The sequence below is a fragment of the Nyctereutes procyonoides genome, unplaced genomic scaffold, assembly GCF_905146905.1.
Source record: "Nyctereutes procyonoides isolate TBG_1078 unplaced genomic scaffold, NYPRO_anot_genome, whole genome shotgun sequence".
NCBI classification, from domain to species: domain Eukaryota; kingdom Metazoa; phylum Chordata; class Mammalia; order Carnivora; family Canidae; genus Nyctereutes; species Nyctereutes procyonoides.
Genome location: NW_026575122.1, coordinates 23,755,932 through 23,900,110, shown reverse-complemented (window position 1 = coordinate 23,900,110; position 144,179 = coordinate 23,755,932). Strand labels below are relative to the sequence as shown.

The 144,179-nt window shown below is 38.1% G+C and overlaps 2 protein-coding genes and 1 long non-coding RNA gene across 3 annotated transcripts; 1 reads left to right on the top strand and 2 right to left on the bottom strand.

The window, feature by feature from the left end:
- The first annotated feature begins 27,128 nt into the window (after positions 1–27,128).
- On the top strand, positions 27,129–123,969 carry UTP20 (UTP20 small subunit processome component). The gene is made up of 62 exons (XM_055336275.1): positions 27,129–27,334; positions 28,387–28,467; positions 31,835–31,901; positions 32,028–32,160; positions 32,809–32,997; positions 36,235–36,316; positions 37,085–37,222; positions 37,704–37,859; positions 38,410–38,556; positions 38,639–38,773; positions 39,940–40,017; positions 41,747–41,925; positions 47,085–47,240; positions 47,385–47,473; positions 48,866–48,971; positions 50,425–50,575; positions 51,231–51,293; positions 52,066–52,224; positions 53,295–53,371; positions 56,318–56,397; positions 56,623–56,863; positions 60,724–60,909; positions 64,583–64,673; positions 65,898–65,983; positions 66,520–66,645; positions 73,920–74,086; positions 76,058–76,266; positions 81,252–81,395; positions 82,279–82,358; positions 86,515–86,732; positions 87,272–87,416; positions 88,618–88,705; positions 89,699–89,842; positions 90,038–90,088; positions 90,205–90,357; positions 92,156–92,311; positions 92,638–92,778; positions 93,217–93,354; positions 96,706–96,845; positions 97,307–97,389; positions 99,837–100,126; positions 101,154–101,293; positions 101,513–101,669; positions 102,083–102,181; positions 103,026–103,193; positions 104,578–104,744; positions 105,327–105,468; positions 106,349–106,465; positions 107,824–107,994; positions 108,250–108,381; positions 108,852–108,962; positions 110,796–110,875; positions 111,319–111,388; positions 111,517–111,699; positions 112,622–112,753; positions 113,248–113,380; positions 114,798–114,985; positions 115,731–115,802; positions 117,909–118,175; positions 118,360–118,486; positions 119,812–119,957; positions 120,236–123,969. The coding sequence occupies exons 1-62, from the start codon at positions 27,290–27,292 to the stop codon at positions 120,389–120,391; spliced, it is 8,346 nt and encodes a 2,781-aa protein (XP_055192250.1). The 5' UTR covers positions 27,129–27,289; the 3' UTR covers positions 120,392–123,969.
- Positions 104,611–110,789, bottom strand: LOC129516817 (uncharacterized). Its single transcript, XR_008665874.1, has 3 exons — positions 109,113–110,789; positions 108,041–108,130; positions 104,611–104,724 (listed from the first exon to the last, which is right to left on the bottom strand). It is a non-coding gene; the product is annotated as an uncharacterized LOC129516817 (long non-coding RNA).
- A 260-nt stretch (positions 123,970–124,229) lies between the features above and the next one.
- ARL1 (ADP ribosylation factor like GTPase 1) lies at positions 124,230–135,517 on the bottom strand. The gene is made up of 6 exons (XM_055336276.1): positions 135,306–135,517; positions 132,388–132,525; positions 130,163–130,244; positions 128,635–128,746; positions 125,368–125,546; positions 124,230–124,638 (listed from the first exon to the last, which is right to left on the bottom strand). The coding sequence occupies exons 1-6, from the start codon at positions 135,307–135,309 to the stop codon at positions 124,608–124,610; spliced, it is 546 nt and encodes a 181-aa protein (XP_055192251.1). The 5' UTR covers positions 135,310–135,517; the 3' UTR covers positions 124,230–124,607.
- Between the last annotated feature and the right edge of the window lie 8,662 nt (positions 135,518–144,179).

Here is a 144,179-nt window from a genome sequence, read left to right as displayed (position 1 = left end):
AGGGAGAGATGAGATCTGCAGTGCATTAAGGAGAACTAGGACCTATCTGGAAAATGCACTGACAGCTATAGACAATAGCCTGGAAGACCTCTAGAAAGAAGAACCCTTAAGTCCAGAAACATCATCAGGGTTGTGAACCAATATTCGGGACTTCCTCCCAAGTGACAGTAGATGCTTCTATGAAAGAAGATACTTTTCAAAACCAGTAACTGATGTTAGAACTACGATAGGCTATTGGTCCCTTATCCCCGTTGGCCCCTATAAAGGTACTTTCTTTTATTATAAGAGGTGAAGGGAGGGCAAGACATTGTGGTCAGTGTGCTTTTAACTGGAAAATCTCTATCAGACACACTAAATTGAAATGTCTAAACTTCTGCATGGAAGACTACTTCTTCCATTTTTCTAACAAAAAATTGTGCATGCAGCAAATGTCAAAATTATGAGAAATTTATCCTTTAACAAAATGTTTTGAAACAGTGGGATGATATATATATATTATATATAATTATATATATACAATTTTAGGTGAGGGCTCAGACAGGCAATAAAATATATTGAATTATCTGGGGAGAAAGTTATTCCTTTGAAAATTCATTTCATTCCTTTTAATTACTTTCAGGGTAAATCTCAGTTTGCTGCCTGTCTTTTAGAAGCCCTCTATATTGGGAGCAAATATTGTGAAGGTAGTGCACAATGACTAAACTTTGGGAATCACTGGCCTAATGTATGTTTAAAGTATTACAAGACATAAACAACTCCTAGAAGATGAGGTCTCCAATTAGTTCATCTCAATTCTGAATCCTGACCCAAAATGTCTAAGACATATACCTCCTGTGACCCCACTTTCTCTCTCCCCCCACCACTCTACTTTCCAATATGCATGGCTTTATCTCCAACTGCTCTTCAATGCCCAAATTTCACCTTAAGAAAACAGGGAATTCTGTTTTATGGATAATGAAAATAAGCTCAATGCTACTATTTTAATTGAAAAGTTATTTTCATCTAACAGGCCTCAGGTCTCTCTCAACCCTGACCCAGAAGAATCAGCTTTTACCTCTACTGCCCAGGCCTATAAGAAGCAGGTACTTCACTTTTTAATTCTTTGTGACATGTGTCTTTTCTGTCTTCCACACACACTATAAATTCCACCTGCAGGCCTTTCTGCCACCATGCTCCTGTGAGTACCATTGACCCAGAGCTCTTCCCACAGACCTCCCTGGCTTGCCTTGAGGCTTTCTTGGTCAACGCCTGACAAGGCTCCAGGCCTGTTGAGCCGAAGGCTCTGTCATTCCTGTCCCTCCCCAAACATCTGAGCAAATCCACCCAGCTTTTTGGAGCCACAGGCAAGGAACCAAGCTTGGTTAGAAGGTGGACTTGGACACAATTTCTGTCCTCCTAGGATAGTTTTTAGGTCTTTTAATCCAACAGCCTCTGGAAAAGTCTGTTCCCAAAGGTATGCTCAGCAGGATGCTAAGGAATGATGGTTGACTCCTCTCCGTACAACCACCTTCCTGTCCTCTCTTAATTGGATCTGGCTTTCCCTGGAGGCTGCCATGGTGGGAAGGTGGCAGGTTGGTGGAGTCTGTCTCAATGCTGGCATCAGGGCCCCTCTGCCTGCCTTAATCTGCCCTCTGCGAAGACCTCATGCTCTTGCAGGCACAGGAAACCATAGGGACCCTGAAAACCTCTCCCCCTGCCATGCTCCCTGCAACACCCCATTCCCTCGCTGCTACGTGGATGCGATTGTGATTACAGTTTGTATATTAAAAGGTTTTTATATTAAATATGTTTGGTTGTAGTACAACCTGAAATCTGGCATTGTGATGCCCCCAGATATGGTTTTCTTTTTTTTAAAATTCCCCTGGCTGTTTGGGGTCTTTTCTGATTCCACACAAATCTTAAAATAATTTGTTCTAAGTCTCTGAAGAAAGTCCATGGTATTTTGATAGGGATTGCATTATACGTGTAAATTGCCCTGGGTACTACAAAGCTGTGTTCATCAAGACAGTGTGGTACTGGCACAAAAACAGACATATAGATCAATGGAACAGAACAGAGAACCCAGAAGTGGACCCTGAACTTTATGCTCAACTAATATACGATAAAGGAGGAAAGACGATCCACTAGAAGAAAGACAGTCTCTTCAATAAATGGTGCTGGGAAAATTGGACATCCACATGCAGAAGAATGAAACTGGACCACTCTCTTGCACCATACACAAAGATAAACTCAAAATGGATGAAAGATCTAAATGTGAGACAAGATTCCATCAAAATCCCAGAGAAGAACTCAGGCAACACCCTTTTTGAACTTGGCCACAGTAACCGGAGAAGGACAAACAGTGTATGTTCTCATTCATTTGGGGAAAATGAATAATAGCGAAAGGGAATATAAGGGAAGGGAGAAGAAATGTGTGAGAAATATCAGAAAGGGAGACAGAACATAAAGACTTCTAACTCTGGGAAATGAACTAGGGGTGGTGGAGGGGGAGGAGGGTGGGGGGTGGGGGTGAATGGGTGACGGGCACTGAGGGGTACACTTGACGGGATGAGCACTGGGTGTTATTCTGTATGTTGGTAAATTGAACACCAATAAAAATTAATTTATATATATAAAAAAAAAAAAAAAGATGATGATGGGACAGCCAGAGAGTGACAACAACACCTGATGAACGGCAGAAACAAAAAATAAACAGCCCAATGTCTTTGGTGATGTAAAAAAATAAATAAATAAATAAATAAATAAATATGTTTGGTTGACCTAAAAATAAAAAGCACTTCCTCTAGAAAAAAAATGATGAATTAAGTCTACACCACTAAAGACACTTCATGGTCAAAGGACTATAATAACAAAATAATTAGCTTTGCAGCTATCCTGTGGTTGTAAGTATAAAATCAGTTACTTGACATGGAAATTCTGGTATGGTCTTTCTCTGAGACCACGGTAATTATAATTTTAAATGACATAAGATTTAGCACCAATTAGGCAGATGGATAGACAGACATGTGTACACATAACATATATATATATATATATGTATTCATATCGTTCAGTACATGGAACACCTACTACAGACAAGATAGTGCGCTAGTTGCTGCAGTACATATGCAGATGGGTAGTGATGTGGCCTTGGCCTCACAGACCTTAGTCTAGTCTAGGTTCCCCCCACCCCCACCCACCACAAAGACACATATATAAACTTCCAGGCACAGAGAACGTGCTAAATAAATGTTAACTTTTACCCCACTTTCTTCCTTCCACATTCTCATCCTTAATGCAAAGGGAAAGAGCCCCATAAATTCCTTTTAAATAAAATGAAAAGGAATGCACTGCAGGATCCCCTCCACATTTCTCATATTATGCAAGTGATTTAACAATGTGTACAAAAGATTTAACTAGAATAGAGTCAGAATTTTCAAAGTAAATAATTTACAGGCTCATTATCTCAGCTTTAGACTAGCTGGAGGAAAATTTTTGGAAAGCAGAACAGAGGCCACCTCATGGGGGGCCAACAGGGCAAATTCTGGGAACTGTATGTCTCCATACCAAGCCCTGTCCTTGATGTCACCATACAATGCCAACGTTGGCAGCTCGGACTGCCGCACAGATGCATATGCAGGAAGAGCTGGCATTGGGGACCTCAATACACACCTCCTTGTATTATTCATTCTTGTGAAGTGATGGAGTTCTTTGCAAGTAAGTCACAGAGGACTCCTGCTTTATTTTTTTTAAGATTTTATTTATTTATTAGAGACAGAGAGAGAAGCAAGAAGGCTCCATGCAGGGAGCCCAACAGAGGACGCGATCCCCCCGTCTCCAGGATCACACCCCAGGCCGAAGGCGGCGCTAAACTGCTGAGCCACAGGGGTTGCCTGGATTCCGCTTTAGATAAAGGGTCCTCTAGCCCTCTTTAGATACAGGGCTAGGGACCCTCTATCCACAAAGGGTTTTTTAAAAGATTTGTATATTTGGGTTGTGTGGGTTTTTTTTTGTTTTTGTTTTTTTTAGCAAATGGAAAATGGGCATTGTGCTTTGTTGTCCAGAAGTCACCATAGCACCTGATGTATCTAGGCATCTAGGATATCATGTGTAGTTTGAGTAACAAATGAATTAAACACATCACTCAGCAAACTGCCGGTCCTGTTAGGACTCTACTAGAAGGATAATGGCCAACACGTACATAGTTTCTATTATATGCCAGACCCTGTTTCTAAGTGCTTGACATTACTACATTTTTTTTTACTTTTTTCTTATCTTGCAATAACCCTATGAGGTGGATATAACAATTGATAGGAACAACTGTTATACCCACGCTACAGATGGGAATATAGAGACTTATCACAATTAACTAACTTGCCCACGATGGCAGCTTACATTTGGAGCAGCTGACTGAATGTAGCCCCATCTGGTTCTGGAGCCAGTACTCCTAACCACTGAACAATACTAGAAAAATTGTAGAAGCAAAGTTTCCACTTAAATCTTCACAGTTCAAACTAAGCAACAGTTTGCAAATACACACTTTTGTATAACAACCCAGACATAAAAATTAATGAGACTGACTTGGTTTGAGGTCCTACTATGAATAAGAATCATATTTAAGTTATGGAAGACCCAAGACTGCTTTCCTGAATGCAATCATTAACTCAATTGGGTCAGGTCTGATGCAGGAACACATAGAAAGAAGTCCAGGCCATTACTATTTCTGGAACTCCCAACTCTATAAAATAAATAAATGCAAACACATGGTCACTTGATGTGCAGGTTTTCTTAAATATTTACAAGTTAATAATTTAACAATTTTTTTAGAGACTGGGAGAGAGGGAGAGAGAGAATCCTAAACAGTCTCCCCTCCCAGCACAGAGTCTGATGCGGGGCTCTATCTAACAAACCCTGAGATCAGGACCTGAACCGAAATCAAGAGTTGGATGCTTAACCAACTGAACCACCCAGGGACCACTAACAAGTTAATTTTTAAACAAAACATAATATGGTATACAAATTATACTATTGAAAGGGCAATTAAAGTATTTATAAAAACATTACTTCAAAACATACTTGATAACAGGACACAAGTTTAAAGTTGCTGATAAATGTAATCTTGGTGAATGGAAGTAAAATTCCATTTGGAGACATGATTTTGAGACCTTTCCCAAATGTCCTGAGCCAAATGGCCTTCCCAGTACCCTGTGGTAGACGTTGGTGGAATCTAAACACGTCCTTTTCTTCCCTCCTTTCCTCTCCTCTTCCTTACCTCCTTCCTTCTTCAATTGATGTAACATTTCAAACAGATTATCATGTTATGTTCACCTAACTGAAGATTCTAAGATTCTAAAAATGATTATCATCAAAATTCTCTGTCCCACATCGGCCCCCTCATCTAACTAATCCCTACCTTCCCCCAATAAATGACCACTCATACTAGTTCCTTGTGTAACATTCCAGAGATTGTTTCTCTTTATACACAAATGAATCCCAATACTGTATTTCCCCTTCTTTATGCCTGTATTCACAACATACTATAGATGCCCCCCACCCCGGCACCTTTCTTTCTTCACTTAACAATGTAACAAGTCTTTGAGATTCCTCTGTAACAGTACATAGAAGCTTCCTTACTCTTTGTTCAGCTGTCTAGAGTTTCATTGCATGCTTGTTGTAAAATATATTTGCCTAATGCCCTATTGATGAATATTTAGGTCCTATCCCACTATTTTCTTATGTTTTACAATGTTACCATGCACAAACACGTCTGTCCATCTTCTTACTTGGTTCATCTACTTCCTCATCACATCTGTTTTCTTGCTGGATTCTCTCTACTGTTTAAATATTGGTCTTCCACAGGATTTTCTTTTCTTCTAATACCATAATTTCTCTTTAGGAAATCCCAACTACTTTCCTATCTCAACTTTCATATCTCAGTACATGTTTAAAGTTCTAAACTTATATCTGCAGCCCCTCTTCTTCACTGAGCATTCCACATCCAACCATCTAAAGGACACCCCAAACCCAACACAACTAAGTACAAAGTTACCACCTCACCCCACAACCTCATTTCCTTCTCTATTATTATTTCCATTAACTAAATGGTAGCCCACAATGAAACTGGTCATTCAAACAGGCATCAAATACTTCATTCCGTATCTTAATAGCTCTCAAATCCATCCTTCCTCTCTTCATCTCTACATTTTTGCCTTAGTTCAGTCTCTGGTCACCTTCCACCCAACTTTCACCTTCTAAGTGGCTTCTAACTCTAAACTAGGTGTTTCAAACTGAAATCCTAACAGGCAACAGAAAGGTGATTTAACTGAATAAGATAGGTCAGATATAGATATTTTGGTGTGATGGCATCCTGGAGAACACATGCTCCATCTAGAACACTTTTAGGTCTTTAAGTGCAGAACATGGGTTGCTAGATTTAGCAAATAAAAATTCAAGACTCCCATGCAATATTTGGGACATACTTAAACTATAAAATTAGCCATTATTCAGCTGAAATTCAAATTTAATTGTATTTTTTCCAATAACCCTATCCAGACCCTTCTTCAGAGATAAGAAGGGGGACAAAAGAGATGACTGATGATGTATGCTAACAGACAGTGGGGTTGAAAAGTCAGGCTGTTGGCATAAGAAGGTCTAGTTAATCCCAGGAGAAAGAAAAGTCAAAAGTGGCAGGAACTAACAAAAGTGTTCGAATTTTGTGTAATGGACACCGATTGGATTGCTCATCTGTTGTGGGCTGAACTGTGTTCCCCAAAAAGATATGTTCAAATCCTAAGCCACAGTAACTGTGAATGTGACCTTATTTGCAATGAGGGTCTTTGCAAATATAATTAAGTTAAAATGAGATCATACTGGATTAGGGTGGGCCCTAATGCAATGACTGGTATCCTTATAAGAGGGAAATTTGAACACAGAGACAGAGAGGGGAACACCATGTAAAAATGTAGGCAGAGATTGGAGTGATATAGCTACAAACTAAACAATGCCAAGGATTGCTAGTTACCACCAGCAGCATAGAAGGAAGAATTCTTCCCTAAGGTCTTCAGAGAAAACATGACACCTTGATCTTGGACTTTAAGACTACAGAACTGTAAGAAAATAAATTTCTGTTGTTTTAAGCCACCCAGTTTGTGGCAATTTGTTATAGCAGCCCTAAGAAACTAAGCTCTTTGCCTCCACCTAATGATCTCATTTTGGCTTGATCATCTCTATAAAGACCCTCTCTCAAATAAGGTCAGGTTCTAAGGTACTGAGGGTTAGGACTTCGACATATACATTTTTGAGGGGACATAATTCAACCCATAACAGTAGGAGGCCCATCTGAGACTACAAGTCCTGCATTTGCAAAAACTTATTAAGTTTCTTTATACCCAGTGGTCAAAGGGCAGGTTATTCTTGGCAGTGGCCCCACCTTGTTTTCAAAATATGGCTCGGATTCAGAGTCAAAGAAAACTGTGCCAACTCTAATTTCACTAAAGACTTACACAACAGAAACTTGATTTAATCCTCTTTGCTTCTCTCACCATTCACTGAAACTTCAGTGCTCTCAAACTACCCCTTCAGACTTAAGAGGCTGCATTTCCAAATTCACAAAGATTCACTTTGCTTTGGTCACCATCTTTGATTTTTAAATTTTTATACACTTATAGGGAGATATCAATGAAGGAGACGCCAGCTTGCTGTTCAGACAGGACTTTGCTAGTCACTTTAAGGGACAAAGGTAAAAAGGGGTCTCTATTCCAGAATCTATTTTTCATGGGTTGAAACCACAAAGTCTACAGTCTCAGGGTTTTTTGTGTATATTCAGTTGAAATGTTTTTGCAGATGACCGTATATCTAAGAAATTTCTATCACTCAAGAAATGCCATATTTATGGAGTGATAGCTAAATGAAGAAGGCTTCCAAATATCTTGGCAAGGTAAGATTCAAAATCTGGTTCTCAAATTTTAGGTTCAGGATCTAAATTTTTATAGGCTTTTTGTACATAATTGGATCATTCTCTTAATCTCCATTTTTATGAGGAACTGAGGAACAATCTATAAAACTGCATATAGTGCAAACATTTTATGTATTGTATGGGAAAATAGTCAGGATTGATCTAAAACTTGATCATACTAAGCAAATGGCTCCTCTTATAACAAGACTTTATACTGATTCTCTTCTTTTTTCCCCCTTTCAGTGAGGATTTTGAAGGCACAAGAGATATTAGAGGGACCACTAGTGTCACTCTACTTGGTTCCATATAAAATGCTCCATTGAGTTACATACTGATTTTAGTACTGCTTCCATCTCTTAGGGGTAAGATTTCTCAACCATCCAAACAGTAGACTGGTTGCCTAATTGAGTCAATCCAGTAATTTTTTTCCTACGAAGTGGATCATAAAGGTATTTTGCTCCCTTTTATTATCTCTAGGGCAGAAGTTACAGGTCTGTAACAGTATCTGTTATGATTTGAATGTTTGCATCCACCCTCCCCCCGAATTTGTATGTTGAAGCCCTAATTCCCAATATAATGGTATTAGAAGGTGGGCCTCTGGAGGTAACTAGGTTGTCATGAGGTCGTAAGGGTAGAGCCCGCATGGCAGAGTTAATGTCTTTTTAAGAAGAAGAAACCAGAGCTCTCTCTTGCCACCATGTAAGGCCACACCTAAAAAGGTGGCCATCTGCAAACCATGAACAGAGTTCTTACCAGGAACCAAATCTGTTGGCATCCTGATCTCAGATTTCAATTCTCTGGAAGAGTGAGAGAATAAGTGTCTGTTGTTTATGTTGTCCAGTCTATGGCATTTTGTTACAGGAGCCCAAGCTAAGACAATACCTAATCATAAATTTCTTTTTGCCTTGTTTTAAATACAATGGGATAAGTTTTCTTCCTAGTTTTTATAAAACTGTTAAAACAAGAGTGATTTCTAAATAAAGGGATTTCAAGATGGGATTTATAGATGTTATTTGTTTTCTTTCCTCTTAGCAGCTACATGGCCTTTCTCCGGGAAAGGGGCATCAAAATTTTGGTATAACTTACTTTATAACAATAGATGATTGTCATAGTGTGTTAATCTCAACTGCTTCCGCTGACAAGGAAATATTGTTATCTGGCCTTGTCATAAGAGAGTTTCCCAAGGATTTCCCATAATAATGACCTGTTGCATTGAGAAAAGCAGGTTGTGAAATTGCATGTATTGTATATTATAACTATAGTAACATACATATTTATAGACATAAAAAATGTTCTGGAAGGATATACCCAAGGGTGTTATTGGAAGCTATAACTACATATTCGAATTGTGTGTAATTTTATTTTTTTTCTTTTTGCTCACCTATTCTAATTCTTCTGCCACAAAAATGCATTGCTTTTGTAATTAGAAAAAAATGTTTCAACTACTAAAATAATACAAGATTCATAAAAGCTACATAAACAGCTTTCGAGAGGACCAAAATTGCACTTGGATTCGACAGCTTTCAGAAGGAGGTAAGAAAACTAACATTTACTGAGCACTTGTTATGTTTCAGCAATCCCGCAAGATGAGTAGCATTACTCCCATTTTACAGATAAGGAAACTTGAGTTTCAAGAAGGTTATATAAATAATTTAAATCACATCCTGGTACAAGGCAAAACCACGATTAAACCAGATTCATCTAATCCCAATGGCCACACTCTCTTCTACTCAACTGGCCAGCTTCCAGCCCTACATGGTAGAAAGCACCAGAGACTTGGCTTTACTCATCACCACTTATGACGCCTTGTACACAACAGGCTGTTGATAATGGCTGCACCTAAATTTCATCCAAGTCAAGTTCCTTTCTTACTGTTCAGGGCAGGAGACCATGTGAGGCTCACAGGCATCCACTCACCTCTTTCCTCACCTTAAATAAAGACAATTGGCTGTGAAAATCTTATTGCAACTGTAGTGCAAAGTGCTGCATCTCTTAAGACCAAATGTGGCTTTCATTCTCTCTACTTGTGGTAGAAGCCCATTATTAGGGTGACTTAGAGCCCTTTGATAATTCTGAGATACATGTGCTCTTAAGGGAAGTGTCTCTACATCATGCTTGACTGACACTTTGTTTTTCTTTGTTTTACAACTGACAAAATATACAGTGTTGCCCCAACTGCCCTTTGTTTCATCCTGTTGGATGTTTGTTAAGCATTAATACAACTTTGATTTCCCATCATCCCAAGGAACTTTGGGCAATTCATTTATTATCTCTCCCTGCTGTCACATCACTTCTTTGAAGAGCATAATTGCTTATGTTGCTTTCCCATCATTAAAATGAACATAGTGACACGCTGAATGCTGCACTCCATAGATACGTTGAGAAAAGTGGCAAGACATTGGCAAAAACCAATGTTCCAGGTGGAAGGAAGGCAAACTATGAACAGAATGTGGTTCAGTGATGACACTTAGGGAGTGGAGGAAAATCAGGTAGGATGTATGGTGATGGAGGGAAAGTACCTGTGTTATAACAAGGACTATTTATGAAGTTCTCATAATGGGCCAGACCTTGGGCTAAGGGCTTTACATGTGTGACGTGATTCATTCCCACAAGCAGGAGCTGATCCAAGTTGTGTGAGGCTCATAAGATTATACACTTTAGGGTGGGATGGAGATCCTTTAGATTATAGAATTAAAATCACAACATGCCTAAAGACTCCCTACAAGGGGCCCATTCAAGTGAGGTGCCTTTATGCTTGAACTTTCTTAGCTTCATGGTAAATGCATAAACCACTGAGCCACCTAGGTGCCCCAACCCATAAACCCTCTCAAGGAGGTACTACTTGTTCTACCTATGAGGAAACTCAGTAAGGTTAAACATAAGCCCATCAGAGAGCTCCCAAGTGGCAGAGCAAGTATTCTAACCAGGCTTCCAAAACCCTTAAAGCAGTACCCAAAGCCACCAAATAGATCATTCATGAGGACAAACTCCCCTGAAACAGCAGCACAACACCTTGATGTGGTTCTGAAAGTTTCCTGGCAGGGCTAGCCCCTGTCAGAACTTGCAGGGCCTGGAGTTGTAGGAACTTGCCTGGTCTCTGCAGGGATTTGTATAGTTTTAGATTCATAGAATCTGTAAAGCCACTAGTGAGGGAGAGGGAAAGACAGGTTTTAATGACCCTGCTCATTATGTCCACAAACCAAACAGCACGGAAGAAAAAAAATTCTTTTTAAAACATACATATTTAATTTATCTACAGTCCTGGATAAGAAGCTACCAGTGTTCAAAGCTGGATCTAATGATGTGCTGGTGAACCATCTCAAGGGGCCAAGGGAGCCCCAATGTGTTTATAGTGCTTTCCAATTTTCTATGGTGTCAACACTCCTATCATGACTGGTTTCAAGCTACCCATAGTTTGGCTCACAAAATTCCTGGATATCCAGCAGTCACTCTTGCAAGCAGGTTTATAAGCCATTTCAACACACCACTGGCTGGAAGTTTCACTTGTCTGTGGTGGTCATGGCCTCTGGTCCCTTGGATATATTTTTTAAGATTTTATTTATTTATTCATGAGAGAGAGAGAGAGAAAGAGGCAGAGACACAGGCAGAGGGAGAAGCAGGCTCCATGCAGGGAGCCTGACGTGGGAGTTGATCCTGCATCCCAGGATCACACGCTGAGCCAAAGACAGATGCTCAACCACTGAGCCACCCAGGTGTCTCCAGTCCTTTGGATATTATAAAGATCTTTCTTAAAACTTAGAGGCAAAGGATGCCTGGGTGGCTCAGTTGGTTAAGCATGTGACTCTTGATTTTGGCTCAGGTCATGATTTTGGTCCTATGATCAAGCCCCATGTCAGGCTGTGCTCAATGCAGGGTCTACTTGTCCCTCTCCTGCTGCTCCCCCCTTTGGAAAAAATACATACATTTTTTTTAAAAAAGCTCAGTGGCAAATATTCTTCACCCTGAAATCTTGTCTAGTTGTCACTGTGGACAGAGGACTTGAGATTGATAGATCTTAAGAATATTAGGGAAATATGTTAGGGGTTCTTCACAGCCTACAGGGACCCATTTATAAAATCTTTCTGCCACATGTACTCAACTATTGATATGGGTATGAACCCTCAGCCCCTGTTCCTCCCTAGCCACCAGGCCTGTTGACCAACCCCCTCAAGCCTCTGCCCTCCCTCTACCCCATGAGTAACTACAACAGCCAAGGATAGGACCACCGGTAAAGGCAAAAATTATTAATCCAACCTCCTATTTTACAGATAGGAAACTGAGGCCCAAGGAGAACAAAAGTGACAAGAGTCATACAGGATTTTAAATACTCCAAGTGGAATTAAAAGCTAAGTTTTCTCCTGTTTCTTTCTAACACCGTGCTGTTGAAGCAATTAAACCTTATAATAAACATTTCATGATAATATCTTTGAACCACACCATATCTTCTAGGTTAATTTTGTAGCAACATCAGGATAGTGATAATTTGGCTGTTTTGGGCCATGACTCATTTCCTCTGCCTCTGCTTTTGTTGTTGTTTGTTTGTTTGTTTAGTTTTCTAGAGCTGAAAACACTCTTCACCACACAGGTAAGCTCAGAGCTACCCAATTCAGAATGCAGAGCCTGAGAAGGGGCTTGCATGGAGGTCATTTATTTGGGGCTATAATCTGGGGAAGCAGGGATGGGCAATAAAGATATGTTATTAAGATCTAGGCAACTAGGATTTGACCTCACTAGACTTGACTTCACTAGAACCCCTGGAGGAACCTTAAAAACACCTTTCAGGGTTAGGGACTTCCTGCAACATGGGACTTTGCAAAAATCCCAGGAAAGTCCTGGGACAACTAGGATCAGAACTGTCTTCCCAAGAGCCAGAAGAGGGAAACATTTATTCACTAGCTCCCATCCTTCCTTGGTTAAATGGCCTGTGAAATAGATGCCAAATCCCTTGCCCTTGCATGTTTGCATATGTGGAAGCCAAAACACATTTCTGCAGGTGTCCAAAGAGGAGCAGAGCAGCCCAGGGCAGAATGAGATGCAATGCATCTGAGATAAGGGATTGTAGGTTCACTCCTCCAGTAGCTGGATGCTATGGCACTGGCTGAAGTAAAACTAAGCTGAGAGGATATGAGGCAGCATACAAGGGGTGTCCAATGCAAAGCATGAAAATGATGCAAACAGCCTTGGTCCTGAATGGGCAGGAGTATCAAGTGACCATCTGGGATTTGGGATATCGTGATTAATAAAGTTGCTCTGCAGCTGACCTTTCATGAATCTATTCATGACAAGATGTTGATCTTTATGTGATCAGCCTGCTTTCCTTTCTTTCTTCCTCCTTCCTTCCTTCTTTCCTCTCTTTTTTCCTTTCTTCCTCCTTCAATAAATATTGAGTACCTACATCCCAGGGACTACTAGGTACTTGAGATATAAAAACAACTAAATTCTTGCCATCAAGAAGCATATAGAGGAAGAAAAATACATCATAAAACAGGTTATCACAATACAAATGCAACTCTGATAGAGAAAAGAGCCTGAGTGGCTCAGTTGGTTGAGTGTCTGACTCTTTGTTTTGGGCCAGGTCATGATCTCAGTGTTGTGGGATTGAGCCCCACATGAGGCTCTGAGTGGAATCTGCTTCTCCCTCTTTCACCCGCACTCTCTCTCTCTCAAATAAATAAGTAAAATCTTTTCTATTTTTTAAAATATTTTATTTACTCATGAAAGACACAGAGAGAGAGGCAAAGACATAGAGACAGAAGTAGGCTCTCTGCGGGGAGCCTGATGTGGGACTGGATCCCAGGGTCCTGGGATCATGACCTGAGCCAAAGGCAGACACCCAACCACTGAGCCACCCAGGTGCCCCTAAAATCCTTATTTTTTTTTTTAAGAATTAGGCAAGATGAAAAAAGGGAGAAGAAAATCTTAACACAGGAAGTAACATCTAAGGATTACCATAGTAGCAGATAACTTTGATGAGATGCTGACCATGTGCCAGAAAATGCTCTAAAATCTTTCCAATACCAACACATTTCATTCTTACAGCTGCCTTAGGAAGGAGGTACATTCATTATCCTCGGTTTTAGAAATGACAAAACTGAACTATTGACAAATTAAATACATTTTCTGAGGTTTAAGGTACAATGGCACATACTGATAGGTATTAATCAAAATCCATTATCTCATTTTCCAGGGCCCTCAGCTAGATTACACTACGCAGCCTCCTTTGCAGTTAGGTGTAGCCATGTAACTGGATTCTAACTAAAAGACATGTGTCATTTCCCGGCCTGACCCATAAAACCACTCATGTGTATCCTCCATATGCTTTCCTCTTTCTGGATATCTAGAAAGCGTGACCTTGGAAAGCACATGTTAAAAATGGTCCGTCCAGTCACCATCAGTTCAGGTCCCTAAATAGAGGTGGGCTTGCTCCATTGACTGTTCACCTGCCTAGTGCTGTTACTTGAGCAAGAAATAAATTTTATGGTGTTTGAGCCATTATGTATCTTTGGGTCCTTTTGTTAACAGCAACAATTCCACCTATTTTATGAGTCTCCTTATTAATACAGTTAATCTACTGTAATATTGGCATATGAGAAAATGGCAGAAAATTAGGTTGAAAAGATAAATGAAGGATATCATGTACCACCACAAAAAAAAGTCTTATACTATTTTCCCCCAAAAGTACAAAATAATTCCTTTTATGATGAAGAAGAAAGAAATAAAAAGGTAGGTATAGATCCAGTTGGGAAGACAGGATGGTTGAGGAAGATCATACCTAATGCACTCTTTTTTTTTTCTGAGCAATAAGCAACAGAGTCATCTTCCCAATGGCATGCTGGCTGTGCAGTTGTGAGGGTAGGTTGTGCGGGAATGGTCTGGGAGCTTGAGAGAAGTGGCGAAGGTTAGATGACATGTAGCAGTTAAGAAAGCGGACTTTGGAGCTTGTATCAGTCATGATGCTGTAAGGAAAACAGAGCTCTAGGTAGGTATTTCAAGTAGAAGGGTACTTAAAACAGGAAATTAGAGGCTTGCAGGACTCGCAGAAAGGCTTCAGAAGCTAAATTCAGGGAGATTCCTACTAGCTCTCAGCTTTGTAGCCTCAGAGCCAGAGAGCTACTGCCACGCAACCCAGAAGCCTGCAGGAAACCACTGATGACTTCAGGTTCCTCCACAGTCCCTAGGCAGGTGAAACAGTAGGGAAATATAGTGACTGAGAAAAAACAAAGCAAAAAACAAACAAACAAAAACAAAAGACCCCCTCATATTTGGGAAGTCCATTTGGGTGTTTTTTTTTTCCATTTGGGTGTTTTTAAAGTCTAACTGCAAATTCTTTTAAGCTCTTTCCTTCAAGACATGTGATATATGTCCCTTTCTCTAGAAATAAGGTAGACTTATGACTGCTTCAATCAGCAGACTGTAATGTCTCAGATTAATGCCTAAAAAGCCTTGAAGATTCTTGTCTTGCTTATTGAGAAGAGTCATTCTAGGAGCCCCGAGGTGCCATGTAAGAAGTCTGACTATCTAGGCCACATGCTGTATGCAAGCACAAGCCACAGGCAGAGGTTTATAAGAGGAGGCAGGAAGGTCAGAGAAAGCAGTAAGACCATGAAACAGGAGAGAAGGAGATGTGATGATAAAAGCAGGGGCTGGAGTGATATGGACCGTGAGCCAAGGAAGGTAGGCAGCCTCAAAAAGCTGGGAAAATACAAAGAAGTAGATTGTCCCCTAGAGCCTCCAGAAAGAACATCTCCTGGCTGACCCATTTTATTTGGTTAATTTTTTAGAGTGTTTTATTTTATTTTATTATTTATTTTGAGAGAGAGAGAGAGAGAGACAAAGAGTGCATGGGTGAATAAGGGGGAGCAGTGAGGAGGGGCAGAGGGAAAGGGAAAGGGAGGGAGAGAATCCTAAGTAGGCACCATGCTCAGTACAGAACCTGACATGGGGCTCGACCTCATGACCCTGAGATCATGACCTGAGCTTAAATCAAGAGTTTGGACGCTTAACCAACTGAGCCACCCAAGCACCCCTGTCTGATCCATTGTAGACCTCTGGCCTCCAGAACACACATTACTTTAAGGTATTATGTTTGTGGTAATATGTTGCACCAATAGCAAACTAATACAATGCCTGACTCTGAAGACACCCTCAGTAAATATTTGTTAGTAAATAAACAGATGAGCTAGGCTATAAGCATCCCTTCTCCTAAGAAACATGGAATTGTACTCCCTCATAAATTTTAAAACGTGATTTACTGTCTAACATCCAAATATTAGGAGTTAGGATATTTTCAGTTCCCCTAAAATCATAAAGCCAGACTAAATGTAGGCAGGAGTAAGTTTTAAATAGAAAAGTGCCATGTTTTAAGAAAAGTGATAGGTAAAATTTATTGAACACTTACTATGTGCTTTATTTACCTTCTTTCGTTTAATCCCCACAACAGCCCTATGAGGTATGCACTATTAGCACCATGCCCAGAAGAGGTGAATAATTGGTCCAAGGTCTCAAAGCCCATAAGTGATAACAAGGATTAGAATCATGCTGGCTGACTCCAAAGTTTGAGTAAGTAGTCTTCACTTTGTTCAGCCTTGGGGTAGGAATAGAACAGCACCAGATGATGGGAGTTACCGGACAAGGGTCCAGGCTTGCCTCTATATGACCCTGGGTGGGAAGGTGATGTAATGACAGAAACAGAAGTCAGAGTGATGGCCCTAATTTAGGGTCTGGTTTCTTCTGAAAAACATGGAGGCGGGCCAGATGACCTTTCAAGTCTTTTTCAGAACAGAGCTTCTGTATTTACAAGGTAAAGAAAAATCACTCATAAAGAAATAAAATAAAAAAGAAAAATCACTCATGCTAAATGAGTAAAATAAGAACAGGGTAGCATCATACCCTGCTTGATGCACTGAAGGAATCTGATTGCCTTGGTGAGCATCTGGTTAAGCTGCAGTGTCCATCTGCTTATGTTACCTCCTTACCACCATGATTTTATAAAGGGAACAAATATGAGTGTGGTAGATTGATTACAAAAACAGCCCTAATTCTCCACTCCTCCTGGTAACTATGCTGTTTGCAATGAGAATTTGCAGTTCCTCCAATTAAGAGGTGGAAACCATTTCTCCACTTCTTGAATATGGGCTGCCTTTGTGACTCGGTTTGCCCAGCAAAATACAGTGCAATGATGGTATGACAGTCCTGGGCCTGGGCCTTGCACCCTTCAGGCTCCCTCAGGCCTTTACCTGACCACAAGGAAAGCCCAGGCTAGCATGCTGGATGATGAGAGGCCACAATGGAGCAGAACCAAGTTATCCCAAGTAATGCTAGATTAGCCAACCCCAACCAGGCTATAGCATACCACAGATTCTTGAACAATCCTAGCCAAGATCAGCCAAGACCAACCCAGAACAGCAGAACACCCAGCCAACTTGTAGATTTGTTGTATGCCCCTACGGCTGGTTTTGTTGTCGTTGTTATTTTCCTAAGGCTTTCCTGTGGCAACAGACAACTGACACCAGTTAACTTTCAGGCAAAGCAGAGAATATGGTAAATGAGTTTTGCCTGTATTAATCAGAATAATTTATCAGGAAAATTAATCTAGGTTGCAAGTGACAGAAATTTGATCCAGATTTGTTTAAACACACAAGGGAATTTATTGGATTATATTATTGAAAAGTCCAAGGGTAGACACAGATCTAGATGCACCAAATTTGTCATTGGGAACTTGATTTCCCTCCATCTCTTGGTTCCACCTTTGTCGGTCTTATATTCACACTCAATGCACACTTATCCTTCATGAGGTGAGATGGACACCCACAGCTTTCAGCTTATACTCTGTTGTATTCATCATTAAGCAGAGGGAGGATTTCTGTTTCCCAATAATTCAAGTAGAAGTCCTAGGGTCAACTTTTACTGGACCGACTAGGATCACACACTTACCCCTGTTTTTTCACGGAGATACCTTGGGCCTAGGCTTGGGTCATACATCCAAGCCGGGAGAATGGGGATGTGTTGGTATTGAAACCACACAGACTAAGAATAAACCAAAAAGGGAAGTACTGCTACCAAACAATGGTCAGTAGATGAAAACAACATATGACTTCTCTACTCTTCAGAATTACTAATGAATTAAAGAAAAAGAGAGTGAAGTGATGACTTCTTAGCATTGATGCTTCTGCAGAACAGTAAATGATTCACAACTATCCATAAGAACTTCTCAACATTAATGTCAAAGTAGCTATTGCTACACACAATGCCTTCTCCATTCTGGTTAGATAGATGGTGTATAAATCGGATTTTGATCACATCTGTCTTGGAAGTAGATAATAAGATCAAGTGGCCATACATATAAAGGAGGGGTTTGTGACAGCCATAGAAGCTATCAGGTCTCTGAACTTGATCTCAAAGACTCTTAAAGGGTGCCTATAAGCTACCTGAATCATAAAACTGGTTCTAAGTCCTAATTGGAGGGGTAGCAGAGTGCAGTAGTTAAGGGCACAGATTCTTGATACAGTCTGTGTATGTTTGGGTCTCAGGTATGACCCTATGACACTATGCTTTATGACACTATGTGACTTCAGGGAAGTCCCTTAGTCTTTCTGTGACTGTTTTCCCAACAATTTGCGGAGATTATAGAATCTACCTTGTAGGAACAGTGAATGAGTCATGATGTGCAAAGCTTTAAACAGTATCTGGTATGTGGTAATAAGAGCTATAAAGTGTCAGCTATTAATCATCTGGGAGGATGTATGTGGCAACATGTCCTTTGAACCTGGGGTAAGAAAGTGCAGCCCAAGTGTGACCTTAGCTGAGTCACCTATTGTCACTGGAATAATTTTATTTTTTCTTTTACAATATGATAGAAATTAGATCTACCCTGCTTACCTCACAGGGCTGCCATAGGATCAGAGAGGATGAGCTCTAACTTCCTGGAAAACTCTAAGTCCTTTGTTAGTACCAATCATTGCCACCTGGAGGGTCTGACTTGTGTGTTCACAGGGAAAGTTTTCCATCCTACATGGCTCTGATTAAGGAATTATTAGGACAGAAAATCTGCTGCTGAAATAAAATAATGGATTCTCCAACCAAACCTAGTCCAAAAGTCATTTAGGATTATTTTGTGATCTGAAACACCCACCACCACCTTGATACCTAGCATGAAGTAAAGCTGATTGTAATGGAAACTATTAAATTGGGGATTGGGGGCGCCCAGGTGGCTCTGTTGATTAAGCGCCTGCCTTTGGCTCATTTCATAATCCTGGCATCCTGGGATTGTGCTCCACATTGGGCTCCCTCCTCCTGCTTTTCTCTTTCCCCCTCTTGCTATCTCTCTTTCTCTCCCTCAAAGAAATAAATAAAATCTTCTTTAAAAAATAAAATAAATAAATTGGGGGTCACTACATCTGGGTTCTAGTTCTGGGTTCTTCCATTAACTTACTGTGTCATCTTGGGTGAGTCATTGTATTTCTCTCAGGCTTTCCAGGCTATAAAGCAAGGGATGCTTGCAATACCGTGACTGCATGGCTCTTGCGACAGAGGGTTCTGATCACTTACAGTTACCCATCTCTTCAGTTAAATCACCACTGAAACTCTGGAAAATACATCTTTCCAGAAGGCATTGTATCATAAATACAATATTTGATTAAGAGAATACATCCAAGACTATATGTTGAGACCACAATGACTACATGCATAGAAGCACAGATCAACTTATAAACACACTAGGAGAGGATGGCGGTCTTCCTTTCTTCGATCCTACAAGGCATCTGGCAATGTCCTCCTCCATGGACTTTCTTACACTGTCCTTGCCTTGATCTCTCAGGCCTTTCTAAGAGGCTGTGTCAGGAATTTCCTATTATAGTGTATTAGGCCCTATGCAGTCTGCTCCCCATACTAACCCTGACTTCCTTTCCTCCTTACTCACTGTATATCAGACAAGCTGGACTCCTGGTTAGTCCTGGACCAGACTGGGGCTTATTTCTGCCTCAGGGCCTTTGCATTTGCTGTCCTTCTGCCTGGAATTATCATCATCCAAATGGCCCCATGGTTCCCTCCTCCACTCCCTTCCATCAAGTTTCTGCTTCCCTAACCACTTTATATAACATAGCAAACCCTCCCCACTTTGCCCTAATACTCCTGGAATTAGGTACCAGCTAAGCTATGATAACCAAGAGATGCAAAAATGAAATGGCTCATGTTAGATATATGTTTATTTCCTTTTCATGCAACAAGCAAGAATTGAACATTCTAAAGCTGGGGGCTCTGCCATCTTCCACACGTGGCTTCCTAGAGTGGCTCAGTCAGTGCTATTTACCAGCCAGTGGGGAGGAGATAGAAAGGTTCCAAGGTAAGTGGCTTTATCCTTCAGCACATGACCTGCAAATTACATGAAAAACTTCCCCTCATAATCTATTGGCCTCACCTCGGTCACTATATATTCAGGTGCAAAATGGAGGGGAGGAAACGTATGGCCCCACTACCAGCTAAAACTTGAGATGGGGGTTCTTTCTCTAAAAGATGAAAAAGAGAACAAATTTTCAGAGAACAAATTTGTTTCTTGTGAAAAAAGAGTTTCTGCCACACTCTCCACCCACAATGTCTTCATAGTGCTTACTGCAATCTAATGATCTACAGATTTACATATATTTATTTTTTGTCTCCTCACACCAGAATATGAGTCTAATGAGGTTATAGAATTTTTTTTACTGCTGTATCCTCGATCCTTAGATCAGATTTAAAACACAGTAGGCACTCAATAAAGACTTATTGAGTGAGTAAACGATTTTTTTTTTCTGGTGTTCTGAGGCACTCACTTCTCTTTCTAATTCACTTTGGACCTCACAGATCCAAATTTTCTTGGTTTCTAGTATTGAGATTCTGGTCCAAATGCCTCTTGGCACGTTCAGGATTTGAGAGCAGAGTGCTATCTTTCCAGATCCCATCTCAGTTAGCCATATTGTTCTCCAGAGGACTTGGGTTTAGGAGGAGAAAAAGTTAAGAGGAAGTATGATTTAAAAAAAAAAAAGTAATAGACTTTATTCTTGGAGCAGTTTTTTTTGTTGTTGTTTGGTTATTTTGTTTTGTTTTGTTTTGTTTTGCTTTTTTAGAGAGTGGGGAGAAACAGAGGAAGAGTAAGAATCCCAAGAAACCCATTGGGCATGGTGCCCAACGTGGGGCTTAATCTCATAACCCTGAGATCATGACCTGAGCTGAAATCAAGAGTCAGATGCTTAACTGTCTGGCCCACCCAGGTGCCCTTATTCTTGGAACAGTTTTAAGTTTATGGAAAAACTGAACAGAGAAAATATATCTATATCTGTATCTATATCTATATCTATATCTATATCTATATCTATATCATCTATATCTATCTATATCTATTCCCATACAACTTCTCCCATTATAAATAACCTTACATTTGTAGGGTTTATTTGTCACAGTGAATGTCCCAATATTAATACTACCATTATTAACTAAAGTCTAAGTTTACCTAAGGGTTCAGTGTTTGTGTTATGTAGTTCTATGGGTATAATGTCATGTAGTCATCATTAAAGCATAATGCAGAATAGTTTCATTGCCCTAAAAATCCCCTGTGTTTCATTGGTTTCCTCTCCCTCTCCATCTTTCCCCAAGCCCTTGTCAACCACTGATCCTTTTATCGTCTTTGTAATTTTGCCTTTTCCAGAACGTCACACAGTTGGAGTCATACAGTATGTTGCCTTTTCAAATGGGCTTCTTTCACTGAGGAATACGCATTTATGCTTCTTCCATGTTTTCCTGTAACCTGGTGGTTCATTTCTTTTTACTGATGACTAACACCATATCACACTGATATACCATGGTTTATCTACCCATTCACCTATTGAAGGACATCTTAATTCTTCCAAGTTTTGGCAATCATGAATAAAGCTGCTATAAATATCCATGTGCTGATTTTTGTATGAACGTAAGTTTTCAACTCATTGGCTTACCTAGGGGAGTGATTGCTGGACCATATGATCAGCCTTTGTTTAGCTTTGTAAGAAGCAGGTAACTGTCTCACAGAATGGCTATCCCAGGGCATGTGACTAGCTGAGTTTGTAGAACAGGTGAATCTCGATCTCAGGGCTGTGAGTTTGAGCCCCATATTGGATGTAGAGATTTTAAAAAAAAATAATAAATTAAAAATCTCCAAAATGGCTAACTGATTTTGCATTCCTACTAGCAATGGATGAGGGTTCCTATTGCTCCAGACCTTCTCCAGCATGTGGTGGTGTCACTATTTTGGAATTTAGACATTCTATAGGAGTGTAGGGGTATCTAACTCTTATTTTAATTTGTAATTCTTTAATTACATATAACATTGAGCATCTTTTCCTTTTTTAAAAAATACTTTATTTATTTATTTGACACAGAGAGAGTGAGCTCGCACAAACAGGCAAAAGGAGTGGCAGGCAAAAGAAGAGGGAGGAGCAAGCTCCCTTTGGAGCAGAGAGCCCGACCAAGACATGGGGCTCCATCCCAGGACCCTAGGATCATGACCTGAGCTGAAGGCAGATGCTTAACCAAGTGAGCCACTAGGCACCCCAACATTAAGCATCTTTTCATATGTTTATTTGCCATCTGCGTATCCTTTTTAGGGAAATGCTATTCAGTTCTTTTGCCCATTTTTTAATTGAGCTTTTTATTGTTGAATTTTAAAAGTTCTTTGCCTATTTGGAGTACAAGTCTTTATTCAGGTATGTGTTTTCAAATATTTTTTCGCATCCTGTGGCTTGGTCTTTCACCCTCTTCAGGCACATGTTTAAGTGTATCTTTTAAAATATTCTATCATGGATCAAAGAGTGGTATATGAAAAACTAAGAAGTGTCCCTACCTCTACATCTCTTTATTAATATTGCAAACTTACCACTTCATACATATAAGGAGTTCTAGAAACAGCTCTACTAATTTTTTGACTTCACGTAATGCAACATTTAAATCACGAATACATACTTTACTTCTTTAGATGTAGGGTTAATTTTACAAAGTACATACAGCAGAGTGAACCTCCCAAGATTAGAACCCAGATTCTCTGACTCCTGGCCTGATGTTCTTTCCAATCCTACACACTGACTCTTATCATCAAGATTTTGTATTTGACTTTTTTGATTCTTACTTCTCATATATATATTTATGTTCAGAAGAAAGTTTAAGTTTCCAGCCTTGTTTATCAGCAACACAAATATTTTATACTAGCTGTGTAGGTATTATTTTTGTTACAAGCGACAGAATCCAATTAAAATGGATTTAGTGGGACGCCTGGGAGGCTCAGTGGTTGAGTGTCTGCCTTTGACTTAGGGCATGACTCCGGGGTCCCAGAATCCAGTCCCAGATAGGGCTCCCTGCAGGGAGCCTGCTCCTCCCTCTGCCTGTTTCTCTGCTTCTCTGTATCATGAACAAATAAAATATTTAAAAACAAAATAAAATACAACAAATTCAAATGGGCTTAGTCACAAAAGGGGGACTTAATGAAGTACAGTAACTGAAAACTCCAAAGACTGGATGGATCCAGTGGCTCAAAGTAGTTAATCTCAATCTCTGACCTCTCCATCTCTCTGTCCTTCTCCTCTCCCTCTCTGTCTCCTCCCTCCTCCTTCTCTCCCTATTTTTCTCTCAGCTCTATTTTCCTTTGCATAAACTTTCATTTTCAGGCCAACTTCTCCTCGTAGTGACAACGGCCACCAACAGCTTCAGGCTCCTATTATCTTGACATATCCAAAAAAGAGAAGCATCTCTTTCCCTACAGCTATATCCAAAGTTCCAGATAAGGCTCTTAGCCCAGCTTGGGACACATGCTCATCTCTGAACCAATTACTTGGCCAAAGAAATACAGCCTAGGACACAGGCCCTGCTTGATACCTAACCTGAACCCCAGACACCGACAGTGAGGTGTGTGCCAATGTTCTAAGTGCTTCAATATACATTAAATCAATGATTTCCAAATTTAAGCTTGCTTCAGAATTATCTGGCAGGCTTGTGAAAACACTGATTACAGGAGCCCCATCTCCAGAGTTTCTGATTCAGTGGGTTTGCAGTGGGGCCTGAGAACTTGTATTTCTAACAAGTTCCCACAGGGCACTGATGCTGCTAGTAGGGGGATCACACTTTAAAAATCAACCTAGTAGGTCAGTGATTCTTCATAACGACCACATGAGGGACACTTGAATTGCCTCAGTAAACTGAGGCCTACACAGTAGTGGCAGAGCAAGGGAGACTGGGAGGCCCAGCAGTGGAATCCAAGCTCACTCCAGCTCTCATTCGAAGAAGCAACTATGATGGAAAACAACCATCTCATTCACTTCACTCGCCTCTGTTCATTTGAGACCTTACCTCCTTAGTCCCTTGTTGAATGGGGGTCACCTCTGGCTTGACATATTGCACCCCTGGGTCCCCTTTCTAAACAAGACCATGCCACCAGGAAGACCCGCCCCCTTCCAGGCCATCACATATAATACCTTAGCTAATCTTTCAGCAACCATGTATAACTGTTGCCCCACTTTATAGATCAGGAAACTGAGGTTCGCTCCACCTCTCAGTTTCACCCTATCCTTTAGGTTTTCCTTCCATTAGCCCAAGGATGATGGGGTAATGCCAAGGCTCAGTGCTGACTAGAGAGGGTGTGGCTTAGGATGAGGCATTAAAAATAACCAAATTTATACTCAACCACTTTGAACCTTTTCATATACTCTTCCATTTATCTAGATAGCACCATTCATGTCCATGTTCCTCCCTTGCCTGGCTAACTTCAAGTCATCTTCCAGGACTCAGTTGCTACCTCTACCCAGAAGCCTTCTTTGGACTCTACTTCCGAGTCTAGGCTGAGTAAACTCATGTGATCATATAGTCCCATGGGCTTGAAATTGCAGCATGCTAGGCAATAAGGAAACAAAAATTAAAAGGGAAAACTTCCAGGAGTTCGCAATCAAGTTTAAGATGAATGGAATGACGGAACTCTGTTTCCTGACTGGAATAAGTGGATCAAGAAAAACAAACAGTGGGGGAAAGAGGATGGTATGGACCACTCAAGGCCTTGGCACAGAAGGAGAAAGCTGGGGGCAAGGAGGGGATGAAAGATGTTTTATAAAAGTGTTGAATCTCTATATTGTGTACCTGAAACTAATATTAGGCTGTATGTTAACTAACTGGAATTTAAATAAAAACTTTAAAAAATAGTTTATTGATAAAAAATGCTAACCATCATCCAAGGTTTCGGCATGTTGTAATCTCTGATCAGAGATAACCATAACAAATATCATAGTAACAAAACAGTTTGAAAAATTGCAAAAATTACCAAAATGTGACACAGAGGCAGGGAGTAAATGCTGCTGAGAAAATGGTACTGATACACTTGCTCAACACAAGGTTGCCACAAACCTTCAGTTTGTAAAAAACACAGTGTCTGTGAAGCGCAATAAAGTGAAACACAACAAAGTGAGCTATGCCTGTATATGAGGATCATATAAGGAGTAACAATGCTATATGTAACTTGCAAGTATCAGTTCATTTACTGTCCTTGATCTTCATTGTACTCTCTATTCCTTACTGTTCCATTAACTCTAATACCAAAAACCAATGACAGAGAATAAGAAGGACACAATTATGTGGGGATGATTTTAGCAACAGGTTGGGAATATTGCTTAGAGTGGGGGCTTTTACCTTCAGATGACTGCAGACTTCTAATTATCTGAAATCATCTACACACTTTAGTGTGAATGAGCTTATTTACTTTATTCTGAGGAGAAGATCTACTGCTTTCACAGATTTCCTTAAGAGAGCTGTGATGCATTAAGGTGAAGCTCTACCTAAAAAACAAACAACAAAAACAATTAGCTTACTGGAAACCAGCCAAATATTGGGCACTTCTATATTTTATCATTAAAAAATCCATACATGCTATGGAGCCATTAAAAATACTTAAAGCAACTCCGTGATGACATAGAAAATACTCCTGTCGTAATGCAATCGATAATACGAAAGTGTTATACCTACTTCACTTCCTTACTCGATTTCCTCCACAATCCACGCGTGTTTTTCTTCCTTTCTTCAACACAGGACTGTACCTGTCAAGGTCACCAGTGACCTTCACCTTGTCAGATTTGACAGCTGCTTTCCTAGCCTCAGCTTCCAGCATAGTTGACCCCTGGTTCTTCTTCCATGCCAAGACTGGTCCCTATCTATGTCACTGGCTCTATCCACCCCATTCCCCTTCCAGTCTACTGCCAAGTGTTGGAGCACCCCAAGGTCCAACTGGATCCTTTTCTTTTCTTCATCCTTTTCATCACTCTCTCCTTAAATGATCACAACCAGTTCCATGGCATTAAATTCTCCACATGGTTCAGCAGTGAAGAGTATTTCAGTCATTTAAGTCACACCTCCAGCTCTGACCCCTACGGTGCCATCTGGACAGGAACGCATTCAGTCCTCTACTCAACATCTCTTCTTACCTAAGAGGTAAACATCTTGCATTAAATACTTCCAAACAGAATTATTATTGTGTTTGTCTTGTTCGGCTCACAGAACAGGGCATGGCCCATAGTAGAGTCTCAAGAAATACTTGTTGAATGAGTGACAAAAATGCACACACACAACTATTTTTACAATTAATGTCTCACAACATAAGAGCGGGAGGAAAAACACTGACATATTAACTGCACGTCAAACTCTAAGACTTTTCTTCCCCTAAAAATCCTTTCCTGTTTTTCAACTTTATTTAGGTGGTAATTATTAAGAGTATCAGACTGATGCTGGGAGACCTCTGCTAGACTGCCACATGCCAGGGCGCATTCCCGCTTTCTTCATATGCCAAATGGGTTTAAAAATATGCACTGGGTGTTATATTGTAATGTTGGAAATTGAATTTAAATTTTTAAAAATGTAAATAAATAAGAAAAAAAATGCTCTTTATGTTCACTGAGCGTTCACGGTGTGCTTAATTGAAATTATTGACGTAAAGAGGTTTGCAGGGTGCATCCTGAAGGGTAAGGCTGCTAGCTGACAATGCCGACGGGCAAGTGTTCTTTTATAATAAAAACACACATTTTTATTCTAGCGCTTTCCTGAAAGGAGAAAAATAAACCCAAGCCCTCAGCCGCAGAACCGCCCGAGGGCCCGCCGGTCCCAGTAGGCTGCGCCGGCCCTGGCGCTGCTTCCGTCCACGTGATCCTCCCAGGCGCCTCCCCGTCCTCCAACATGGCGGCGCCCAGGGGTGCGAGCCGCATGTGATGAGGTCTGAGCTCGTGGGAGCCGGAGTGTGCAGGACAGTCAGCGGGGTTCCCTCCGTACCGTGGATTGCATTCCGTCGCCCCCACTTAGGTCCTTGCGTGCCCCCGCCTCTCTGCAGCCATGAAGACAAAGCCCGTCTCCCACAAGACCGAGAACACGTACAGGGTGAGCGAAGGAACCTGGGCCCGGAACCGTGGTGTGGGTGTCTGGGCCCAGCTTGAGTCCCTTATCGGGCCCAAGAGGGAGACTTGCCAGGCTTAGTAAACATGTGGTGAGGAACGACGTCCGGGCAGGAGACCGCCGGTGGTTTGTGGGGTCAGGCCTGCCTGGGATTCCCGTGGCCCAGAATTAAATTCCTGATCACGGACTAACTGCTTAGGAGATGCTCTCCATCGCCTTTATTCTTTTTTTCTTTTAATTTTTTTTGTTATTTATTTATGATAGTCATACAGAGAGAGAGAGAGAGGCAGAGACACAGGCAGAGGGAGAAGCAGGCTCCATGCACCGGGAGCCTGACGTGGGACTCGATCCCGGGTCTCCAGCCAAACCGCTGCACCACCCAGGGATCCCCATCGCCTTTATTCTTAAAGACTAGATTGGGAAGCGAGCCGGCGAGAGGAGGTGAATGATTTCCAGCTAATGGGCTGTGACCTCACTTTCTGCTGGTTCCCTGAGAATTTCTGTTACTGTGCAACCGTGTGTCTGCATTGTCTGATGACACTGCTGTTGCAACAACTTAACCAGATCCCTGTGCTTGTAGCCGGTCTTGAAACCTAGCAGTAGGTCTGGTGAGGCCACACCGCCAACTTTCACCTGGGTCCTATCACAGTCTAGCATGGAAATTTTATTTGAAAAGACATAACTGAACTTTTGCAAATACACTCATGGAAGTATTTAATTATTTTCATTAAGTTGTGCAGGGCATCTAAGACTGTCTTTTTGTTTTTTACACTTTTGTGACTCATCAGTGATGTCTACTTCGAGTTTCAAAACACAATTATATTTTATGATTGGTTGAAAAATACAAATCTGACATTGCAAGTACACCATACCCTTATTTGTAATGACAGGACACGAGGAGGTTTATTGAAAGTTTAAACTTTGTTCTCACAAGGAAATGGTCAACATGTGATTAGTATACAGTGCACTCAAAATGGGTATTCAAGATGGCATATGTATTGAATGATGATTGTATGTTAATTATCCCCCTCCCACAGTTTCTTACATTTGCTGAACGACTGGGGAATGTGAATATTGATATTATTCACCGGATTGATAGAACTACAAACTATGATGAGGTAAGAGAATGTTGTATTAGCCAATCTTCAAATATTCATAGTTGGGTTTTTTAGTCTCTCCTCTTAGTAGAAATGAATTGTGTTTCAGGCCACTCCTTTTGGAAAATGAAATGCATTAGACCTATGTGATTTTTATACAGTAGCTACTACACATGGTAAATTAGATGTAAATTAAAGGAAATTCAAATCCAAAGGCTCAATAGCCATACGTGGCTTGTTACTACAATGTTGCACAAGTGCAGATACAGAATATTTCCATCACTGCAAAAAGTTCTATTGGGTAATGCTGTGTTAGACAGTTAACTTGATGGCTTAGATGGCTTCTGTGATTCCAGCCTCTCCCTTTCCCATGGGCATTCTGAGCTCTGCTGCAGATTCATATTCCTTAAGCTACCATTTTTTTTTTAAGATTTTATTTATTTATTTATGAGAGACACACAGGCAGAGACACAGGCAGAGGGAGAAGCAGGCTCCCTATGGGGAGCCCGATGCAGGACTCCAGGATCATGCCCCGAGCTAAAAGCAGATGCTCAACCACTGAGCCACCCAGGCGTCCCCTGAAGCTACCATTTTAAAGAGATTTTGAGCACATCACTTTCCTGGGGCTTAGTTTCCTCCTTTATAAAAAGAAAGGGGATACACAACATAATTTTTCTAGTTCTAACCATGCCCTTAACTCAGTCACACCTCTACTTAAAAATCTTGTTTTCCCACATCAAGTCATTATTTCTTTGTTTGCCTTTTAAGGTCCTGTATATCGTGCCTTTCACTTAGGGATTCAACTTCACTTGGTTCTTAGTTCTTCACTTGGCTCTGGTCAGACTTTGCTCATTGTCTCTTTGGATGCCTTATCTCCTGTGTGTGAATTTAGCGAATTAAGTGATACGATCTGGGTAAACACATAATGCTTTGGCAACTCATCCCGAAGGAGGCTAACCTAAATTCCTTGTGAGTATATGGTAGGGTGTTGAAAAGGTAATGTAGACAAGATGATAGCTGAATTGAGTCTTGTTATTTGTATAGGATGCAGCATGGCAAAGAAGACAGGAGATGTTTCAAACTGAGAGAAAAGCCTTATAAACAGATGCTAGAAAATACATGTCACATTCAAGAAACTGGGAAACCAAAACATTTCAATGAGGTTATAATTGTATGTATGGTGTTTGTCTGTGTTGATGATGACTGGGATAGGGGAGGGATAAAGCTGAGATAAAGCTGAAGAAAAATCAAGGAGCATAAAGGACTTCATATGTCAAGCTAAGTGTGCATTTTATCCTGAAGCTATGGGATATCCTTCGGGGGTTTTGAGGCAAACGAGTGAGTGACATGATCAAGTTTAAGTTTTAGATCTTTTTGGCTTTACTGTGAAAGAAAGAATGGGATTGGAGTCAGGCCAGCCAGGTGTGAGGGTATGGTAGTCATCCAAGTAAGAAATTATTGTAGTAGCAGGAGTCAAGATGGAGAGAAGGGAAGGATTCCAGAGATACTAAAAAAGTAGGGTGGATAGGACTTGTGATCTGCTGGTAGGGGGTTAAGGTTTTTGGTTCTAACAACTGGGTGGTTGAGGATGTTACTTATCAAGATAGATTTATAGGAAGAGAAGCACAGGGTTGGTTCCATTTGGAGCTTGTTGAATTTGATATACCTACGGCTGTCTATGTGATGGTGTCCAGAAGATATCTGGATATGTGGATCTGGAGAAGTACAGATGACTTTGGACGTGGAATTACAGATTTAGCATTCAGTGTATGGTTTATAGGTTAAGCCACGGATGAGGTAGATGGGTAAGAGGTAGAATGTCACGTTAGTAGAGAAGAAAGTCTAGGAGAGGATCTTGGGCTAGATGGTCCACATTGGTCTCAGTCACCTTCTGGATCTTGTTAGTTGTGGTTGTCCTCATGGCGTCTTATTCTCCGGCAAGGTAGACTAGGCTTCTTTCATGATGGCAGAATCTTTTTTGAGAGTGGGAAAGCAGAAGCTACAAAGCCTCTGGAGCCTAACTTTGGCAGTTACGAGATCATTTCCATTGTGCACTATGGTCAGAGCAAGTCAGAAAGCCAGGCCAGATTCAAGGAGTGAGGAAATAGCCTCCATCCCTTTGTGGTGGGAGCCCTGACTCACACTGCAAGGGGACAGGGACAAACCGCTGATAGGTCCCAGTCACTCTGCTAGTCTGGAAATGTCTTCTACATTTAGGTTTTAAACTGAGGCATATTTCCCTACTGCCTTAAGAGACAACAAAATTTAATGGGATCCTCTTTCTTTCCCTCTATTCTGCCTATTGATTTTCCTTCACTTTTATTTTTTAAAGAATTGCAAAGCACAGTTTAAAGGTTTACCCTTTTTTTTTGAGATTATAGAAGATTTGACATGCTTGTGTGTGTACTAATTTGTACTCTCTCTCTCCATACTCCCTGTCTGTCACACACGCACACACACAGGGTAATAATTTATTGATTTTAGTTTTCAAAGTACAAAGTAAAATATACTGTAATAATAAGCTAAATAACATGACAGCATATTTGTGAACTTAGAAAAAACCTGTTATCTCACCCTTCACGCTCCTTATTGTCAAGGAAACTAATACTGACAATTTTGTATATATGTATTCTTCTGTACTTTTTTCTTAGACAAATATGTACAAATGTGTGATTTATAGAGGTCTTTTTTTTTTTTTTTAAGAATGGTTCCTCTTATATCCTTCACTATATAACTTGCTTTTATCACTTTAGGGGTTTATCATCAGCATCATTCTAATTCAATATAAGATAGAACTATTTTTAATAGCCACGTAATATACCTTAGTATGTATGGACCATAAGTTACATCAAGCACTTTCCTATTGTTAGATATTGAAGCTGTTTTATGTTTCCCCCCCCCACTACAAGAAAGCTGAATAAACATCTTTATACTGGTGTGTTTGTAAATATTATAAGAAATATCTCTAAAGAGGAATTGATAGGTCAGAAGACATACCTGGTTGTTTTTCATTTTAATAATTGCCAGAGTACTTCTCCACAGAGTTGTAATTCGTATTTCCAAAAAAAAATTGTAGGGGTCAGCATATTTTTTTCTGGGCCTAAAATTGTAGAAAACTGAAAAAAAATTTTTTCTCGTTAGTGTGACTATTACATAGGTATTAGAGAATTATTTGTTGCAACCAAATCAATAAAATATTATTTTTATGAACCATATGCCCATACTGTATACCTGATTGCTTTTTAAGTGTGTTAATGCTCTTTAAAAGAAATGTTTTTAAACTCTTGATTATTATCATTGTCTTGAGGTATTAATATATCAAAATTCCTGTTTACTTTGATCATAATGTTTGAGTTGCCTGATTAATGGACTGCTTTAATCTTGGCAGGAAGTTGAAACCTACTTTTTTGAGGGTCTGCTGAAATGGAGAGAATTGAACCTTACAGAACACTTTGGTATTTTCTATTTTGTTTCTATTTTATTCTCCCAACATTTGTACTTGTTGTGTTCAAAATAACTAAATAGTGGTATGATAGAAAAGCAGAACCTATTCTCTATTTTCCCTCCTTCCCCACCCCCAGGCAAATTTTACAAAGAAGTTATTGACAAATGCCAGTCCTTCAATCAGTTGGTCTATCATCAAAATGAGATAGTTCAGAGTTTGAAGACTCACCTGCAAATCAAGAACAGTTTTGCCTATCAGCCCCTTTTGGAGTAAGTATGTTGAGAGAAAGCTCAATGACATTTATCTCACTTTTAAGAAAGGTTGTATTTTATGGGGCACCTGGGTGGCTCAGTCGGTTAAGCATCTGACTTTGGCTCAGGTCATGATCCTGAGGTCCTGGAATCAAGCCCCATATCAAACTCCCTGCTCAGTGGAGAATACTTCTCCCACCCCTTCTGCCCCTCCCTAGCTCATGCTTGCTCTTTCTGTCTCCCTCTCTCAAATAAATAATCTTTAGAAAGAAAAAAAAGTTGTGTTTTATTGCTACATTTGCCTCAGATCTGGTGTTTGAATTTAAAACAAGAATTTTACCTTTTCCGCTAGATCAGAACATTAGTGCCTTGCCAAAAAACAGAATCTTAGAGGTATCCTCTTTTTTTTTGCTTTTGTTTTATACATTTAAGAAAACCCCGTTTTTCTTTCACACTGCAGGAATGGCTGAGCATAACTTTTGATAAAGCACACCTTCTTGTTCCAGCCCGATTTCTTTGCTAAACCCTTAAAATGTAAAATATTTTTTATGTCTTTAGACTTTGTTTGGAAGGTTTCAGTCTGCTATCATTTGTGAAATAGATTTGCGGTCTTTGTTTTTTGACATATGTGTCTCAATCAGTTACTTCTACTTATTTTTAATCCAGTTTGGTTGTACAGTTGGCACGAGATCTGCAGATGGACTTCTATCCACATTTTCAGGACTTTTTCCTGACTATCACCTCAATCCTGGAGACTCAGGACACGGAGTTACTAGAATGGGCTTTCACCTCATTGTCCTATCTTTACAAGTACCTGTGGAGGCAAATGGTGAAGGACATGTCCAATATATACAGGTGACTCTTCCTCTCTCTAAGACGGGTTTCAGTTTGTTTTGTTGCTTTTGAGTTTTATTTTATCTTATCTACAATCCAGTGCTGTTTAGTAATTTTATGAAGTTGTGCAAATCTCACCATAATCCATTTTAAGAACATTTCCATAATCCCAAAAAGATTTCTAAAGTCTGTCTACGATCAGTCCCGCTCCCAACCTGCATCAGTTTTGAGAGCAAAAGCAATATACACCTGTTAAATATTCAAGATAGCCTTTGTGAACACAGTTGTGTGCTTGAGGCTTCTTAACTAGAACAGTCCCCCTCAGTAATGAAATTTTTCAGCATTTACACTTCAAGTTTTTATTTTTCAGTCAAGTGCAGTCTTTATCAATACTGAGAACCAGGATTTCTCACTCCCATCCCATATGCACAGTATCCATCATGCAAACCTGCCGACATAGCTGCCTGACTCTGACGTGGCCTTTTGATGATTTTTTCCTTGGGTTCTGTCTGACTCCGTACTGCCTTTCCAGCTCAGTCTCTCATCCTACGAAGTTGGTTCTCCGGCCAAAAGGGTCTATGGTCTATTCTATTAGTGTACAGTGACCTGATCTTCTCTTATCTCCAGCTACCAAAATACTGCCTCTCACCGTCAAAGCCAAGCTTGGTTTTCATAACCTCCACAGATATTTCTGGGCAGCTTAGCCAGAGGTGTAACCTTTGAACTCTGAACCCCTCTGGCATTCTCTACACTTACATCACACAACCTCTGTTAATGATTGTTTGTTCACAACGTAACGATGTCCTTTACAAACCTGTGAACTCTTAAAGAATCCAGTCTTAGATATCTGCATTGACCCAGCCTCTAACTTATTTAATAAGCCCAAAGAGACACTTAGGGAACATTGTGAGCAGATATAGACAGGGAAAGAGGACGAATTCCATGGTTGCTTTCTGTTTAAGAGAAAGGTTGTTTATGATTGATTTCAGTCTGGGGCTTGCCGGAATTTCCCACTTGGTTTACTGATTATTTCTATATACTTTCATTGCCACAGGAATGTGTAAGATTACCACTCTCCTTCCAAACATAGGTATGGGTATGGGATAGGGCTATAGATTTTGTTTTTGTATCAACTCCCCCTTCACTCTACCCTTTGTTGAACTTTGCCCTTTATCCTCCTTTGAACAAAGAATGAGGAAGAAATATTTTTCCAGCCTTTACTAGCTCTCTGTGAAGCTTTTGGTAAAATGTATTAGAAACCGAGACTATTTAGGCAACACAGCAGTACCCCATCATGTGTGAGGTTTGTTCTGCAACCCCTAGTAGATGCCTGAAAGCACAGACAGTACTGAGCTCTATATGTGGTTTTTACCTATGCATACGTACGTATGGTAAAGTATAATTTAAAATGCACAGCAAGAAATTAACAACAACTAGAACAATTATGACACCACACTGTAATAAAAGTTTTATGAATGTGGTCTCTCTTTGAAAATACCTTATTGTACCATCTTCGTGATTCTCGTATTGATGCGAGATGATAAAATGCCTACATGATGAGATCAAGTGAGGTGAACAGTGACGTAGCCTTATGGCTTAATGCTGGGCTCCTAGGGACCTTCTGACGATGATGAGTAGGAGCAGCATCTGATTCGAGCCTGCAGCTGACCACAGGTGACTGAGACCATGGATAGTGAAACCACAGATAAGGGGGTAGGGACCCTTGTATAGCTTTTTTGGTTTCATGACTTCTGTTGTTTCTTTTATATCATATCTCCTGAGTCAGACTTTCCACTTCTAAATTTATCTGCTCTTGGTGTGACATCTTCAATAGCCTGGATATTTTCTCTTAAAGTCGTACTGAAACCAAAGTCAATGCATTCCTACTCAAACTAACTCTTCATTCATTCATGTGTTCAGTAAATATACACTCTATGCTAGGCCCTGTTTAGTTGCCCATTTTCCAACAGTGATTCCATTTTTCTTCCTGTCACCTGAGGCTTGGTGTCTTAGAGGTGTTTTTGATGCCATTGTCTTCAAGGACTCTTGTTTCTGTTATTCATTTGCTCCCTCAGTTCAGTAAGTATTTATTGAGCACCGTCTGTGCATACAGCATTTGTAGTAAAATTGCAAATAAAACAGATGAAAATCCCTCTTTGTCCAAAGTTTATACTTTAGCAAGAGAACATGTTAGGTGCATACCTGGCATGTGTGAGGAACAGCAAGTCCTGGGTCGTGCCGCAGTGTGTATAAGGGGAGAGTAATTAGACAGTGCCATGTCTTATTAGTAGAGTCCAAATCATGAGCGCTTTGTGGGTACTGTAAGGTCTGCTGCCACTGCAAGGGCTTCTAAAATGTCTCTTGGGTCCATCTTTCAGCATTTCCCTCTGTCACAAGCCTCTTTCATGCCCATGTTTGCCCACGCTCCCATGACTTGAGCAGCTTTCTAGTTGGACTGCCAGCTTCTTCGTTTATTTCATCCTGCATACTATTAGTAAATTAATCTCTCTGAAATACTCAGTTTTTATTAAGCCAATATTTATTAGTACCTGCTGTGGGCAAGGAAGTGTGAGCTACTGAGGATATGGTGAAAATAGGAGCGATCTAATCTGTGCTCTCCTGTCATTAGGGAGACCAGTTTAAACAACATGATCATACAAGTAATTAGTTATAGCTATGTGGCTCTGTGACCTTGAGCAGGTTGCTTGGCCTTTCTGGCTTGTTATCTGAAGCCAGAGTGACAATATCTATACTCCAGGGGATTGTGTTGGTTAGAGGAGGCGACAGAGGTGTAAGCCAATGTCTAGTTTCCTCTGTGTTGTGTTCAGAGCCACCTGTTTACCTGAGCAGCTTTGTCTGCAGTAGCCCTCCCCAACCACATCACCTTTTCTCCTTCAGATGGACTAGCCTCCTTGTCCTTTGGCTGTGATAATTTCTGCCCTGCCTGTCTGTGCTTTCACTTTTATCTCTAGTCATAGGCCTTCCAGTACCCACCTGGATTTTTCTCATCATTCAGGAATCACTACAAGTTTTAGCTATTCATGGAGTCTTTTGTAAGTCCTGCACCACCAATTCTAGGATTTTTCATGTCTGTTACCTTCATCTTCTGTCTTGTAACTGAATGAGATTTTAAACCACTTTCTTTATATTTGCAGTGTGTTCCTTGCATACCTAGCACAGTGTGGGGCATATCGTTGACATGGAGTGTATACTTATTAAAATGTGATTAAATTAAACATGTCTTATTTTCTAATTTAGCATGTACAGTACACTCCTGGCTCATAAAAAACTACATATAAGAAATTTTGCTGCTGAAAGTTTTACTTTTTTGATGAGAAAGGTTAGTTTGATATCTTATTTATTTATTTATTTATTTTTGATATTTATTTATTGTTCATTAATCAAGAATCTGATGAGAAGCAGATATCTTTTATCATGTTATTATGGACTAATGTTTTTATATTTGTATATATATATTTTTATATGTGTATATATAAATACATATGTGTATATATGTGTGTGTGTATATATATATATATATATGAAGAGACCTTCAAAATATTACTATTTTGAGTTTATCTCATCATTAGGTTATCTTTGCTCACTAATGGGAAAAATTTTGAGTCATTCTTTTATTGTTATTTAGGTTTTTGGTAGCTTTCATTGTATGCATATCAGAAGTGCCCTCTGATTCAAGTCAGTAAATAAATGGTGAGAGTAATAGAAACTTTTATAATAATTTCCTGGAAGAAATTGATACCATAATGTTGCATGTGTTTCCATTGTAGATTTTAGAAGGTTCTTGTAATGAAACAAAAACACTGGTATTAATTTCTTTTCTACTCATAAGTATATGATTTACTTTAAAAGATAAAATGTCTTCTATAGTTTTCCTTGGCACACACCTTCATATTATTTCCTGAATCAGTGTTGTGTGTGAAATTAGAAGTGGTATATATCATTATAGTAGTTTGAAATCACTGTGTCTCTTCCTTTTAGAATTTTATCCCAATTACATTTAACTATGAACCTGTGGAATAGTAGATATGTCTTCATTTGGATTTGTTGTGTTGTAAATACAATTTTCCATTTGTATTTTGTGTTTTAGGTTTCTGATAAAAATGCACTTTTCAATTTAATGTTTGTTGATCTTGATGGACATCCAGAAAAGGTAGAAGGAGTTGGACAGTTGCTCTTTGAAATGTGCAAAGGAGTTAGAAACATGTTTCATTCCTGTACAGGAAAGGTAAATGACCGGGAGGATATTCTGAGTCTATGTGAAAGAAATTAAAAAAAAAAAAAAAATAGATGAGGTTTATGTAAATGGTGTAGAGAGAGCATAGTGTGGGATAAATAAAAAGCACTAAATGGGGAGCATTAGGGCTTTAATAAGAATGCTTATTACCTAATGTAGGCTGTAAGTAATTAGGCATATTTACTTATAGAATCATTGCTGTTTTCTTTATTCTGGATCCTAGAGGTAACATAAATTTATTAATGAGTTGAAGAGTGAGTGGTTGGATGGTAAAATTCTCCATGCTAGTTTAGAAATTCCTTTTGGGACCTGTAGTTAGCTCAACCGTCAAAGCTGCCGTATCTTTGATTAGTCCAGATCAGATTTCAATATAGCTTAATCAGAGCGGGGAGTAATCAGAGTGGGAAATAACAGTGTATTACTTAAAAAAGGAGTGTACATGTCCATTTTAATAATTATTGGATTCCCACAGGCAGTGAAACTAATTTTGCAAAAACTAGGACCTGTTACTGAAACAGAAACTCAACTACCATGGATTTTAGTTGGAGAAACACTCAAAAACATGGTCAAATCCACTGTGTTCTACATCTACAAAGAACATTTTGATACATTTTTTGAATGTTTGCAAGTGAGTTCTAATTTTTAAGGATTTGTATGTAACTGGGGGCCCAAGAGTTGATTCTTCTTGCTCTCAGGTTAGACCACTCCTGGAGATTATATTTTATAATTGTTTTCTTTGTACTTTACCCCTTCCCTCCAGCCCCCCATCTTCTGTATTTTTTTGATATTTTGAGATGAGTAGAGCATAATGGTTAAGAGCACAGCCTTTGGAGCCAGACAGCCTCCCTTTGAATCTTGGCTTTGTCACTGACTTGGGAAGGTTACTTAAATCTCTATTCCCCAGTTTTTTCATCTGGTGAGACTATGGGTTAGTAATATTCAATACATCATGGTTGCTATGAGGGTTGTGAATAAATACTTACAAAGCACTTTACAGCCTTGCACTCAAAAATGTTAGTTATTAGTAGTAGCCTTAGTGACTCCTGGTAAATATGTCTTTCTTTCAAAATAAAAGAATGTGAAAATTTGAACTGCTTCACCCAATACTTTCATTATTAGGTTAACAGATGAGTTTGATATCTTATAGTTATTCTTTCTGTTAATTTCTTCATTGGCAGGAATCACTCTTAGATCTACATACAAAAGTAACCACAGCTAACTGTGGGGAAAGTTCTGAACAGATAGGAAGGTTGTTAGAAACATATCTGATACTTGTGAAACATGGGAATGGATCAAAGATAACCAAACCTGTTGATGTTTGTAAGGTGAGTTCCCAACTTCATTTGCTTTGAGTTTGTTCATTAAAAGCTATTCTAAGTGTGCATTATTTCTTCTTTTATTTTACAGGTGTTATCTCAGACGTTACAAATAGCCAATCTTTCTACAACTTGCCGGGAAACCCTCTTGGCTGTAATTTCTGCTTTAATCCTGGGTGAAAATGTTTCCTTGCCAGAGACCCTTATCAGAGAAACCATTCAAAAAGTAATTTACTTCAACAAATATTGAGTAGTTAATTAGATATTTAGCATTGACTAAGCTTCCTCGGGAATACAAATGAAGTGTAGCAAGGCTCTGCCTTCAGGAAATTTATAATCTTTTTAAGGAGTGAGTTGCACACTGTAATAGGAAGAGGCAAAGCAAAGTGTGATAAAATAAATGTTCAGCAAGTATTCAACAAATGTGTATCACTTACCATGTGCTGGGTATGGACTAGGTATTCAGGATGGACATTATGGTACCTGTGGTTTTTGACTGTTAGGGAAGTGGGGCCCTGGGAGTGAGCTGTTATAATCTGTTGAATTAATCTATTGATGTCATATTGAAGCATAATGATTAATTCTGCGTGAGGTTGAGGGGCAGAGAATACTTTTCAAAGGACTTATATTTGGGATAGTCCTTGAAGGTTAAATAGTATCTGCCAGTCAGTGAAGGGGTTAAATATACCTGGAGTCCGAAAATGTATGCCTGCTGAGCACATGGGTACATAAGGAAGTGTGTGTATTAGCGAGGCTCTGCTTGACTTTGAAAAGTTAGGTTGAGTTTTATCCTGCAAGTATTGAAAAGCCCTGGAGAAATTTTAAGCAGGGTAATAATGATTTGATAAGATTTGCATTTTGATGAGTTTAGAAAATGGCTTATAAGGAAGTGGGATTGAAAATAGAAAAACCAGTTAGATTCCTCCTAGGTTCCTGCAGTGCAGCAGTAAGCAGTATGGAGAAAGGTGTAAAACAGTGCTGCTCGCCCTTTCCTAATTCTCTTTGTGAAGTGACTAAGCAGCTCTTAGGCAGAGCCCTGCATGATCTCTAAAAACCCAGTGCCCCTAACGTCTATAAGTTCTTTCAGCTGAAGGGCAGAGCATTTATACAGAAAACTGGTTGAAGTGTGCCTGCCCCTCCCTTACTCCAGCTGCTTTCTGAAGGAGAAGGGTTCAGTGCCTGTATCTCATCCCTGATGTGCCCCTCTGTGTGGTGGCAAATTTAGTCATCAAGTTCTTTTTGCCTCCCAATGACTCTTACTAACTTGTATCAAGCATCCCACCACTTCCTGCTTGCAAGTTAGAGGACCTTGAAGGTGTGGGATGTTTTTTATTTTCACGAATAGGGAAAGTATTCTCTGTGCACTTACTGTTTTTTACCTGTGGTCTACAGACTTTTGAGAGCAGATTTGAAAGACGTTTAATTTTGGAATTTTCTGAAGTTATGTTTGTCATGAAGCAGTTTGAGCAGGTGAGCAACTCAGGTTTTGAATTTGTTTTGTTATGAATCTGTCATGATAAAATAAGCTTAAAAATGCTATGATTTTTGTTTGAGAGGAATAGAGTAAGTACTTGATATTTTAGTCCATATTTTTTAATGCAGTTATGTTTCAATTTTAGTTTATAAGTAAAACTTTATTCCAGATGCTAAGGCATTTAAAATAACATTAGATAATCAACTTATTTTTAAATAATCCTTTAGGAAGTTAATAGAACCATGTGGTAAAATTGAAAAAAGACATTAAGGAATTTTCATGTGAATTTGAGGCATAGAAAATTGTTTCTGAAACATTTGGACTGCAGGAAGGTTGCTAATGCACTTCATTGCTACTGAGTAAATACCTGATGTAATGAGGTAGAAATTCTTCCCATTAAATCTTGAGTTTATTTTATCCCTTTCCCTTCCCTTCCATCAAATATTTGCCACTTCTTGTAACTGATCAGCCATTGCATACCTCATTGAAGCCTGTCTCTATGTCTGTTCTCTGATTTTCCCTGTAGTCATTAATATATTCTGATTTGCTTCAAGAAAAACGTTCTTCATGCATATCCTAGCCCTGTTCTGTACTATCTGGTGAGAGCCCTTTACCTTGCTCTGGTTTTCTTACCAACTACATCTTCTCCTTCACTCCTGTTCACTCTGGTCTTTTTATAAACATCTTATTTTTGTCAGAGTACCCTTTGTATAGAGTTTTAAAAGTCAGAGGCACAAAGTTAGTCACTTGATTTCTATTAACTTCTTCCTCACTGAGAACAACCACATCTCTTCTTGGGTTTTGTCTATATTTTTCTGTTCCTTTATGTTTTCTAATGCACTGCTTTTCCTTGATCCATTAGTTCTAGTACTCTTCTGTAGACTTCCTCCTATGGTGGATGTGTTCTGGTTCTTTTATACCTCTCGTTCAATAGAGTTACATCACAAATTTTGGTTGGATTCTTAATCACCATAAAGTTAACCTTTCTAAAAACAAGGAGTATTTTATGTTTCTTTCTTTCTTTTCTTTTCTTTTCTTTTCTTTTCTTTTCTTTTCTTTCTTTCTTTCTTTTTTTTTTTTTGTATACTTTTTCACTTTCCCTGAAGTTATAGATTACCTCATCCTTTAAAAACTAGAAACTATTTTCCCTGAATAGCTGGTCAATGAGTCTGTCTGTCAGCAGCATTCTAAAATCCTTTTCACATGTCAGAAAACTTATCAGCTCAAGTTTTTGTTTTTCTTTCCTTTCCTGGAATCAATTCTCCTGGAGCAGTGCAAGTCTGAATGGGTTGCTTTCTCAACCCATGGCACAGATGTCATAACAGGACTTCCTTTTGCTTTTCTCCTATTTCCTGGTTCTCAAACCTTTCCCTTGTTTTAGTTTGCTCTTTATTTTGATGATAGACATTTTCTGGAGGTTCTAGAGAAAGGACGAATAGAAATAAAAATTTGAGACTTATTACCTTGGAAAATGTCTTTATTCATATTGCTAGTAGAATGAGTTATAGAATTATAGATTTTGTCATTCTCCTTCAGTTTTTTTTACGCATTGTTCCATGGTCTTCTAGCTTGCATTGTTTCTGTGGAGAGGTCTAATGCCTTTATGATTTCTGATCCTGTGTTTCTGATCTTTTTTTCCCTCTGTGGATGTGTTAGAATCTTCTCTTCCTTAGTGTTATGAAATGTATATCTGTTAATAAATGTGATTTCCTTTCTTATTTTTAGCTTTTTCTACCCAGCTTTCTCTTGTATATTGAAAATTGCTTTTTGACTGATGAGGCTACTGCCAAAGATGAAGCTCTGGCCGTTTTGGCTAAACTTATTCTGAACAAAGCAGCACCTCCCACTGCTGGCTCAATGGCAATTGAGAAGTACCCTCTGGTTTTTTCACATCAGACGGTGGGGTAAGTTCTAAGTGTTTGTTCCCTGTAATATTAGTAGGATTACCCATTTTATAATGCATCAAGAATACTGTAAAAAATGAGGATCTCTATATATTAACTGGGAAGGTATCCATGATATATTGTTCTGTGAAAAAAGCAAGTTGTAGAATGGTTGTTGAGTATGAATTCATTTTTCAGAGTTAAAACAAAAAGTGTAAATAAGCAAAGGAAAAGATGTGGAAGGGATGCCTGGGTGGCTCAGCGGTTGAGCGTCTGTCTGCCTTCGGGGCAGGGCATGGTCATAGAGTCCCGGGATTGAGTCCCGTATCAGGCTCTCAGCATGGAGTCTGCTTCTCCCTCTGCCTATGTCTCTGCCTCTTTCTCTGTGTATCTCATGAATAAATAAATAAAATCTTTAAATTTTTTTTTTTAAAGGAAAAGATGTGGAAGGATACACAAACAGGTTAACCTAGTTAATGTCAGGAGGATGGTATGTGAAAGAAAGAGATGATTATTAATTTTTTAAATCTTTTATTTTAAAATAACTACATTCATATGCTATTGAAAGAAATAGTGTAGAAAGGTCCTGTGTAGTCTTTATCCAGCTTCTCCCAGTGGTAACATCTTGCATAAGTTAACTGTGATATCACAACCATAAAATTGACAGTTTTCAAATTTCATCAATTTTACACGCACTCATCTCTGGGTTTGTGTGTATATGGCGGTATGGTGCTATGCAGTTTTATCACGTATAGATTCATAACCACTGCCAGAGTCAAGATATAGAACTGTTCCATCATCACAAGGATCTCTTATGCAACCTTTTGATAGCCACAGTCACTCAGACACTCCACTCTCCATTCTTAACCCCTGGCAATTACTAATCTGTTCTCTATTTTTATGATTGTGTCATTTTAAGAATATTATATAAATAGAATGTAAGAGTAGACCTTTGAGATTGTCTTTCAGTCATGCAGTTCCCTTGAGACCCATCCAGGTTGTGTATATCAAGAGTCCATCCCTCTGTTGAACATCTTTTCATGTGCTTGTTCTGGAGTAGCAGCCTGTGGCATGGATGTAGCATAGTCCATGTAATGACGGACTTGTTGAAAGATATTTAGGTCACTTCTAGTTTTTGGCTAGTATGAAAAAGGCTGTTACAAACATTCATGTACATAACTTTTTGTTGCTCTGAGATAAATGCCCAAAAGTGGAATTAAGTTATACATCAAAAGTACGTCTCCGTTTGATGAGAAGCTGCCAGCAGTTTTCCAGAGTGTTTATGCCATTTTATATGCCTCCAGCAGTGTGTATGATCAAGTTTCTCTGCATCCTCTCCAGCATTTGTTATTATCACTGGCTTTATTTTTTGCCAGTCCAATAAGATATAGTGAAATCTCACTGTGATTTTATTTTAATATTAATATTAAAATATTAATTAATATTAAATATTATTTATATTATAATATAATAATATAATATTAAAATAATAATTAATAATAATATAATAATTATTAATTATTAATAATTATAATAATATTAATAATATAATATTAATTGATATTAAATATTATTTAATATTAATATTAAAATATTTTAATATTTTATTTATTCATTTATGATAGACATAGAGGGGGGGTGGCAGAGACAGAGGCAGAAGGAGAAGCAGGCTCCATGCAGGGAGCCCGACGTGGGACTTGATCCCGGGACTCCAGGATCACGCCCCGGGCCAAAGGCAGGTGCTAAACCACTGAGCCACCCAGGGATCCCCTCACTGATTTTAAATTGCATCTTGTTAATGGCTAATGATGTTGACCATCTTTTCCTGGGTTTATATGTATGTTATGTGTATATCCTCTTTAGTGAAATATCTATTCATTTCCTTGGCCGGTTTTCTAACTGGATTGTTTCTTTACTGTTGAATTCTGAGAAGACGTATATTCTAGACAAAGGTTTTTTTGTCAGATAAATGGTTTGCAGATTTATTGTTTTAGTTGATAGCTTGTCTTTGTTCACTTAAGATTTTTCACAGACCACCATTTTAGATTTTGATGAGGTTCAGTTGACCAACTGTTCTTTAATGGATCAGGCCATTTGATGTCAATTCCAAGAACTCTTTGCCTAGCTGTAGGTCCTAGATATTTTCTCCTACTTTTCTAAAAGTTTCATAGTTTTATGTCTTACATTTAAGTCCATGATCCATTTTGAGTTAATTTTTATATAAGGTGTGAGGTTCAGGTCAAGTTTTGTTTTTGCCTGTGGATGCCCACTGTTCTGGCAACATTTGTTGAAAAGACTATTCTTCTTCATTGAACTTCTTCTGCACCTTTGTCAGATCAGTTGGGCATGTATGTGTGGCTCTATTTCTGGGTTCTCTATTCTCTTCCATCAATCCATGTATTCTCTTCCTCTAATACCATACTGTCTTACTACAATAACTCTAAGGTAAGTCTTGAAATCCTGAAAATAAAAATCCTCATTCCTCCCATTCTGTTTTTTTTGGGGGGGTGGGGGGTGGGGATTGTTTCAGCTATTCCTGGTCGTTTGCTGTTCTATATAAATTTTAGAAGAATCTTCTCTATGTCTACAAAAAAAACTTGCTAGGATTTTATTTGTAATTGCCTTAAACCTGCAGATCAATTTGGGGAGAATTGGCATCTCCCTAAGGACACACAAAACTTTTAACTTTGTTTATGTTAGGAGGCTGGGAAGGGGAAGAAAGAAGTGACTGTTAACTTTTAGATTATATACCTTTGCATTGTTTGAATTGTTAAAAGAGCCATGGATTACTTTCTTAATTGCATTAAAAATAAATTGTACCCTTAGATGTTGAAAAGAAGACTTATATAAATATGTGAGAGGATTCTGCTTACCATTTTTCCAGTAATTGTGGTTGAGTTTTTAGAAGTTACAGGTTAGGAAATCAGTTCCCTTATCAAATTCCTATATGTTTATGCTTAAGTTTCTTTTTTCCTCTGGGATTTGTTAGACTTGCTGCATTTGTGGTGTGCTTTGGGGCAGTAGGAATAGATGAACATTCCTTGAGTTTTTGCTGAGTACTCAGCTTTCAAGCATCATAGTATTCTTTGAGATGGATGTTATTGTTCCCACAGTCACACATGCAGAGTTACTTTATGATTCTGGATCAGCTTGAGATTCTGGAAGAACTCCTCTTCTTCACATGTTGCTCTTCTACTGACCTTAGAAGTAGCTTCTGTATCAAAACATGCTAATAGAATCTTGTTGGTTTTTCAGTTTACTGAGCTTTGATTCCTGAGGAGTGAATAATTAGTAACTCCTGTAGAATTATTCTCTTGGATTTTTTTATCTTGATTGCAACACCAAGCCAGGTTCTAACAGGCACATTCCTTGCATGCAGCCCAGACTGTGGCTTCTGAGCAGTGGAAATGAAGCTGCTTTGTTGGCGTGTGTGAGGCCACCTCAGCCATCTCAGGTCCTTCTTGAAGTATGTCATGATAAGAATAAATAAATAAATGGAGGCATGTTATCTTAAGGCATTTGCACAGCTTCTGTGTTCTTCCTCTGGGAAAACATCCCTCTGCAACTCCCACAGAGATAGGATATATGTGAATGGTCATCTTTGTCTGAATATTCTCAGTAATTCTTAGTAATACTCCATTCACCTATCTCACAGATTTGTTGTGAGACTAGAAAGAGATAATGGATATGAAAAAGATTCTTTAGAAGATACGATTATTTTATCAATTGACAAATGCTAATTATATCAGGCAGTGTTCTAGGCATTGGGATATAATAATGAATAAGAGTTTACCTGTTTTTGAGGCGATGACATTCTTGGGATGTGAGATAAATAAGCAAGATAATTTTAATAATAAAAAGAAAAATAAAACTAAGGTGTTGAGAGGGAGAATGAATGGGAAGGCAACATGACTCCTCTTGGGGGAAGGAACTTTTGGACTAATTGTAATGATGGGAAGGATGCAGCCTTGCAAAGATCTAGGCAAAAGGCTTTCCAGGTGGAGGGAAGACTTAGTGTAAAAGTTCTAGGATATGAATAAGTCCAGTATGTTTGAGGAACAAAAAGAAAGCCTGTGTGGGTACAGAGCATTGAGCAAGGAGGAAAGTAGAATGAGGTGCAGGCCAGGATCAGATCACATGGGGCGTTATAAGGTGAGATTCAGAGTGTGGATTTTATTGGAGGAGCTCATTGGCAGGTGTGATGAAGCAGGGCAATGACCCACCTTTTTTTTTTTTTTCCCCAAAGCGTCTGTTTTCTTGTAGGATTTTTGCAGATTGTTGAGTCTTTACTACTAGAAAGACTATATCAAAGTGTAATGACTATCAGAAATTATCAGTGAAATTAACTAAACAATTGTAATTTCCAAACATTCAGTGTCTTGGTAAGTCTGAAACAAAAAAGAATAGAACTTTTTAAGTTAATTTTCATGATCACAAAGACACAAGAATAGAAACCTGATCTTCCACTTCTCATGTGTCACAAGCTAACCAAACTGGACATGGGGGGGTAAATTAATCAGAACAAATCATTTTACGTACTGTTTCTGTGACTTTTCTTTCAATTAGATTTCTGTCTTTCAAATAGAACCTAGGTGCAGTTCATTGGCAAAAAGGAAAAGAGGCAAACAAAGAATAGTGCCAAAGTCACAGATACCTAAAGCCAAATGTCATGTCAGAAAATGTCATTGAGTAAACATCTATGAGATTTAAGAAGTGGAGAAAGTTACTTCTCCATCGTAATCACTTCAGTGACATTTGTAAAGTAGTAAAATTTGTGTCAAGAAGGAAGGAGGGACTAGAGGAAGTCTGTTAATTACAACATATTACCTCTCCAGTGTTCAAAAAACATGTCCATCAGCAGAGTGAACAGAAAAGACCGAATCAGAATGAATCAGAAAATTCAGAAATAGCAGCTAAAACCAGAAGAGACTTGGCTTTAAGTTACAAAGCAAATTAAAATAGAAAATTAGAAGAAAGTAGAACCAAAGGCATCGAAAAAGCCTCTCACTGAAAATCAGTAAATGAGTCCCATTTGTTTAGTTATTTATGTTCACCCACTGCTTCCCTCCCCCGGACAAATGTTCCATGCATGGAGAGGAACCAGGTTTATTTCAAACTTCAGAGGGCAAGAGCGATTATATTGTCTCCTCTTTCAAACATTCGTTTTTCTTTTCCTTCAGATCCTATTTAAGGCAGAAGAAGACTAGACCCAAGGGAGGAAAAGAACAGATCCCAGTATTGGACCACCTCTTGTCTATAATTCAGCTACCCCCAGATAAAGATATTACTTACCTCTCACAGTCTTGGGCAGCCCTTGTCGTGTTACCTCATATTAGGTGAGAAAATAAACTATGGTTAGATTTGAAAGAGGCACTTAGTGTGCTGATTTAAGTATTTGTTAGCCACTCCTTGCCATTCCCTGACAAAGCCACTGAATGCCAGTTTGAACTTTTCCCTTTGTCTCCCAACTTCTTGTACAGACCTCTAGAGAAGGAGAAGGTTATACCACTAGTCACCTGCTTCATAGAGTCACTCTTCGTGAATGTTGACAGAGGCAGCTTTGGAAAAGGTCAGTTACAATCTCTGTTTGTTTTCTTCTCTTTCCTGTCTGGCACACCCAGAGTGACTGGGCTCACACTGTGCTCTGACACACACCCCCTTTATGGTAAATCCAGAAGAAAGACAGTAAGGTTGGAGGTGCTGCGCTTGGGCCTCATCACAGGGTGACTGGGTTAGGGCGGCCTGAGGGCAAGCCAAATCTGAAGATGGAGCATCAGAGGGTATGACACTCCGGTACCCAGGATGCCTCATTTTCAAGCCACAGCTTGAAATGTCCCACGCGCATGCCATCCCTATATACACCTTGGACTCCAGGCACTTCCATTTGCTTACCCTGAGTGAGATACTATCTCTTACAGCCCTCTGACTACCCTCATGACTCTTTCTTCTGCCGGAATCCTTTCTGGGTCTTTGTCAATTGAGGAACTCTTACTGATTTTCTTTCAAAACTCACTTCAAGCACACCTCCTCTGGGAAGGCCTACGTGACTTTCTTGGCACTATTAGCCTGCCCTGCCCAGAGCACCCTTCCCAGTTACAGACTTGAACATCTCCTCTCACTAGCCTAGGACAGCAGTTTGAAAGTAGGTATTTTGTTTCATCCTAGCGCAGTTATTTCTTTTTGAACATCATGTATAGCAGTTCATTTATTTACTGTGCTAGGTTCTCTGTTAGATACTAAGCAGACACAGCAGACTCAGCACAAGTTCAAGTGCTCAATAGCCACATGTGGCTTGGACTGCAGCTGCGTATTGGCACAAGTACAGAACACTGCTGTCGTTGGAGAAAGCTGTATTGGATAGCACTTTCCTCGTCTCTGGAGCAGGGGTTGGCAAAGTTTTTATGTAAAGGACCAGAGAGTAAATATTTTAGGTTTTCATATTCAGTCCCTGTGGCATATTCTTTATTGTTTGGTTATTGTTTCAAACATCCCTTTAAAAATGTAAAAAGCATTCTTAGCTTGTGGGCCATATAGAAAAAAGGCTACAAAAAGTCTGACTTGTGGACCAAAGTTTGCCAGCCTCTGGTCTAGGAATAAATGAATGTTGAATTAAAGGAAAATAATTTATTAGCTTTTGAAAAGTACAAGTGCATCTCCTTAAAACTTCTAGTTTGGGTAATGCCATTGTGTGGGACCATCGAACTTCCTCCTCATCTTAATGAACATGTATTCTTTGTTTTTGAATATTTTTTTCTTAAAAAAGCTAAAATACATGACTTGGAAACCTTGTCTTTTCAGTTCCTTCTTGTTACATTCTGAATATTGGACAGATGATTCTTTAGAAGGCACAAATTCACTTTAACAACCTCTATAAATAGCAAGTATTAGATAAATGAGATGTCTAGTAGTTAATCTGTCAAAGGAATGAGTTATATGGTTAGTCCTGTTTTTCTGCCCTCAGGAAACTTATTTGTTCTTTGTCAAGCTGTAAATACTCTGCTAAGTTTAGAAGAATCTTCTGAACTCCTTCATTTGGTTCCTGTGGAACGCGTGAAGAATTTAGTAATGTAAGTAAATACACCCCCAGTTTATCTTACTCACAAATAAAATATAAAAGCTTCTGTTCTTGTGAAAACTTGGGCATAATGAAAGTCCTTGGTTTGATCTACTTTATATCTTAGTTGTGTTCGTATTAGAAATTTGTTATTGATCTGAATCCTTAAAATAAGTCCATCCTTTACATGGTCTTTAAATGCAGATCCATCTCTGTGGAGAGGTATTTTACCATGTGTGTAAACTAGTGTTGTAGATTGTCCCCAACCCTACCATCTTCCCATGTTGACCTTCTGTAACTTCCCGAGTACTTCCAGCATACATATTTCTACTACACTCAGTCTCATCTCCACACGTTCACCGTTTTAGAATACTTTCCTGTGGTCCTTTTACTGCATACAAACACAGCCCAGTGCATTGTTTGTGTGCAAGTTGATGTCAGCCTGTTCCCGACTTTGGTAGTAGCCCTGGGCTGTTACTGGGGAGCTGTTTTCTACTCAGCCCAGTACCCTTTCTAAAAGTAAAACCTGGTAAAGTAGTTGACTTCTTTTTCTAGACTCTAATCCATTTTATGCATTTAAAAACAGGTTTATTCATTTCCTTCATTCAGTAAATATTCACTCGCTTTTCTCATGTACCAGGCCGTGGCACTGGGAGACATGTTCAGTGAGTGAGACACACACAGTACTCTGCCTTCATGGAGTTGCTGTTGTAGCAAGAAGAAATACCGAGCAAAATAATACATACACTGTATAGCACATTAGACTGTGGTAAGAAAATTAAAGCAGAGGCGAGATAGGGAGAGTCTGAAGGGCTAGAGACAAGGACACTTTCAAATAGGGAAGGCCTCACCAAGAAGGAGACATTTGAGCAGAAACGCAGAAGCATGAAGGAAGTAAATCGGGGGATCTGGGATCTGAGGCTCCCTGCGTTGCTGTCCCGGAAGACCTGAGCGTCGCCACTGGAGGGGCTGCGCAGCAAGGAGCCACTGTGGAACTTTTCTCTTGATTGCAACACCAAGCCAACTTCCAGCAGGCACAGTCCTTGCATGTAGTCAAAACTATGATTCTGAGCCGCGGGGATGAGCTGTTTTCTTGGTGTGTGTGAGGCCACCTCAGCCATCTCAAATCATTGAAGTATGTCATGATAAGAATGACTTACGAATGGAGCGTGTTAGCTTATGGCAGGTGCCACAGCTTCTGTGTTCTTCCTCTGAGGAGACATCCCCCTGCAGTTCCCACAGAGATAGGATATATGTGAATGCTTCTGCTTAAGCTGTATGTCCTTGAGCACATCACTCATTGTTGCAAGGCCTCAGATTCTAAAATGATGCTAGATGTCTACATAAAGCTTTAACCTGGTCCCTTGTACATTCCCTTCACCAGTGATGATTTTCTGTGGTTTTTGTTATAGTCTAAATAGTCGGCTGTATGGTGCGGGTTGGGTCTAATAAATATCTTGTTGCAGAACATTTCCCTTGGAGCCATCTGTGTTGCTGTTAGCTGATCTCTATTATCAGAGGTTATCATTATGTGGCTGCAAAGGGCCACTTTCTGAGGAAGCCTTAATGGAATTATTTCCCAAGTTACAAGCAAACATTTCAACTGGTCTATCCAAGGTAATGGTGTTTTGTGACATGTTCTCGGTCTCTCATCTTTTGATATGTATGTATTGCCCATCATTATCAGAGCCCCTTACTCAGAAAATGCTGCTGTGGGGTGATTTCTGTTTAAAACAGTGATTCGTGAACACTGACCTACAAGCTGATCGTAGCAGGATTAATTGGGAAGCTAAATACAAATATAAATTCTAGATCCTCATAGGCCAGAATTCTGACTCAGTAGGGCTGAAACAGAAAAATCTGCATAGTTTTTTAAAGCCCCCTATGTGATTCTGCTGTTTGGTCAAGTGTACATAAATACCCAAATACATTACATACAAATAAAAATCACTAATTGCAACAGGATTGTAAATTTATTGAGATTCTTTGTACTCATTTACAGAGATGCTCATAGTGTCATAGTTGAAAGGAAAACGTGCTTCTCTGGGAAACTTTATCTTCTCAGTCTAGTCTGGTCATTAAACTGATCCATGTACTATTTGAATGAGGTCTTGGTTGGTGTCCAATATGAAATAAGGGATAGAATAACATGTATTTCTCTGACAAGTGGTTTATTTTCCTTAGTCCTATATAACATGGAATCTCACTGTCTATAAATCAGTTTCTTATGTGTAAACTTCGGAATTTGAAACATGCCTTTTACCTTGTCTAGATTCGGCTCTTGACAATAAGGATCCTAAACCATTTTGAGGTTCGACTTCCAGAAATGATGGAGGTATTTTCACTGTTAATTTGGATAACTTGTTAAAAACATTACTCAGTTTTTTTTATTTCCAAAAGGACATTTGTGCAGAAAATTCAAACACTGTTGTACAAATGTCTGTCTTAAAAACTGAAATTCTTTGTTGTAATTTTTACTTCTGCCCACACTGAAAATTCACTGGTAATTGGTGAATATTCTTTCAGATTTTTTGTATCCACATGTATAATTCAAACAAATGGCCTCATGGAGGTTTTTCCGTATCAGTACCTGTAGGCTTACTTCATTTCTTCTGAAGCTTCAACATTATACCACAGTTGAAGATATCTTGCATAACCAGTTCTCTGCTGACGGATTCTAACGTGGGTTGTTTGTAGTTTTTCGGCATTTCCAATAAAAGGGTAGTGAACATCCTTATGCTGATGTATTTGAATAGGGAAATATTCCCATAATGCAGATTACTACTTCTAAAAGCAGAACTGTAGAGTGGAAGTATATATACACATTTTTATTTCAACAAATGTGGCCAATCAATTTGAGTCATTTTGAGAATTAGTTTTCCATTTTTTACTTGTCATTTCTGTGCTAAACATTAATCTTAAATTATCTCTTGAAAAACAAATGATATGAGGAAAAATTAATCATTTACTCAAAAAAGTGTTGCTTATTTAATTTCAAACATTAACATATCCCAGTTTTTCTTTTTTTAGAACTTTGGCTCCATTTCATGGTCTTTTTTGGAAATCAAAGTACTGACCTGCCTCCTTGGTTTTCTCCATTCACTCAGGATGATGGGCTTTCAGAGCGTCAGTCTGCCTTTGCTGTGTTACGCCAGGCAGAACTCGTTCCAGCAACTGTGAGTGATTACAGAGAGAAACTTCTTCACTTGAGAAAACTAAGACATGATGTGGTGCAGGCAACAGTCCCTGATGGGCCATTGCAGGAGGTATAAAAAAGTGTCCATGTTTTTTGAACTTAATTATGCTTTATGATCTGTTTTGCTGGCTTTTGAAAAGAGAAACATACCAAGTAGTTAAAAATTTTTAAGCTACGTAAATCTCCACAGTTTTTTTTAGATGCTTTGAATTAAATGGCTCTGCCAGCCTATTCAACAGTGGAAATAATTTACCCTCCTCCATTCTCCTGAGTATGTGCATAATACGTGAAGGGAGGAAGTAAATGGCAACAGGAGCATTCAACATCAGGCTTAAAACCTGATGCTCTTCTCCAGGTCTGTTCACTACCGCAGGATGTCAGGCACACCTACCTTTTGTATGGTATTTTTCATCCATGACCGTTGAATGTGGATCAGAGATGCCTTTGGGAGGAAGGCCAAGTAGAGGAATTCCCTTTAGATCAGAGCAGTTCCGCCCTTAACCTGTTTTATATATTACCATCCTTTGCTACGTTTCGTTTGGAAAAAGGGCTCTGCTGCTAAAATTGTCACAAACACCTCGCCCCCAATTATAATAGAGCTACCATTGTGTATAATGCCTCCCTAGCACATGGGGATGTGAGTAATGACAATTGTTCTCAAGGCAACTGAGAAAACTTTAGACCTTTGGAACTGAATGCCTGTAATGCAGAGTTTGAAAACTCAGCCATCTGCTTGTAAAACCCTAGCTGCCATTCACAGTGTACTATCTTGGGTTCTTGGGGATCTGTGCCTTACTGCTTACCCTTTAGGTTTTGTCTTACAAGGGGACAGGAAGAACGTGTTTGTTAGGTGGGAATTTAATCACAAGTCTTTTCAAATTCTACATCTTTTGTGAACATCTGGAGCAAGTGTTGAGTACGTTTGCTTTAGGGATTCTTCTCTGTTAAATAGCGAGTGACGTTTGGGGTAGAGTTGGAAAATTATTATATACTGAAGTTTGGAGTGGTACCTACAGCTTTTTCCTTTAAAGCACAGGCTTCTTTCCAACCTCCAGTTGTCTTGAGTTGGGATATTTGTATCTTCACGCCTTCTATTCTGCTTTATTACCCATTTACTAAACTAGTCTCCTATAATTGCAGGTGCCACTTCGTTATTTATTAGGAATGTTGTATGTTAACTTCAGTGCCCTCTGGGATCCTGTTATTGAACTAATAAGGTAAACGTGGGTTACAATGATGACGCTATTATGTTTTAACTACTGTAGAATGATCAGGCCAGTATTATACTCCATCTAGGTGTGATTTAAATGAATGGGTAGGTATAGTATCTGTAGCTCCAGTCCTTTGGACAAAGTGAAGAAAAAGTAAACATCACTTAACTCTCTAATACCAAGTTTTTCAACAGTTTGACTGTTCTGTGTATGTTTCTTTGTGCTTCGAAATAACTTTGGAGGACTTTGTCTTTTTACTTTTTATGAAACATTTTTTATTGCTGAATTATTTTTTAGAGTAACAGGATATTGTGTAATAATTGCAAAATTTTATTATATAGTGAGTGAGCCAAACTTTAGTTTAAAAATAAGGACTTTTTGGGCAGTCCCAGGGGCTTAGCAGTTTAGCGCCACCTTCGGCCTGGGGCATGATCCTTGGAGACCCAGGATCGAGTCCCACGTCGGGCTCCCTGGATGGAGCCTGCTTCTCCCTCTGCCTGTGTCTCTGCCTCTCTCTCTCTCTGTGTTTCTATGAATAAATAAATAAAATCTTTAAATAAACAAAATAAATAAATTAAAAAAATAAAAATAAGGACTTTTTAAAATCCTAGTTGTCCAGTGTCCAAAATTCCCTTATAGCTCTAAAAAGGACCTTAATAATCACATAGAAAATACATATATTATGCCTTATATGTAGTCTGTCCTTTTGCAGGTATTTGCCTTCAGATGGTCTGATCTGGCTTTTTGTCAGATTAGAAATATGGGTGACCTCTCAAAACCCTAACCATCAGTTTTTATCTGACAGAAGTAGAATAAACCAATCTCTTTCCTATTTGGAACTAATTTGTCTGCTTTTTACTGCCCTTTAGAACCATTAGACCATTATGATGACGACAAGGCCTTCTAACATCAACTTCATAATTTTGTTTATTGTGCTTAGGGGGAAGAATCTGATATATGTGTTTCTAATAGCCCATTATCAAAAATGTTGGTTTCTCAGTTATTGAATGCCTTTAATGGTTCTCCATTGCTGGTAGGCTGTCCTCTTGCTGGGTACATCTATCTGTCATGTATAGTTAAGTACATTTACTTGTCACGTATAGTCAACAACATACATAGTTCATGTCTTGTATAATGGTTATCCACCTTTGCCTAGCAGTCTGTACTTTGCCCAGGGACATCCCTGTGGTCAGAGAAGTGACGCCTGGGAACTGGAGACTGATCTTTACTAAGAAGCCCTTTAATCTGGGCTGGCATGGGGCTCAGAATGCATGAAAAGCAGCTCAGGGAAAAGGGAGGCAGGAATCCAGCCTGTGTCTCTATAGAGACTGTCTTCCAGCTGCTCCTCAGTAGACCTATTGGCTGAGACCTGCTTGAGAGTCTCTACTGGCCCCTCATCTGTCCGGGAACACAGACACACACTCAACACACACACACTTAATCACAACCTGCTATGGCAGTAAAAAGAGTGTTGAGCTGGGGGATTACTATTAAAGATGATATCCAATCTCCAAATGTGAAAAAGAAGGTTCTTGGTCCTTAACCTGTGTCCCTGGTTTGGTGCCTTGTGTTGATCGGGAGGGGCCAGACCTGCTCCTTCAAACTCCATAGTCAGTGATCCCCAAGAGCTAGGCTAAGGCCTTCTCATGCTCCATCTGGGTCCTGGTAATTGTTAATCCTCTCTCTGGAGCCTGTCTGGTCAGGCACAGGGCTAGAGGTGACCAGTAAGATATTAGGAACAGGAAAAAAAAAAGTATTCTTACAAAATTAATGGCAGAAAGATTATAAACATTTTGAGACTATGATACCAGATTATATAAACACTTAAGTGATTCATTGCTTCAAATTCTGAAAGATGCTTCATGTAATTATTTATTTTGCCTTTTTGTTAATGATAAGTATATTAATTCGGTGAAGAAAAACCAATATTTAACATTAGTTTTGAACAAACTAAGTTCTCTCTCCAGTTCCCTCCTTACTTTAATGTGCCATGCTTCATACTTGATGCTCTGTTCCTATTATTGTACCTTTAAAAGTGTTCTTATAGGGATCTATAGGTTTTCAAAAATGTTATTTAGTATTTTATGACTCTAAAAATAATACCTCTTCAAAAAATTAAAAATAAAAATACCACATGATTCAGTAATTCAACTACTGGGTATTTACCAAAGAACAAAAACACTAATTCGAAAAGACATATGTTTACTGCAGCATTGTTTATAATAGCTAAGATATGGAAGCAACATAAATGTCCATCAATAAATGAATGGATAAGAAAGATGTGGTGTGGTATACTACGGAATATTATGCAGCCATAGAAAAGGGTGAGATCAGGCCGTTTGAAACAACATGGGTGGACCTAGAGGATATCATGCTAAGTGAAATAAGTCATACTGAGAAAGACAAGTATCATGTGATTCCACTTATGAATGGAATCTTAAAAAAAAAAAAAAACTAAAAGCAGAATCAGACCTACAAGTACAAAGAACAAACTGATGGTTCCCAGAGGGGAAGAGGTGAAGGGGTTGGGCAGAATGGGAAGGGGAGTGGGAGATACAAGCTTCCAGTTATGGAGTGAGTCATGAGAATAAAAGACAGAGTTTAAGGAATATAGTCAGCGACATTGTAATAGCAATGCAATGGGGCGGATGGTAGCTACACACGTGGTGAGCATAGTACAATGTAATAAATTTGTCAAATCATTAAGTTGTACACCTAAAACTAATAGTGTGTGTCAACTATACTCAATAATCATAATAGTAGTAATAATAATTCCTGCTCAGTTCAGGCATTTTAAAAAATATAAAGAAGTACAAAATTTTTAAGCCCCATATTTGGGGATAACCTAATTAAATTTTAGTTATATCTTTTCACCTTTTTTTTTTTTTTCCTGCAAGAGATCTTTTAAAAAGGATTATTCCACATACTTTGTTTTGTGATCTTTTCTCTTAGTTCTCATGCACATGAAATGGAAAATAAACAATTTTGGAAGGTCTACTATGAACATCTAGAAAAAGCAGCTGTACATGCTGGTATGTAAGCAGAAGTGGAGGGGGGGACTGGGAAGAAAAGAGATTGTTTAATTTTTTCCTGCTTAATTGCACATGAATGGAGAAACATGAGAAATTTATTATTTTGATCTTTGGATATAGTTTATTGTTTCCTCATATTACTAGAGAAAGAAATGCCCCCATTTAAAGAAACACATAGGACAAATGTTTACAGTTCTCTTAACGGTTCTGACCTTTTCCTTGCAGAGAAGGAGCTACAAAATGATGTCAGAGATGAGAAGTCCATTGGAGATGAAAGTTGGGAGCAGACTCAGGAAGGAGATGTTGGAGCTCTTTATCATGAGCAGTTAGTGTCGAAAACTGACTGTCAGGAAAGATTGGACCACACCAACTTTCGATTTTTGCTCTGGCGAGCTCTGGCAAAATTCCCAGAGAGGATAGAGCCACGGTCCAGGGAGCTCTCCCCACTTTTCTTGAGATTTATCAAGTAAGTCTTCCTTTCTAGGAACGTCCTGGTAGGGTGTGAGGAAGAGAAGATGCAAAGTCTTAAGCTCTCAAGTAGCCTCAGTGTTTTTATATGTCCGTCACGTTTTCAGATCATCGACACCTCTATAAAGCACTGGCTGTCTCAGAGAACAACTGGTTTTATTCACCACTTGATTTTATATGAGTCAGGATTTTACCAGCCTATAAATGGTGTTAATAAAAATTCTAGGTTAAATTTAAAAATCTAAAAATTCCAGGTTACAAAACAAAAAAGGCCATCATATTAGATCAATGTACAAAGCCCTTGTTATTTCTTGCCCTGTTGTTTGTCATTTTATTGCCTGCCTGAGGCTTTAAAGTACTTTCCAGTAACACAACCCCTGCCACTCTTTTGTGAGCCTCCCAATGTTTCCCAGGATGCTGATGGAATGTATTCTCAAAGGATAACAAGAACTTTCTGGAGCATTGTTTTGTTTTGACTAGATAGGTTGTGTGAGAGTTGGATTGCTTTAAAGCTCTAAAGATAAGGGATGTATTGTACAGAGCAGTACTAATTATTCAGTAAAAATACATATTTTCCATTAGTGTTTCATCATATGGAAAATATTCTTGGTGTAGTAAGCAGGCTACAAACCACAGCATGCTTGGTTTGTTTGAGGAACAGCCAGGAGGTTTGAGTGGCTGCAGCAGTGACCCTTGGAGAAAGTAGTTGAAGATGAGGGCAAAAACTTACAGGACAAATGTGTGAGGTCTTTAAGTAATAGTAAGGGACTTTGTTTTTTTCTGTTAGTGAAATGGAAAGCCATTAGAAGATTTCAACAGAGTCAGGACATGACTTAAATTTTCCTGAGGATTTTTCTAGCTGTCATGTTGAGAATAGACTGTAGGTGGGCCAAAGTGGAGAGACCGACCGGTTTCAGAGATTATAAAATTCCAGGCAAGAAATGATGGTTACTTGACCAAGGTACCAAGGTACTAGGTACTAATTATACCTTGTACATAGTGCAACTGATGAGAGGTGGTTAAATTCTGGATATTCTTGGATTTCAACTCAGTAAAAAATCTTTTTGAAGGATTGCAACCAGATCAGCCTCTGTGGGGTTTGGTCAGCCAACAGATTAGATGTCTGGGTCTTGGGTGGGGGGGGGGGGCGCTGGGGAGTGGTAGAGGAAGGTGAAAAGGAGCAACTGGGGATGTCCCTAAGGTTTTGATCTGAGCGACTGGACGAAGAGTCACCATTTACTGAGATTGGGAGGATTGCAGAGATTCGCAGATTTGTGAGGGAAGATAGTTCATTTTTAGACGTGTTCAGTTTGGGATACTGAATAGACATCTAAGTAGGGGTAATAGGTAGACAGTTGGATTTGGAGTATAGACTCAAGGGGAATATTGGCCTAAAGATTATAAATTGGAAAATCGTTCGTATACAGATGATTTCTTAAATTAGGAGATGGGGAATGAGGCCATGCCTAAATGCAAATGTAGAGAGGGAAGACTTCCAAGGACTAATAATGATATTTAGAGATTGGAGATAAGGAACCAGGAAAGGAAGCCAGGACAGAGTGACAGAGGAAGAACCAAGACCTCGTAGTATCCCAGGAGCTAAGTTAAAAAAGTATTTCAAAAGGGAGTAATGACTTGGATCAGACGTATCTGAGACATCAGTCAGATGAAGTATAAGACTTGACCATTGACTTTAGAAGTAACCTTAACAAGAGTTGTTTTGGTTAACTGGGTAGGGGATAAAGCTTGATTAAAATGAGCTTAAAAGGAAATGAAAAACAAAAACAGCAAGTATGGACACTTCTTGTAAAAAAGGAAGCAGACAGGTGGAGGGAGATGTGAGAGCAGAGAGAGCTGCTGTTGCTAGGTTGCTATTTAAGATTTAAGCAGCATAAATCTGTATCATGCTGGTATGAATGATCCAGAAGGGAGGGAAAATTCATAATGCAAGAAAGGGAATAAAATTGTTGGAGTCCTGTCTTTGAATAGTTAAAAGAAGATAGGATCCAATGCATAAGTAGAAAAGTTTATGTGACTAATTCATTGCAGCAAAGATTCAGACAGGTCAGTCGATACTGTGGTAGAAGAGTAGTGATTTTTTTCACGTAACTCTTCAGGCTTTAATTGTATTTATAGAATGAAGACAGTGATATTTAGTTTCCTTGCCTTGTTTTGAAGGCAAAATAATGTATCAGTTGTTTTGTGAATTTCAAAGAGCTATACATATGCAAGCTAGGACTAACGGTGTTAATAGGAAATCAGTTTCTCACTATGTTGAGTTTCCAAATTTTTCCCTAAAAAAAGAAGTAGGTTACAAATGGATTACTGGAGATGGGGAAAGGAGCCTGTAAAAAGAAGTGGTTTCTGCATTTAAGAAGACTTAGAAACTAAAGATCTACAATTTTTAAAGATATTTAAAATTAGTTGGCAATGATTACCTGTAGCAAATACTTTTATAGATGATCCAAGCTAATGGAAAACTTAAATATCACCTTTAATTCCATCTTCAAAATATATTTTAGGCTTTTTATTTTATTTTTTATTTTTTGACTAGAAGTTTGCATTTCTAAATATGTTTCAAACAATTCAATATTAGAACTAGTTCGTGAATCTGTTGTAAGCATTCTTTGAGAGGAGCAAACCAGAAGCTGGAATGACCAACAATGGCAACAATACTGTGAAATAGGTGACATTAAAGGAGTACTCGCTGCGTATTGGGAGCATGCTTGTAAATGCTCTGAGTTATCTTACTTAATAAACATGAGGGAACATGCTGAGCATGGAGAAAAGGTTTAAACAAATATGTCCTATATGGTTAACTGAGTGTTGAGAATACAGCAGGGATGTCATTAAATGGATGATGGTATGGTTGGTAACTGACACAGCAACTTTGCTCATTTTATTCATTCATCCATTTTTTATGTGTTAAGCACTAGACCATGCTGGGTGAGAATACGAAGGTGAATGAGGTGTAGCTTCCCAGCTCTCCAGGTGCAGTTTAGTATATTTACCAGAAGTTTAACATTATTAACCTGGGGTTACTTCCAGGTTGGTAGGGTGCTATCCGCAAACATGTTTCACCAGTATGTTTTTGAATGCAGACTTTAAAGTCCATCTGATCAGTTTCCTTATATCCATAGCCCAGTGCCATGCACAAAACAGACAACAAATGAATAACTGTTGGATGAATGAATGAAAGGAACACAAAACCAATGCACTCTGTGACAGCCTTCAAGATGATAGTAGTTCCTTAGAATAGTGGGTCACAAAGGGATGGAATGTCATGAAATAAATGTGAACACCAAGTATACAAGCTTAGTTTAAAGAGACAAAAGATAAAGACTGACTGATTTTCATTGCCTGGACATCCAGTTTGAGTCTGTGTTATGTCATGACTGTCCCCATAGCCAAGGAGTTGACCGTCTGTCTTAGCAGACCACGTCCAGAGGACGGAATTCTGTTGTGGCACTGTATTTGCAAAAGAACACTGGCAAAGTAGAAAGCGTCTGGTGCAGAGTGACCAGCATGGTCTTAATGCTATGCTTTAATTATTTAACATAATCCAGTCCTACACCCACCCTCCTCCAATTATGGTTCCAGAAACAGGGAGACTGATTTCAATTCAGTCCAAAAGGGACTTTTTTCATGGCAGTGTAACAGGGGATTTTAAAAGCATAACTGCAGTTAGCAATAGATTTGTCAAGTAGGGTACTTAAGCTGGGCTGAATAAAAAAGAATGTGATGAGGCTTGGCTAAGGTGCCATTGATGACTTTTAGGCGTGTGACACTATGAACCATGGTCACACATCTGTCATAAACAAAATGAGGACATTTCACCTTCATCTCTTTTCACTGTAGCAATGAGTATTACCCAGCAGACCTGCAAGTCGCTCCGACCCAGGATCTGCGAAGGAAAGCCAAGGGGGTGGCAGCAGAGGAAATAGAAGAGGAACCTGCTGCTGGAGATGATGAAGAGCTGGAGGAGGAGACGGTGCCCGTAGATGAACCCTCACAGAAGAAAAAGACCAGAAGAGCTGCAGCAAAGTAAATTCAGTGTTGCTGAAAGCGCACAGATACAGGGCCCTAGGAGAAATGGGGAGACCTCTGATGGCCTATGTGTGACAAGGCCTTGGACAAGGCTTCAGATAGTTACTGAAGTGCTGCATCCCCCTGGGATTTTGTTTTATAGCCCAAAGAAAACATCCTACCTTCAGAGCTGTTTGGTTGCTTGCTTGTTGTTACTTGTTTTTTATTTGGTCTCAGACTCTTAGAGTTGGGACTTTTAGGATTCTCTCATCATAAGTTCTCTTTACAAAGAGAGCATTGGGCCTGGAATTATTGAATGCTCTTTGGCCTTTGCCCATCACTTTCATGGCACCATGTGTTAAGGTTGTGTTCTAGGGGAACACGTAATGGAATATCCCTTCTCTTAAAACAAATGCATCAGCACTTTTACCTTGCCGTTTGACTTATGTCTGGTTGCCTTTTTTGTTTCCATGTTTTTACATTCTCTTTCCTATTCTCTGGGTTGTTCATTTACCTAAGTTGTTAAGAAGCCTTAGAGAAAGTAGGAGTGATCAGGCTTTCAAAAGTTACTGCAGCTTCCTTGAAGACTGAATTAAGGGCAACAAGGACCCGTGTATCCGTGCTACTGTGTTATTTTGACACTTTAGATCTCAATCTGATACACCTACCTGTCCAGTCTTCCCGCGAGCCACTTATTGGTCCATCCATTCAGCAGCTGTATTGGGTGCCTTTTGCTAAGTATTGGGCTACAAAGATGAAGGGTACTTACTTAGCCCCTGCTATACAGGAAGCACAGTCTAACGCCTGGTTGAATATTTTTATAGAAGAAGTGTTTTTAAAGGAGTTCTAGGAGAGGACAAATAGAGAAACAACCAAAACACCGAGGAGTTCTAGGAGCATACTAAAAGATGACTTAACTCCACCACAACGAGAAGACTGTTACCAAGGGGAGGGCCCCATTGAGGCTGAAAGGCAAAGGGCAGCTGGGCAGGGAAGGCCCCTGACAGCTCGTAGAAGCAGTGTGCAAAGCACGTGGGGCATGAAGGAGCATGGCCACGCTTCCTCATGCTGTAGCTCCGTCCTGTTTCTACCTGACAGAACCCTGAGCGAACGAACTGTCCCCTGCTACTTCCTTTCAGAGAAAGATTGCTGTTTTCTGCTTCATGTTCGCAGATAGCTAGCAGAAGATTAGTCCTCATCTTTCTTTGCTGAATAATTGAATAAGCTATTTAACCAGTCATGTCTCTTCCTTTCTCACCCCTGGACCTTTGCTGTGTCCTCCCCTCCTTCTGTGGCCCTGCCTCATTTCTGCCGACTGAAATTCTGCTCCTACTTCCAGAAACAGTTCCTGCGCTACCTCACCAACGTTTCTCCTGTCTTCTAGACTGCAGGTTCAAGTAACTCAGCTTCAGACTGTCAGAACAGGTGTCCATACCTCTAGCATGGTGCTTCTCCTTACCTTGGATGTTAGTTACTTTTTTACAGATTTGCCGGGTAAATCAGAAAGTCCAAAGATAAGGTCCACATCTTAATTTTTCTGCCCCCCCGTAGCCAAAATTAGAATACTGCTAACATACACCATTGAAAGTGTGAGTAAATGGGTAATCACATTCCTAGTGCCCCCTCAATACATTCATAATCCTTCACAGAACATGCTCCTTGATGATGAGTATTTATTGAAAACATGTAAATTGGCTTCTGTTCTCTTTGACTCTTTTTTTTATTTTGTTGTTAAGTAGGCCCCACCCTGGGCATGGAGCCCTACACAGGGCTTGAACTCACGACCGTGAGATCAAGATCTTAGCTGAGTGAGCTATGAGTCGGATGCTTAACTGACAGAGCTACCCAGGCGCCCCTCTCTGGGTCTTGAAGGCTACATAGCTCATAAAAATAATAATAATAAATGTTGGAAAAGAATGGATGTTTCAAAAGAAAATTTTAAGTTACTTTGTAAAACTGCAAGGGCTTGGTGATAATTATATAAGAGCTCTCCAGAGAAGCAGACCGATACGATGAGGGTGTACATATGTATGACTAAACAGGTTTATTTTAAGGAGTTGGCTCACAACGATTATGGCACCTAGTAGGTGCACAGTTTGTAGGGCAAGACAGCAGGCTGGAAAATTAGGCAGGATTTTATTGTAGCCTTGAATTCAAAATTCACAGAGTAGGATTTCTGTGTCCTGGTCTTGTGGTAGAATTCCATCTTTCTGGGAGACCCCCGGTTTTGCGCTTAGGGCTTCATGGATGAGGCCAGTGCACATTATTGAGGGCAATCCCCTTTAAAGTCAGCTGATTATAAATGTGAACATCTACAAAATACTTTGATTGCAACACATAAATTAGTGTTTGATAACAAAACCAAACACATAATGTAGACAGGTTGGCACATAAGCTAAATATAAGCAAAAGTGCTACCATATTTCTCTATCATATATAAGAAGGTCATAATGGCCAAGTTATTTTGTCTGTTTTAACCAGTAGGACTTTTACAGTTTTGCATTTTTTTGCCCAGGAGCAATTTATTTTGTGGAGCAGAGGCCCCACAACTCTTTTTGTTGTTGTTGTTCAGTCTTTGCACAAAGTCCAGGGGGTCTTGTCTTTTTCCAGATGAGGAAGATGAGGCTCTGAAGCACTCAGTCCCATCCCCCTGAGTCAGTACCACACATACAGCTTGTTTTTTCTGTCTCCTCACTTCTCCCCACTTTTGTTCTTGAGATAGGCAAATAAAATCCCCCCAAATTGTGACTGTTTATTCATTCAGGGTTTGTTTGTTTTTTTTTAAGCCTTAATACTTCTTATCAATTATATGTAGAGATAAAACAGTTTGTTTCCCAAATGTTTTTAAAGCTTCCTGGAGCCTGTGGATTAAGAAGTCGAGTGAGTAGCTGTTGTAGAAGCTCTCTTCTCGACCTCTTTCAGTGGGTGATGTAATTGGCTTGCTGTCTCATCTCCGTGTTTAACTTTTGACCACCGAATGTTGTTCTTTCATCTTCCTTTTTGATTTAAGCAGGAGCTATGGTTATCTACATATGGACCTCTGGCTCCTGACATCAGTGTTTATGTCATATGAAAATGAGGAAGAATGTACCTTACCAATCTTCCTTTCTGCTGCATAGAACCTAGAAAAGGAATCATTCCAAAAATTATCTGTGTTCAGCTTTGCAATATATCGCTGTTTTGATTACTTTCTTCCTGTGTCTGGTTTAATTTAAACCATTCTAAGCACATCCTGAATGATTCTCTGGGGTAGGGAAGCCTGGATTTCAGGGGAAGTCCTGCCTAAGATTTAGAATTTCTGGAGAATAAGTTCCTAAATGCAAATAATTAAAACTTGTTTGTTTAACTAACAGTGAAACTATAGTCAGGGCATTTGGCATACTTGTCAGAGAGACTAAAATTGGTGGGTACTATCATCTTAAGAAAATCTCTGAGGGTGCCTGAGTGGCTCAGCTGGTTCAGTGTCCAGCTGTTGATTTTGGCTCAGGTCATAATCATAGGGTCATGAGAGCGAGCCCCATGTTGGGCTCCATGCTAGGAGTGGAGCCTGCTTGGGATTCTCCATCTCCCTCTCCCTCTGCTCACCACCCTCTACCCCCAACATCTGTGTTCTCTCCACCCCCCCCCAAAAAAGAAAATCTCTTTTCTTTAATTCTGTATTACCCTATGGTTTTTGGTTTTTGTTTTTTAGGCAGTTAATTGCTCATTTGCAAGTTTTCTCTAAGTTTTCAAATCCACGCGCCCTATATCTGGAATCCAGATTATATGAGCTATATCTTCAGGTAAGTAAAATAAATTTTTGCCACTGCAGTTCTTTGTGACTTTTCTCTGTTGTTTACCAAAATAACTTTTAGGCTTTTAATAATTGTTGATGAATAGGGCCCATGTCTACATTTTAAGTACTGTGTTTTAAAAATTAATAACTATTTTCTGTATCTTGATAAACAGTTTTAGACTTTAGCTATTTTGTTGATTATAAACACATTTCAGGTGTCTAAACCTTGATCAGCTGTATTAACAGTGGAGGCTGTGTCAAAAGAAGCTAGCTACTTTTCACTTCTAGGTAAGGTAACCTTACAGAGTGTTGGGATTTCAGGATCTATTACACTGAGTAAAAGCTGATAGTTGGAGTATCTTTTGCAGTCACATGTATAATCTTCAGTTACAGAAAAGATTGCAGAAAAAAATTTAATATCAGAAACAGTAAGCATTGGATGTCATTCTAAGCCATCTGGGGAAACAAGATTTCCTTTTTTCATTTGGATGTCTTTTATTATTTTTTAAAGGTTTTATTTATTCATGATAGACACAGAGAGAGAGAGAGAGAGAGAGAAAGAGAGAGAGAGAGACGCAGGCAGAGGGAGAAGCAGGCTCCATGCAGGGAACCCAATGTGGGACTTGATCCCGGGTCTCCAGGATCAGGCCCTGGGCCAAATGCAGCGCTAAACCACTGAGCCATCCAGGGATCCCCTCATTTGGATTTTTTTAGATGGAACTTACATGATTTCAGCAGAATTTATCGTCGTTATGCCCATAATTCAGATACAGTTTGTTTATAAAGCCAGAGCTCAAATCTGTAGGAAGCTAAATTCTAAACCATTTGATCTGAGAGGCTCTGTACTAGGCCCTCTTTCCTGGCATCTTACTGACTGCCATTACTTTCACAGCATTATGGGAACTTTCTGTCATCATGGGACCAGCCCAGCTGGTATGAACCCAAATTTATGTAGGGAATTGGCCTTGACCAGAAGGCTGATAAACCCGAGAGTCTGGCATGTAGGATTCAGGGGTCAGAGTTTTGTTTCCACTTAGTTCATTGCACATATTCTGTTCATGCTGCACTTCTGAGAAAATGTAAGGCTGTTGTCAGGGATCACCTTTAACCCACATCTAAAAAATTTAGATTCTAAGAAATCTAATTTAGCACATTAACCCAAGTAAATTACTATTCCATGGTATGTGTATATGTGACTTCATTAATTTATTCTATAAAATATTATTCTTAGTTGTTGCTACATCAAGATCAAACGGTGCAAAAAATAGCCCTGGATTGTATAATGACATATAAACATCCACATATCCTCCCTTACAGGTAAGTTATTTGAAGCTAAAGAAATGCTATTTCTTTGGCTGATTTTTACCTTTCTACCTGAGCATTTCTTCTAAAATAATTTTGTGAAGGCCTGGGAAATTTCCCTTTTTGACTATAATCGTAAGGCTATTTTCAGGTAAAAAATGAAAACTCAAAGTATATTTGTGTATTAAGAGTGCTTCTCCAAAGATAAGGTAGAAAAGAGAAGGCTATACCATTTCTTGTTGCTTCAGTGATGTCAGAATCTTGGTGATTACTTAGGGAATCATGATCACTCTCTATAAGAACTGAAGAAAGCTTTTGTATTAATCTTTTTTAAATGGCTGAATTGTTGACTAAGTTTTAGTTCCTCATAATCACCTTTACTTTATAAAATTTGAGAACCTGTCATTTCCTGAAAATTTTCTTTTATGAATGTCAACTATAATATATTAATTCCTATTTCTATTATACATATCACTGTACTACTATATTGCATTTTTAAAAAATACCATTGATTATTAAGTGATGATTTGTTCTATATTCTGTTTTTAAAGGGAAAACTTGCAAAGATTGCTTGAAGACAGAAGCTTTAAGGAAGAGATAGTGCATTTTAGCATTTCTGAAGATAATACGGTAGTGAAAACGGCCCACCGAGCAGATCTGTTTCCTGTTCTGATGAGGTATTTACCCTGTTTAAAACTGTTGATTTTTAAAAGTTGATTACAAAAGTAATTGTGAATATGGTATTATGATTCATTCAGTGATTATAATGGAATATTCCATTTTTTATTTTATTTTTTTAACAAAGTCAAATTGTTATAGAGACTTATTGTAAAATGTTTTGTCTGTAACATAAGGAAAGATTTTGCCATGCAGTTATTTTAATAATAATGTTAAAATTAAATCCTGATTCCTCTTAAGTTTTATTATTGAGAAATAGTAAAAATAATTCATTCATTTGGTATATAACTAATTATGAGGTATAAAAGCTGTTGATTTTTGGTATTGATTATTTAAACATTCACATTGCAAACCTTTGTTATTAGCTTTAATTGTTTTCATTGAATTTTCTTGGTTGAAAAAGCAATAGTCAGTAACAGTCATCAAATTGTTAGTCTCCTATTCTAAAAAACCCTTTGAGGTTCCATTTTACTGAAAATAAAGTAGGGAATCCTTGCTCCTTCTTTGAGGGCTTGGTATGACCTAGCTCCAGACTTCTCGTCCAACCACACCACTTCCATTCCCTGGCCCCCTCGGAGCCCACCTCAAAGTCAGTGGACCTGCTGGTCCCTGTGCTTGGAACACGTGAGCACTAGCTCTTCTTTTGCATTCAGTCTCCTCTCAAATGTCATTGTCAGGTTGCCTCCCTTCACCACCTTGTGTAAAGTCCCACCTTCTTTAAACCCCTTTTAGTCCCTTAACCTTGCTTTATTTTTCTTCACAATCGTCTGACATAGCCTCTTGTTTATCATTTGTTTCCCCTGCCAGAAGGTAAACTCCATGGCCTATAGTGAATCTAAGCCTAATTAATCTAATTAATTTTTAATCATAAAGATTTTTTTAAAACCTCTTTTTTCTATTTTTTTTTTTTAATTTGCATGTTACCCACACAGTATAGAAGAATTGACTGTGGTGGTAGTGTTTGTGGTTGTCCTTGTCTTGCTGCTGGATTTAACAGTAATGTTTCTGTTGCAGCCCTTCTTAAAATTTGTTTTGCTCCTTCTTGGCAGGGGCTGTCACTGAGATGCTTTCAGGGGCCCACAAGGTTAAAGCTTTTTTCAAAATACTACCCAGGGAGGTGGGAAAGATGGCAGAAGAGTAGGGTCCCCAAGTCACCTGTCCCCACCCACTTACCTAGATAACTTTCAAATCATCCTGAAAACCTACGAATTCGGTCTAAGATTTAAAGAGAGAACAGCTGGAACGCTTCAGTGAGAAGAGTTTGTGCTTCTGTCAAGGTAGGAAGACGGAAAAAAAAATACAGATGGAAAAAAGCATCCAAGGGGGAGCTCATTTTAGACATAAGAACACCTACAGCCTGAAAATAAAAGGTTGGAGAAGCATTTACCATTCAGATGGTCCTCAAAAGAAAGCAGGGGTAGCCATCCTCATATCAGATAAATTAAAGTTTATCCCAAAGACTGTAGTAAGAGATGAAGAGGGACACTATATCATGCTTAAAGGATCTATCCAACAAGAGGACCTAACAATCATGAATATTTATGCCCTGAATGTGGGAGCTGCCAAGTATATCAATCAATTAATAACCAAAGTTAAGACATACTTAGATAATAACACTTATACTTGGTGACTTAAATATAGTGCTTTCTACAATCGACAGATCTTCTAAGCACAACATGTCCAAAGAAATGATACACTGGACCAGATGGATTTCACAGATATTTACAGAACTTTACACCAAATGCAACTGAATACACATTTTCCTCAAGTGCATATGGAACTTTTTCCAGAAGAGACCACATACTGGGTCACAAATCAGGTCTTAACCGATACCAAAAGATTGGGATCGTCCCCTGCATATTTTCAGACCATAATGCTTTGAAACTAGAACTAAATCACAAGAAGAAGTTTGAAAGGATTTCAAACATGGAGGAGGTTAAGGACCATCTTGCTCAAAGATGAAAGGGTCAACCAGGAAATTAGGGAAGAATTAAAAAGATTCATGGACACTAATAAGAATGAAGATACAACCATTCAAAATCTTTGGGATACAACAAAAGCCGTCCTGAGGGGGAAATACATTGCAGTACAAGCATCCATCCAAAAACTGGAAAGAACTCAAATACAAAAGCTAACCTTGCACCTAAAGGAGCTGGAGAAAAAACAGCAAATAGATCCTACACCCAGCAGAAGAGGAGAATTAAAAAAGATTCGAGCAGAACTCAATGAAATAGAGACCAGAAGAACTTTGGAACAGATTAACAAAACCAGGAGTTGGTTTTTTGAAAGAATTAATAAGATAGATAAACCATTAGCCAGCCTTATTAAAAAGAAGAGAGAAAAGACTCAAATTAATAAAATCATGAATGAGAAAGGAGAGATCACCACCAATACCAAGGAAATACAAACGATTTTAAAAGCTTATTATGAGCGGTTATACGCCAATTGTCTTCTAGACAATCTAGAAGAAATGGACTCATTTCTGGAAAACCACAAACTACCAATACTGGAACTGGAAGAAATAGAAAACCTGAACAGGGCAATATCCAGGGAGGAAATTGAAGCAGTTATCAAAAACCTCCCAAGACACAAAAGTCCAGGGCCAGATGGCTTCCCAGGGGAATTCTATCAAACGTTTAAAGAAGAAACCATACCTACTCTACTAAAGCTGTTTGGAAAGATAGAAAGAGATGGAGTACTTCCAAATTCGTTCTATGAGGCCAGCATATCACCTTAATTCCAAAACCAGACAAAGGCCCCATCAAAAAGGAGAATTATAGACCAGTATCCCTGATGAACACAGATGCAAAAGTTCTCAACAAGATACTAGCCAATAGGATCCAACAATATATTAAGAAGATTATTCACCATGACCAAGTGGGATTTATCCCCAGGATGCAAGGCTGGTTCAACATTCATAAAGCAATCAGTGTGATTGATCATATCAACAAGAGAAAAAACAAGAACCATATGATCCTCTCAATAGATGCAGAGAAAGCATTTGACAAAATACAGCATCCATTCCTGATCAAAACTCTTCAGAGTGTAGGGATAGAGTGAACATTTCTCAGCATCTTAAAAGCCATCTACGAAAAGCCCCAGCAAATATCATTCTCAATGGGGAAGCACTGGGAGCCTTTCCCCTAAGATCAGGAACAAGACAGGGATGTCCACTCTCACCACTGCTATTCAACATAGTACTGGAAGTCCTAGCCTCAGCAATCAGGCAACAAAAAGACATTAAAGGCATTCAAATTGGCAAAGAAGAAGTCAAACTCTTCCTCTTCGCAGATGACATGATACTGTACATAGAAAACCCAAAAGACTCCACCCCAAGATTGCTAGAACTCATACAGCAATTTGGCAGTGTGGCAGGATACAAAATCAATGCCCAGAAATCAGTGGCATTTCTATACGCTAACAATGAGACTGAAGAAAGAGAAATTAAGGAGTCAATCCCACTTACAGTTGCACCCAAAAGCATAAGATACCTAGGAATAAACCTAACCAAAGAGGTAAAGAAATTGGGGAAGACACAAAAATATTCCATGCTCATGGATTGGAAGAATTAATATTAATATTGTGAAAATGTCAATGTTACCCAGGGCAATGTACACATTTAATGCAATCCTTATCAAAATACCATGGACTTTCTTCAGAGAGGTGTAACAAATCATCTTAAGATTTCTGTGGAATCAGAAAAGACCCTGAATAGCCAGGGGATATTTTTATTTTTATTGTTTTTATTATTTTTATTTTTTATTTTTTTAGCCAGGGGAATATTAAAAAAGAAAACCAGAGCCGGGGGCATCACAATGCTGGATTTCAAGTTGTACTACAAAGCTGTGATCATCAAGACAGTGTGGTACTGGCACAAAAACAGACACATAGATCAGTGGAACAGAATAGAGAATCCAGAAGTGGACCCTCAACTTTATGATAAACTAATATTCAACAAAGCAGGGAAGATTATCCACTGGAAAAAGACAGTCTCTTCAATAAATGGTGCTGGGAAAATTGGACAGTCATGTGACACCATACACAAAGATAAACTCAAAATGGATGAGAGATCTAAATGTGATACAGGAATCCATCAAAATCCTAGAGGAGAACACAGGCAACACCCTTTTTGAACTTGGCCACACCAACTTCTTGCAAGATACATCCATGAAGGCAAGAGAAACAAGGGCAAAAATGAATTATTGGGACTTCTTCGAGATAAGAAGCTTTTGCACACCAAAACAGTCAACAAAACTCAAAGACAACCTACAGAATGGGAGAAGATATTTGCAAATGACCTATCAGATAAAGGGCTAGTATCCAAGATCTGTAAAGAATTTATTAAACTCAACAACCAAGAAGCAAAGAATCCAATCATGAAATGGGCAAAAGACATGAACAGAAATTTCACAGAGGAAGACATAGACATGGCCTACAAGCACATGAGAAAATGCTCCGCATCACTGGCCATCAGGGAAATACAAATCAAAACCACAATGAGATACCACCTCACACCAGTGAGAATGGGGAAAATTAACAAGACAGGAAACAACAAATGTTGGAGAGGACGTGGAGACAGTGGAACCCTCTTGCACTGTTGGTGGGAATGTGAACTGGTACAGCCACTCTGGAAAACTGTGTGGAGGTTCCTCAAAGAGTTAAAAATAGAACTGCCTTACAACCCAGCAATTGCACTGCTGGGGATTTACCCCAAAGATACAGATGCAGTGAAATGCCAGGACACGTGCACTCCGATGTTTATAGCAGCAATGTCCACAGTAGCCAAACTGTGGAAGGAGCCTCGGTGTCCATCGAAAAATGAATGGATAAAGACGATGTGGTTTATGTATACAATGGAATATTACTCAGCCATTAGAAACAACAAATATCCACCATTTGCTTCAACGTGGAGGGACCTGGAGGGTATTATGCTGAGTGAAATAAGTCAATCGGAGAAGGACGAACATTATATGGTCTTATTCATTTGGGAATTATATAAACATTAGTGTAAGGGAATAAAGGGAAAGGAGAGAAAATGAAAATATCAGTGAGGGTGACAAAACATGAGAGACACCTAACTCTGGGAAATGAGCAAGGGGTAGTGGAAGAGGAGGTGGGCAGGGGGTTGGGGTGCCTGGGTGGTGGGCGCTGAGGGGGGCACTTGGCGCAGTGAGCACTGGGTGTTATGCTATATGTTGGCAAATTTAACTCCAATTAAAAAAATTTAAAAAAATACTACTCAGACACCTTTTCCCACTCTGCCAACATTTGTGCTGACAACCCAAAAAACAACAGTGTAAAACTGCCAGTACCTTAGCACTAATCATGACAGTGGCTTCAAACTATACAAGTCAGTCTTCATTGTCACACAGCTGGTGTTTAAGAAAAAAAAAAAACAAACAAACGCTAGTTTCATTTCATGTTCTTGGTGAATCTTAAGCCTTGAGTGCTTGTCTTTGTATTGATTTAAATGACAAAATGGGAAGTGCGCATAAAGCACTTCTGAATATTAGTTATCCCATTGATTGGCATGTTTTCCAAATAACCAATGCATGCTACAGAATCATTCACAGCTAAAGATCAATTCAAAGTGCAAGATAGCTAGGTTTTAATGTAACAGAGATCACAAAGCTTTTTAATAAGACTGGAATCTGCCTTGCAACTAGCCTTTAAGAAACTACCACTTGTTGAGGTCTGGTATAGTATCAAAGTGGAATATCCACAATTATCTCAAAAGAATTATCTGAAAGTTTATGAAATATTTTTCCCTTCTCCAACTGCATATTTTGTTATGGCTGGCTTTTCTGCAGCTATAACATAATGCAGCTGATTAAATGCAGAAACAGATAGGAAAATCCAGTTATTTTCTAATAAACAAGACAATAAAAAAATGTGGGGAGGAAAAATTAAAGTATGGCTTTAGACTTACTAATTTTTGGTGGGGAGAGGTTTGGAAGATAAAATTTTTCATTAAAAATGCTACTTACATTAACTCATTTTAATTTCTACCAAGATAGGGCACCTAGGTGGCTTAGTAGGTTAAGTGTCTGCCTTCAGCTTAGGTCATGATCCTAGGATCCTGAGATCCAGTCCCACGTCAGACTCCCTGCTTCTCCCTCTGCCCCTCCCTCCTGCTTGTGCATGCTCACATGTGTCTTCCCACATGCTGTCTCTTATGCTCTCTTTCTCAAATAAAATATTTTTTAAAAATAACTTCTACCAAGATAAATATCAGTAAATAAAACTCACACAAAAGCTCTTTGGGGACCTCAAAAATGCTGATAAAAGGGTTATAATATTGAAAAGTTTAAAAACCACGGTGTTTAAATTTTGAATGTTAAAACAGTAACATTTGTTATAAATTAACACTTGTACTAAGAAAGTAAGTCCTATGACTAGGGTGTTTAGTATTTTATCAGGAATGGATGTTGAATCTTATTAGAATGTCTATTAAGCATGGATTAAAATGATAATATTAATTTTTCCAATGAGCCATTGATCTATATCAACTCATTAGACTTTGCTAGTGATTGTTTCTTGCATTCCTGGGGTAAATCCTTATTTGGCTTTAATATTGTTTTAATGCAGCACTGGATTCTGTATTTAGAAATGGGTTTTATGTTTATAAGCAAGAATGGTATATAATTTTATTTTCATTCATCATCTCATTTCAGTGTCACAGTTATACCACCTTCATAAATGGAAAAGGACTGTTCCTTCTTTCTCTTAGCTATGAAACTTCATAGCATGGGAATTAGTTTTCCTTAAAAATTTAAAAAATTCATCTGAGTTCCATGTTTACTCATGATTACTCTTTGTTCAGGTTTTCTTCTTAAGTTCCTTTTCCTTATTTGTTTTGTTTTGTTTTTTTCTTTTTCAGAAAATTACCCACTTAAGACTTTCCAGTTTCCTTATTTTACTTAGTTGTATTCACTTATTTCCTTTTAATCTACATATTCTTTTCTTTTTTTTTTTTTTTTTTCATTTTCATTTGGCTTGCCTATTTTACTACTTTTTTCCTTCTACAAAGAACCACCTTTTGGCCTTTATTTTTATTATTTTCTTCTTCCTGTTTCCCTCAGCCATAGTTTTTGTTGTTGTCATTGTTTTTCTAAATTTTGTATGTTCAATATCTAATTTCTATTTTCGTCCTTCCTTGTTTTATATTTTAAGTCTTTTGAATTGCTATTCTAACCTCTTAGGAAAACAAAATGACTAGCATTATGTTTTAGGATTAATGTGCAAACAAAATAATGTTCTTTTGACTTTTTAGAATTTTGTATGGCCGAATGAAGAATAAGACTGGCAGTAAAACTCAGGGGAAATCTGCTTCAGGCACTCGTATGTCCATTGTTCTGAGGTTCCTCGCTGGGACCCAACCAGAGGAGATCCAGATGTTCTTAGACTTGCTGTTTGAACCTGTGAAGCACTTCAAAAATGGTAGCTATCAACTTCCTGCTACTCTGAATGTGTGTTGTCTGCTGTAGACTTTGAATGTCTCAGGCTAGATTTCCCATGTTCTTGGACATCTTCTAATAGGATTATTCTTCCCAATCTCATTGGCGGCCTTTTGGCTAAAGTGTAATCATTTTAAATTTTGATTAAATTAGATGGAGCTCACAGTTGATCCTGGAGATTACCATCATCCATGGATCAATAAGCCCCTAATTAGAAAATGTGTATTTTGGGAGGCACCTGGTTGGCTCAGTTGGTGGAGCATGTGACTCGATCATGAGGTTGTAAGTTTGAGGCCCATGCTGATTATAGTGATTACTTTAAAAAAAAAAAAAAAAGAAAGACAACTAAAAAGGAAAGAAATGGAACATGTATTGTTGTTGTGCATTTAGGCATTTGAAAAATGTTACTTACCCAAATATAATGAATAGGTTTTTCCTTAGAAACTTAGAGCATGTTTAATTGTCTTAATATTTATCCATTCACAAAGTCATTTATATATGGAGTAAATGATTTGTTGAATACCTCCTGTACACTTTTCACTTTTGAAAGCAGAAAAGTAAGAATTGATTCTCTCAACCTCACCATCTAAACAAAGTAGATGTAATAAGTAGGTACAGTGAGCTGATTCTCCATATCTAGGAGAATGCCATAGACCAACGGCTCTATGGTCTGTTCTCTGGTATGCAGTGTTAGTAATTAACAATAATAATAGCTCACATTTATTGAGTGCTTACTTCATGCCAGATGTTATAATGGGCCCTTTTGCGTACAAATCCATTGATCCTTAAGACAGCCTCCTGAGGTATCATTACCTGACCATTCCCATTTTACCAATGAGGAAACTAAGCCTTAAAGAGTTTAGTATTTTGCTTATGACTATTCAGCTAGAAAATGGCAAATCTGGCAGCCCCAGTGGCTCTGCAGTTTAGAGCCACCTCAGCCTAGGGTATGATCCTGGAGGCTCCAGGGATCGAGTCCCGCGTTGGGCTCCTTGCATGGAGCCTGCTTCTCCCTCTGCCTGGGCCTCTGCCTCTCTCTCTCCCTGTATCTCTCATGAATAAATAAATAAAATCTTTAAAAAAAAAAAAAAAGGCAGATCTTTCTGACTACAGAATCTCTACTCTTATCCCAAAATTGCTTTGCCTTGGGCAAACACAGGTATTTATTTGTACATTAATGTGTTGGATGAAGTTTTGTATTTTTTCTGTGATAATGGGTTCAGTTGTTAAAATGTTTTTGTTCAGTATAATATTGCCCTATGAAGGAAGTTGGCCCTGATGAAGACAAAGGCTTTTTGCTCAGTGAAACAACTTCCATTGTAAGAGGGCAGCTATAAATGATACTCTTTATTGGCTAGATTATTTAGGTGTATGAATTAGCAAGCTCATGATTCCATACCGGTTGGTTTCAAGTAAAGCTCAAGCAATAACAATTCAAGTCTTTTAAGTAAATTATAGAATCAATTTGGTACCTGTTTATAAAGGACTATTGTTTTATTCATTCACCAGGGGCAAGAGAAAACATTTGATTCTCAGCACTCGAGAAGCTTCTAATGTAGCAGACAGGACATTTTCTCTGAAACTGCTCAAGTCAACATAGACAGTGAAAGCTGAGAATGAGAAAAATGTATAGGAAGTCCCTAGGTAGAACAAAAGACTATTGATAACTCAGGTTTGGGGAAGTAGTCTAAATAGGATGAGAATGGGGCTTAGAGACTTAGTTCTGGCACAAGTTTCTCCTTTATTCTCAGTTTCCTCATCTACAAAGTGCTAATACTAAAACCCAACATGCCTAGCTCATTGAATATTTGGTAAGAGAATCAGGAGAAAATACATTAGGAAAGTATATTATCATCTATAAATCATTAGAACAGAAAATACTCTATCATTGAGGGAAATTAAAAGGAAGCTGTAATTAGAGAGTAACTAATATTTCCTTTTACATGCTATCTAGGAGAATGCCATTCTGCTGTCATTCAAGCAGTAGAAGACTTGGATTTGTCTAAAGTTCTGCCTTTAGGTCGTCAGCATGGTATCCTAAATAGCCTTGAAATAGTATTGAAGAACATTAGTCATCTGATCAGTGCATACTTACCAAAGATTTTGCAGATACTGCTATGCTTGACAGCAACTGCATCACACGTCCTCGACCAACGAGAAAAGGTGAGAGAGACTCACTGCAGTTGCTTTCTTCTTGGGCCAGTAAGAGTTCTGCATTTCACTTGGAAAATTGGTTGGGAGCTGAATATCTAGCAATCTTCACTGTTCTAAATATTTATGTGTAGTTGGAGAATGCAAATTATTGGTGACCCTTGAGCAACATGGTTTTAAACTGTGTGAGTCCACTTATAAATGAGATTTTTTTCCCCAATAAACACAGCACAGTACCATAAATATATGTTCTCTTCCTATTTTCTTAATAACCATTTCTCTAGCTGACTTTATTATAAAGTAAGAGTACAGTATGTAGTACATACAACATACAAGGTATGTGTTAACTGTTTATGGTGTTAGTAAGGCTTCCAGGCAACAGTAAGCTATTAGTAGTTAATTTTTGGAGGAATAAAAAGTTATGCATGGATTTTTTTTTTTTATGGTGTAGGGGATTAGTGCCCCTGACCCCTGCATTGTTCAAGGGTCAGCTGTGTATCACTTGTATATTTTAAAGAGATTCAAATAATAGGATGTGAGTTAGTTCTGTACACATCTCAGAAGCTAAAGTCAGGGATAGTTGAGCTGATATTTCTTATTTTAATTTCAAGAGCTTAGAGGTATAGGATATTTTCCAGCTCTATCCAGAATGGTTGGAGAATGAACAAAATACTGTTAATAATATCATTCTTGTTATTTTGAGATAAGAGTTGCCCAGAGGTCTTTTAAAAGTAAATGCTTGCCTGGTATAAGTGCAACGTTTTGAATAAAGAAAGAGAAGCAGCAAGACCTGGCAGCCAGCTAATTGCCAGAGGCCTCACAAGTTAGTGCTCAGTAAATATTTTCTGAATTGCATTAAAGACAATATATTTATATTCTGTTGGAAGAAGTATGTGGGCATAAGTATACTCTCTGGAGAGCTTAGGGAAATTTAATGTCCGTATGGACTAAAGGCTTCTTAGTGGGACTTGAAGATCTAGACTCACATTTCTACTGTAAATTCTCAGTTAATGATAAATAGGCATGGTTTTAATTGGGATAAAATCTTTTCATTTGATTTATGGATATGCCTGGTCAACTGCCTTTCAGATATGGTCATGATAACTGAAAATTGACAGCCAAAATTTTAGGCTGTTTTTTGGGCCACACACGGTTATAAATCTGCTTTAGTGGTAAATAATATTCTCTGATTACCATGCTCCAGGGATTTAGAATACATCTTCTGTTTCGTTAGGCACCATTTTGTTTTCTTTATTCTTTCATTCATTCCTCCAACAAATATTAATTGAGCCCCTGTTACGTGACAGGCACTGTTCTAAGCACTGGAAATGGAACAGTGAACAAAGCAAACAAAAATTCCTGTCCATTTATTCAATAAATATTATTTCACACCTCCTATCTACCAGACATCATTCTAGGTGGGGAATGAGACAGGTTTATATCCATTGACTGACCTGTGCCTGGACTCTTCCTTCTCACACCGATGCCTGAAACTCCCCGCAGGAATCTGGGGGACGTACAGGACTCTACCTCATCTGTTTACCATCTCAGGACTGACTGTTCTTTGCTGCCTGCTGTCTAGTAGCTGAAAATCATTGTCTCATGTATTCCCTTTAGTTTTTAGTTGCTTGAGAGGGAAGGCCAAATCTAGTTGATCCACCTTAAAGAGATATGGAGAAACCATGAGAGAGGAGCAGCCACAGTCCTCTGACTAACACAAGCTAGGAACAGCTCATGTTCTCAACAGCTAGAGCAGAATCCTCCTAATACCCAAGGCACCAGGAAGATTCCTAGGCAGGGGATTGCCTCAGTAGGGGAACCAGATTAGCTCTGGAGTAAAGGCTGCCCTGGCAACACCTTACAGAGCTGACAAAGATCAGACTTTTCCCAAGCAAATTAATTGCATCTGAGAACAAAACTCAAAAGCTTTCAAATGATGTAAATGAAAACAAAATTCACAATGTCTGACATCCAGTCAAGTTTTACCAGGCATGCTAAGAAGGATGAAAATTTTCCTCATAATGAGGAGAAAAATCAGTCAATAGAAGCAGACCCAGCAGTGGCACGGATGATATAATTAGCCAAAAACTTAAAAAAGGTAGTAGGAGTATACTCCATAGATTCACAAAAGTAGAGGAAAACATGAGCATGTTGAGGAGAGACATGAGGATGTGAAGAATTTAAAATAAAATGAGAGAATGTGATAGGAAATGACCAAACTGGGAATGGATGGTCAGTGTCGTGTCTGAGGAGGTGGTATTTAAACTCATGTATTTACCCAGCTATGGGAAGAACATTTCAAGCAGAGAAAAATGACTACAAGTTGTGGAGGTAGAACCACTTTGGCACATTCTAAGAACAGAGGGCAAGATAGCTAGAGCACAAGGAGTGAGAAGAAGCCTATCAGATAAGGTCAAGAGGTAGGTGGGGCCTCATGGGCTTATGGGTTCCACATGGATTGACTCCAAAGTGTACTGGAAAACCTGAAAAGGTTTGAAGCCAGGATTAGGTCTCTCTGATGTTTTTAAAATTTCACTCTGATTACTCTGTGGGAAAGAGGCTTGGGGGGCAGGCAACAGTGGAAGCTGAAAAGAAGTCTTGGGAAATTCTTTCTCTCTGTTATTTAAAAGCTTCATGGCCACAAGAAGAACTCTGAGAATTTTCATTTTGTGCCAAATAGTGAGTGACAATGACTTTATCTATACATGGATATATTAAATCATGAAAGGTTAGAGATTTTATAAACCGTGTTAAGTTCTCTGACTTGTTGGTTAACTTAGAAGAAGTTACTCAGTAATGCAGCTTTACTCCTGAGTCAACAGTCAGTAACTCAAAAAGTCATTTATGCAATTTCATGGATCATTAGTTAGTGAGGTGCTAAACTTTTTGACAGTTTGGAGCTTTTAAAAAAAATATATTGGACAAGTTCAAAGAATTCCTTGAGGTACCGTAATGAATTACTGTATAGTAATACTGCTTAAGTAAGTTAAACTTTGTTGGTGGGTTTGAGCTAAGTTACACATTTACATTTTTTGTATCTTTTAGTTCCTCCAAGTCATGGACTGACACTGAAGTGTATATCACAGGGGTTGTTTTGGTTTTGCTTTCATTAATTTGGAACATTTAAACAATGGAATAACTCAGGCATATGGACTATTCCTCTGGAACTAGAGTCTACAATTGCTTCCTGGGCTTTTCTCAAGTTTACTGAAAATTATTGATTAAACTGGGCAGCTGGCACCATAGTAACAGATGTGGATCCTACACAGGGCAGTGGGAAGAGGGAGAAGGTGGGGGTGTCTGACTTGATATCATATTTTTGCTAAGGTTAGTTTCTTAAACTTGTTCCAGGGGATCATGATACCATGTTTTTTCAAAAGCAGTAATAATTTTTATCTTTCAGTGAACATGACAGAGCTGATAATGAAAATACTGCCCTAGAAATGAAGCAAAGCACAGTGACCTGCAACTGTATCCCCTGGGGCTTGCCTATTATCTCCTGTCTTTGTAACTTGCATAAAGAGATAATTAGCCAAAAGTAGATGGTAGAAGCCTGATGGGTACATGAAATATGATGATACCTGAGACCTTGCATGGCATATTAATAACATTTTTATTCCTTTTCGCTGGCCTTTAAAATGTGTTGTCCTAGATTCAGATACTTCCATTGATCAAAGTATCCAGTTTTCCTGACAGTATAACTTCCCTATTCATTTTTTTCATGATATTATGGCCATAAAACTTGATGTTCATTATATTATTGTGTTGTCTTCATAAATTTCAGGGTGGTGTTTAAATTTTGGTGTAGATAATTAAGTCCCATGTAAAAATAAGTTGCCACTTATATATCCAGAGCCCACAGTATATTAATCAAATGGAAAAACAATCAGAAGTTGCACCTTTCCCCATATATTTGGTTTTTACAACATTCCTTTAAGATCCACTAGAAATTCTACCTCTTTCATGAAGCTTTTCCTTTTTTCAAATTTATAATTCCTCTCCTATTGGGTATCTTTGTCATTTTCAGTCTGTCACATAATTTAATACATTTTCCCTCAGTGAGATTTTAAGCTGAAGTCAGAACTATGGCTGTCATGCCATTGGGGTCATTGGTGGGGCCTGAGTAAATTATTCTACTCAGAGCCTGAACAAACTGGCCACATATTTATGATTTTGTAACTCATAGGGAAGGGGGGTGCCACTAGAAGTAGTTATGTTATGAAAGAGGTTCGCTGTTAATTCAGACTCCCACCCACTCCAGCCTTTGTGCCTCTAAACAGACAAATTTTGATTTTTTTCAAATTATATTTTTCTTTAAATTATATATTTTGAGATCTTCCCATGCCTTGATTCAGGCACCTCATTCTCTTATACTGTATGAAGTATTTTACTATATAGAAAGACCATAAATTCTTTTAACTAGTCTCCTAGACTAAGTTACAAGAATAATTGAAAACTCCTAGCTTTAGAAAAAGTAAAAAATAATAATACAAGTTATGAAAACAAAAAAGAAAGTGACTTTCGTTTGATATAAAAGTTTAATTTTTCCCCCTAATCTAAGGCATTGTGATGTCAAAAACTAAAAAAAAAAAAAAAAAAAAAGTTTTATTTAGAATGTTCTGTTCATAGGAAGAAATCAGGATTTTATTTGAGACAATTAGTTGGATAAATAAATACAACAATGTAGGACACAAGACAGCTGTTTGACTGTTTGACAGCTGTTTGATCCCCCCTCCTCACGGACACTTTAACATGATAATGGAGCACATCTCACCATTTGATCTTTTTAAGTCTCTCCTTTCCCATTTTGTTCAATGAGAACAGCAATACTATAATGCTCAGTGGAATTTCCATGTGATTCAGAGCCAGAGTCACCAGACTTAGTAATAGGATTTCCAGTTTGATTTTTAGTCATCTGAGCAATAGTGCCTCCTTAAGGAATCAAAGATAAAAAATGAAATAACTTTTTTTTTTAAGGGAACATCTTTGTTTTACAGATACAACTCAGGTTTATTAACCCACTGAAAAATTTAAGACGTCTTGGAATCAAAATGGTAACTGACATCTTTTTGGATTGGGAGTCTTACCAATTCAGAACAGAAGAAATTGATGCTGTCTTTCACGGTGCAGTTTGGCCCCAGGTGAGCTTTGTTATTACACTCTGCATGGATACCTTCTGCTTCTTCCTTTATTATTGTGTTATTTAACCAGGGCAGTCCACACCCAGACACTAGTGCCTGTCCTGGTCTTTTCTTTTACGGCGAGTCTTTCTTTGCTTCTGGAAGTTTTAGAACTGTTTTCTTGCCTCCACTGTCACCTAAAGCTCAAGAGCTGGTTTCTGTAATACCATGACATTTATACTTAAGGTCAATTTGAACATGGTTGTGTCTCTTAAGCAAATGGAATGTAACTGTTGTAGCACCTCAATGATGTGTCTCTGGATTTTGAGAAGATACAGATATTCTTGTTACATATTTCCTTGTTTGTAACCATTTTGTGATGAAACTATAGCTAAAAAGAGTTTAGAGGAGACTTGATTTTAGGAATTCTAGCTGCTTTAGCTCTGTCATTTCTAACCAGCTGAAACCTATAGTACCTCCTTCCTTTTAAATGTCTAGCACTTCTTGCTTTGCTATTTTTCCCCTGTAGATATTATTTTGGATTCCTTTATTTTTTTTTTCCTTTAAATGTTAATCTCTGCCCCTTGGCTCTTTATCCTCTGGTGTGGTTTCTTTTTTTTCTTTCTTTCTTTCTTTTTTTTTTTTTTTTTTAAGATTTTATTTATTTACTTAGAGAGGCAGAGACACAAGCAGAGGGAGAAGCAGGGTCCTCGCAGGGAGCCCAATGCGGGACTCGATCCCCAGACTGGGATCATGCCCTGAGCTGAAGGTAGACGCTCAACTGCTGAGCCACCCAGGCGTCCCCTCTGGTGTGGTTTCTATACTGGTCCTGCTTTTCAGTTGTATTTTCCCAAAAATTCTGTATATGTTTTTATTTTGTATTCTGTTTTTAATTTTGTCTTAGATCAGAAGGCTTGGATCTGAGAGTCAGTATTTTCCTACTCCTCTGCTGAAACTAATTAGTATCTGGAGCAGAAATGCAAGGTATGACCGTTTTTCTCCCACCTTTGAAAAGGACAGTGTTTTAAAGGACTTTAAAGGACTAGGTTTGACCAAAATGAGTTCAAGGTTACTAATAATGTAATTTGTGGTGATATACCACAGATGCAATTAAAGAGAATAAGGCAGCTGAATTTCAAAATATGCAGTTTAAAGAAAAATACAAGTTGCCAAACAATGTAATCCAAGAAATATACCTGTGCATGCATATAAATATAAAATGAAGTAGAAAATGTCTAGAAGAATACGTGAGAAACTACTAATGTTAAGTGTGGAGGTTTGGGTACCCCAGAGCAGGGAAGAGGTACTTTTTATGATATATCTTTGGGGTGTTCATTTATAATTTTAAAAAACAGAAAATATAGGTAAAATAACATTTTACAACTTAAGTTAAAGATTGTAGGGTATATATTATACCAAAACTTACACATTTTTACTAGTTTTACAGTTTCATTAAAAATCAAAAGTATTGGAATTGATACGGATGTTCTTCTAATGTGTAGTAATTGTTTCAGTAGTTTGATTTGGCCCAGAAAAGGGAAAAACAGAACGTGAAACATGGCAGATACAGGTTCCCACTGCTCTCTCAAAGTAGAGCATTCCTATGAGACCTTTCATAAGCTGAAATGGCATCAAACAAAGAGGTAATTACTACTTTAAGTGGAAGAATGTTTTAGTGTTCCTAGATCCAAAAAATTACTTCTCTTAAGCTTTTCCAATACCTGAGGTCACATCTTGCTAAGGGATGCACAAAATAAATCGAGATAAAGCACAGATGCTCCCAGACACAGTTCACAGCTCTGGTGGCTGAATGCAGACACGCTGAGTGTAGTTTCTAGGGAAGGAACCTGACAGGGGCCACTGTCACTGCTCAAGAGGTGCATGCTGTCCCTGTAACGGCTTGCTGCGAAACAAATGGTGAAGTCTGTTTTAGCTTACCACCTTCTTTCATAAAAGCAAAGTGGTTATAACATGAATTTTTGAAAAGCCAGGGATACCTGTATTTATGCCAGCATATAAATATTACTATTTTTTTGGATGCTTGCTTAAAAATAAAAACTGATTTGTAATTGGCATTCTATGTCTTTTTCCCAGTTACCACTTAAAATCAGAAAATTTTCACAGGCCATTTAGATTTCCTAGATGTCTCCTGTTCTTATGAAACTATGTCCAAATATATAGAGAGCTCTCATGGTCATAAGTCAACATCCTTTTGAGGACATTATGAGCTGTTCACAGGACCTTCCTCCATAGATGGTTCAGAGATGCTTGTGTCACAGACCTAATGCACATTTCCTGAAGAGTGTAGAAACATATGTTGTTTATCTCAGTGATGGAAACAGACTTAAGTTTGCCCTCATCTGTCTTGAAGAATGAAAGGTAGAATAAAAAAAAAAATTACTGTTGATTCAGTAAACGCCAACATTTTAATATCTTGGGCATCACTTTTTACAAAATTGGTATCATACTATATAACCAGCTTTTGATTTTATTTTTTTATGTACCTTTATATCATGAACATTTCCCCACATCATTAAATAGTCCTCAGAAACAAACCAAAGACCTTGACATCATCTTCCTCAGGAAAACCTGTTTAAAATATTTTTACTGGTAGTAAGGACTCTCTTACTTCCCAACTTGAGAAAGTAGTTTCCTATCTTGTCTTGTAACTGGACATTTATAAGCAGCACTTCATAGGCATGCTTGAGGAATGTTTTATAGTTGTATAATTTGTATGCAAATGACCCATGAAGGACATTTCATCCAAGAAGACTTGGCAATAGTAGCACCCTTTTATATTAGTTGGATCATTCGTTACTTAGGGTACAGACCTTCATCACTGGATGCTACCTCATCATATGTTTTGTAGTTTCTCTCTCATTATGGGTCAGAGAAAAATAGAAACCACAGAGCAATAGAGGAGGTATGCTGCAGAACTTTTTAAAAATTTTTCTGTATGTGAAAAAATGTTTTCATACGTGAAAGAAATCTTTGGATGGATTGACTTTCTTTGAAATCTCCAACAGCTGATGTGCGTATATTGTTGTGTGTGGGAGAATTGAAGAAAGAATATTTCAGAACCTCTTCATTGGAATGTGATTCTTCAGTAAAAAAAAAAAAAAAAAAATCCATTTTGAAGGATGGTTACAGTTTACATAGTGCCAGACATTTAAGCAGGTTTTCATCTACAGAGAAGTTGAGCAATTTACCTTGTATTTGGACAGATGCAAGTAGAGCTGAACTATAGCCAGTATCTTCAAGCTTATAACTAAGGTTAAATTGTCTCAGAAGTGAAGTGAACTCAGGACAACAAAAACTTGCTCCCTAACTAGAGTGATTATATAATCCCAACTGTATGCCTGAGGGCGAAAAGAGATGCTATAAATAATTAAGCCAGAACAACCAGCATAGACCAGGAGTGTCCCTGGCCACTCTCTAATAGCTGCTCTGGTTCTGACTGCCATGGCCTCCATGAGGCACCATCTCTCCTTCCTCTGAGCTTTCCACCCCTGGAAGGGCCTATGATCACATGCCACCATTAGTACACTCATCTCTTGATAGCTGACCTACCTAAAGCTGCCTGAGGGCAGAGACTGTTTCATATTTATTACCGCATCTTCCTCCACAGGGGATTTTGTGCCCCTCTTAATCCATGGTTAGTCAATATTCATTACATTTTTTTTTAAGATTTTATTTATTCATGAGAGACACATAGAGAGGCGTAGAGACACAAGCAGAGGGAGAAGCAGGTTCCATGCAGGGAGCCTGATGTGGGACTCGATCCCAGGACTCCAGGATCACACACACCCTGGGTTAAAAGCGGCACTATACTGCTGAGCCACCTGGGCTGCCCGGTATTCATTACATTTTGAAAGAGTGACTGAAATTTCTGACAGCACCGTACATGGAGCATGTCTAGTGTACCTTGGCATCAGGTTATACTGCTGTTTAGTAAACACAGTACGGTCACTTAGAAGTTTCATTGAGTTTAAATGGGTTCTTGCTAGGACCTTGGCAGCAATCAGAGCAGTCCTCTCACCTTTTGTGCTTGAAAAAATGTTAAGACAGTGTACTACATACTGTTAAGAGAACAGTCTCCAAAGCCACACAAACCTAGCTTCAAATCCTAGCACCACTGCAGGTTGTTTGACAAAATTGGCCTCTCTGAGCCTCAGTTTCACCACCTGTAGAATAGAAATAATAGCAGTACCTACCTTACTGATAATAGAGATGATAACATGTAAAGGACCCTGCTTGGTTCCTGCGCACGCTCTGCGTAATACCTGTTGGACAAAGATGTATGAATACAACCACCTAGAACTTTTCCTCAGTTTGTTACTACTAAGTATAAGTGCTTGAGCTCTTTTTCCAACAGTGATAAATTGGTGAAGCCATACTCTTTTTGGTTTTACCTTCCTGTTGATTGTTAAGAGGACTACATCCTTGACGTAAACAATTGCTGGTTTTCCACTGGTGGAAAGCCTTTGTGCTCTTTACCCTGTTGGTGTTTTTCCTCTGGGTAAGATGCTCCTATCATTTATGTGAGTCTTTCATCTTTGATAATTGGGGATGGATTCACCCACCTCTCCCAAAAAATGATCCTTGTCTCTTAATGTTGCATATCCTGATACAGCAAATGTTTCTTTGGTCTGTACTCCTGATTCTCATGTTTGAAGCACTGGTTTTTATGTGAGTGTATGAACATTCATGTTCTAAAAGACTTATAAATAAAAAAATAGCCTGTCTTCAATACATTTCTTTTAGAAAAGGCTTAGATTTTGGAGTTAGACTGTGGCTCACATCTCAGCTTTACTACTTCTAGCTCAGTGGCTTTAGACAAGTCTCAGGTTTTTATCTGTAATGTGGGTACAGTGTTACCACATTATAGAGATGTTATGAGGATTAAATGAGAGATATACATAAAGTGCCTAACTACTATAATGTTCATGAGGTGCCTAAAATTATCCATCCAATTTTAGATTTTAAAGTAATTTCCCTTTTGAGTAATCTTATTAGTGTTCATATATATATATATATATATATATATATATATAAACAATATGAAAATTCATATGGAATATGTTTTCAGAAATAAATGTATTGAGAAATAAGATGACAATTTCAATGTTTTTCTTTGCAGATACTTCCCTTTCCTGGCTAAACAGAAACCTGGGTACCCAGAGTATGATATCCTAACCAACGTTTTTGCAATTCTCTCAGCAAAGAATCTCTCTGAAGCCACAGCCTCTATGGTGATGGATATAGCCGATGACCTTCTTAACCTTCCAGATTTTGAACCCACAGAAACACTTTTGAGCTTGCCAGTAACTGGATGCGTATACACAGAAAGTGCAGATGGTATGTGTGCTGTACAAAGCAAATGAGTCCTAGGTTTTTGAAGTAGCGTTTGTGCCCTCAGAAAGGAAAAAGTCAATACAATTTGACTCTTTTAATTACTTATATTATCAAAAGAGTTTCTTTTGATAATAGGAATTAATGCCAATTTATATAAACTGAATTTTCTTTGCAGTAGTAGAAATTTAGATTACTTATGCTCCAGAACACTCAACTATCCATCAGGAAATTATTAAAGGACTTCCACTGCCGTGTCTCTGAATTCTTCCTGTCATATTATCCTAACAGTTCTTTTACTACTACCAAAAATGGTTTAAATAAAACCTCAGGGATCTCTTACGTAAATTTTTAATTTAGCTAATAATACATCTATTATGACTAAGAAAATAAGTAATTTAATCTTTGTAGTTTAAATTTGTTAAATATTTATAAAAATTTGAGTGCTTTGTCATTATGAAGATAGTGTATGATTATCCTTTAAGAGAATAGTTAATTAAAATCAAAACATCATTGTTTTTGTTTTGTTTTGTTTTGTTTTTCAGAATCTATCACGATGGGAGGACGATTAATTCTGCCTCATGTACCTGTAATTCTCCAGTATCTCAGCAAAACCACAATAAGTGCAGAAAAGGTGAAAAAGAAAAAGAATAGGGCACAAGTCAGTAAGGAACTTGGCATTCTATCAAAGTAAGTGATACACTGGTCCTTAAAAGATAACATTACTATCCGTGGTTTTAATTTTTCCTGAATTGTATCTAGTTTTTCAATTATTTTAATAACAAGTTGAAAAGATTTTCAGTATTTTTAAATGCCCTCCCTTTTTAAGTTAATGTAGAATTCCTTTCTCTCCTGGAATATTCATTAGAAAACTTTTATGGCATCTTCATTTTATTATGAAAGAACAGTCTTCAAAATTCTAAAGTAGACTTAATAGATTTGTGTATTTTGTTCAGTTAGAATTTTGAGTTACATGAGATCACTTGGTTTTCATATTTTTAAATTTAAGTTTAATTGATAAAAATAATTTAAGTTTAATTGATAAAAATTAATTTAAGTTTAATTGATAAAAATAATTCATTTAAAAGAGAAGGTTGTGGTTGTTTTGTTTTTTAAGAGTGGAGATCTTCCAAAGATTTTTAACGATACTCTGTGGCAGTAGACCTAATAATATATAATTGTGATTTCTGTAGCAAGGTTGGTAAACAAGAGTGCAGAAAATGTTTCTATTTCGAGCTCTGAATTGTTACAGTTTATTTCTGTTACCCCAACAATGACAAAAATGATATATTAGAGTCTTTCAAGAACTTCTTTGAAATGTTTTATTTATACTATTGCATTTCTAAGTTATTCAGAATGGGAAACCACACAAAATACACTCATTAAATTTTATCGCAGGCTGTATGCTAGTGAAAAGAGGCTAAGAGATTAGACACCAGGAAGACCAACGTTTGAAAGGCCTGCTCTACTGCTTCTTAGCCATGTGACATCAGCTTCTCTAAGTCTCAGGATTTTTTGGACAAAATGGGGCTAAATATAATTCCTACATTGAAGGGTATTGTGGGAGTTAAATTGAAATACTGCACATAAAGCCTTAAAAAAGTGGCATTTAATGTTATTTTCTTTGTAAAAGAAATAGCGTCAAATTATAGCATCGGTGTTTACTCTGACCCACCTATAAAATCAGACATCATAAGAGAAATAGATTAGTAGCCGTGAACCTGAAGTTGGAAAGTGGATACTGCTGAGTAAGTGTGTTAAACTGTTCCTACATGAACACATAAAAATCGCTTGTGTCTGTTACATGTTTTTCTACAAAATGTTTAATTTCTTAGAGAAGTATTCTTAACTTGTATGTCTTCCTTACATATCAGTTTTTCCCCTTCTCTAGGATCAGCAAGTTCATGAGAGACAAAGAACAAAGTTCTCTACTCATTACACTTCTCCTTCCTTTCCTCCAACGTGGCAATATTGCTCAGGTATAAATTCACAGGACATTGGCTTTGTCTTTAAAGTGGCACTTTATTATTAAGATTAATCAGCGAGCAGTAATTTTGGTGGTTAGATTCTGTGATGTATTTGTGAAAAGACTTTACACAGAAATATAAAATTAAAAACAGAGGAGAAACATTGGAACAGAGGTAGGAATGGGGGCAAGCAAAAGGGTGGAAGCATTCATCATCAATCCTTTCTTTAGCTTTCCCTCTCTCACTTTGATCAGTAAAAAATCTGGAGCCCAAGAAGTGCATCGTATATATGGATCACAGTTGTAGAACTGAGTGAAAAGTCAGACTATATTAATATCACTTGTAGCTGAGTTTCTAAGATGGTTTTCAAACCTTAGTTCAATCTCGAGTAAAAAAGTCTTCCTGTGGCTCAAATTTAATGAAGCTTTAGTAGCTACACTATCTCTTACCACACAGTAATTCAGGAGTAGGGAGACCACAAATCTATAGACAACCAGAAGTGTGGATTTTTCTCTGGACTAGACAGTAGACAGTTTTATTCTATTTTCTATTAGAATTAAAGGAAGAAATTGTTAATGGACATTATTGTGGATTTTATGTTAAGATGCTAAGAACTTTTAAAGGCCTATAAAATAACTTTTATAATTACTACTTGTGCTTATTCATGATTGTTTTCTATGCAGTAATACATATTTAAAGATTTTATTTATTTGAGACAGAAAGAGAGAAAGACCATGAAGGGTGGGAAGGGGCAGAGGCAGAGGGAGAAGCAGACTCCCCAATGAGCAAGGAGCCTGATGCACAGGGCTTGATCCCAGGAGCCTGAGATCATGACCAGAGCCGAAAGGCAGACACCCAACGAACTGAACCACCGAGGGCCGCCCCCCCGCTTTTTAAGAATTTATTTATTTATTTGAGACAGAGAGTCTGTGGTATATAATAAAGTCAAGTTGACTAGTTTTCTAAATTACTGAAATGTGATTTCTCTTAATATTTCTTCTTAAGGATACAGAAGTTGATATTTTGGTGACAGTACAAAACCTGTTAAAACATTGTCTGGAGCCTACAAGCTTCCTCAAGCCTCTAGCAAAACTCTTCTCAGTTATTAAGAATAAGTTGTCAAGACAATTGCTTTGTTCAGTTTTCCAGGTCTGTAATACTCATTTTTACCCCAAACCACACCCCTTTTAAAAAAGATATCTGACATATAACACATATTAACAGCTTTCTTGGTGCCAATATGATGTTTCTTATAAATTTAAGTGGAAAGAGGGAGTTGAAGAGAGGGGGGCAGAAAAGTTAAGATTTTATTCAGTAATAATATACTATTTTTATTCCTTTTAGACACTTTCTGATTTTGAGAATGGATTAAAATATATTACTGATGTTGTCAAGGTAAGAGAGAAAGTCTTTTTTCTCTTTTGCTTCAAAAGTATTATCATTTTTGTTTCCTTAAGATTTATATACCTTCATCTATGTTTTCTGTATTTCAATGTTTTCATTTCTTGTAGCTTAACGCCTTTGATCAAAGACATCTTGATGATATCAACTTTGATGTTCGCTTCTCAACATTCCAGACGATCGCCTCTTACATTAAAGAGATGCAAACTGTGGATGTTAACTACCTAATTCCAGTTATGCATAATTGTTTCTATAATATGGAGGTAGGTTTTTATAGCAAAAAAATTTATGAATTCTTTCTCGTTGTTTTGATAACACAACTATGTGACCTGATTTCTTAATTTGTGTTTTGAGCAAGACAAGAGTTTTTGTGTAAAATTTTTTTTTTTTAATTTAAATTCAATTTACCAAAAAAAAAAAAAATTTCAATTTGCCAACATATATATAGTATAACTAAAATTTCTTTTAGTTGCAGGCTATTTTGTTTGGTGAAGACCATATGAGAATAACATTCTCATGATTGATTGATTGATTGATTGATTTTACATTCTCATGATTTAAAAGACGAATATCTCGAATAAAATAATGCATGTGGAAGCACCATGAAAAATCTGAAAGCTGTGTAGTAAAATCAGGAAATTTAAAAAGAAAAATAGGGAAATTGATAGAGATAGAAAGTAAGTTAGTAGTTACCAAGGGCTGCTTGGGGAGGGAGGACCTCTGATTGGTACAGGGTTTTGTTTTGAGGCTGATGAAAATGTTCTGAAGTTAGATAGCAGTGATGGTTACATAGCCTTGTGAATATACTAAAAAAGCACTGAATTGTACACTTTAAAAGGATGAGTTTTATAGTATTTCAATTATATCAGTTTTTTGAAGTTTCATTTCTATATTATTTGACAATGGCCCTCTTTTATTGATAAATATAAAGGGTTTGGACGATATTAAGTACTATGTTTTTGTCACTCAATTAAAACCTAAAACTGGGGAAAATAAAACCCTTGGTTTATTGTTAACTATGTAAGGGTATCCGTAATCTCTTGGTGGCATTTTATAGTTACTCTCTGATATTATGTAATTATGTAATATATGAAAAAGTAATCTCCCCATCTGGGGCTAATTCTTCATATTTCATGTCAAATTCCAGCACAGAGAATTCCACATCACTGCCTGGTTGGCTGAGCTGGCAATACTTTTTCCACGTTCACTACCTACGTTGCTCAAACCAGGAACTGGAACACAACTAACCAGAATTATATCAGCCAACTTTGTTATTTTCAGTGATCATGTGATATTGAATATTGAAAACTGGCTTAGTGCTTTTGTTCTTTTTGCTTTGAGAAATAAAACTAATTGAAAAGTCTATTTCATCATATTTTCCAAATCAGTTTTATTTTTCAGTAAGCATGATTTTTCAAAGTTATTTACTATAGGCATACCTCATTTTATCACACTTTGCAGATACTGTTGGGGGTTTTTTGTTTTTGTTTTTTACAAATTGAAGGTTTGTGGCAAGCCTGCTTTGAACAAGTCTTATCAGTGCCATTTTCCCAACAGCATTTGCTTATTTTATATCTCTGTGTCATATTTTGGCAATTCTCAAGTTATTTCAAACTTTTTCATTATTATTATATTTGTCATGGTGATCTGTGATCAGTGATTATTACATACTGAAATCACAGATCATGATAAGTATTTTTTAATTAAGGTATGTACCTTGTGTTTTTAAACATAATGCTATTTCACACTTAATAGACTACAGTATAGTGTAAACATAACTTTTATATGCACTGGGAAACCAAAATATTCATTTCACCCACTTTATTGTGATTTTCACTTTGCTGTGGTGGCCTGGAACCGAACTCATAGTATCTCTGAGGTATGCCTGCTTAGCCCTACATCGGGTTCTTCCTTAGGTATGATGTACTTGGGGGACATTTCTTAGGAGGGAGTTTGCATAGAAGAGAGGCAACATTTTGTAAACTCTTCCATTGGAAAGTAATATGCCATATTATAGTTATTACACAGAATAATTTGGGTTTTTTTTTTTCCTGTTTTCAGTTAGGAGACATGTCTTTAAGTGATAATGCCAGCATGTGCCTAATGAGTATCATCAAAAAGCTAGCTGCCTTGAATGTCACAGAGAAAGAATACAGGGAAATCATTCATTGTTCACTCTTGGAGAAGTTAAGGAAAGGATTAAAGAACCAGATAGAGGTATTTGGGTTTGCAGTTGTATCTTTGTCTCTTACATACTACTGTTATGGGTTTTGGTTTTGTTTTTAATTTTCCCTACTTATGCTGTTGTTGAAAAGCAGTCAGGGTTAGTACGTTTAATTAAAATACTTCATTGCATCAATACTTTCAAACTCTTGAGAGTGGGAATAGGAAGGAGAGTGACCTCCTCTGTGTTTACAGTGGGAATGTTTTACTTAAAAAAAAAAATGTACAAAAAAATTATAGTAGCTTTTTTTCCTGTGTTTCTTAGTATTACCTAGATAACAAATTCTTAAAAAATTTTTTTCTCAACTTGGCATTTGCAGAATATTCAACAGGATTATACCACAGTGCTTTCCTGTTTAATTCAAACCTTTCCATATCAACCAGAATTTAAAGACTTGGTGCAGCTTACTGATTGCCATGATCCAGAAATGGACTTCTTTGAGAATATGAAACACATTCAGGTAGAAGACAGTTCTGTGTTGTTTTTTTCCTGTGTATAAAATAAGAATTTCAAACTGTTCTGCTCATTTAAAAAGATACAATTTTCCAAAAAGTTTTGAGCTTCTCATTCCTTGGTCTTCGATTGTCAGTCAAATTAGCGCAGAAAATGATCATTTTCTTGGGGTCTGTTTTCTTTTTTGGTTTACAAACCAAAACAATAGCGTCATATTTCTCTGCCATTTTCTAAGATATGTATAAATACTTTAGGCTCTATCGTTAAGTAAATGCCATGGATTCTATCTCTGGAAGCAAATCAAGGCACAGGTGTTACAGGCTTACATAACACATGTCCTGTATTTCATTCCTTTAATCTTTTCATGGAAAAGGAACATGCTGAAATGGAGCTAGTTGTAGGTAAGTGTGTTCAGTAACTAATTCTTACTTTATTTAACTCACAGATTCACAGAAGAGCAAGAGCCTTGAAGAAATTGGCAAAACAACTAATGGAAGGCAAAGTTGTACTATCTTCTAAAACTCTTCAGAATTACATCATGCCTTATGCCATGACTCCAATTTTTGATGAGAAAATGCTCAAGGTAGGACATGAGATCTAGAAACCATTAAACCTCTACCCATACCAGGACACACTTTTCCAAAATGCATATGGAGTTGGTAGCATCCATATTGATGTTGTCACCATAATTAGAGATTTAAAATATTTCTGAAGCCCTCAGAATGGTACTTGGCACATTGTAAATGCTCTATAAATGGTAGCTATAATTTTTATTTTAACTATTATTAGCTCAGAAAGGCCAACCACAAAATATTTCCCCTCTTAGAAATAAATGATCCCATTACAACATAGCATACTTTTATTTTTGTATCATAAGACTTAATTATGGTAAATGCCATTAATCAGCATTAACAATCATTATTTTTCCAAATGACTCATAAGAAATGAATTAAACAATAGCTACCTTTTCTTTAGCACTATACCAGTTAAAGGAATAATCCTACTTCATCCTCACCACAGCTTAACCCTGTGGGGATTCTTGTTACTCTTTTATAGGAAAGTAAACTGGGAATAAGTGAGATATTTAACTTTCTCAAAGATGTACAGAATGAGAATCAGTATTTGAATTAAGGACTGTCTTCACTATTTTACTACATAGTACCAAAAACTACCTGGCATGTTGTAAGGCCTTGATAGATATTTATTGATTAGGTTAATGAAAAGCAGTACCCAGAAATTTAAGTGTATTTGAGGTGATATCAGGATTTGTGACTTGAATTTACACTGTGTTGATCACATGGTGTTGTGCAAAGTTAGATTTCCTCTTGTTTCAAAAATTTTTAAAGAATTACCTAAATAAAAAAGTACTCCTCTAAATTCCAGTTTAAAGTCAGTAAGCACAACCAACTTATACTTTGATGGCAGCAAAATAGGAAAAGGTGTAGATGCAAAACATAAATTATATTTATTTTGATTGATGTTAACATGATGTATCTTTTTAGTGTTTTATTTTTTAACATTTATCACTTTATATTTACAGTTGGTTTCTAGTATATAGTGTATAACTGGGTCTTGGTTTTATTGAATCTGACAATCTCTGCCTTCTCATTGGTCTTAGGCCATTTACATTCATTCATTCATTCATTTATTTATTTATTTATTTGTTTGTTTATTTATTTAAAGATTTATTTATTTATTTATGATAGACATAGAGAGAGAGAGAGGCAGAGACACAGGCAGAGGGAGAAGCAGGCTCCATGCCCGGAGCCCGACGTGGGACTCGATCCCGGGACTCCAGGATCGTGCCCTGGGCCAAAGGCAGGCGCTAAACTGCTGAGCCACCCAGGGATCCCCAGCCATTTACATTTAATATTATTAATATGGTTGGGTTTAAATTGTTGATTTTATTTTCCACTTGTCTCTTTTCTTTTTTTTTTCCCTTGGATTAGTTGGTTTTTTAAAATGATTTTATTTTATCTCTCTTGGCTTATTAGTTATCATTGAGCTGTTTTTTTGTAGATTTTACCTCTGTATCAGTTTTAAACCATACCATACATTGTTAGTATTTTTGCTTTAAACAGTCAATTATCTTTTAAAGAGATTTTCAAAATAAGGAAAGATCTTTTATATCTGCTTACATATTTATAAATTCTGGTCTCTTCCAATTATTTACAATTTTCCAGTCATTCCTTTGGGTAGATCCAGACATAATCCTGTATCATTTTACTCTTACAGGAAGACTTCCTTTAAATTTTTTTGTAGCACAGGTCTATTGTTGATGAATTCTTTCAGTTTTTATTTATTTTTTCTCATTTTTGCTTTTACAGACTGTTTCTAGGTATGGAATTCTAGATTGACAAGTTTTTTTTTCTTTCTGTTTTTTAAAGATAATTGCTCTACTACCTTCTGGTTTATATAATTTCCAACAAGAAGTCATTCCTGTCTTTGTTCCTCTGAGTGTATCTTTTTTTTTTTTTTTTTGTTTCTGTCTGCCTTGAAAATGTTCTCTTTAACAATAGTTTTAAATCATTTGATTACAGTGTGCCTTAGTGTAGTTTCCTTATTTCTTGTGCTTGGGGTTTGTTGAGCTTCTTGGATCTACGGAGTTGTAGTGTTTTTCAAACATAAATTTTGGATATTATTTCTACAAAGATACTTTTGGGTCCCCTTCTTGCCTTTGGAGACCCCAGAATATATTAGGCCATTCAGACTTGTTCTAAATACACTGAGGCTCTTTTTTTTTTTTTTCCATTAGTTTTCTGGGCTTCATTTTGTTTCATTTCTGTATCACTATATCTCCAAGTTCACTAATCTTTTCTTCTGCAGATTCTTTTTTTATTTTTATTTATTTATGATAGTCACAGAGAAAGAGAGAGACAGAGACAGAGACAGAAGTAGGCTCCATGCACCGGGAGCCCAACGTGGGATTCAATCCCAGGTCTCCAGGATCGCGCCCTGGGCCAAAGGCAGGGGCTAAACCGCTGCACCACCCAGGGATCCCTCTTCTGCAGATTCTAATTTGTTTTTAATCCCATCCAGTGTGTCTTCCCTCCCAGAACTGTCTTTTTCATTTCTAGACATTAAGTTTGGGCCTTTTTTTTTTTTTTATCTCTCTCTACTTAATATGTTCTTGCTTTCCTCTCCCTTCTTGATCTTATAGAATGTAATTTCATCATTTGTCTTACTGCCTTTGTCTACTATAGGTCTGTCATCTGTGTCATTTGGGGATCTGTTTCAACTAGTTGGTTTTTCTTCTTGTGAGAGGTATTTTGCTGCTTCTTGGTATGCCTGTGCAGCTTTCCTCTCTGTGTAGCTCTCTCCTCTCTGATGCTCTGCCCTTTGGACACTACTTGGCCACATCCTCAACTCTGCCTCCATACATCAGGGAGACCACTGAGCCCTTTGTGTGTTTCTCCTCCTATGAAAAGAACCTGACAGTTCTTTTCACACAGTGAATTAGGGCAATTATAAGACACACTTCATTTGCCTTTCTCTCAGGGAACACTGAACTGTACTGCTTGATGTCCAAAATCTGAAAACTGCTGTTTCATATATTTTTGTCTACTTTTCTGGTTTAAGGTATGAGGATAAATCCAGTCCCTATTCTCTATGATGGTATGAAAGAGCTGTCTCCAAGGCAGTGTACTCTTGAATGCTGAGCTATGCATTAAAGTTAACTTTAGCATTTGTCAACTTTTTACACATGAATTTAATTTCATACACAGCCTGTAGGCTTAAGCATATTAAAGTACAGTGTCACTCCTTTAATTGACAGCATCTTTTCCTACAGCTAGGAGGGGAAATGGAGTATAGTTAGGGCACTCTGCTATAATTGCTGATCACCTACTGTCTAAGCTTTTAACTGTATGAAATTAGCCCTATATTTTGTTAGCAAATGTTTATTTTGTATTGATGCTCTGGATTTGTTTTACAGCATGAAAATATAACCATTGCTGCCACAGAAGTTATTGGAGCTATTTGCAGACATCTCTCTTGGTCAGCATATGTATATTACTTGAAACATTTCATTCATGTTTTACAGACAGGACAGATCAATCAAAAGTTGGGTGTCAGGTATGTATGGTCAAACTTCTTATTTTTGTTTTATTTTTAAAATGTCAACTTTGGGGGCACCTGAGTGGCTCCATCAGTTAAGCGTCTGCCTTTGGCAAAGATCATGATCCTAGAGTCCTGGGATCAAGCCCTGCATCAGGCTCTCTGCTTGGCAGGCTCTCCTTTCCCTCTGCCTGCTTCCCCCCTGCTTGTGTGTGCCTGCTTTCTCTATCAAATAAAAAAATAAAGTCTTTAAAAAAGAAAAAGAAAATAATCAATTTTGGATTATTTCCTGAAGCAGTCTCTTTAATCTCAGTTTACTTTTACCTTCTATTAATGAAGTTATGCTAATGTTTGTTAAAGTCAAAAATAACTAAAGCTGATAAAAATAATTTTAATGTCTTTAAGTCTTTAAATGTTTCCTTGTAATCGTCAAATGATATTGTGAATCAAACATTTCTTTGTACCTTTTTTTTTAACAGTTTGCTAGTAATTGTGTTAGAAGCATTCCACTTTGACCACAGAACTCTTGAAGAACATATGAGAAAAACTCAGAATGAGGAAAGTAAGTTTTTAAAACTTTCTTAAACTAAATTTCCATTCTATTTTTGGATAATTGATGATAATGAATTAAAGATGACAGAATTGAGGTTACCATCTTTTTCTGCTCCTATAAGCAGTGACCAGTGAATGAGTCAGGGGAAAGTTAAAGCAGAGGGTTTGAAAATTTGTGTAAAAACTTATTTAGCAGTAGAAAAGGCTGGTCCAAAAAATCTGAGCTGTAGATTACTTATGTAGAAATCCAGTTTTACACCTGCATGTATGGAAAGCACATTAAGCAATGAATGCAAAATTTAAAAGAATTAAAAATTGCAGCAACAGTTAATGAAATATAAAGTAGATACAATAAGAAAGGATCATCAGATCTAAAAATAGATATTTGAAAGATTATAAGTTGGCAAAGCTCTGTCAAGATTGGTCAGTGAAAATAGAAGGCACAATAAACAACATTAGAAATTTTAAAAGGTCACAATTAAATGAAAGGTAAAATAGTGTTATGATCTTTGTACTTAAATTTTTTTTTTTTTAAGATTTTATTTATGTATTCATGAGAGACAGAGAGAGAGAGGCAGAGACACAGGGAGAGAGAGAAGCAGGCTCCATGCAGGGAGCCAGATGTGGGACTCGATTCTGGGACCCCAGGATTGCGCCCTGGGCCGAAGGCAGGTGCCCAACTGCTGAGCCACCCAGGTGTCCCAGTACTTACAAATTTGAAAACTTGAGTTAGACATACAAATTCTTAGAAAAATAAAATATAAAAGTTGGCTTTAGAGGAAATAGAAAATCTGGGTGTATCTTTCTCTAACCACTAAAGAAATTGACTCTATAATTAAAAGACTTCTCCTGATGAACATACCAGGTTCACAGTTTTATAGGCAAATTCTATAAATATTTAAGGAATGGATAATTTCAATGTTATGCCTGCTATTTGAGATGATTGATAGAGGAAGCCTCCACAAACTCACGAAGTTGTTATAACTGGTTAGTGGAATTGAACGCATTCAAAAATGTGGTCATCTGAAGAGACAAAAGGGAAACATTTGATTAAATTCAGTATCCATGATATCAAATAAGGAATAATTAGAAATTTCCTTAACCTGTTAAAAGAAAAAAATGAACACTTAAATGGGTGAATAGATTAATTGTTTTTGCTAAAGACATTGAAATATTCTGGCCTTCAGTTTGCACTACTCCCAGCATTCCTTCCTATTCAAAATTTTCTAATTCTTTGGTTCACAGTAAAATTACTATAGAGCCACGCTAATTAATAACAAAGACTGGGGTGAATTTATAGGAACTATTTTGTGTTTTAAACCATTAATTTACTAAAGCCCCTCAATGGTTTATCTTTAGGCAGTGGGATCTGCATTTTGCAATTTTGCATAAACAGAAACATTAAAAATTAAAATACTTAATTTGCTTAACTCTTTCTTCTTAGATATGATTGAAGTTTGAAACATTTATTGAGTACCTACTATGACCTGGGCCTTTTATAGATATTATCTCATTTGTTCTCATAAGAATCTTATAAGAACCTTAGTTGTTAGTTACAGTTCAAAAATGTAAAGTAACTTTCCTAAAGCTACATGGCCAGTAAACAAAATAAAGACTAAAAGCTACCATTTTTGAAAGTCAGTGCATTGTCAAACATATTTTGGGTGCATTATAAACTTTATCTCAATTAATCCTCACAATAGCCTTGCAAGGTAGGTGCCATCTCCATCTTACTGATAAAGAAGCCAAAGCCTACTCGGCTTAGGTTAATTGACTGTGGTCACATGGATTGTTAGAGCCAAGCCTAGACTTGCCCCATCGTACTGCACTGCCTAATTTTCTTTAGTAAACTGAACCCTATATAGTAAGGGACATTTCTGCATGAGAATTGTTGGTTGTCATTATGTTTTTCATGCTCATAAATATAGGTTTTTGTTTTTGGAAACCTCCACCCACAGTACTTTGGAAGGTTTTTTTTTTTTTTAATTTTACTTATTTATTCATGAGAGACACAGAGAGTTAGAGACATAGGCAGAGGGAGAAGCAGGCTCCCTGCAGGGAGACTGACGGCGGGACTCGATTTTGGACCCTGGGATCATGCCCTGAGCCAAAGGCTCAACCACTGAGCCACCCAGGCGTCCCTGGAAGCTTTCTTTTGGTTAAGACTCTCCTTCCGGCCTAGTCTCCTGGTGTGTTCCCAAAGAACCCTGTACTTGCTGTCTTACACTCATAATTGTCGATTTACCTGTCTCTGTTCCTCACTAGGCTCCAAACTGTAAGAAAGCAAAAAACCATAACCCTTTCATTTAGTGCTGTTTCCTCATCACTTACCCTGCCTACCTACCCATACTGATAACTAGATAGTTTTTATTAGATATTGGTGGGAAAGACTATGTAACACAACTGTGTTGTTCCCTTATTTGATTTAAGGTGACTTTTGTTGTTTACTAAACACAGACACAATAGAAGTGATTGAGTTGCCAGAGCATGAAACCATGGAATTAGAGCAAATGGATGAGGAAGAGAAGGAAAACAAATGTAAAACTTTGTCAGACGACAACAAGGAATTAGAAAACCCTGATCCAGCTAGTCGTGAAGGGACATCAGCTAAAGAACCTGAGTGTATCATGGAGTCTATCTCTTTCCTTCCTCGGAATAAGGAAGAATTGGAGAAAACAATTAAAAATATCCAAGGAACGATAACTGGGGATATCCTACCCAGACTCCACAAATGCCTCGTATCTACGGTAATCATTCTGCTTGGGGTTCAGGAGGTCTTTGTGAACCAGGATGTTTGTGGGGTCCTGTCAGACTGAGGCTCCTAACCATTAACTGATTTCAGCTTTTGGATTTTCTTTTACCTCAACCTTTAAGAATTTACCTCCCTTGATTTGTCTCATCATGTTTGGATTCCTCTCCTGTTGCAGCTAAGCATCAGTGTTCCTTCATTATGATTTTCATGTGGTAGATAAATGCTCTCTATCTCCAAAGCAGATAATTAGATGAATCTCATTTCCAAAGAAAAGAAAATTTTTAAAAATTAGAGTATGTTTCCCTTATCAATATCTTGGGCACTTCTCTAATGTTCAAAATTCATCTTCTTCCTGGTTAACAGTGGATTCTCATGAAGTCAGAGCCTTTCCTTCAGTTGTAAAACATGGATTGGCAAACTGTGGTCCATTGGCTGGATCTGTCCAGCAGCCTGTTGTAAATAAAGTTTTATTGGAACACAGTTTCACTTACTGTTTTATATATTGTCTAATTCTGCTTTTGCATTACCACAGCAAAGTTGAATAGCTTCAACCAAGACCATAAAGCCAAAAATATTAACTATCTGACCCTCTACAGAAGTTTACCAGCACCTGGTATAAAATATTGACATGATCATTTTGTATATTTGTAGATTAACTTATTTGAGGTGCTGTATTTCTTATATACTAACAAGTGTCATGTAAACTCTTGAAAAATCCCAATTGATACAAATCTCTTAGGATTTTTATATATTTCACAGCAGTGTTAATCTGTGTCAGTGAAAATATGGCTTTATTTTTTTCTGGTTGCTTCTTTGGGTAAAAAAAACCTTATTCCTACTATTTTTATAATTTTAAAAGGTTATTCTCAAATTGCATAACTTAGTTTTTTCAGATGATAAACTTAGAAATGGTCATAAGATGTATCAAAAGAGTTTATCTTTCAACTGCAAGGTTGCACAAGTGTTTGTAGGTCCCCCATTCATTTATTTTTGTTTTACTTTAACCTAAATTTTTCTTACAGACTAAAAGGGAAGAAGAACACAAGCTCATTAAATCTAAGGTTGTGAATGATGAGGAAGTAGTTCGAGTTCCTTTAGCTTTTGCCATGGTTAAACTGATGCAGTCCCTTCCTCAAGAAATTATGGAGGCTAATCTGCCAAGGTATATTGTGTGACAAATTAGGAAAGTTCAGTGAAACTCAAAAAGTGTTTCTTTCTTTCTGACTGTTGAAACTCTTGTGAGAAAGAGAAGTACTGTCACAATTTGCTGTGATTTAGAATCCTAATTGGGAAATTGGGGTACTGAATAAGAGACAAAAGGATGTTTCTAATTTTATTTGCTTGCTTTTTGATTAGTGCTTTTCAATTTTTCATTTTCTAGTGTTTTGCTCAAAGTATGTGCCCTCCTCAAGAACAGAGCACAGGAAATCAGAGATATTGCACGCAGCACTCTAGCAAAAATAATAGAAGATCTGGGTGTGCGTTACCTACAATACATTTTAAAAGAATTACAGACTACCCTTGTCCGTGGATATCAGGTAAATTGCATTATGTGCCTTACGGTCATTCAAGTTGAATTGAAGTTCAAGTATTTGCAATTTGAGCAGTAAGTGATGGTGATTTGGGTCTATCTTCAGTAAAGTTGATCCACCAAGATAGCAATCAAGAATATTCACAAGTTTCTAATCAGCATTGTAAAAACCTGTTTTTTAGGGACACAGGGTGGCTCAGTTGGTTAAGCATCTCCTTCGGCTCAGGTCATGATCCCAGGGTCCTGGGACCAAGCCCTGCATCGGGATTCCTGCTCAGCGGGGCGGGGGGTCTGCTTCTCCCTCTGCCCCGCCTCCCCACTCATACGCACTCTTTCTTTCTCTCGCTCTCTCTCAAATGAATAAATAAAATCTTTAAAAAAAAAAAAACACTCATACTCTTTCTGTACATTTCATTTTAGGTCCATGTGCTAACTTTCACTGTGTACATGTTGCTACAAGGCCTCACCAACAAGCTACAAGTTGGGGATTTGGACTCTTGTTTAGATATAATGATTGAGGTAAGATTTGGAAAAGGGGAGTTTCACTGTCTAAGTGGGCAAAGAACAGAAAATCAGTTCACAAACTTAGAAATAATTATAGCCTATAGAAATGAAAATAATGTACTGTCTCATCTCTTAGATCAGCAGAGGTTTAAAAGCTGATTCAAGTGACATGAGATGGGCATTCTGCTATTGCTAGTAGGTTATGAGTTTTAGTATAACCTTTCTAGAAAGAAAGTTGATGTTGTGTGTTAAGGGCTTTAAAATAAGCAAAATTTCAACTTCCAAGAATCTGTTGTAAAGAATCACAGATATATTTAGTCTGGGGTTTATATTAAAGTATAAAGCTTTACTTATAATAATGAAAAACAATTAACAGTTAACTTTTAAAATTGGATAATATGATCATTTGGGGGGGGAGGTAGGATTAAGAAGAAACTAAATTTGCCACACAGCCTTTGTTCATTCATAAAAAAAATGTAGACACTTAAACATTTTAAATTAAACATCAGTTGTGATAATTAAGTTGCAAATATCATATGAGTTTTTTAAAGAGAAATTAAGCTACTCTTTGGTAATATCAAAGAAAAAGTGTCTGTATATTATAGGATTATATATGTAAATCTGTGTAGTATTCTTGTTTTGTTTCCCCTTAGTACAAACCTTTAGGCGTTTCTGTATTTGGTTGTCTTTCAGTAATTGGTCCCTGAAATACCTTGAAAAAGTGTAATCTAATAGAACTCCACCATCTGATTTCAGTCCTGTCAACTTCTTTCCCCTGATCTGGATGTATCAGAGACTACTTCTGTTGACATACCTTGCTAATTGCAGACAATTGCCATTTGGCTTTTTTCTCTCAAAGATTTTTAACCATGAGTTGTTTGGTGCCATCGCTGAAGAGAAGGAAGTGAAGCAGATCCTCTCCAAAGTCATGGAGGCACGAAGAAGCAAGAGTTATGATTCTTATGAAATCCTGGGCAAGTTTGTAGGGAAAGATCAGGTTACAAAACTTATCCTTCCATTAAAAGAGGTAAGGACTTAAGTGCAGTGCAGGTGATCTTCATGTTACACTATCATGAGTTCTTAAAAAGAGCCATGCAGGATAAACCTTAATGCTGCACTTGACAACCAGGATCTTTTCTGGTGCTAAGGGCACCTGTACCACATAGCCACTAGCTGGCTGTCTTAGTTGGGCATTCTAAACCATGAACCAGAGTTCTGGATGTAAACCATGTGATGCAGAAACAAACAAAAAAAAAAAATTGAAATCCAGGTGAATTTTATAGCTGGGTCAAGTCAGCAGCTAGAACACAGCTTTTGGTGGAGTCAGATTGCTACTCCCAGGTTACTGTCAATGCCAGATCTTCTCCCTCTTGACATTGGTTGAACATGTATTATGTTCTGAGCACTGTGTTTCATTATCACTTCTAATCCACACAACCACTCTGTGATAAGTAGTATATCCATCTAACTAACAGATAAGAAAATACAGGTTCAGAAAGATAGAAGATTCGTGGATAAGTAGGAAGGTAAGGATTTAGTCGTAGATCTTTCTGTTCCAAAGCTCTGCACTGTTTTCATTCTGCCTCCTATTGGGTGGGGACTATAGTTTACTTACCTTCATAATGTTCTCTGCCTAATGCAGGGGTGGTCATTCAATAAATGTTATTAATTCCTTTTATTACAATTTTATGTACTAAAACTAGCACTATTTAATGACATAAATTAGCCATAATTCCAAATGTTTTGGTGTGAGATTAACTCCATAATTGTTCCTAGAATGCATTAATCTTACTAAACCTAAGAATGTTAGCTATGTTTTGAGGATGAAAAAGAGTCAACAGAGCATATGAATCTTCTGTGTATATTATCAAATCCCTCCAAGGTAATGAAAGTAAGTAATACTGTGTCCTTTGGGAAGCAAATAAAGTGCTGAGGTTTCTTTTGGGGTTGATGGTCCTAGATTCCCATTGAGTTCCTCTGATTTGGCCCAATTACTAATATCCAACCCTGAGGCATGGCCATTTCAGCACTTTATTAGCATGGTTTCAGAGGAGTAGTGACTGAATCCTGTCGTCATATATGTGTGTGTGTTTGCCTGTGATGCATGAGGAGAGTGACATCTTCCAAGTGTCACATCAGATCTCCAGCCCTAGGTCCTCCGGTGTCTCCAGCAGAGAGCACAGGAGGGAGTGCAAGACATCCCCAGGCTGTAGACAGTGGTTGTCTCTGGGATTGATGTTACATGTAGATTAATACTTTGTATGCTCTGTTCGAAATTTTTTATTAAGAATGTTTCTTTTTTAATTAGGAAAAAATATTAAAAAGCAAATGTCTGTTTTAAAAACTACCATTACAACAAATGAAAATGCAGTTCTGTATCACCTCAGCCTGATTTTTATGTTTGCCTTTAGGTCTTACAAAATACCACAAGTTTAAAACTGGCCCGGAAGGTTCATGAAACCTTGCGCCGAATCATCGCAGGATTAATTGTGAATCAAGAAATGACAGCAGAATCCATCCTGTTGCTCAGTTATGGTTTGGTCAGTGAAAATCTCCCCCTGTTAACAGAGAAAGAAAAGTAAGTTTGAAAGAAAAAAAAGTTATCCTTAAGTACTTGCTTCTGATAAGCCATTCAGTTCTTATTTACTCGTAAGTGGATGAATTTAGTATTCACCTTAGTTGCATATCTGAGTTATAAGATGGTGCTGCTTTGTGGTGTTTGGGCTAAAGTCCTTCTAAGTGATAAATTTCATCTTGAGACTTTTTTGTTTTATTTATTGAATCAAAGTTAGGATAGATTTTAAATATACACCTTTTGCTCTGATTAAACAGATATTTAGACCTTCAAAAGTTTTTAAAATACCCTCCTTTGGATTTTGCTTCTGGGTTGGCTTATGTTTTCAAAAACCAAAGGAAGTATCTCCTAACTGTTCATCTTAATTTAAATGCATGCTCATCAGTATGATCTTTTTCTGGAGTTGTTCTACGCCCTTGATGAACAACCTGATAATCTCTGTGTTTCATGGTTAAAGGAGAGAAAAAGCCCACAGTGCACAGCACGTTACTTAGTGCTGGGCTACAGTCAGCAGACAGGGCAGTGGGGACTTGTTGGAACGCAGCTACAGGATTCCTCTCCCTATCTTTCCTTTGTGGTTGACAGAAACCCAGCAGCCCCTACAGCGGACCCACGCCTTCCACCCCAGAGCTGTCTTCTGCTGCCCCCAACTCCAGCTCGAGGTGGGCAGAAAGCTGTTGTGAGCAGGAAAACCAACATGCACATATTTATTGAGTCTGGGCTTCGGGTAAGAATTAACCCTAAGGTGCAATTTGCTGCCCACGGGGGAGTGCCTTTTAATCCTCTGCTAAATTTCCAGTCCCGTTCATTTCCATTCTAATTGCCTTACTATAAATAAATCATAGGATTTTTTTTTTAAAAAAAGGTGCGTCGATCCATTTACCATTTCTTCTTTCTAATACTTCCTTTGATGCTCCACCTGTCTCAGAATTAATGATTCTGACCTAACATTTATGGGTTCACTATTGTTTTGCTCATGGACTTCTCTAAATTTATTTTAATTTTTTTTTTTTTTAAAAGATGTGAGCTTCTAAAAACACAAATTTGATTATTTCTTTCCTTTAAAACCCTTCACTGGCTCCCATTTTTCCTGAGAACCCAGACCTTCATCTGGTCTGTAAGGGCGTAGCCTCCTGTCATACCACTGCAACACCCATCCCTGCCACACTGGCTTCCTTTCAGTTCTGTGGTCCCCATCTCCTCCCACTCTGAGACCTTACCACCTGCTCCTCCCTCCACCTGGATTCCACAGGTCCCCAAGCTCACTGCCTTTACAGCTAACAATTGGCTAGTCTGTCTTCCTGGCTGAGTTCCATCAGCAGGGGCCCTGCTCATCTTGATCACTGCTGTGTCCTATATTTCGGAGCCAGTGCCTAAGTAAATGCTGAGGAATCACTTGGTAAATGAACTTGGCATCTCAGCTCCACTGTGAGCTCCCTCTTTCTTCATTTACTGACAGTCTCCCAGGTCCTTTCCCAATACCTTCAAAATTTTTGTCACTTCATACAGAAGCATCTTAACATGTTACGTGGGTCTCTTCAAATCATTTCACTTGTACCCAACTCCATTTGGTCTCCTGGCATAAAATATTGTTTTGAATCTTTTAGCTTCTGCATCTGAGTCTGAAGACTTCCAAGATCAAGTCTTCAAGTGAACCTGTTCTGGAAATGTTGGATCCTTTTGTCTCTCTCCTCATAGACTGCCTTGTCTCCGTGGATGTGAAGGTGAGCTTCTGTTCTTTGACAAGAGCTATGTTGTGCAAAATCTCCAGAACTTCTAGGCTTGTGCTTCACAAGATGATTCAGTTTTTAGAGATTATAAACTGCTTCTGTTCCCTGCATTACATTGCTTCCCATTGTAATAATCCAATATATTTGGATAGTCTTTAACAGTTTTACCAGCCCTGGAATGTACATTGGTTACTCCATTTAATCCTCACGGTAGTGTTATGAAGGTGAGTAGTGGGGTCCCCCTGTCAGCACTAATCCTTTTTATCATCCTTGATGCTGCTACCCGCCCCAACTGTGAACCTTGTAACGACCCACGAGGCACATATTATGAAGGCTTCTGTTTTTTCAACGTGAAAACTAGGCTTTAGGCTAAGTGACTTGGCCCAGATGACAGATCTGGTACATGAGCCTCAGCCTGTCAGACTCCAGAGCCTGCACAACTCCCATTTCCTGATTGCCTGTCTTACAGTGAAGATGCCAGGAGGTTAAGTAACATCTCTGTAGTCAAATAGGGAAGAAACTGCAGAGCTGGGATATGAGCCCTGGCCTTTGTGGCTCCTAAAGCCTTTCCTCTGTGTTTTCATCTGATTCAGCCCAAGACCGTTACAGCCACCAGAGCAGCATGAGTCTGTTAGGTAGAGCTAAACTAGGTGAACTAGCTGATCTCAGCAATCTCTAAGGTCCCAGCATATGTATTTCATATTTTTTGCACAGCACTTAGCTATTTGGAATTCCGCAGTGTATTATTCCTCTGCTTGATTTCAGAGCCAGCTCTCTGCTCCTTAAATAGTGGAATGGTATGGGGCACCTGTCTTCCATTGGTAGAGCATGCAACTCTTGATCTCCAGGTCTTGGTTTCAAGTTCCACATTGGGTGTGGAGCCTACTTAATAAAATTTTAAAAATTAAAAAAAAATAGGGAGATGAGATTCTATCTTTATATTTTTAATACTTAGAATGTCTTACATGCATATGTTTAGAGTGGTTACAGTGCCATTCTAGAAAAAGAAAAGTCCTTTATAATGTATTTTCCACACACAAAACAAAGTTGATAAAATTGGCCAACCCAGCCAGTCATTTACTCCTACAGGTTAAGAATACAGTGACCACTTTTTCTTATTTGCTTGCAATATATCTTTCCTTGCTATGGAGAAGCAGTAAGTTCTATCACAGAGACTAGAAAACCTCCCTATCCTCTTACACTTTTGGTACAGTTCTTCCAGCCTGGGTTGGGCAAAGTATTTTACTCTTTCAACTTGATCACTTTTAGAGTCTACACAGCCTTGGGTTCGGGTGTTGGGTTATTGGGTTTGGTCACTACATAAGTTGATTGGTTTTATTTTTGTTTTTCAGGTGATCACAGGTGCTTTACAATGCCTGATCTGGGTCATGAGGTTCCCTCTGCCTTCCATAGAAACAAAAGCAGAACAGCTGACCAAACACCTTTTCCTGTTGCTGAAGGACTATGCAAAACTGGGAGCTGCCAGGGGCCAGAACTTCCACCTGGTAGTAAATTGTTTCAAGGTGAGGCATTTTCAATTGTGCATAAAATAGCCAGGACGAGAATTACCATCAGAGTCATAGTTGTCCCCATTGTCCTTTGTGGTCTTAAGTCAAAATTTTTTCCAGATTAATTTGCTAAGGGCAGAAGGTTGTTATCCTGTGTAAAAAACAAACAAAACAAAACAAAACACTGATGTTGTATTAAGTCCATACCATTTCAATGGATCTTCATTTGTAGGATGTCCTGGCTATTAACCTCACTATTATAATTTGCAGTGTGTGACCATACTTGTCAAGAAAGTGAAATCTTACCAGATAACCGAAAAGCAGCTTCAAGTTCTACTAGCATATGCTGAGGAAGACATTTATGATTCTTCAAGGCAGGCCACTGCATTTGGTCTTCTGAAGGTATGGTGTCAGCAGAATGTTTATGAGTCTCAGGGTAGATACTTAGAATAATGTGGGACACAGTGTTTTGACTAGCTTTAGATTCCCAAACTTAACTTATAAACATTGTTATGATTTTGGTGGATTTTAATTATAAGCTAGTATATCTGATTATTAAACTGAACATGAACTCTCTATTAACACTTTCAGAGACTTATACAAAAATATAGGAAAATAAATAGAGGTTAAAAAATATTTCATGTTTGTAGTTATTGTATTGGACATTGAAGTTTTTTTTCCCTTTTTTATTGTAAAATATATATAAAACCTAAAATTCAATGATCTTAAATATTTTTAAGGATATGTTATTTTTCTTTCGGAGATTACTTTCATTATTTTTGAAGCTGCCTATGACTGCCTTAACATCAGGCTGGCTTACACCCATCTGCAGTAGAACAGGAAATGAGATGTCTTTTCCTTTTGTATTTTAGGCCATTTTATCCAGAAAGTTATTGGTCCCGGAAATCGATGATGTCATTCGGAAAGTATCCAAGTTGGCAATTTCTGCACAAAGTGAACCTGTCAGAGTCCAGTGCAGACAGGTTAGTGGAGAGACCTTATTCCCATAGGAAGGGCTGGGACCTGTCTTCTCTGGTTTTTAGAAAGAGACATATCAACACTGCCTGAATTCTGCAGATGATTTTATGTCACACTGTTGCTTTATTCTGAGACTCAGGAACCCATTTACTTACCCAGTGTAAGCAGCAACTCTGCTTTGTCCTCAGGGCATTTTCAGTTAACAAAGAGCATTTTGAGTATAGCCCATCACACATGAGATGTCTTAAATGGGTGAAGACATTTGTTTCCCCTTTGCAGCACAGTAGCCTGCACCAAAGGTTTTCCATCTGTGGGTCCAGTAACCAACTAATTGTGCATATAACTGTGTGCCAGGTGCTGCTGGAAAAGCAGTCAAAAAGATTTCTATAGTCTCTATCAGTGAAATTTTTACAAGAGACAAGCACAAAGCAAAAAGTCCACAGTTAAAATTACAGACATCCTAAGTGCCCGGAGGCGGAAAGCGCTGTCATATTTCATCTTTTACAAGACACACCATTATTTAGATAGAGAAAGAAAAAAAATCTATGACATAGTGGTAAGATGCCATCAGTTTAAGACATTTTCTAATTTCACATATATTAAAATGTGAAAAACCGTACTCAGAATTGAGAAAATATGGGAGCACATATGATGGTTGAGGACCACCTTAGTGTTAGAATTGGGGAGGGCTTTCCTGAGGACTGGCCTGTAAGGAAGATTAAGGCTTAGCTCTCTAGGGGAAGGGAGTAGCCAATGCCTGAGAAGGATAAAACTTGAGATCAATCAGGGTCTCACTTATTGGAGGAGCTAAATGAAGGTGGAGAAGGGAGCCCTTATGGTCTTGTTAAAGATTTTGGGGCTTTATTCTGATAGCAATCCCTAAAATCAAGGGAGGAGAGTGACATGAGCAGATGTGTATTTTTACATTTGTTCACCTATGATTATATGAGTGCACATCACACCCAGGAGGTGGAAAGGTCTGAATGGGAAATGTGAACTTGGGATTGAAGGAAGGTGTGGGCTCCCAAGGAAGCCACGTTGGAAAGGGAGGAGCATGTCTCTAGAGAAAGTCTCCTTGAGTATTGTTAGGAAGAGTGAGGGCCAGCTAGCACTTATTAAGCACTAGCTGTGTGTCCAGCACTTTATATACATGACTTCTGTTTGTAGTTACCTTCCGAAGAAATGGTATCCCAATTTTATGGCTGGGAAGAAACAGGCCTTAAAGTTTCATGATGTGCCTCAGTTCTTGCAGTTTATTAATAGACGAGGCTGACTAGTATGATGGCTTGAAAGCAGAGACTTTGGACTAGGCATGGAATTCTGGCATTGTCACCTGAGCGAGTTACTTACCTCTCTGCGCCAGCATCGTTCTCTTGGTCTGTAAAATGGGGTTAATATCCCCTGTCTTCCAGTGGAGTGATGACCATTAACTGAGAAACACTTAGCACAGTGCTTGGCATATAGAAGATATTTAATTAATGAAATAGTTACTATTCTCAGTATTAACTTTACCCCCATTGTCATTCAAGGGGAAATGCAGGGTTAAACTGTAGTCCACACTGAGTCCACCACACGATACCCTATGGGAGAGAGGTGTTTCCTACATGTGAGCTAAGCTTTGGAGCCCAAAACAACCATGCCAGTGGTAGGCCAGCATTTAGTCTTAAGCAGGCATGCGGGGCAGGACCTGAGTAAGTGAGGTCAGAGGAGAAAGGAGAAGTGCACAGTTGACTCAGAAGGCAAGCTTCTAGGGAAGTGTGTCTCAAAGCAGGTTAGGAAGCAGGAATCCTGGGGACAGACAGGAGCCAAGTAATCATCTGTGTGACTTCTGTTTCTAGGTTTTTCTGAAATACATTCTTGACTATCCCCTGGGTGACAAATTGAGACCAAACTTGGAATTCATGCTTGCTCAACTGAAGTAAGTTTAAGCCATAAACTACACCCAGGCAAAGGGTTAGTAACCTCTCTCATTTTAATGTGGCAGCCATTTGAAAGTGACAAATCAATCCTAAACATAATGGCACCGTCTCTAAGGGTATTACCATGTGCGTCATTGACTTGATTGTCCAATGATATGCATGACTTCATATGACAATTCTGTAGGTTGCTTTTCAAATTCAGTCTGAGCACTGATTTTCATTAGAGTCTACTTAAAGAGAATGGTAAAAAAAAAAAATCTAACATTTACATTCAAAGCTTCGTAGTAGCATGATATATATAAAAGCATTAAAATTGGGAAAATGGGAGTTTTTTCCACTTTTTATGAAATAGATGGATGCCCTGAAACAATGTTTAAAAGTTTTTCAAGAATTACTGGTAAATTTAAGATACTAACAAGTCTGTCTCATGTTCTTGCCCTAGTTATGAACATGAGACCGGGAGAGAGTCTACTTTGGAAATGATCTCCTACCTCTTTGACACATTCCCTCAGGTACCTTGAATCACAAACGGTAGCTGTGTTCCCCATGAGCCCTGGGTGTCTGCAGCCCTCCCATTTGGGCATCTCTGAGAATTCCAGTCTGAGTGTGCTCGTAACTGCCTGCTTTTGCTTTCTTTTAGGGGCTGCTCCATGAGAACTGTGGAATGTTCTTTATTCCTCTTTGTCTAATGGTGGTGAACGATGACTCTGCCATGTGCAAAAAGATGGCATCCATGACAATCAAATCTTTACTCAGGAAAATCAACCTTGAGAAAAAAGACTGGCTCTTTGATATGGTTATCACCTGGTTTGGAGCAAAAAAGGTAAAGGTTGCTTTTAGTCATATTTCAATGAAAAGTCTTAGCTTTTGGTGTTCACTTTAAGAATACATATTATACATTGTTGAATTTTTCCCAAACAATTTTATTTTTAGTTGATTATGTTAATATATTCTTGCTGGATCGGGGGAATAGGTGAAATAGGTGGAGAGTAAAGAGTACACTTAGATGAGCACTGAGTAATATATAGAATTGATGAATCAACTCTGTATTGTACACTTAAAACTAAAAACACTGTGTGTTAAAACTGTACTGGAATTAAAATAAAAAACTTAATTAAAAAAAATATATATATATTCTTATAGTAAAATTCCAGGACATATAAGCTATAGAGAGTAACAAAAATCTCATGATACAGTCCATGATCGTCAGCCAATTACACGGCTACATGAGTGGATCATGAATATCTTTGTTTTCAGTTTTGCTTATTCAGGTAATGAAGTATCATTCTATTAATGAATAATATAAAGTATATTTTTTTTATATATATATATTATATATTTATATATATAATATTTATATATATTATATATAAGTAATAAATTTAGAATGGGAGTGGGGGTACTGTATGAAATTTATTTCCATTTTTTTAATTAAAATTTTATTATTGAGGTATAATTGACATACAATGTTATATTAGTTCAGGTATCATGATTCAACAATTCTGTACATTACTTGGTACTCAGAATGATTTTTTGGGGGAGGGAATGTATTAATTATGGATAATGGTGAGTTCCATTTTTTTAAATTATAATCTTGGGTATGAGTATTTCTCCATATTTTTCATGTTAGCCACCAGTGACCCATAATATTGAGGACAGAGTCATGCCCACCTTCATTTTGTACTTTCTGTAAATGGCCTCTCAAGTTGTATTAACATTGTCTTCTGGTGGTTTATTTTTGGTAGAGCTTAAATAGACAGCTGGCTGCCCTCATCTGTGGCTTGTTTGTGGAAAGTGAAGGAGTCTCTTTTGAGAGAAGACTTGGAACTGTTCTTCCCATGATTGAAAAGGAAATTGATCCTGAAAACTTTAAAGATGTAAGTAATTTGCCAGAGAATAAAACTTTTGCTTATTTTTATAGTTTAACCTAAGGTGACTTAGCTAATAAATATTTGTGTTCAAAAAATATTTACTAACGAAGGCAAGAATTTATAGTATAGTTGGGTCTTCATTTTAAATGAGGTTTAAAGTAAGTTATCTTCCGTAGTACATGAAGATCGAAATTTCTGCAGCAGGGTGATTTCACAGCCTACCATCACCCACTCTGAACATTTAGTAGCATCTGGAGACATTTTTGTTTGTCACAAATGGAGGGTAGAAGGTGCCGTTAGCATCTAGTGGGCAGAGGTCAGGATGCTGCAGATCATCCCACAGTGCACAGGGCAGGTCCCCACAGCACAACAAAGAATTATCTGACCCAAAATGTCCACTGATGTTGAGACACCTTGGTATCAATTTACATGCTGGAGTAAAAACAGCCATCATAGACTTTGAAATTGTCTTGATTGATTTCTATCCATCCTGTTTTTAGATCATGGAGGAGACTGAAGAAAAAGCTGCAGATCGCCTTCTGTTTAGTTTTCTTACATTGATTAGTAAACTCATCAAGGAATGTAATATTATTCAGTTTACCAAGCCCTCTGAGACGTTGAATAAAATCTGGAGTAAGTGTTTCCTTTTTAACTTAAATATAAAAACAAACATACTAGTTGTGATAGAATTATTGAAAACAGTTTTGGTAAATTAGCATATGAATATTTAGAAAGTATATAATGTCAAGGGAAAAGTCCATAAGAGAAAGATTTAAAAGACTCTTTCAAATTAATTACAGTGAAAATGTTTCTTGACTTCACAAGTAATACATTTCATTTATAAAAGAAGGAATATTAATTATGGGAAAGTAAAAGAGGAAAAAAGTTTCTCAGAGTCCTCCTTGCTACTTGGTAATAATTTGGTATTTATTTCCATCCAGTCTGTCTTTTGTTAAATAGACATAGGGTTCTGTAAACAGGCTACATAATTCCACATAAACTCTCATATATTGTTTGTACCTAAATAAGAATATCATTGTAGCGTAACACACTTAGTAGGTAGTTTTCTTAAAATGACTATAAATAGCCTCCCATGCAAATGTGCCGTGATTAGTAAACCGTTTAACCTCTATGTGACATTTAAATTATTAATATCACTCTTTAAATGAAAAATAAGATCCTAATATTTTTAACTTAACATATTCAATTTTGATTAGTCAGTAGGAAATAGACTTTGGAATGAATGCTTTAAGTACCCAGCTGTTTTAAGAGAACTCAGGGTTCAATGAGAAGTCCTACAGTTACTAAGTTACTATAATAAGCCTACTGTGGTATGACTCCACCAGAGCCATGGCCACATTATTACAAAATACACAAAGAACAAAAGTAAAACCCTGTTAATGAAATAAAGCAGCATAGACTAAAACTCAGATATGCCATAGTTCATCCAGAATTTTAATCATGTTCCCTAAAACCCACAAGGTTTTCAAAGTGTCCACGTAACACAGGAGTACAAGCTTGGGGCCAGCCAGGTCAAGCTGGGGCCCAGGCCTGGTTCTGCCTGTTAAAGCACGGCACCTCATCTAGCCCGTTGTCTAAGATTCCTTACCTGAGAAATGGACTGGATAAGTCTAATGTTACAGAACTGGTGTGGGGTCTAAATAAAATAATGTGTGTAGCACACTTAGCCCCGTGCTTGGCACAGAGAAAGCCTCAAGAAATGATGACATCCCCCCCGATTTCAGTAATTACTAGAAACAAGCGTGTGCCTTCATACATATTTATATTAATTTAGAACTCACAAATGTCACAGCCACCTTATCTCCCTTGGGCCTGAAACTAATTCTGATGGAACTGGTGTTTTTAGGCTTACTCATACTTCTTCTGTCACTCACCACGTTAGGAGCTGGTTTTCTGGTTGTTTCCGGTTTCTTACCACCTCACCTCTCCCTAGCTCCAAGCAGATAATAGATAATGCCTACGCTAATCATATTTACCACCAAAGAGTCAGGAGAGCTAAGATACTGAAGGTGCATCTTGGTTCCCTTAGGTTATGTGCACTGTCACCTGAGACATCCACACAGCTGGGTGTGGCTCACTGCGGCCCAGATTTTTGGATTACTCTTCGCCTCTTGCCAACCAGAGGAACTTATTAGAAAACAGAAGACCAAAAAAACTAAAAAGAAACTCTCAGTACCCGTAGCAGTAAGATTTCTAACAAATGACCTTGAACAAAAGGTAATGTTTCCCTAAAACTTTTCCCTTTCTTTGAGGTCGGTGTGGGATGTTCATTCTGCTTCTTGTAACCGTTTTGGGGTTGGCCCTCGGCAGAAACTCTTACATCTGACTTGTTGCACATGGATCCTATAAGAGTAGTGGGTACTAGAGAAGGGTGGGCCTCAAGGCCAAGGCTTTCCAAAGAGAATTTGTAAACTGTCAGTCTTATTTAGAACATTCATCTTCTATGATTTTTTTTTTTTTTACTGCTTCAGATTATCAGTATTAAAAAAAATACATATTTTTAAATGAAATTGATACTGTCTGTCCTGCCTCATAAATGAGATCATGTTTGTGGAAATGTTAGAGACCATGTTATATCCATCTTGGATTTCCTGGGGCCTAAAACAATGCGTGACTCATAGTGGGAACTCCATAAACACTGAATGAGAAGATGGAAGGGAAGGAAAGAAGGAAAAAAATATATTAGGATGTTGTCAAGTTTTCTACTGATAACCTGAGGGATTATTTGTATTGCCCCAGAGCTTGAAAGTATTCCCCCTTTTGGGGGTGGGTGGGGCTAATGTACTTGGGGCAGGTAGAATGAAACAGTGACAGTTTCTTTCTGGTCATGGACCTCCCCTCTCCAGACCTATACAAGTCAAAATCTAGCACCTAGTTTACTATAATGGTTAGTGACTTGGAGTTTTAAGAACAATGAGAAATGCCTGCATTGTGTCTGTCAATGTCTACTTTGTTTTCACAGATGAAAAGTATCTCCCTAGCCTCTTGCCATCAGTTGCATTCCAAATTCTTAGATCAGTCTCTAGGAGAGCAGGTGAGTAGTATCCTCCTGGTTGAATAGAAAGGATCTAGTCGGGATCCCTGGGTGGCGCAGCGGTTTGGCGCCTGCCTTTGGCCCAGGGCGCGATCCTGGAGACCCGGGATCGAATCCCACGTCGGCTCCCGGTGCATGGAGCCTGCTTCACCCTCTGCCTATGTCTCTGCCTCTCTCTCTCTCACTGTGTGCCTATCATAAATTAAAAAAAAAAAAAAAAAAAAAAGACATGTTCACTTGTGACATAAATCTCATCAGCACTTGGGTCCCTGTTGAGGTTACTCTTGGCTCCATTTAAAATTCCCAGTGAGAGGCTGTTAATCTTCTCATGTTCAGTTTTAACATCTATCCCACATTGTGACCAAAGCTTTGAAGGGCATTAGTTGCTTGACCGATTGATCGTGATCCTATATTAAACTCTATTACTACATTTCCTTCTCTTACCCCTGGAGCTTGAAAAGAAGGTAATAAAGGTCATGTTACAGGGTGGTCTGAGAATCGTCTGTGGTGAACAGAAGGCAGATAAATCACTAAAAAGTTCCATGTATTTTATATTATAAAATGTAACTATAAGTAAAATGTAAATAGAAGCATTTATAAATGTTCAGTAAATGTAAATTACCTTTGAATAGGGTCTACTGTTCCCTTTATTTTTTTCCTCCTTTGATAAAGCTGTTGGTAGAGATGACAAAGATGCAGTGCCTAGTTATGAGCAATGCACTTGATTGTGACTCTTGTCATTATGGACAAGATGGAAACGGGAACTAAGTGGATGCTGTATCCAAAGAGTGATCGCAAGTAGCATGCCATTAACCCTAATACTGCCATCACTTTTTACATGAAAATACAGCCTGCTTCATTATATGACAGGATCAGAGAAAGAACGGAAAGCTGTTCAGTGGATAGCGAAGTGAGACCAAAGAAACCCTGCCTGAGTAGTAGCAGGTGAGGTCTCACACAGTATCAGTCTTGATAGAGGTTGACAGATACAACCATAGAAATTCAGGACAGGAAGGGATTTACTAGTACTGACCTAGGAAGAAAGAAATTATAGAATGTGGTTCACTCCAGTCTTAGGGTGAAGTGGCTGCCATAGGGGACAAGGCCTCCAAAACTGGGACTGTCTTCAGGAAGGCCAAGGTCCCAGGAGAAGGAAATTATAATCTTCACATGAATTCCTAATGGTCAGGCTAGCCTCAGACAGTGTGCAGGGTTCTGTGTCCTACATTTGGGAGAAACTCTGGGCACACAGCACCTCTAACAGAGCATCCACGATAGTAAAGGAACTCAAAACCAACGTGGCTTCCTCCTTCTCATAATTAGTGTGAAATACCTATGTCCAAGATTTCATGGATGTCAGAGTTAGGGATCCAGTATTGGGGCCTGTTATTATAAGTCTAAAATTGGTCCCTGGGCTGTTTAACTGGATCAGATGGAATTTGAGAAGATCTGTTTTTAAGAATTTAGGATTAAATTCTAAAGACCCTTCAATCCTGGCTGACCACTTGTCTTTGGGTGAGTCATTTAATAACTCTGAATCTTGGTTTTCTCTCCTGATAATAGTACTTAATAATGATATTTTAGAATTAAATTAGAATGTTGTGTATACAGTCATTGCTCAATAAATGAAAAGATTTAATAGAGGAGGGATGAAAAGTTCTCTTAAAAATTGTAACGTATAGGGGGATGTCTGGGTGGCCTAGTGGTCGAGTGCCTTCAGCCCAGGGCCTGATCCTGGAGACCCAGGATCAAGTCCCATGTCGGGCTCCCTGCAGGGAGCCTGCTTCTCCCTCTCCCTGTGTCTCTGCGGGTCTCTCATGCATAAATAAAATTTTAAAAAATGTAATGGATAGTCTGGAATAAAATCATGTACTTATTGGTACATTGAAGGTAGATCTAGACCCAGTAGATGAGTTACATGGAAATGGGTTTGGATACAGTATGAGGTAGAACTGAAGATGATCAAAATATAGGACAATCATCAGTTTAATAGTGCAATGCCCAGTTATGGGGTTTTTTCTCTAATTGTAGAACCTATTTTTTCCTAAGCCGTATTTATTTCAAAATCAAAGTCCCAATTCCTCCTTTCTCTCCCCTTTTCTAAAGGTTGTTAAGAATTTGTTATTTGTAGCCAAAGTCTTATATTTACTGGAACCTGAATCTGAGGATCAGCAAGGTGAGAGGGAGGAACAAGCAGCTTTAGGAGATGGTATGGCCAGAGGGTCCTGTGCCGAGGAGACGCTGGACCCTTACAAAGAGACCGAGGCGGCAAAGGATGAGCACGGCAGGCCGGCCACGCTGCTGTGGTTGGTGCAGAGGTTGTCCCGGATCGCGAAGCTGGAGGCTGCCTATTCACCTAGAAACCCTTTAAAGGTACAGTGAGTGCCTCATGACTCCAGGCACTGGTTTCTTTATAAAAGCATTCTAGGCGTGTAAGAGCAATCCTCCTGAGTCTCTCAAAAGTTTTAACCCAAAAGGAGACCTTGTTTTCTAAATTGTTTGTATGGCCGCAGTAAGAGAAGAGCCTCAAAGGACCATGAATGATCTGTACTTTCAGAGAACGTGCATCTTTAAGTTTCTTGGCGCTCTAGCCATGGATCTTGGCGCAGACAAGGTGAAGCCGTACCTCCCCGTGATCCTAGCTCCTCTGTTCCGAGAGCTGAACAGCACCTATTCGGACCAGGGTAACTACAGCCTGTCTTTGAAGACATGCACCTTAGGAACCCTCACTTTTCTCCTCCATGCTTTCTTTTTCCTTTCTGTCCACCCTCCCTGCCAGAGTTCATTTTAAGAAAACTTGCTAGAGATCAAAACAATCAATAACAAATGAGGCATATTTTTTGTTTGACTGCCTTCTGTGTGCTTCCTCATGTTTAAGAGTGATTGTTTCTCTCCTAAAAGATGCTTTACTCCTAAGCAAAGAAAACTGTACCTGGAGGTAGTTCTGAACCTTGTGGTCTGTGGACAATAATGAACAATATGTCAGAATATTCTCTGTGAATTATAAGGCAAAAGTGTGAGATATTTTCTTTTTTTTTTCTTTTTTTTTGGGGGGGGTGGGGGAGAGGACTGCTACAATTTTTTTTTTTAATTTGATTTGCCAACATAAAAAAAGTGTAAAGTATTTTTAAAATCTTTTTACTTTTCCTGTTTTTTTCATTTTTCTTGCCTGGGTGTTTGATGTCTTTCCTTCTCTGATCCTAAATGGTCTCTTTTGATAATAGGAAAAGAGAGAATTGGGGATTGGAAAGAGAGGGGGTAAAGTAGATATTAAGTTTTAAAATAAAATGAACTGAATGTCAAAGCAGCAGCTATTTTAGTCTTACAACCCTGAGAAAGCAGTGGTCCATTCCGGGTCGGCTTTGGTTCTCATCACCTAGCATTTATTGAGCACCTGTATTTGCCAGGAACTGGTGGTTCCAATGGTACAAAGGACCTAGTCGCCATTTTCAAGAAATTTGTGATCTAGAACAGCTCCTGAAATTGAGTACAAAAATCAGTGGGTTATTTGCATTTGGGAGACAGAAGGCAGGGAAGAGTGGGAAAACAAAGATTTTTGTCTCTGAGAAGTCTTTGCTCCCCACCGCCCCCTCAAGAAAAAAAGGTTATGGACACAGCTAAACATCTGTGACCCGTGAATTAGAGACGGCCTAGAGTCACACTTACCTTTTCCCTGTCTGCAGAGTTGAGCAGGTTAATAAAGAAACCCAAAATGTTTCTGTCTGGTTCTCAAATTAGCATCTTCTGAGCCAGGATTTCTCTGGAAAACAGGCTTCACAGACTGTGGTCTCCTGGCACATCCAGAGGGGTGCTGGCTGGGAGGGTCATGCCCAACACTCTGTTCTCCCATCTCAGAAACGTAGAGCTTGCTTTGAGGTCAGTGTTTAATGCTCAAGTAATAAAAGTGATAATGCTGCAGGAATTTAAATTTTGCATGTTGTTGATTTTAGCAATGTTTAAATGTGCCCTTTCCTCGTGATTATCTCTGATTATTACTCTCTGTGATTAGATCCTTTGCTGAAGAATCTATCCCAGGAAATCATAGAGTTACTCAAAAAGCTGGTTGGGCTTGAGAACTTCTCCTTAGCCTTTGCCTCTGTACAGAAACAGGCTAATGAGAAAAGGGCACTCCGGAAAAAGAGGAAGGCTTTAGAGGTACGTTTCCCATTTGAAAATGTGGTGTGTTCATTAGACTTAAGTATTTTGAACCAGTATTTTGAATCATGTGTGCATGCATGTGTGATGTGTGTCACGCTTACCCAGGGAAGAAGGAGGGATTGGCTATGTTTGAGATGGGACCTTACAGCTAGGGCTCCACATTCTCCTTAATGGGATTGTGTGCATGTGATATTTAAATGGCCCATTTCTGCATTTGATTTTTATTGGTTTAACATTTACTTTAAAAGTAATATAAAATTTCTATTTTTTTCAAGTTTGTAACAAATCCTGATATTGCTGCAAAGAAAAAGCTCAAGAAACACAAAAATAAAAGTGAAGCCAAGAAGAGAAAAATAGAGTTCTTGCGTCCAAGCTGTAAGACCAAGAGACAAAAGAGCTACAGCCTGAAAGATTTAGCAATTGTGGAATGATGTGCCCCCTCTACTGATAAAGTATCTCAATTTACCCCAAAGCATGAATTTCTCAGGATATCTGCTGGTCTGAAATCATAGCAGGTTTTATTATTTAAGTTAAACTGGCATATATTGTATATTATACAGTTTAATAGAATCATGCTCAGATTTTTTAAATTAAAACATTTTCATAATTCTACTGTATCTTCACTGTCTAAAAAACATGTGACAGTAGTGATAATTTTTTTAAGGCATTAAAATAGCAAGACAGAATGTAGAAGTTAGAAATAAGTGATTTATAATACTTTTATGGAGAAAACTAGAAAACTTTATTGAAAGGCATTAAAAGAAATCTGCACAAATGGAAAAATAACCATGTTATTTGGACAGGAAGATCTAGTATTGTAAGAAGTTGGATCCCACTTGTTAAAGACCTATCTGTGTAGAATCCCAAGAGCTCTTCTTCATATAATCCTAACAGGCTGATCCTAAAATTTATATGGAAGATTAACTGAAAACCAGTCATGATGCTCTTAAAAAGGGAGTTTTGAAAAGGGTGAGGAGTTTTCCCTGTCAGATACCAGAAGTAAGTCACAAAAAGTGCTATATCTATAGTGAACATGGGTTAAGTTCTACATGAAAGTTAAGAATTTGTGCACATACAGCTGGGGTATGGTGTACAGCATTACAGATAATCAACCTAACAGTGCCCAGGCTATAAGATAACTATGAATCAACAGACAGTCCAGTAGAAAAAGTGTCAAAAGAGAGAAATAGGCATTGCACAGAAGAAAAATAAATGGCCCTTAAACATTAATACTTACCCTTATATGGCGATACCAGTTCTTAAATATTAAAATGTACTTAATATACTAGGTGGTAAGCACTCACTGCCTTGAGACACGCAAGTGCCACCCTGGCTATGTGAGTCCCTAGATTCCCTACCTCCCCACAACAAAATCACAGGATCAACACCTGGACTAGTGGGGGTCCTCCTACATCAGCTACGTCTGGCTGTTAAATATTCTGAATCACTCCTATATTCAACCTCAGTAATTATGAAAATGAAAATTAACATCAGAATGAAATTCCACTTTGAACCCTTTAGAGGCTGGTAAGGTTGATAAGGCTAGATGCTCGCTAGCTTGGTAAACAAAGGGAACTCCTATAAACAACTTTGAAAGACAGTTTGGCGTGATCTCCTTCATACATATGGTATCTTTGTCTCCATCTACACCTGATGTGGAAGCAATATTCTTTAGTGCTCAATATATTTTGAAGGGGGAGCGGGGAGAAGAATCCATACTATGTGCCGGGCACTTTGCTGACATTTTATTTAGTCCTCATAGTATTCCTGAGAGCTGCCTAAAATTGGTTCTTATTTTACAGATAAAGAAACTAAAACTCCAGTTAAATAATTTACCTAAGGGTAACGGGTTGCATGTGGCATAATCAGGATTCACAGCAAGGACTGAAAGCCCATGCTTTTTATCAGTTCTAGTTATGGAGTCAGAATATAGCATATGGCATAGAAATCAAATGTTCAAACATTCTTGAACTTTAGTATCTGTGTTTTGATGTAGTTGGTCTCAGACAAGAGTTCTCACACTTCCAAGGGGTTTGTAATGTGCCTAAAGTAGAAGTGTGACACGCATCACAGAAGGCTGATTTCAATTAATTCTAAGTGATTTAAAGTGCATGTACTGCCTTTATGAAAATTTTTAAATAAAAAAATCAGAAATTAACACTAAGGCAAAAATCAGAAAGAACAAATATCTCAGGGATATTGAGCACAATTTAGTAAATATTTATTGAGTGCCTACTGTATGCCAAGTGCACCACACTAGATGCAAGGAATACTAACAGTAAATAAGGTATGGTCCCTACCCTCATGGTACTTACATTTTCACAACTTAAAGTGTATCTCAAGTATTCTAATAACAAATTTCCACCATTCTCTTTTTAATGTGAACACATGACACAGCACATTTACCAACCAGAGTTATAAAACAGAGTATTAGAGCTAAAAGAAAACTTTGATAGGATTTGTTCAATTCTCTTGTTTTATGGGGGGAAAAAAATAAACTGAAGGAATGGCCACTTGTGCCTAGAACTCATGTGTTCAGATTTTAAGTTTGGAGCTTTTCCCATTTTCACGGTTCTCCAAAACAATATTCAGTACATTTTTATAAGTATCATTCAAATACCTGTAACTTACCTATATAGTTGTTTCCTACTAGACAAAGACTTCATAATTTATGTATATTAAAATAAGTGAATGCTCTATTTACCCCATTCTAGTCTTTGTGGTAAAACAGAGACCATGCTCATTCAAGTGCTAGTGTATGCTATGACTTCATGCGTGCTCAGTATTGAAGATGGCAAGAGTTTTATGTCCTGAGTAGCATATGCCTGCCAGGGCTTCTCTTCCTGCAGGCTTCACAGTGTTCCTAAAGTGCTGCAGTGGGGCCAGGGGGACACTTAGCTACTGAAGTACAAATCCAGCCACTGACGACAAGGGGACCAAAGCCTAGGTCAAAGAGGTACTATTTTCCTAGCTGGCAAACACAACCCACTATCTCAACCACACTCTTACTATAAGATGCCATAAGATGCCAGGCACCACACTGGATTCTAAGGATAGTAATATGAAACAATCTGTCCTTCAGGAGTGATTTGGAAACTGAAACAATAATTACATGCTAAGTAATATTATAGGTACAGCACTGAGAACACTTGGGCCTAGAAGAAGGTCTCCAAACAAGACTTAAGAGACCAAACTAAGAATGGGTGCTGGGTATGGGCAAAAAGAGTAAAGTCCCACAGGTGAAAAGACAAAGCCACATTCATTTGATCTGATTGACCAAAGGTATGAAGGAAGAAGCTAGAGGTCAACGTCTGCAAAGACAGTGGCAGGACGGGAAGTGGACCACAGTGTTCCCAGGAACACCAGTGAGGGCATCACATTTTTTAACTGCTGGTTATCCAACTTCAAGATTTCCCCCCAGTGTAAGTAAATACAAGGGACCATATTCTGTCCCCACTGCAGCCAATTCTGTGGTAGACTGGAGAGTTTGAAAAGTTCCTTTGAACATAATTGTTTTTTACCCTATCAGTACGTCTGCTTTTTAAAACCAGGATTGTTCCATTTCTCCACGTATGACCAGTATTGTTTTGACTTTTCACCAAATTGGTAAATCCAATTACAGTTAATAAAAAAAATGAAAAGACAGTAATGATATCTTTTACAATGCTTCTTAAAATAGATCTTTAAAATTTCCTTTAATATGTTGTGGATTCCATCAAATATAACCATTTAGGATTGTTTTTACTACCTCTACTGGTATAGCATATTTATAGAAATTATTTTGAATGTACTGTATCTACTTCAATTAGCATAATTTTACTTAAGCACTTAAGGTTGTCTGTGTTGCCAGTGTTGACATATTCAGGAATTTATGGTATAGTTTATGGGATCAGCTTCTGACCCTGAAATCTCACTTTGAGCCTGTTCCCACCTGGCAGGTGATCCTGAGCAAACCAACTTATCAGAACCTTGGGTCCATGTCCATAAAATAAAGACATTACAAACTGTCGTACCTACATCACTGGGTTCCTGTATATATGTAAAATTTTTTCAACAACTATAAAGTACTAAAGTGACAATTACAGGTATCAGTGATGTTAACCACCAAAATAATTTTTCAGCTTCATGCCTATTCCCAAAAGCTTAAAACAAACAACAAAACAGCTTAAATAAAATGGTCATTTAGCAAATGAAGACTATATTACCCACGCTTTGTTCCCCTCTACTGAGTCTAATCTTTGGAAAAACATAATCATTTTAGGGGGAAAAATCTGTTAAGATATTTATTAGTGTTTATACATACAAGATGCAACCACTAATTCAAAAATAGGAGGGTTTTTCCTCAATAAGAGTACATTCTTTAATAGGAATCTATTTGAATATGAATTCCATACAAATAGAATATATACTTAACACAAAAAAGCAAGGAAGGATTTTACATTACACAGAACATTCAGTTGGTTCAATCATGGGTGAGCTACCCTTCCAACCAAATACTTATTTTTTATATTTATTACAAGTATTGTAGTCAGTTCAGTATATACCAACAATCACACAGTTTTAACATTTAGTAGCACGAAGCATACTTAACTGCTTCCAAAGGAATATGTGATGTAGCTTCATTTCACAGGGGCACAAGTGATTGAATTACTGTCTGCTCTTTAATGTTTCAACTAACCTGCAAAGAAAAAATGAACAGTTTCACAAAATTAACTTCAAACTTTGAGATATAAAAGTTTTATACTGGAAGTGATTCCAAAGCGGATTCCTTTTAAATGATGAAGGCTAAGACAGTTATATTGAAGAATGATGTTAAGGACTCAATTTCCATGAAGGCGTTTTAGCTTTCAATTTTGTCTATGTTCTAAATGAATAATCAAAAAGACCAGCTTATCTTCCTTCCAGGCTGTAACTTCTGCAGCATGGCCAGATGTGGGTAACTCAGAGGTGAAAACTAGTCAAGGTCCTCATGGAGCTTAAAATCTTGAGTAGATGCACAAATCAATTACAGGGCCACGTCCCTACTTTGCCACTTCTGTGACAGGGACATCCAGCTATGTGTGTGGTAAGGCAGTGGGCACGGAGATGTGCAAGGGAAGGTTCTTGAGAAGATAGTCCTAACCTAAGTCCTGAAGTATAAGGAATTGGAGGATGCAGTAAGGAAGGGAAAAGGTATAAAAAAAAAGGGGGGGGGGTTGGCTTATCTAACTTTAATCAGTAAGTGTGACTGAAATAAAAGCCAATGCACATGAAGACCAGTGGCAGAGAAGACTGGAGGAACTTATTAATATGATAAGCTGCTAAGTAATCTGAATTTCATCCTTAATACTAAAGGGAAACCACACGTGTGCAAATAGAAGCACACAAAAACAATGCACAGATGGCTTCTGGAAATACAATACTTAACCATTCCATTGCCTCATCAAGGCCAGTGCCTTTGGTTGCTGAAGTTTTGAATATCTGCCATTTTCGGTCCTTCAACGCAGGTAACCCAAGTGAATTTGCCATCTCTGAGGGAGTCATGGCCTGTTCCATGTCCTGCTTATTTGCAAACACCACTAAAATGGCTTTTCTCAACTCTTCTTCCTAAATAAAAGAGAAAGTATTTAATTTTCTCTAGTCAATTTGCTCCCTTAAGTTTAGAAAGAAATGCCAACAAATATATTATTTTAAAAGTGTATTTCTTAATTATGAATCTATAATGTTCATTATAAATTATTCGAAATTATAGAGAAGTATGAAGAAAAGAAAGCTTCATCCATAGTCCTACCTCCCAAACATGATCGCTGTTAACATTTTCGGTATTTTCTACTGCTTTATAATTCAGATACTTCTTGTTTATTAATAAATATATTTATACATTTTTTAAAAAGATTTTATTTATTTATTCATGAGAGACACACAGAGAGAGAGAGAGAGGCAGAGACACAGGCAGAGGGAGAAGCAGGCTCCATGCAGGCAGCACCGACGACGATGTGGGACTCCATCCTGGGTCTCCAGGATCACACCCTGGGCTGAAGGCGGCCCTAAACCACTGAGCCACCCGCTGAGCCACTCAGGCTGCCCCATTTACACATTTAAAGTCAATTTACATACAGACCTATATCCTGCTCTAAAAAATATTAAATCATGGCCATTTTTCCAAACAATCAAAATTTTTTCCAAAAAAATTTAATAGTTAAATATACTGTATACTAACTGTTCTTCAGTATTAGACTCTTACTAAATTCTTTTTACTTGACTATTAACAGAAACCACAGGGACACAGTCATTACACAGAAATCTCTGTATGAATCTCTTATTTCCTTAACAAACTCTCTAAAAATAGAATGAAAGTATAAACTTTTGGGGGGGTTCTTGTTATATATACTAATAAACTGCTTTCCAGAAAGGTTATAACAATTTAAACTCCACCAACGTTTGACAGTAACATTCTTCAGTGCAGCCTTGGAAGAATTAGAAATTACATATTTTTCCAGAGCATCTCCTTAAATACTTATTATCAAAGTATTCGAAATGCAAATGTTAACAGTAATAAGAGTTTTCTCCTCTGCACTATAAGTTCATGCTCAGTTTTCTATTTATTTGCAAAAGAATCAATTGATACAATTAAGAACACTAATCCTCAGTCACTGGTTATAAAACTCCAGATTTCCTGTTTTTACACCCTAATTTGTATTTGTGGGGGTTTTGTTTGTATTAATATAATTAAATATATCTTTTCTTTCATAATTCCTTCCAATCTTTTGATTTAGAAAGACCTTTCTTATCCAGAAATTTTACACATATTCACTTACATATTCTTGGGAGTTAATGATTTTCATTTTTTACATTTAATTCTTCACTCCAGACAGAATTTATTTTTGTGTACAAGAATAGTATAACTTGACTTGTCTTTAAGTTTGAATGTAATAGATAACAGACCTGGCTCTTACGCTACATGTACTTTACATTATATATTTATTGACTGAATTGATTAAAAGTTAATTCCTAAAGAAAGAATACAATTTTTAGTTCTTTCTCATACAATTATACAGGTCAAATCCTAATATCACAAATAACAACCCAGCACAACTCAAGAACTGTAAACTGAAGCTAATAACCCATTTCTTTTACGCAATATTTTATGATAAAAATCCATGATACTGTGTGAATTACATCTAACTAAAGCTTTTACTTTAAAAATCCATTATACTGAAAGCAGTTAAATAGTTCCTTAAAATTCCTTATACTTGAATTTTAAGAAGCTCTTATGATAAATATGATGCTATATTGTGAAAAAAATTAAGCAAAAGTTACAACTATTAAATCTGTAATTTATAACTCAGAAGCCATTAAGAAGTCAGTAGTCAAGAAATCAGAAGTCCAAGGTATTCCAAGAATGCTTCTACCTAGGTAATCAAGTGGCCTAGAAAATATATTTAAGCATTCAATGACTGAATAATTCAGAATCATAGCTCTGGTAGGAAAAGGAAACAATCTAATTTTCTCAAGCAAAGGCAATTTCATTATTACTTAAATTAACCATTAGAATATTTGAAAAGCTTATTTAACAACTGGAGATTTCTTAAACTTTTGATTATTACTAATGCATCCTCTGATTTCAGTTAGCCAATAAATTATCTTATGAACTTCAGTGACTATGTTTTGAGTTCTTACATAAGTGCTGTACACTGTTCCACACATCAGGATTATTAGGGTAAACTCAAAGAATTTACATTTTTTGGGTGGGAGACATACATAAGCAAACAAATATATTTTAAAATAATGGAAAGATGGTATATGTGCTGCCGAAGCAAGCACATAAAATAATGGAAACACTAAGTGGCACAAAAAGTAAAGTAGGATAAGGTGTTAGAAAATAAAAGAGGCTGCTCTCTGGGGCAGAAACATGAGGTAAAACCTGTCAAGAAGGTAGCCATGCAAAGATTTGGAGGAAGAGCGTTTCAAGCAGAAAGATGAGCAAGTACAAGAAGCCCTAAGTGTCCAGTGTAAGCTTGGTGTATCCAAAGAACAGAAAGGTTAGTATGGCTGAAGGACTGTGAATACAAGGAAGAGTAAAATGAAAAGGCTGGAAGAGATAAACAAGGGCCAGAGGTGTGGCAGAAACCCAGAAATTCTAAAACAAACAGACCTCCTTATTGTTTATATCCTTATCTGCTTTCATAAGCTAATTTCTACAACTAGAAATAAAGACATTTTATAAAAAGCACTTCACAGGAGTAACTTAAAATAATTCTTTCAGTTTGGAAAGAGTTTAGCTCTGAGCTTCCTAGAAACCAAGAAATCTAGCTTAAAACACGAAGTTACACAGCTGGAATATTTTTTTCTCCATTCCTCTTCCCAACAGAATTTCTGGAAGAGGAAGTAATCTGTAGAAAAGAAAATGATACTAAAGGCATGGGAAGGAAAATCTCTGCTTTCCTTTTAATTATTCCTGCATGTGGTAACAATGAAACAGCAAGCAAACATAAAAGATTTCGGGCAGCCCGGGTGTCTCAGCGGTTTAGCGCCGCCTTCCGCCCAAGGCATGATCCTGGAGACCAGGGATCGAGTCCCACATCAGGCTCTCTGCATGGAGTCTGCTTCTCCCTCTGCCTGTGTCTCTGCCTCTCATGAATAAATAAATTCTTAAAAAAATATATTTCCCCACAGTTGAATAAAGTTTTCTTACCTCCAACATGGCAACTAATTCTGATTTGGAAATGCCAATTCGGTCTCGGTCACAACTGTCTACTACATAAATGACTGCATCTGTGTTTGAATAATAACATCTCCAGTATGGCCTAAAGAAAGTTCAGGAAGGGAGAATATATTATTATTTGAAAGTAAAAGAACCTGCTATGTTAATTTATAAGCCAGGACCTGGCAATGATGGAGGAGTGGGGGGTTTACATGCCAATCTTGCCCCCTCCATGTTAGAATCAATGCCATAATGATTCATTCTTTCTGATGGGTATGTATCATACATATCCTTCAGATGTGATGAGGGTGGAATGATAAACATTAAATCACAGGATCGAGAAGTTTCCAAATGAGTTCAGACTTTAAGAAAATAGTTTATAGTTAATCTACAAAAATCACTAAATGTACATTATACACAGACCTTACTGTTAACATCTAATAAGTCTCTAACTAGGGACCCTAAGGAATGGGTTCTTGGGGTGTCTGGGTGGCTCAGTTGGTTAAGACACTGCCTTTAAGCTCAGGTCATAATCTCGGGGTCCTGAGACTGAGCCCCAGGTCGGGCTCCCTGCTCAGTGGGGAATCTGCTTCTCCTTCTCCCTTAGCTACTCCCCCTGCTTGTGCTCTCTGGCTCACACACTTCCTTTCTCTCAAATAAATAAAATCTTTGAAATAAATAAAAAATAAGGAATGGGTTCTTAAACTTTTTTTTAATTTTTTTAAAAAGATTTTATTTATGAGAGACACAGAAAGGCAGAGACACAGGCAAAGGGAGAAGCAGGCTCCATGCAGGAAGCCTGATGTGGGACTCGATCCTGGAACTCCAGGATCACGCCTGGGTCGAAGGCAGGCGCTTAACCGCTGAGCCACCCAAGAGTCCCTTAAAGAAAACTTTTAATACTTTTAATACGATTTTTATATACCAGACATTTAACTGATTACTGAAGACTTCATGAAGTAGAAATGACTAAATTTAGAGAGGGACTCAAAAGTGGTTCAAAAATAAAAGTAGGTTAAAAGGCAGCAGGATGTCTGGAGAATGTACCACTTATGTTTTAAGATGGTAGGTACAATAGTGAGCACCCACCACACATTCACAGTTCCCATGCCAAGCACAGAATACTGGACAGGAAAGCTAAGTTCTGAAAGGCATCTATGTTCACATTAGCCCTAAATGGCAGGCTGAGAGTTAACTTATAAAATCCAAAACAGTCTGTCTCACAAAGTGACTGACAAGAACTAAATGGAAGACCCTTTTTAGTTAAAAACTACTCAAGTAATTAGACCTTGAGATTTTCTTGAAAAAATTCATTTAGGTGATATCCAAAGAACTGGCTTCCTTAAATTTTTTTTTTTAATTTTAATTCAATTGAGAGAATAAGGAGTTTTACCTCATTTTAAACTAGGTGTCTCCCATTTAAATTATGAAAGAAAACATATTTGGGTTAATTGCTCTTAACCTTAAAAGGGCCAATAAATATTCAATACTACAAAGTAATCTGGTCGATGTACCATACCTGATACTTGTCTGTCCTCCTAAGTCCCAGACTTGGAATTTAAGGTTCTTGTATGTTACTGTCTCAACATTAAATCCAATAGCTAGAAGATAAATCAAAATCAGTAGTATATGTAGACTAATGCATTCTAGCTTCAAAGTATCCAATCTAATTTTTAGCGCTTAATGAATTATTACTGAATCACATTACTGATTGAAATACTATCTCATTTAAGACAAAACAGTTTCTGTGCTATATATACACACCATCAATTAGCAAGATCAGCACCACTTTCAGGTGTGTAAGAATCCCCAGTCACATCTGCAAATATAGAACTTTTAGCACAATGGAAAACCTACCGTGTTAAACTCCCCATATAATACAATCCTGGCATACAAGTGTTTAGAAAGTTATGCTTAGAAAGAACAGCTGTAGACGTATTACAAAAAAAAAGTGGAATTTTGATAGGCAGCAAGTAAACAGGAAATCAAACCAAGAAAGCCTAAATTCTAAACTTCAGCAGGTAGAGACTCAGCAACAGCTATATACCCCTTGATGGAAACTGGGTTCTCCAAGTGTGGCAATCTCACAGACCCTCTGCAGACTTCCTCAAAGAGCTCATTTGTATTAAGGTCATGGCTAGATGGTCAAAGGGGAGGTATCTCATCTCTTTTCCCTATCCTTTTTAGGTAGAACTCTAGTACCACATTACTAAGGCAGGATACTTATTTTCATTAGGGAGGGTGAAGAAGATGCTGAAAAAACTATTTCTAAGATTCTATAAACTTAAAAAAATCCAAGTAAGAAATGCCTTACAGCTATAACTGGACAATTGATTTTTGTTTTAAATTTAAGTCTATATGGTTAATGTGTATATGGTTAATGTGTATATGGTTAAGTATTCCCTATCACAACTAAAACATAGCTATAATAAACCTGACTGAAAAACTAAAACGCAAGTTCATGATGTCTCCCTTAGAATTAGGTGGGAGTGTAATCGCCATCTTTATCTCAATTACGAATACTGTTTAACACGCACAGGACAAGAGTATGCTATTAAGTGTATTCGCTGAAATGCAATACACTGGGCTGCGTGCACTGCAGGATCCTTAACCACAGCAGAGATGGGCGACTCCGAGAAGCAAAAACCAAGGGAACTGAAATTTACTGGAGGTGGCATAAAGAAATAACTAGATGCCACGGTATTTAAAAAGTTCTTCTTTCATAACAACTAGACTTTTTTTCTTTTAATCTGGAAATTTAAATATTACTAAATATAGAAATACCTTGCATGACAGAGTGATTTTAGAGGCATAATTTAACGCTCTTGAGCAAATTCTACAAACTGTTACTTAGTTTATATATAATTTCTAAGTAAATTCTTATCAACAAATTAAAAAGTATAAAAAACAGTATTCTCATGTAGTCAAATAGGACTGTTTGAAAATATTCTTCTAAGATATCGACAGCTGATTTAAAGTTGAGGTGTCTCTTGATATTTTTAGGTACCATTTTAATTCAATAGTCTCAACGCAGTTCTTTGACAAACAAACAATAAAATTAAGAGAAACAAGTCTTAATTAAAATAGTAATACAGGGGAAAAAAAGCACTTCGGATGCAATAATACCACTTAACATCCATATAATTCTTTAAACAGGTTTATAAAGTATTTTATATACTTTACTTATTTCTCCCTTAAAGTCAGTGGGTATTATCTTCATTTTATCCATAAAAATATGGGCTCTCAATGAGATTAAGTGGCTTAACTCTAACTTTAAAAATAGCTCTAAATAGGGGCTCCTGGGTGGCTCAGTTGGTTAAGTGGCTGCCGTTGGCCCAAGTCACGACCCCAAGGTCCAGGGATCCAGCCCAGCGCCACCCTGCCCTCTGGCTCTCTGCTCAGCAGGGAGCCTGCTTGTCCCTAGGCCTTTCCTCTGCCTGTCACCCCCCTGCTGGTGTGTGCACGGGCTCGCTTGCAGGCTCTCTCTTTCTCTCTCAGTCAAATAAATAAAACCTTCTTAAAAAAAAAAAAAAAAAAAGCTCTAAACAGCAAAACCCAGCCATGCACAGGGTTTACAAATTGCCTCAATTTATGAAAAATAATGTAATTAATATTATGCCCACACTGGAAGTTTACAAACTCTACTATATTAAAATTACATTATATGAACTACTTATCAGAAATAAAGTTATGTTAGATGGAAAAAAAACAAACCTATAATTAGTTTATCATACCAATACTTACTAGGAATAGTAGTAACGACTTCTCCAACCTGTAATCTGTACAAAATTGTAGTTTTTCCTGCTCCATCTAATCCCAAAATTAAAATCCTCATTTCCCGGGTTCCAAACAGACTGGAAAAAATACTTGAGAAAAAGCCACCTGAAAAAAATAATAAAAGAAAAACATCATTTTGTAAACTAAGCCCACAAAACATTTAATCTTGCCCTTTGAAAGCTACACCAAATTAAATAATGCTGTAATATCTTCCTCAATTCTTAGGTACATAAGTTTGCTCTCAATGATATATATTAATCAACATCAAACAAATAATTACTAATTGTCACCATGTCCTGCATACTGTGTCAGGAAGGCACAGAAGATATATTCCAGATTAAGAGAAACAGAACCACTGCCTTCATGAGCCCATGAGAATATGGATATGTTGGCGCGATCTCACAACCCCCAAACACCATTCGACAAATCGAAAGGACAATCAAACAATGAGGTCCTCACATGTGAAAAGCAATTATTATCACAGTACAACCACCAACATCCTAACTACCTTCAATCACTGAGATTTCTCTGTAATATTACTTGCAAAAGAAATTGAGACACAGAAGCCCAAAATAACAAAACCTATTTTTGAGAGAAAACTCATTTAAAAAAATAATAAAGCTTCACTCAATGTATCATGAAATATTTCCAGAAACGTTTCCTATACATAAGGCATTGTGGAATATAATGGTGGTTCTGAGAGGCTGGGGAGTGGGGAAAAGGAGAGAGATGTCAAACAAGGGAACTGACTTTCCTTATAAAATGAGTAAGTTCTGGAGACCCAATGAACAGCATGGTAACTACAAAAAAAAAAAAAAATCAATATACTGTATACTTGAAATTTTCCTTTTTTTTTTTTCTTGAAATTTTCTAAGAGAGTAGGTCTGAAAGTGTTCTCACTAAATACAAAAAAAGCTCAGGTGGCAGATGTATTAATTAGCTTGATTGTGGTAATCCTTCCACAATGTATATCAAAACATCATATTGTACCCCTTAAATACGTGCAATTTTGTCATTCATACCTCAAGAAATCTGGAAAAAAATTAAAATTATCCTTTGTTTCAGCAGGGCTTCTTGGTAACAGATTTAGGTGTTGATTCATTTGGGTTGTATTTAAATAAAAAATCCGTAAGAGGGGAGGTAGTGATTTAGAATCTTTATTATTCTTTTTACAACAAAAGAAAGCAGCTTTTTTTTTTTTTTTAAGAGTAAGAGAGAGTGAGCTTGCCCAAGGGTGGTGTGGGGCAAAGGGGGGAGGGAGAGAGAGAGAATCCCAAGCAGGTTCCACACCCAGCAGGAGCCAACATGCAGCTCGATCTCATGACCCCGGGATCATGACCTGAGCCCAAATCAAGAGTCAGAGGCTCAAAAAACTGAGCCACCCAGGCGCCCCAGAAGCTTTTTTAAAATACATTTTTTCTTTATGATCACCAGAAGAAAGCACTTTGGCCCTTCCACACTAAAAGCCATTAGAGAAGATTAAAAGGAAGTTACATTAACAATATAAAAAAAACAGCAGACAACAAAAATGATGCTACATGCAATACATGGTTATCTGACAAAGAAATGGCACAATTAAGGTATCCAAGTCTGGAAAAATGAAGACACCACAGGCCAGAGAACTTTGGGAAAGTGTAATAGGTGTATAACTTAAAATCTTTTCTACCTTTTACACCGTAAAAAGAAAAGAACTTGGGGTGCCTGACTGGAGCTGCAAAGGATGCAACTCCTGATTGAATTCGAGCCCCATCTTGGGTGTAGAGATTAGTTAAAAATAAAATCTTCGATGAAAAACAAAACAAAACAAAATACCGAAGAGAGAAATGAAAAAAGTAAAGTGCTTGCGATATTCCAGGGCAGGAAGTAAATCCCCCAGAAAATCGTAAAGGAATTAAAAATAGGCCAAAGAATTTGCATCATGTGTCCAGTTGTGAACCAGTTAAAAACGCTGCACCTTCGTCCAGGCTGCAGCAGGGAGGGAAGCTAGGTACTGCTGGCACTTGTGATGACAAGGGAGTGCCCTCAACCAGCACTCCAAATACCGAGATTAGAACATGGAAGTCTCCTAACTCTGGGAAAAGAACTAGGGGTGGTGGAAGGGGAGGTGGGCAGGGGGTGGGGGTGACTGGGTGGCCGGCACTGAGGGGGGCACTTGACGGGATGAGCACTGGGTGTTATTCTGTATGTTGGCAAACTGAACAATAAAAAATAAATTTATTAAAAATAAATTAATAAAATTAAGTGAGATCCTCAAAAAAAAAAAAAAATCTCATTCACTGACCCATAATGACCAGTACCGTCCCCATTCCCTTTTCCCACCTCAACTATGTTATCTACATGAAAAGCTACAGAGAAACAGGCAAATGCCAAGTGGTCTATAAAATATGAGCAACAATTCCCTTTGGATTTTTTTAACTGCTGCAATCCCAGGGTCCAAGAAGGGAGAACCAGGCTTCCACTGCGGGGTCAGACCTCCTCTGTCACGCAAGATCCCTCGGCGCACCTGCGACTGGCAAACGCCAAGCCTCGCAAGGCCAACTCTGCGCCCTGCCCCAAGTCGAGGGGGGTCGGAGGAGGTGACGGAGAAGTTCCTGCTCAGGGGAAAGGGCTCGGGGCTGGGTTCCCAGGCCGCAGCAGAGCCCCTACCCCCTGACCCCTCCGAGGTGAAGGGGACAAGAGCGAGGGCAGGGGCGAACACTCAAGGCAGCGTCCAGCGCCACAGGTGAAGAGCCGTGGCAAGTTCAGTCCTCAAGGATCCGCCCCTGAAAAGCTCGCTGCTCCGGGCTTCCCAGGCCGCCGCCCCCGCCACCCCCACCCCCGACCGCGATCCCAGCCCTCAGCCGCAGCCCTTCGAGCGCGCCCGGAAGCCCTTCTCGGACCCTCACCCATGATGAACCGCCTGTCCGCCCTCGTCGGTGGTCAGAGACCGGCCCCGGCCTCGGCAGCGACTGCTATTCGAGCCTCGGCGCCGTTACCCCTGCTCGCCCCGGCCTCCGGCCTCCGGCTCCGGCTCCAGGCGGATCCCTTGGAAGTCCGCTCCGCCAGCAACTTCCACGTCGGACTCCCGGCGGGGGCGGGAGCGACGGGCCGCGGCGGCTACGCGCCAGCAACGGCGACCTGAGCGTCCGCGTCGTCGCTTTCGACGACAGTCCGCGGCGCGCTGGGTGGAAGCCAGAGGATAAAAATATTCAAGGACCCCAAATCTCTCGTGTTTCTGTTTTCTTGTACTGAAAGGGCTTCCAACATGGGGAAATTCGAATTTTCGTTTTAAATTGTGACAGCCGATAGTGGCGAATCTGCCACCCAAGAATTCGAGTTGGGCCTCGATGCAGCAGCCCAACGGGACGCAGACACCGGGTGCAGCGCCGGGGGAGTTGCAGGTCGTCCAGCGCCCTGCGGGGGCGAAGCACCTTTCTCTGGGTGCCTTCTCCCGCACGGAAGTGAGACTGCGGAATAATAGTAGGAACAGCCCCGCGCCGCCAGTGCGAGTCAGCCTTAGAGCCGCCTCGGCTTGCCGCAGGTTTTTGGAGGCGCAGTGGCCTGTAGGGTCGTAGCGTCAGCCTAAGAGCCCTTCATCCCTTTCTTCCACCTGAGCACCTGGCCTCGTATCTGGGTCGGCAGTAAGGACGAACTGATTCAGGTGACCTGTTCGCTCGCTCGAGGGGCGTCTGTTGAGAGTTTTCTTGATAGGAAACTGTTTTGGGAAGAAGGAAGCGACGCTTGGACGATGGGAAGAAGGGATTCTCCTAATCTTTATAAAGGTTGAGGGTGCGTATCTTAAAAACTCGAAAAGGTACACAGAAAAGTAAACCCATACCTAGCCTCAGATCCCCCAGTTCTCCATAGAAGTCACTATTGTAAACCCTTTCTTAGGTCTCCTTACAAATATAATTTTTACCTATTTTGTTTATATTTAAAGCAGAGCTTTTCATCCATTCAACAGAAGTTCATTGACTTTTTTTTTTTTTTACTTCAATTTTTAAACCTCTCCAGCTGCCTAGGCATTGAACTAGACTTGCCTATTGCCCTCGCCTCTCTTCCCCGCTTCTAAATCATAAATTCACAGAAACTTTACTCGCAAGGAAAAGTTTGGCTTTATTTGTTTTTTTGTTGTTGTTGTTTAGAAGGAGACAGTTGAGCGACTCTGTATTTAAACACCTGGACCTTTTTAAGGTTGTGCTTTGTAAAGTATTCCATCGTCCCAAGGTGTTGGACATAAGTGGGCTCAGGTTCCATGGACCCTTTTCACTTGTTCCACCTCCAGGTCCGTATCTTCGCCAAAATTAGCTACTGCCACTTGGCAAGTCTTGGCCGTTGCCACTTCAAATTTTGCCCATGTCAGATTTAAGTTGCCAGCATAATGCACATAGTTCTCTGAAAATACAAATTCCCTTTAAGGGATAACTAAAAGGAAAGTTTACGCTGTAAATTTTATATTTGCACTGCATCTTCTGAGCGAAATAAGCAAATGAGACCTGTGCGAGGATGTGGTGTAAACTGAAGTGCTATATGCAGATTAAAAAGCACTATTAATGCTATTATATGGCATTTTAGCCTTTCATAATGTGTATTAAGCACCTAATTACAAGTCCCTATGGAAACAATGTGATAAAAGAACAAATAAAAACCCTGTTGGTAATTTGATCAAAAACTTTTTCTTTAGGGGATCTCTGGGTGGTGCAGCAGTTTGGCGCCTGCCTTTGGCCCAGGGCGCGATCCTGGAGACCCGGGATCGAATCCCACGTCGGGCTCCCGGTGCATGGAGCCTGCTTCTCCCTCTGCCTGTGTCTCTGCCTCTCTCTCTCTCTCTCTCTCTGTGACTATCATAAGTAAATTTAAAAAAAAAAAAAAGTCTGAGTTGCCTGTAGTTTAAAAAAAAAAAACTTTTTCTTTAAGATTTATTTATTTATTTGAGTGGGTGGGTGGGGCAGACGGAGAGAGTCCTCCAGGTCAACTCCTTGCCGAGGGCTGGGCTGGATCTCAGGGACCATGAAATTATGACCTGAGCCAAAATTGAGTCAGACGCTTCATGACTGAGCCATCCAGGTGCCCCCAAAACTTTATTTTTTAAATTTACTCATTTAACTCTTTGCTTTATTCATATTTGATCTCATTTCCTGGTTGCATCAAAAGCTCTTCTCCATTCTCAGAAAACTTGATCTAAAGAAAAATCCCCAAATATTAAGAAATTACCTCTAAGTTTTTTCTAATGTAGTTTTAGGACAACTTAGATAACTTTCCTGACCACTTACTATGTTCAACTTACTATGTTCACTTACACTACACCTATTAGTCTAAAACAATCTCTACTCTCAAGGTTCTAACTTTTAGAGGCACTCATTAACCCAAGCCTGTTTAAGACAAAAATTTAAATGGTTTCACAAAGTGCTGAGACAAATTTATAAATAGCAAAGCCATAAACAGCTTAGAATAACTTAATCTTTATTGGTGACAACATTGTGCCTCTTCCTTCTCCTCCCTTCTTTCAATTCTAAATTCCTAAGACCAGAACAGTTCCTAATTTCATAGGAACACAGTTTTCAATGTATAAAGGTAATGTTAAGGTTGTGAAAAGAAAGATAACAAAACCTCCACTTCCTGTATCTTTTCTGATACTAACTAAAAACAGTCATTACATAGGAAAGATACTTTTCTTTAGGCCAATATCATTTTTCAAAATGTAGTCATTCCTATTAATATTGGCCTGGTATTACAGTTCCTGCTTACTAAAAAGAAGTACTTGAGTAAACTGAATTATAGCAGCATGCTAGGATTAAAGCTGTGGGATTTTATTATTCAGACAACCACATAAAATTGACCTCACCTTTCAAGTTTTTGCTCAAATGTCATTCTATTTAAAATTGCAACCTACCCAGGATGCCTAGGTGGCTCAGTGGTTGAGCATCGGCCTTCAGCCCAGAGCGTGATCCTGGAGTTCCAGGATCGAGTCCCACATCGGGCTCCCTGCATGGAGCCTCCTTCTCTGCCTGTGTCTCCCATGAATAAATAAATAAAATCTTAAAAAAAGTACGACTACAACCTACCGAACATCATCATTATCTTGATTTTTTAGAACTTGCCACTAAACGTACCATAGTGTACTTGTTATGCCTACTATATATGGTCTATGAATGCCAATATTTTTGTTTATTTTGCTCACTCTTGTTCTTGGGCACTAAAATATTTGTTGAGAGAATTTGTTGAATTATAAGTTTTTAAGGCTGATTCCATAAGCATTAGTTAACTTAAACAAATATTGTGCAGCATTATTAAACTTTCCTAAATAGGTACTGTCAGAACCACCTGTCATACATAGTTTGATAGAGGCCAAAGGATCATTTTCAAGGTTGTCTTATTTGAGGAGAGGCCACCAGGTGGTGGCATTGCTTCAGGCTGATTGTCCACAGAATGAGCTCAATTGGTCCCATGAAAAGCTGAGTGGAAGAATAAAGGGGAAAGAAGAAAAAATAAGTGGGAAATAACAGAAAGGGAGACAGAACATGAAAGACTCCTAATTCTGGGAAACGAACTACGGGTGGTGGAAGGGGAGGTGGGTGGGGGGTAGGGGTGACTGGGTGGTGGTCACTGAGGTGGGCACTTGACTGGGTGTTATCCTGTATGTTGACAAATTGAACACCAATAAAAAATTAATTAATTAATTAATTAATTAATTAAACAAAGAGAAAAAAGCTGAGTGGATAATTTAATCCTTTTCAAATCTCATGGTCCAATGCAAATTTACTAAATCTTAAAATATGATTGTTTTAATGCAGCCAAGCAAGTAAAAAAGTTCAAAAGTTCTTTGACTATAAAGTCACAATAAGATAAAATAAGTTCAGAATTTTAGAGTTCCTTTTGGGAACCTTAATTCCAACCACCTCAATTATAGATGAAGAGACAGAAACAAGCTAAGAAACAGAGCCAGGACAGCAACTGTGATCGTTTGACTTCCAGGCCTGGAGCAACTAGATAACAATGCTTTCTGTGACTGACCCAGGATCTATATACATTTGGTAAATCGATTTTCAAGCACATGACCATGACTCAAGAATCTGAGTTGGAAACTTAACATTTTTGTATGTTCCATTACCTAGTAGAAGTTACCTTCTTTTGCTCAGATCGCATTCCATGAAGTAGAAAACTGTGAAATAGAAATATATTTATATATTTCATATTAAATATTGAAACAGTATTTATATATGAAACAATAATATAAATAATAAACATAAGCTTCGGAAAGACTTATCATAGTGTGCATTTATAATTGTATTTTAAGCTAAGGAACATTTTGAAATCATAACTAGATGTGTGATTTTCACAAAGCAAGGTATAATAACACATCTTCAGGTATGTTTCCTTTCAATGACATGCATTTAGCCTGCAAAGAATTTCTCTTTAAAGGTTTTTCTTTTCTTAGAGCGCCTGGGTGGCTCAGTCAGTTAAGTGCCAGACCCTTGATTTCGGCTCAGGTCATGATCTCAGGGTCGTATGATGAGCCCCATGTTGGGCTCAATGCATATTGAGGAGCCTGCCTGAAGATTCTCTTTCCTTCTCCCTTCCCCCCCCATCCCCCCCCCACCTTACATGCTCTCTCAAAATAAATAAATCTTTTTTAAAAAGTAAGTAAAAATGGAGGATTTTTTTTCTTAATTGAGATGTAATTCACATACAATAAAATTCACGGTTTTTAAGTGTACAATTAAGTGACTTTTAGTATATTCACAAGATTTGCAATAATAACCCAATTTCAGAACATTTTCATTACCCCAAACAAAAACTCTGTACCCATTAAACAATAATCCCCCAGCCAACCTGTCCCTTAGCCTCTTGTAACCTCTAATTTGTTTTCTATCACTATTCTAGATATTTCCTCTAAGTGGGACTATACAATATTTGTCTGGCTTATTTTACTTAGCATAATGTTTTCAGGGTTCATTCATGTTATACCATTTATCAAATACTTCATTCCTTTCTATGGCTGAATAATATTCTATTATATGGATATGCCATATTTTGTTTATTCATCAGTTGATGGACATTTGGGTTCTCACTTTTGGCTATTTGAATAATGATGTCATGAACATTTGTGTACAGGGTTTTGTAGGAATATGTGTTTTCAGATTTGTGGGGTATATACCTAAGAATGGAATTGCTGAATCATATGGTAACTCTTATGTTTAACTTTTTTTTTTCTATGTTTAACTTTTTGAGGAACTGCCAAACTGTTTTCCAGCTGCGTTGTTTGCTGAAACTGTTTTCTACCATTTTACATTTGCACCAACTCATGTTTAAGGATTCTTATTTCTCACATACTCACCTACACTTATTTTCTACTTTTTAAATTCTAGCCAACATGGTAGGTGTACAGTGGTCTCTCATTGTGGTTTTGATTTTAATATTTCTGATAATTAACAATGCTAGCACTTTTTCATGTGCTTATTGGCTATATGTATATTTTCTTTCCAGAAATATCTACTCAAATATATTGCTTGGGTTTTTTTTTAAGATTTTATTTATTAATTCATGAGAAACACAGAGAGGCAGAGATGCAGGCAGAGGGAGAAGCAGGCTCCCCAAAGGAGCCTGATGCAGGACTTGATCCCAGGACCCCAGGATCACAACCTGAGCCAAAGGCAGACGCTCAGCCACTGAGCCACCCAGGCACCCTATTGCCTGTTTTTAAATTGAGTTATTTATCTTTTTATTGTCAAGTTGTAAAAGTTTTCTATATATATTCTGGATCCTAGACCTTTATCAAATATATGATTACAAATACTTTTCCAATTCTGTGAGTTGTCTTTCCACTTTGTTGATCATGTCCTTTTATGCACAGCTTTTAATTTTGATGGAATCCTTTTTACCTATTTTTTTTCTTTTGTAGCATGTGCTTTTGGTGTCATGTCTCAGAAAACAATTGCCTAATCCAAGCTCATGAAGATTTACACCTATATTTTCTTCTCAAAGAAAAGTAAAACAAAACCCCCCAAATCTGGTTCACTCTCCCAGCTTCCCAATTTCTCTGCTTAGTGATCCAAATTCTGTCTCACCTTACCACCTCTGGTCCATGCAGACTTACTTCTTTCTCTGGCCCTCCATCAGCCTCACAGTGACCAAACCCTACTCATTCTTCTTTACTTACTACTCTGAGACAGTAGCCACTTAACCGATTGATCTGTTTCTCCCCACTCTCAAATACCCCTGAACACCACAAGTTGCATCTAATAAAAGCTCACCATGTACTAGGTACTCAATAGATGTTAATAAAACTCACAGTGGCCAAACCCTACTCATTCTTTACTTACTACTCTGAGACAGTAGCCACTTAACTGACTGATCTGTTTCTCCCCACTCTCAAATACCCCTGAACACCACCAATTACATTTAATAAAAGCCCACCATGTACTAGGTACTCAGTAGATGTTAAAAAAAAAACTCATACTGACTTCTCTATCATAAGTCTTGAAAATTCATTGCACAAGATGTTTATAATTGTTGGCTACTTACTTTTCCAGAAGACTGTGAGGCTTGTAAGGTCAAGGCTTTTTTTATTCTTCTCTGTATCCCCAATGCTACTACATTGGAGTTCAGTAAATGTTTGTTAAATTCATGAATGGATGAGGCCTGAGCTTCTTGGCGTTCAAATACTTCCGTAGTCAGATCAATGTACTACCCCTCTCTAGGTTAGTCAAATATTGTGAATTGGGGGGAAACTCACTATTTCGGTTCTGAAATGAAGTTTACCTCTATGATCAGGGAAGCCACCCACTGCCTTCAATGTGTGTACATACACAAAGCACCCAAAGACCTTGAACACGTGGGATCAGATTCTGATCCCGTGTTTCTACAAGCTCCTCAGGATGTTAATGCTACTGGTCCTCTGACTGCCCTTCAAGGAATTATAAAGCTGTCCTCTACAACCTTTTATGTCTTCTGGACATGCCTTCTGTGTGACTGATACTATAACATTTTGTATATTGATATTGCTTCTCCTCCCAGTGATACTTTCTCCATTTATTTTCTCCTGTATGAACCCAACACATCTTTCTAGGCACTTACTCCTGGGCAATGCTTTCTCTGACTGCTCTATTGTCCCTACTCAATCTTTTTTCACTCTGTAAAGTATCTATCGCTGGTGCTTGGTGTTTGACCCATAGTCTACAAATAATTATTGTTTATTATTGTGTGTATGCGAATACCCAGTTATATACTTCTTTTTCTTTCCTATAAGGCTTAACACAATGCCTCTTTATAGGCAGTACTCAAAAATTCATGTTAAATGAATGAATGAATGAATGAATGAATGAGTCACTTTAGCATTACTACTAGCATTACTACTACATATTTTATTATACTATATTGTTGTTTTCCAGATTATGGAGGAAAGATCCAGTGTAGAACTCCCCCAGTCTATTTACATGAGGCAATTCAATCTAAACAACAATTTGATCTTTTCAAAAATAAATGATATTAAAATATCTAAAATGAGTTTATATTAAAATTCAAATTTCTCTCTGTGAAATTTGCTACAACTGTTTCTGTCCCAATTTCCAAAACCAAATATGCATAATAAATGTGAGAACTTGGCATTAAATAGAATAAGAGATTGGTCTTAGAGAATATGAATTGGAATTATATCATGAGTTCAATAGCCTGGTGAAATAACCTGCCTTGCACCCAATACCATGTTGCATATCAAATAATGAAGTGAACTCTGGTGAAAAACAAAGTCTTTATTATTGATATAGAGAAGTTGTTTTACATTTTAAAGTTAAAATAAGGAAGTTCTTTGAATATTGCTTAACTCACTATTGTGGGAAAAAAGTTAGAAGCATTTCAGAACATAGTACCCTATTTTGTATTTCTATTAAAGTTTTCTTTTTTTAACTTGCAATATTTGCTTTGTAAAATAGACTTTAATTCAAATATCAATTTATTATTTTTAACAAGAGAAAAGAGCCATATTATGTATTATCTAATTCTTGACCAGATAGATGTTTTGGTTGTAAGTTATCAAACTGTAAAAATTTCTTGGTAGGCTGTGAAGTGCCAGCTCCACAAATGTAAAGTACTTTAATCATTATTACGTATAAGGTATAACATTTCTGCAAAATGCTGGAAAATATGTGCTAAGTGAGTACACCTAGTAAAAGTACTGTATCACTTGAATGGAGGTGTTAATCACAATGAATCTCATTCTTAGTAGGTTTTAGCGATCTAAGTCAGTTTGTTTTATTTAAACTCAAATCTCCATTCTTAATTTAGTTTACCCACCTCTGATGGAAACTTCTCCTTGCAAAATAAATAGTAAAGTGAAAAGTCTCAGAAAGCAGACTTTTAAAAAAAAATTGTCTTTATTCTATTTAGTTCTCTTGCTCTCTGATAAAATATTTATGGGAAGAGGTTACTTTTAGTTCGGACTTTGCAATGCTCTGTCACCTCCCAATCTGAGTTCAACAGAATGGAGCAACACAGGATATACAATTGATGGAGACCACAGGACTAAGCATGAGCTTTTGTTACTCTTAAAAATTGTCATCTCTCTTGGGGTTCCTAGCTGTCTCAGTCAGTAGAGCATGCAACTCTTGATCTTGGAGTTATGGGTTCGAGCCCCATGTTGGTGTAGAGATTACTTAAAATGAAATCTTTGAGGAAAAAAATTGTCATCTCTATAGAATCTGGAAGACCATTGGAGATCTTTGGGGCCAGTCTCCCAAAGGTTACCCAGCCTTTGGAGGTTACCCAGCTTGTAGTTGGAGTCA

Coding starts and splice junctions, on each gene's coding strand:
- UTP20 (XM_055336275.1), top strand. CDS start 27,290: ATGAAGACAAAGCCCGTCTCCCACAAGACCGAGAACACGTACAGG. Junction 37,860..38,409: donor CATTTTTTGAATGTTTGCAA/GTGAGTTCTAAT, acceptor CTTCATTGGCAG/GAATCACTCTTAGATCTACA. Junction 103,194..104,577: donor TTATCCTTCCATTAAAAGAG/GTAAGGACTTAA, acceptor GTTTGCCTTTAG/GTCTTACAAAATACCACAAG.
- ARL1 (XM_055336276.1), bottom strand. Junction 130,245..132,387: donor AGTCGTTACTACTATTCCTA/GTAAGTATTGGT, acceptor TTTATCTTCTAG/CTATTGGATTTAATGTTGAG. Junction 125,547..128,634: donor AATTAGTTGCCATGTTGGAG/GTAAGAAAACTT, acceptor TCTTTTATTTAG/GAAGAAGAGTTGAGAAAAGC.